The sequence below is a fragment of the Garra rufa genome, chromosome 7 (genome assembly GCF_049309525.1).
Source record: "Garra rufa chromosome 7, GarRuf1.0, whole genome shotgun sequence".
Lineage (NCBI taxonomy): Eukaryota > Metazoa > Chordata > Actinopteri > Cypriniformes > Cyprinidae > Garra > Garra rufa.
The window spans coordinates 41822347-41966525 of NC_133367.1; the positions used below are offsets into that span (position 1 = coordinate 41822347).

Here is a 144179-nt window from a genome sequence, read left to right on the forward strand (position 1 = left end):
GCTTTGATCAAATAATTTACTTTTATTAACTGAGTACACTGTAAAATGGATTTATTAACTCCTTCAGCTCTGCAGCATATTTTGGATTTGTTACTGATTTTGTCATCCCTGAATTCAAAAGAGCACCCTACTCACATACATTGGAGTAAATTGATAAAAATGGTCTCATTTCAAAGTAATTTTGTAACATATTCTTTTAACACATGGGTGCAATAATAAAAAAATTTTGATTGCATTTTTTCACAATTTTTTGATAAACACAAATAAAAGATCAAATTTTTATTATTTTTTAAATTAAGTTTTTATTAGAACGTCTATTATTTAAGATCTGTTTGGTCTAGGAAAGTTTGGAAAGTTTCTTTTGATTCCACTTTCCGCCAGTAAACGGAAACAAAAAATTATAATTTTCTTTTTATTATTATTATTATTATTATTATTATTTTTTTTTTTATTTATTTATTTATTTATTATTATTATTTTACTGAGATTTAATTGAAGGGTGGCAGTTTGTCCTCTAGGGGTCTCTGTTCTGCAAGATAAGGCATCACTGAATTAAAAAGTGTCCTATTCCCATATACATTGGGCTAAATGGATAAAAATGGTCTCATTTTACACAAAATACCTTAAATTTTAACACATGGGTGGAATAATTCATAGTTATTATAGTATTTGTTGATAAACCAAAGTGTCCTAACTCTGATCAAGATCGCGGTGAGCGCTAGGGGCCGGTGTCCAGTTCATGAGCAGTGCGTCCTCCTCCCTCGTGTTTGGAAAGACATAAATCGAGATCGGATTGGTCTAGGAGTTTGATCTGTGTCTCTTTGGACAGATCTGATTGGGAGCTTTTCAGACATATGACACAATACGTGATGACGTAATCACCAGTCAACATAAACGTGTTAAGGCAAGCTTCATTTGATAAATGACTCATCTATGTTTGGTCAGTTTGAGCGATATGAATATGAATATAAATATTACTTCATCATCTTCACGAAGGGGGCATTGTTTATGGGGCAAATTCAGACCTGTTATGTTATGTTATGTTATGTTATGTTACGTAAAATAAATGGAAAAGTGATGGGATGGACAAGAAAGTTGAGGTTATAAGCTTTCAAATGGCATATATGTCTAGTTCACTTCTTCACAATTTATTAATTCTGTTCAATAACTCTGATGAGGGGGGATGCAGAGCTGAAGAGGTTAAAAAACAAACAAACAAAAAACCAGGAACTATTTCATCTAAAGAAAAATAAAAAGATTGTGAAAGATTCTTACACTGCTTGAAGATCCTATAACTTAAAATGGCTTCATTTCCATGGAATGTCTGGATACTGGATTCTGATTGGCTGGCAGGTGTGCAGTAAAAGCGTTTAATGCACAGGTAGTTCCAAGTCAGTTATCACCGTTCTATATTAATGCGCTGCTTTAATTGATGCACGCAAAAGCACAGTGTCACCAACGCGGTCTCTGTGGCTCCCTCTGACCGCCGCCAGCGGGAACCCTCCCCGGAATATTAGACTACATTTCCCATGACCCCGTACCTGAGACTCGCGCCTGTGTTTCCGGTTCACCGGTTCACTTCCTTTTGGCGGCCATTTATAGACTCGCTTCGCGGGGAGTTCCTCGCGAAGTTTTGCTAGTCTCACTACAATCCTAAGCGTTTATTCCATTGCATTGATTTTTGTTGCCGACTGGACTGTTATTCTCCCTGTGATTGCTTGCTTGTTTCCCTCGACCCCTGCCTGGATTTGACTACGCTATTTGGATTATCTGCATTGCTCTGTTTACTGGTGATAGACCTTGCTTGTTTGACTACGCTATTAAAGTTGTTTTGCACATGGATCCTCTGCCTCCGACTCAGTCCATGGAGGGCTTACAGAAAACTTCGCCGCCTTTGGATCCAGCAACAACTTCGACTCTCGATGGCGCTACAGCCGAGGCGGCCACGAGGCAACAGCTCACCACTGAGCTATCAGCTCAAGCCACGGCTCTCCGTAACCAGCAGCAACAACTGGATCGCCTAACGGAGGTCACCAGCCAGCTGGTAAGAGCTCTTCAAGGGCTTCAAATGACGGCGCCGCCCGCCACATCTCCTCCTGTTCCACCACCGCCTGTTATACCACCTGTCTCGGCCAGCCCGCGGCTGGCGTTTCCTGAGAAGTTTGATGGCAACCCGTCTAAATGCAAGGGCTTCCTTCTACAATGCTCGTTGTTTACCAGCCAACAACCGCATCTGTATCCCACTGATGAAGGAAGGATCGCATTTGTTTGCTCCCTACTCTCAGGAAGGGCCTTGGACTGGGCCACGGCAGTATGGCGGCTGGATCGGCCTACTTTTCCCTCTTTCACCAACTTTCTGCAGAGGTTTAAGGATGTGTTTCAGCCCAGTCAGGAGAGTGGTGATGCAGGAGAGCAAATCATGGTGCTTCGTCAGGGAAGGAGAACCGCGGCGGATTATGCTTTGACTTTCCGCACTCTTGCAGCTCAGAGCGGATGGGATGAAGGACCGCTTAAGCTCCACTACCGCCGAGGTCTTCAGTCAGATCTTCAAGTAGAGCTAGCCTGTCGGGATGAGAACATCAATTTGGAACAGTACATTGATCTCTCCATCCGGGTGGACAACATCATGAGAGCACGTAAGCCAGCCCGTTCATTCACCTCCACACCTCTCACGACGCACCCTACTGAGGCCGCCCCCGAACCCATGCAACTTGGGGCCACCAAACTGACTTTGGAGGAAAGGGAGAGACGATTCAGGGGGAATCTGTGTCTATACTGTGGACTGTCTGGACACATTCGGGCTAACTGTCCCACTCGTCCACCACGCCAATTCACCTCGGTGAGTAATTCAGCCACCTCTACCAGTTGCTGTCACATTCCCATTAGACTGAGTTATTTGAACTGTGTCCTTGAAACGTCTGCTTTGATTGACTCTGGTGCGGCTGGTAACTTCATAGACTCTGAATTTGTTACCGCTAATCACCTACCCACTCTCTCTTGTGCTTCACATGTATCAGTGGCCGCCGTCGACGGGCGACCACTAGGATCTGGAAGGATAATGCACACCACCAAGGACATCACCCTATCCATTGAACCAGGACATCAGGAGACTATCCGCTTCTTCGTCATTGCATCACCTCAGTCACCCGTCATTCTCGGATATCCTTGGCTGAACCAACACGGACCTACCATCGCCTGGGCCGAACGCACCATCACAAGCTGGTCACCTCACTGCCAGCATCGCTGTCTCCAAGTCACCACCCAACCAGCTACCAACCAGGAGGACCAACCACGACTCTCATCCATTCCATCCGAATATCAAGACCTGCTGAAGGCCTTCAGTCACATCCAGGCTACCCAGTTACCTCCCCATCGCCCAGGAGACTGTGCCGTCGACCTCATTCCTGGAGCTTCTCCCCCCCGGGGTCGAGTCTTCCCCTTGTCACAAGCTGAGTCCCAGGCCATGAACCTCTACATCCAGGAGGAGTTGGCCAAAGGCTTCATTGTACCATCCACATCACCAGCTTCAGCAGGTTTCTTCTTCGTCAAGAAGAAAGATGGGGGCCTGTGTCCCTGCATCGATTATCGTGGACTCAATGAGGTGACCATTAAATTCCGCTACCCACTTCCTCTTGTCCCATCCGCTCTAGAACAATTACGCTCTGCCAAGGTCTTCACGAAACTGGACTTACGTTCGGCCTACAACCTCATCAGAATCAGAGCGGGTGACGAGTGGAAGACGGCCTTCTCCACGACATCGGGGCACTATGAATATAGGGTTATGCCCTTCGGCCTGGCCAACAGTCCCTCGTGTTTCCAAGCATTCATCAACGAGGTCTTCAGGGACATGTTAAACCGGTGGGTCATCGTCTACATTGACGACATACTCATTTATTCAGATACCCTCACCCAACATGTTCAACACGTTCGGGCAGTACTGCAACGGCTCATCTCACATCAGCTGTACGCCAAGGAGGAGAAATGTGAATTCCACGTAAGCAAGATCTCCTTCCTTGGGTACATCATCAGCTCGGAAGGAGTTGCCATGGATGAGAGGAAGGTGAGCGCAGTACTCAAGTGGCCACGCCCCAACACTTTGAAGGAACTCCAACGATTCCTCGGATTCGCCAACTTCTACCGCAGATTCATTCGGCTCTTCAGTACCGTGGCAGGTCCCCTCACTGCCATGGTAAAGAAAGGAACCACCCGTCTCTCCTGGTCCGAGTCTGCTCTACAGGCCTTTGAGGATCTCCGTCAGAGATTCACCACGGCTCCAATTCTTCACCACCCAGATCCTGACAGGCCTTTCGTAGTAGAGGTGGATGCCTCTAGCTCTGGGGTCGGAGCAGTACTATCCCAACGGCAGGGAGAACCACCCAAACTGTTCCCCTGCGCCTACTACTCACACAAACTCACACCCCCTGAGAAGAACTACGACGTGGGTAACCGCGAACTGTTAGCCATCAAACTGGCTTTGGAGGAATGGCGCCACTGGCTGGAGGGCGCCAAACATCCCTTCACAGTGCTCACGGACCACAAGAACCTAGAATACCTACGTACCGCCAAGGTTCTAAATCATCGTCAGGCTAGATGGGCGTTATTCTTCACCCGCTTCCAATTCCAAGTTTCATATCGCCCAGGCACCCAAAACACAAAGGCAGACGCTCTATCACGTATTCACGAACAAGTTCAACATCATACCGCCACTGAACCCATTCTACCCACCATGGTTATGGTGGCACCAGTATCATGGGACATCATGACAGAGATCTCGGAAGCCCAGTCCCAGGACCCTGCACCTCCTGACTGCCCAGCCAACCTCACTTACGTTCCTCTCACCCTTCGACCTCGTATCCTCGCCCAGGTCCACTCCGCTCCCAGCTCAGGTCACCCAGGCATCGAAGGAACTCTTAACCTTCTCAACAACAAGTTTTGGTGGTCAACCATACGTCAGGACACCATTCGATTCATCCAGAATTGTACCACTTGCAATACCACCAAGGTACCACGCCGCTTACCAGCTGGCTTGCTTCAACCTCTACCCATTCCCCAACGTCCATGGTCTCATATAGCCATGGACTTCATAACAGACCTACCTCCCTCCAGGGGCTTCACCACCATTCTGACCATCATCGACCGCTTCTCCAAGGGATGTCGCTTCATTCCCCTTCAGAAACTCCCTTCGGCCATGGAAACTGCTGACCTCCTCTGCAACTGGGTATTCAGGATCTACGGTCTTCCGGAGGACATAGTCACCGATCGTGGTCCCCAATTCACCTCACGTCTCTGGGCCAGCTTCTGTCGACTCCTCAACATCAACGTGAGTCTCACCTCAGGCTACCACCCAGAATCCAACGGGCAGGCCGAACGTTTGAATCAGGAACTAATTCGCTTCCTCCGCTCATACTGTCACAACCATCAGGAGAACTGGAGCAACTATCTATTCTGGGCCGAATATGCCCAAAACTCCCTCCGCAAACCTACCACCAACCTCACCCCCTTCCAATGCACCTTAGGACACCAACCTCCCTTGTTCCCCTGGACCGGAGAACCTTCTGATCTTCCTGCAATCAATTCCTGGTTTCAGCAGAGCGAGGAGACATGGAATCAAGCTCATGTACATCTTCAGGGGGCCGTTCGTCGTACACAAATCCAGGCCAATAGGAGACGTCGTCCCAACCCGCCGTATGAGCCAGGCCAGTGGGTCTGGCTTTCCACCCGGGACATACGACTCCGTCTACCCAGCAAGAAACTCAGTCCCAGGTACGTGGGTCCATTCAAGATCATTAGACAAATCACACCAGTTTCATTTCGTCTAGACTTACCTGCTCAATATCGTATCTCACCCACCTTTCATGTCTCTCTGTTAAAGCCCGCTGGCGCTCCGGAAGGAGTGGAGAACCTAGACGAGACCGCAGACCAGGGACCCCCTCCTATCATCGAGGGCGAGGAGGTGTATCGTGTTAACACCATCTTGGACTCCCGACGCCGGAGGGGTCAACTCCAATATCTGGTCGACTGGGAAGGCTATGGTCCCGAGGAGAGATCCTGGGTCTCCGCAGGAGACATCCTGGATCCATCACTTACCACCGACTTCCACAACAGCCACCCAGATCGACCAGCACCCCGCCGAAGAGGTAGACCCCGGCGTCGGCCGCCTCCTCGCTCCAGGAGTAGCTCGCAGGGAGGGGGCTCTGTCACCAACGCGGTCTCTGTGGCTCCCTCTGACCGCCGCCAGCGGGAACCCTCCCCGGAATATTAGACTACATTTCCCATGACCCCGTACCTGAGACTCGCGCCTGTGTTTCCGGTTCACCGGTTCACTTCCTTTTGGCGGCCATTTATAGACTCGCTTCGCGGGGAGTTCCTCGCGAAGTTTTGCTAGTCTCACTACAATCCTAAGCGTTTATTCCATTGCATTGATTCTTGTTGCCGACTGGACTGTTATTCTCCCTGTGATTGCTTGCTTGTTTCCCTCGACCCCTGCCTGGATTTGACTACGCTATTTGGATTATCTGCATTGCTCTGTTTACTGGTGATAGACCTTGCTTGTTTGACTACGCTATTAAAGTTGTTTTGCACATGGATCCTCTGCCTCCGACTCAGTCCATGAAGGGCTTACACACAGAGAGAGAGAGAGAGAGAGAGAGAGAGAGGTCGGAGATCGCATTGTGCTGCGCACATACATAAACTTCTTGTCAGCGTTTGCCTGCGATCCTTATTAAAATAGCCTAGATACTAGATCGCTACATTATATTCCTTAGCAACGGGGTGGTAAAGCTGCTGTTTTTGAATGAATTGTTGTTTGTAGAGAGAGCCGCACAGCATGCAGGCAGGTAACGTTACGCACACACACAACTGTCATCTCTCTTGCTTTCACACCCTCTCTTGGTCGATCGATAATCTACTGAAACAAATACTATATTTCATTCAAATAAATGTGATCTTACCGGACTATTCAATCTCTGAGTCTGATTTGAAGCGGGCAGAATGCTAGAGCTGCGTGTCATAACTGACGAAAATAACCGTCTTTTTTATCCATTCAGTCAAATTTTGCGCTGCAAATATCAATCCTAGTTTTAATTTGTCTATAACCATGGAATAAGCGGGATAATCAACGGCTTGCCATGCATTAAAGCATTTAAAATGCACTTCACGTCGGGCGGTTATTAGCCTCCACGTCGTGCATTTAAAATCCTTTAACGCACGGCAAACCGGTGATTATCCCTTACTTATACTATCTTAATGAAAAGATTGTTTATATCTTGTGAGTGATATCATATTACTAAATATGATGTTGCATTAAAAATATGGTGATTATTTCTTTTTTTAACACCAAATACCATCTTTTTTAAATGCTCCAGTTAAAGCTGAAAACATAAACAAGACCTTTGTTTCAAAATATAAGCCTGTAATTTGAATTATTCTCATTTGCTACATAAGTCTGTAATAATTTTAAATGTGTCTGTGCATCTTTAGCCCCATTGTAAACTACCACACGAGTCCAAATATAATAAGATATAACATTATCCAAAATAAAACATATAGATAAATAATTACAAAAATACAAATTGAAAAATATTTATCAATTTCATGAATAACAGATCTACAAATACTCAGTGACACCAAGACTTGAATAATTTAATCTGTTTGAAGAGTACTTATTTAAGAGGAAACAGCATTCATAAATGCTACTTTAATAGAGTGATGTCTATTTTCCAAATTTCCCTGCCCTCTCAACCACCTCACAATCTCAAAAACACCAGAGTAATATGTTATACTATAATGTTTGTAGCTGCCCTTTGGCATCCATAAACGGGGCACAGAGTGCTTTAGACGGGTGCTTATCTTTCTTTATTTTGCTCGTTAAGAGCGCCTTTAGTTGTGTAGCACCGTGAAACTACACAAAGAAAACAGATAAAAATCAAAAGGTGAAATTAATATACACATTTGAAACAACTAATTAACAAGCAGAGCTCACGACATACAAACGAGCTCATATAACTTATATGAGATAAAGTACAAAATGTTACATATGTGAGCTTCACATACCTCGCTCCGCTTTAACAAAGGGTACTAAGTTTAAATTGAGCTGAATCCAGACACCATTCAGCACAAACTCAATTTTATCTTTATGTGCTTCGGAGGAACATGAATCTTCGCACTTCTCTCTGATGATCTGACTAGTTTCCATCCCCTCATAGCGTCATGCACGTAACACTTAGAATGAATTTAAAGAGACACAACCACTTTGCGGTCATTTACAATGTTACTATTAATATTTTAATATTATTGTCTATATTGTACTACACATGGTTTGATGAACGAAAATGATAAACTAGTTCAGTATCAGGAATCATGTGGGTAAAGTGCATTTCAATTAGTTTCTTAGCTTGTGCTTGTTCTGGCAAGTTGAAATCTCCATAGTGCCAATCCTGGTGTATAGAAAAAGTAGTGCTCATACAAACACACTCTCACCCTAAAGATTAAACACAATCTCAGAGATCATTCATGTTCTTCACTCTCTACAGGCTGATGAACTGCAGTATTGGAGAGGAAGGCTGTGCTGCTCTGATTTCAGCTCTGAGATCAAACCCCTCACACCTGAGAGAACTGCATCTGAGCGATAATAAACCAGGAGACTCAGGAGTGAAGCTGTTGTCTGCTCTACTGGAGGATCCACACTGTAAACTGGAGACACTATGGTGAGTCTCATCACATATCAGTAAGTACAAGATTTGGAGTAAAAAGTAAAAGTAAAAAAAAGTAAGTTTTCTGTAGAAGTGGTTTTGTTCCCTGCCCTCTCACCCTCAGTTCAAACCATTTTAAAATACATGTGAAAAAAAAATCATTTAATTGGCGTCTTATTAATTGCAATACTTTGCTGAAGCCTTTTTTCAACACCAGCACTTTAGTGTTTGTCTTTAATATCACAGCTACAGTGACTGCTAGAATCTAGAAGTGCTTCTTTCATTACTGCACACCAGTATTAGAGTACAATCGGGCCAAAGACACGTGTCTCCTCAGAGTTATCAGACAAATGAATATTGAATGCAACTTCCAAAGGGAAAATATAGAAATATATGAGGTGGAAAGGACAACTTTTTATGTCACACTCGAGGTAAAAGACTCACCAGTATGGGGCAATAGTTCTACAATATTGATATAAATATTTCAACTAAAGTAATATGTTTTACATTATATCTAAGTTGATTATTGTCTAAAACAACTCCTTCAGCAATGATTGTACCATATTCTGCTTTGATAAAATAATTTACTTTTATTAACTGAGAACATATTAAAATGGATTTAATAATAAAAAATAATTAATACAGTAATTTTTCATTATAAAGAAAAAGATTGTGATTCTTACACTGCTTGAAGATCCCATAATAACGTAATATGTCTTTACAGTATCACAATTGAAGATTGTTTATATCTTGTGAGCAGAGTTGGGCAAGTTATTTGAATAATGTAGTGAGCTAAGCTAACAGCTACTCTTCATTAAATGAAGCTTCACTGTTATCCTCCTTGGGTAATGTAGCAAGCTAAGCTACAGCAAAATGACAAAAGTAGTTTACTACATCTAAGCTATTTTATTTATTTTTTATTTCATTGTTATATTGAACCAATATCATACCAAGTCAATGCTCTCTCAGTGATCAATAAAACTGTCAGTCATACAGGCGTAATAATTCAGTTTAATTGTTTATTAAACAGCTCTTCCAAACCAATTTGGCAACCAAAATCAGTCTCATGTTCAGGACTGGATTTACCTCATATTGTTACATAGACAAACTACATTTTGAGCCAAAGAAAAATAAATAACTTGCACTAAACAATATTTCTATGAAAACTATTTTATAAAATCTGGCACGAAAGTATATTTTTCTTGTTGAAGAAAGTCAATGAATTTAAATTCTAGTTTTGATCTAAACAAAAAGATATAGATTTAATCAAAGCAAGAATTCCCATTTAAGAAATAATATTACAAATGATTTATAATTACTACAACTGACTTCCAGTCACAGCCTCAGATGAAATCAACTGAAATAAAAGCAGAAGAGGATTAAACAGCTCCACACTCAGCATTACCAGCTTCACACCTTACTAACCAGGGCTGCGTTTCCCAAAACCAACTTTGGTCACAAGTTCAGTCGTTACCAACAGAGTTCAACAGAAGTTGTGACCATAGTTGGCTAATGATGCTTTTGGGAAACGCACCCCAGTTTGACTTTATTTGTCACACAGAAGTTCACACTGAGAATTAACAGAGGTTTATTTTCATAGTTTTAGTGAATTTCATTTGAAGGTTACCATTTTTTGAATAGTGTTTGAATTTGTTGGTCTCTTTATAACATTGTTTTTTAAAGAACATTAGGTCCCACTTTATATTAAGTGTCCCTAATACCTGTGAACTTACATGGTAACTAGATGTGTACGTAGCATGTAACTACAGAGTAAGTACACATTGGTACATTGTATCTACAGCTCTAATACTGGTGTAATTACACACATGAACTCACTGAATAGCATTTGTAAGTACAAATGTGTAACAGGACATTGGTAACAACACTTTTTTCACTTCTGGAAGTACACATGTGTAACAAGAAATATGTAACTACATTTTGTAACAACAATATGTACTCACAGAAGTTTTCACACTTCCACACAGTCTTCAATACTGCAGTTACCAGTTTGTAATGCCCGGAAACATTATTGAAATCGTGATGATTCCTATGTAGGCTACATATACTTTTTGTATTCATGTATTTGTGAACACTGGTATTACAAATTTATACTTTAATTCTAATTCAGTGTACTTACATGGGAACTCTTCAGGAACTGTCTACTTAATATAAAGTGTAAAATGGTCACAACTTACTGAGTAATATATCAAATGTAAACCTCTGTGCAACACTTTAATATCAGTGTACTTACATGATAACTCCTCAGGAACTGTCTACTTAATATAAAGTGTAAAATGGTCACAACCTGCAGAGTAATATATAAACTGTGTTTTCAAATGCATTATTAAATAGTTTACTTAATATGAAATTATAACTTTCCATCCTGTTCTGTGTGATTTCTGTTGCCAGCTCGTTTCCAAGCATATGTAAACATAATGTTTAACAAGACTACACTTTAAACCTTTAAAATAAATAACATTTCTACAATCGTTTAACCATTTATGTAATATTAACTTCGTTTGTAGCGTTGGGACACAGCAGGCGTTATCTGACATCCCTGCGACTAACAATAAAACCATAAAATACACCGAACACGCATCATTATTATAAAATGAAACAATTTTATTTATTTGTGCGCTATAAGATCTTCAGAATCCATACCATTGCGAGGAACATGCCCAAATTCAAATCTTTATCTTTATTTCACGAATTCAAATACAACCTGCTCAGGAAACGGCAGTTTTTACGGCAGGAAAATCGAGCTCTCATTGGCTCTCGCCAGCATTCGTCACAGTTTACGACATGCCGTGTTTCTGGTGAGCTGTGTTTGAATGATGCGCGGGCGCATACTCTTTGGCAGGAGGGGATCAGGAAAATAATCTGGATAATATTTCAGCGAATAATAACTTTAATTCTGCTCTGCACCTCAAACAAACCTGCTGTATTCTGCCAGAGAGGACTGCGGCTGCAAAAGCATCGCCATTTGGATTACTTTTTGGTATGGCTGTTGATATTTCTGCATTAAATAAATGATTGTAATTGCAATTTTCTGTCTGTCATGTTTTATCTTTTATTACTGTACTGAGAGAGATATGGTTAACGTTAGGTTTAGAAGTAGGAGTGTGATTAGTGACTATAAAAATATTTTTAATTGCTATATTGTTAGTAAAAATGGTAATTTCCCTGCATATATTTTTGTCAGTTACGATTTAACAGTTATATCCTTTTATATTTGCTATAAAATGGGTAGCTTTAGGTTTGGGGTAGGTTAAGGGGGCTAAAAATGTAAATCGCGTATTAATAAAATGATAAAAAGGCATTGATACGAATATTTAATGAAATGAAGGATATGTAAATATTTTAAGTTTTTAGCAAAACATAAGTAGCTATTTGTACGTTTTAAACGTTGAAATACGTCTTAATTGTACATTTTCGCATCAATAAAAACTCACAAAAATGTACGTTTTGTGCATCTAAAAATACGTATAAATACCAACTTATAAACAATGAGACCAGGCTGGACCATTTTACACTTTATATTAAGTAGACAGTTCCTGAGGAGTTATCATGTAAGTACACTGATATTAAAGTGTTGCACAGAGGTTTACATTGTATATATTACTCAGTAAGTTGTGACCATTGTACACTTTATATTAAGTAGACAGTTCCTGAGGAGTTATCATGTAAGTACACTGAAATTAAGGTGTTGCACAGAGGTTTACATTTGATATATTACTCAGTATGTTGTGACCGTTTTACACTTTATACACTGTAAAAAACAACCTATAGAATCTACTCAATAAAATGAGGTAAACTGATGTAACAATTTGCACTCAGTTTGTTTGGGTAGATTCTATCCTATATATCTGAGTAAAGAATACCTGAATTTAAGAATCTACTCAATAAAATGGGGTAAACTGAGGAAGCAATTTGCACTCAGTTTGTTTGGGTAGATTCTATCCTATATATCTGAGTAAAGAATACCTGAATTTATCAGCTAAGAAAAAAAAAAAAAAAAAGTAGGTAAAGTCTACACAGCAAAAAGCGCAGTATTAAATGAACTCTCCCGGGAGTTTATTTGAGTCCATACTCAGAGTGTTAAAATCAACACTGAAGCAGTGTCAAAGCTAATCAGGTAATTAAGTGATTCATTGAGTGGTGATTGAAAATGATTTAAGACACCAAAATTTTTATGTCACCATTATAGTGGTCAGTGTTAGCATTAGTTGGGCTCTTGACCTGTAGCTTTTAAGCATTAAGTTTTGTTTAGCTGTTTAGCTAAACCAGCCAGACAAGCTAAAGAACAAAAGTCATGCAGTGGTGATAATTCTGGTTTAAAATAAGCTTAATTTGAGCCACTGGAATTGTTTAGAGTGTAGTCTTTCAGTTCTATATTCTTTATTTATTACAACTGCATTGGGGTTTCACAGCAGCAAAAAATAATAATAAAGCTTGTTTTTTTTTTTATTATTGGCCTTTTTACAAGCTCCTCTGATCAAAAAAAATTTAAAAGTTGCTGTTTTAGGCACACACAGACATCAGGAATCAGCATATGAATCTCAACAATGGTGACAAACAGCATATTCAGAAACAGATCAACTCTAAACATCACGGAAATAATCAGCTCATAATTTATTCATGCCGCAATGCATGATGGGAGACACGGATGAGTTTTGATTGGCTACAACATACGTTTTTGATGGTCACCATTGTTGTGATTCTCATGCTGATTGTTGATGTCTGTGTGTCTATATCTAAAATATGTGTATATTTTTATCAAAATAAGCTTCAAAAACACCTCTCTGATTAATCCAGTGTAATTAACATAAAATATAACTCAGTTAATCAGGTGATTACATTATGACTTTGGCAAAGCATGTTCAACACCACATAATCTAATTTCTCCTGGTTTGTCTGACCGTTATAACTCAATTAGAGCACCCAAACAAAACCTAATGTTAAGAAGTTAATGGTAAAGAGCTAAACTAATGCTAACACTGACCACTATAATGGTGACTTACAAAATTAGATTTTCTCCTTTTGGCGATTCTGCTTTTTAACATCACACAGGTCTTTAATAATGGTCAATCACCACTCAATGAATAACTTAATTACCTCAATAACTCTAACACTGCTTCAGTGTTCATTTTAATACTCTTGAGTATGGACTCAAACTATTGGGAGAGTTCATTTAATACTGGGCTTTTTGCTGTGTAGACTTTACCTACTTTTTTTAGTTTGTCTTAGCTGATCAATTCAGGTATTCTTTACTAAGATATATAGGATAGAATCTACCCAAACAAACTGTGCAAATTGTTACATCAGTTTACCCCATTTTATTGAGTAGATTCTATAGGTTGTTTTTTACAGTGTATTAAGTAGTCAGTTCCTGAGGAGTTATCATGTAAGTACACTGATATTAAAGTGTTGCACAGAGGTTTACATTGTATATATTACTCTGTAAGTTGTGACCATTGTACACTTTATATTAAGTAGACAGTTCCTGAGGAGTTATCATGTAAGTACACTGAAATTAAGGTGTTGCACAGAGGTTTACATTTGATATATTACTCAGTATGTTGTGACCGTTTTACACTTTATATTAAGTAGTCAGTTCCTGAGGAGTTACCATGTAAGTACACTGATATAAAAGTGTTGCACAGAGGTTTACATTTGATATATTACTCTGTAAGTTGTGACCGTTTTACACTTTATAATAAATTGACAGTTCCTTAGGAGTTATCATGTAAGTACACTGAAATGAAAGTGTTGCACAGAGGTTTACATTTTATATATTACTCAGTAAGTTGTGACCATTGTACACTTTATATTAAGTAGACAGTTCCTGAGGAGTTATCATGTAAGTACACTGAAATTAAGGTGTTGCACAGAGGTTTACATTTGATATATTACTCAGTATGTTGTGACCGTTTTACACTTTATATTAAGTAGTCAGTTCCTGAGGAGTTATCATGTAAGTACACTGATATTAAAGTGTTGCACAGAGGTTTACATTGTATATATTACTCTGTAAGTTGTGACCATTGTACACTTTATATTAAGTAGACAGTTCCTGAGGAGTTATCATGTAAGTACACTGAAATTAAGGTGTTGCACAGAGGTTTACATTTGATATATTACTCAGTATGTTGTGACCGTTTTACACTTTATATTAAGTAGTCAGTTCCTGAGGAGTTACCATGTAAGTACACTGATATAAAAGTGTTGCACAGAGGTTTACATTTGATATATTACTCTGTAAGTTGTGACCGTTTTACACTTTATAATAAATTGACAGTTCCTTAGGAGTTATCATGTAAGTACACTGAAATGAAAGTGTTGCACAGAGGTTTACATTTTATATATTACTCAGTAAGTTGTGACCATTTTACACTTTATATTAAGTAGACAGTTCCTGAGGATGTCGCGGTTGAGTAAGGGAGGATGGGTCCAAATGCAGGAAAAAAGGATCTTTAATGTAAATAACCAAACAAAACACAATTAAACATAAACCAAAAGCCAACACGGCAAAATCCAACATAAACTCAAAAGAACAAAACAGGGAACACGGTCAAGGTCAGGAATCAGGAACACAGCAGACAGACAGGACGAAAGACAATGCAGCCAGGATGATGAGTGGGGAAGAAGGGTTCTTATAACCCAGATAATTGTGACCAGGTGAGAGGTGAATGATTGCTAATGACAAACAGGTGTACAAATCAAAGGAGTGTAGTGTAGGACAGCGACCTCAGGTGGCTGAGGGAAAATCCACAGCCCCGATCATGACAGAGGAGTTACCATGTAAGTACACTGGAATTGCAAATTGATACTTTGATTCTAATTGAGTGTTCACAAATACATGAATACAAAAAGTATATGTAGACTACATAGCAATCATCACGATTTCAATAATATTTCCGGGCATTGTAACTGTTGTTACAAAATGTAGTTACATAATTCTTGTTACACATGTGTACTTCCAGAAGTGAAAAAAGTGTTGTTACCAATGTCCTGTTACACATTTGTACTTACAAATGCTATTCAGTGAGTTGTTACATGTGTGTAATTACACCAGTATTAGAGCTGTAGATACAATATACCAATGTGTACTTACACTGTAGCTACATGCTACGTACACATCTAGTTACCATGTAAGTTCACAGGTATTAGGGACACTTAATATAAAGTGGGACCAAATCTTTAGTTCCAGTACAGGGTATATGTCAAACATTACATGACAAACCAGTTTTCATGACTGCTGCTTGTCAGAGGAAGTGTTAACAGCATCATAAAATAACAGTGATATCTATTGATTTTATTTTGAGTTAAAAGCTAACTTAGAAAAGTGTTTTCAATATCATTTTTAATATCAGTGAGAATAAAAATAATGAACATTTATACAGTGGTGGCCAAAATGATTCGAACACTAGTATTTTCTCCAGCTGAAATCTCACAGAAATCTCACTGGATTATTTCAATTAATGGCAAAATGAATGTTAGGAAATGTAAACTGATATTTCCTACTTACACACTACAGCGAAAGATAACTGACCTAAAACCATTTTTAGCTGGTAAAAATACTAATGTTCAAGTAATTTTGGCCACCAATATATATATATATATATATATAAATCTTCATATTTTACAAACATTAATTTAGCTTATCATTTGGTGTCTTTTCTTCAAAGAATTTTGTGTAAAACAGCTCTATATGTAACGAGTGCATACAGAAGACCTAAACGGGAGGCATTAATTCTGGTTTCTGCGTGTGACGTTCAGCATGAATCCTTTTTTTCTTTCCTGAGATGGACATGAGCTGGCATTATCTTGCTGGGCTGGAGTCTTCTTCCCTGCAGTAAATAAAAAAATTGTTATTAATGTAAAAGTTTTATAAGAAAAACTGACAGCTTGATGACAATATACAGTACAAGTTGGATTGGCCAGACTGTGTCAGATAAGACTTACATACAAAATGTGCAGAGCAGAGTATTTTACAGCTAAGAGCAGTTTAGAAATAAATTAACAAAAATAATAAAAGTAGAAATATGCAATATGTGAGAAAATACAGCACATTCAACAAATTAAAAATAGGACACAAAGAATTTAACAGGAAAAACAAGGGACATGTGTAGGGACGTTACAAATGAAAGTGAGCTTAGTCCCTTCACGAAAGGCCCTTCCACATTTCATGGTCTCTTCACTGAAGCGATTTTGGTTAGTGATCATGTGATCTTCAGTTAGGAGCTTTTGTGATGCATTTTAAAGCAAAGTTGGGGTTGATTTTTACTTCACGTACAAACGTAAGCAGAATATGCTGATTAACTTTGTCTTTATTTTAATGTAATACAAAATAATTTCCATCAGTTATAGAAGTATTATTTAAGATCCAGTAATGTATAGCAGAAATGCACCACGTTTTAAAGTATATTTAAAAACTGTATTGTATTGTATTATAATAACCGAAAGACAATTGATGCATTGTGACAACGGATATGTTACTAACGTGTAAGCATTAAATAACAAACATTAAACATTAATCATTTGACAGACGGAGGCTTGCGAGATCCTATGTCTTTTGGTCGGACACAGTTTCTCCTTTAGCCTTGAGTGACGCAGTTTTGCTGAGAATTGATGGCGTTTAGTCTGTGGCGCGATGCTATTTTAACTGATATCTGAGGACTGCTGCTTAAGTACAAAACACATAGTCCTGTGAAAAATGTTGTGCAGTTTTAAAGTCTTACCTGTTGCTGCATTTTCTTTTCGTTTTAAAGCAATATCCATCACGCGGTATCTAGCAAAAGACAAACATACGTAGCTTCAAACGGCTAATCCACAAACACACACAGACGCAATTCCAGATGAAATTTGAAACAGTCGTGTCAGTCCTTTACCGAAATAATGACGTTAGCAATAAAATGTTGCCATGTATGAAAATATATAAAAATGTTATGCTCTTTTTGGAATAATACGCGAACACTTACCAGTTAATGTGGATGTCCGCCCGCTTCCACCTCTTCCTCTCACGCTCTCATGGTCGACTTTCTCTCTCACGCTCTCTGAAAGTTAAAGACGCATAACTTCACGAGTGAAAACTGTAAATATAACAATAATGACAAAAATTATGTAGAAATTAGTAACTTTACATTACGTCGGTTAATACAGCTGAGAGAAAATGCAGCTCAAAACTATACTGTACTATGATTCACCAGAAAATATAATTTTACTGTAAAAGTTACCACTGTTGTAGTTTTACCCATGATGCTTTGCAGATTTACAGCAACATACTGTATACATAATCTTCAGTATGGATTTGTTCATTTTACAGTAATAATGCTGTGAAAACTACATAATTTTTTTACAGTATACATGTAAAAATGTGTGTTTCTTTGTCTGGACCTCTGCTTGGAAAAAAATATAGAGGCCTGTGTCAAATATTTCCTTATGTGTCATGATCAATAGGACTCTTATTATAGAATTTGATAACAGTAAAACTGTTTTGAACATAGTAATGGATTAAAACATATAAGTATCAGGCTGGATGTACATTAACCTTACAACTCAACACCTCTTAAAAAAAGCAAGATCAAAATTAAAAGAAGCAGATCACAGATCATAGATTTTGTCTATAAATTTTGTCTAACAGCTTCATAAATAGGAAGATTTTTAATACATGAGGATTTTGAATATATTTTTTAGCAAGCCATTAAATGACTCGAGACTCGACTCTGACTCGTGACCAAAGACTTAAGATATGACTCAGACTTTAGGTTAAAGACTTGTGAACATCTCTGCTATAATGTTACTCTTAATATTTTAATATTATTGTCTATATGATACTACAAATGGTTTGAAGAACAAAAATGATAAACTAGTGTCAGGAATCATGTGGGTAGAGTGCATTTCAATTAGTTTCTTAGCTTGTGCTTGTTCTGTCAAGTTGAAATCTCCATAGTGCCAATCCTGGTGTATAGAAAAAGTAGTGCTCATACAAACACACAAACAAACACACTCTCACCCTAAAGATTAAACACAATCTCAGAGATCATTCATGTTCTTCACTCTCTGCAGGCTGAGATACTGCAGTATTGGAGAGGAAGGCTGTGCTGCTCTGATTTCAGCTCTGAGATCAAACCCCTCACACCTGAGAGAACTGAATCTGAGCCTTAATTCACCAGGAGACTCAGGAGTGAAGCTGTTGTCTGCTCTACTGGAGGATCCACACTGTAAACTGGAGAAACTATGGTGAGTGTTATTATATTATTGAACACAAAATCTGTGTGAAAATACTGCCAAAAAAATTCATGTTAAAGGGATAGATCACCCAAAAAAATGCAAATTCTGTTGTCACTTTACTTATCTTTAAGTCATTTCAAAACAGTACGACTTTCTGTGGAAAATAAAAATAGATATTTATTTTGAGAAATGTTTACCAGAATAACAAATAATAGCCCGTACTGGGCAGAGTCTATAGACAGGGCTTACTTCTATAGGCATAAATTTGACAACCTGCATGAGAAATACAATTTATTATTTTCTTATAGCCTAAATATTAATTTATTCACTCACAGCTACCCCCATCTTTGGCACATTGCCTGTTTTATTGAGCTGACATATCAAAGTATGTGACCATGGAGAACTCTATAGATCAGTGCATGCGACACACTGTAAATAAGCAACAGTCATACCTTTTGTTTTAAACAATATACTGATTTTATTTCATTAATATTCAGTATTAACTGATGTCTCACAAAATGGTGTTTTATTTTTCTGCCAAATAAACATTTTAAGTAAAGACACAGAACTGCTTTGCAACTGACTCCAGCATAACGCACAGAATGGTGCTTCGTTCCTGAATGAATATGACTCTTTGAATGCATCTGTTGAGTGAGTGATTTATAATGACCCAATAGTAGAGAAAGCCTTTTGATTCTTATTCCAGAATGAATAAGAGTTTTGAACGAATCTGTTGGATGTCTCCTTCATAAACTCAATGATTTACTGCCACCTTCTAGCGATAATTCTTTTATATTCCGAGTATCATTTCATTCTGTAATTCATTTAAAATGTCTTTATTCAAAATTTTATGTTTAAAACATTAATCACATTATGTTATACAACTGTGGTGTGTAAATGCATTTACTGCCTTCTGATCAACATTAACCCATAAATACACCTGTGCAAAGATGACTTTGTTTGATGCTGATTTATTAACCGCCTATAGTGTCATATTTATCTAAAATAACTGAATTTTACATTACAATTGAACATTAAAGATGACATACATATTTAATAATTAAAAAAATCATATATAATAATAAAAATTGACAGTCTCTTATAGCAATACATACTACAACTACTAATAATATTTGGCTAGTAATTATAAGATAATAATCATATTGCAAAAATAAATAAACAAACAAATACTCTGGTTTCATTGTTCAAAGTGTTATTTCATGGGTTTGATTCTTGTAACTGAGATGTGCTGTTTTATAGTGGCTATTTAACATTACTCCTAAAATTTAACAATGCAGTCTGGAGCAATGGACGTGTCAAAAGGTTTTGTGTAAACTGCCTGCATGACGCGGGTTACTGACATCATCACCACGGTTTAGGTTATAGTTTACAAAACCTATAAATAGTGAATATAAATTATAAATATATATATATATATATATATATATATATATATATATTCCTTTCTCTTTTTTTTCTCTCTCTTATTACTATTATTTTGTTTCAGCATGTTATTGTATATTCTCATTTTTGCATATTGTCATTTTTAAATATTGTAATCAAAAACAAACTACATCTATTTTAGGATACAAAAGCCTCTTAACACAGTCACTAGCTGTTCTTAGGTTAAAGTAAATTAAAAGTTGTATTTGTTAACATTAAAGCACTGTGAAGTGAACAAACAACGATGAACAGCTGTATTTTATAAACTAATACCAACAAATAGGCCTGTCACGATAACAAATTTTGCTAGATGATAAATTGTCCAAGAAATTATCACGATAAACAATAATATTGTCGATCTGAGACCATTTTCATCTAGAATAACGATAATGGCATAATAATGCACATACGCCTTTCTAAATTCAATTTATTTTTAGACTATTTAACACTGAAAATGGAAAACATTTTAAATATCCACAGTAACAATGAACAAAACAACCAAAAACAATAAATAAAATGGATGTAAACAATATTGCACTTCAAAAAATATTAAACAAAAGCCTCAACATGCATTCCATAACAGGCAAAACTGCCTGTTAGGACCTTTGTAAACAAAACAAAAAAACTTTTTTCTTCCCATCTGGGAAAACTGCAATGGATGATTGTGTTTTAGGTGCATGTGCATGTTTGTTGTGTTACCAGTTTTAGTCGATACTGTTTTACAACAAATATTTCGGATATGAAACAAATTAACATGCAAAGCCGAAGTACACAAGCAAGCCAATATGTAAAAGTTGTTACAGAGCAGTGCTATCAAAAGGCGCTAACACCACTAATTTCGCAAAATTTATTTTTTAAATCACACAATTCCACATTTTGAATGCTATGAAAACCCAGTGCTTAACAATTTACAATAATTGACCTGTCGTAATAAAGAGAAAAGACAAATTATCTTAAGAATAACACACTAACAAGCATAAAATACAGTGTTTCTGCCATTTATTCTGCCGTGGAGGTGTTTAGTGTCCCGCCAACAGCAGCAGCAGCATCAGCGAGCGCAAGTCTCTTCAGCAGAGGTCCACGTTCAGATGCACGCAGTAAAGGCTAAACTGGCCGCAAAACCCCAGCTAAAGTAATTACCATGAATGTGGCGGGGGAAAGTAAGGAGATATTCAAATTATTTATTAATAAAGTAGTATTTTCTGAGTCAGTGTCGCAAAGAAGTTGATGATCATAACTCGCCATCTGCTCTGAACCGCTTTTAAAGTCTAAATGCATCTTTATGGATTAGCCTATAGCTAATAAAATAGTTTTGTTTTCGATTTGAATTATTTCGTTTTACAGTTGTGAAGTAATAATTTAAAGTAAATTTATTACTCCAACATTTATGAACAAAAGTAAAGTTTCACGTGGAGCTTGCACCTCATGTCCTGCAAAGCTTTCATTCCCCGCACAAACGATTGGATTTGCGCCTATTTGTACACATTTATCTAAGTTAAACGATTAAACTAATATTGTGATATGCTTTCAGTTTTTTTTTGTTTTTTTTATATATCTAAGGATTTTAATTTTAATCGTGATGATTTGAGAAGGCTAAATTAATCTCTCTGCTGTTGGCCGCTTTGTCGTTACTTTAAAAAACAAAAACTTGAATTTCACAAATAAAACGTGTTCCAAATATATTCCTAAACTAACTTTATAAAATAAATAAACGAAAATAAATGTTATTACTTTGCTATTAAAAACAGCAGCTGTGCAACGGGGAAGAGAAAGAGAACTCAGCCAGTAATTCTGATACGCTGTGGAGGTTGTTGTTTTTTTGCAAGGAATGTTTGTTTAATAGCCCATTTAACTCTTATTTAGGCTACTTTCTTATTTAAATGTATTATTTCGTTGATTTATTTTAGCGTTTTGTAGGCTGCTTGTTCACCGAAGGAATTGCTAAAGAGGCACGTTTGTGGATGTTTGAGCCTCATTTATTTATATATAAAACACCGCACCATCGGCGGTGGGAAAAAATCTGCCACCATCACAGCCATACAGTTCCTACCCTTCATAAATGCGTGCACTACATGTTGTATTTAAAAATAAATTTAACATTCAACGACCGACATGAATGTTTTTGCGCTGACTGAGTATTTATTGTCTACCTGTCTGTGTTCTGTGATCCAGTCTGACACGCTCATTCGGTAAAGATTTAAACTTACCACAGACTGCCAGAATGGACTTTTATGCATAAATGGAAATGCTCGTGTGAATTTGTGACATTTACAGATAAGGATATGTGACCCTGGACCACAAAACCAGTCATAAGGTTAAATTTTACAAAACTGAGATGTATATAGAATATGAAAGCTCAGTAAATAAGCTTTCTATTGATGTATGGTTTGTTAGGATAGGACAATATTTGGCCGAGATACATCTATTTGAAAATCTGGAATCTAAGGGTGCAAAAAAATCCAAATCCTGAGAAAATCACCTTTAAAGTTGTCCAAATTAGGTTCTTAGCAATGCATATTACTAATCAAAAATTACATTTTGATAGGTTTACAGTAGGAATTTTACAAAAAATCTTCATCGAACATGATCTTTACTTAATTTCCTAATGATTTTTGGCATAAAAGAAAAATCAATAATTTTGACCCATGCAGTGTATTTTTGGCTATTGCAACAAACATACCCCAGCAACTTAAGACTGGTTTTGTGGTCCAGGGTCACATATGACCGTAAACTTTCATACTAAGGACGCAAACGGATCCCAAAGCGCCTCACAGGGCAAGCTGTTACTCTATTAGCATGACTTCTTATGTTTTGGGCAGCTCGGATCACGTAACAAATTAATTTAAACAAATATCTTTTACCATTAACTTAAGTTCTAAGATTAGTTAGTTAATTTTAAAAGTGTGGTCTAAAAAGAAACAAAAAAGTTTACGACCTACACAGTTGTATTTGAACATCAAATAGCCTATATGAAGCTCAAACTCAAATGAAGTTAAGAAGCTGAACAGGGCTGTGGCAGTGCACATATGCATATACCTCATTGTCATGTTCCAGACTATATTTATTTTTAAATAAAAAAAAATAATTTCCTCCTTAATAGTGTGGTAGTTTTTTTTCTCTGTGGTATCGAAAATAGTATCGAATATCGATATTTTTCAAGGTATTGTATCGAAGTTAGAAATTCCAGTATTGTGACAACACTACTCTCGCCTTCCCACACAAAGTCCATGTGACTGACAAGCGCCGCCTCCCCACACAAAAGACAATGCAACTGACAAGAGGGTTCGCTTCTCTTACGCTAAGGAAACGAGAGTTGTCATTCAGTCGCGGATAACAAACAAGTATGCAAATGAAATTATCGCGGCCTGAAAAATTATCGAGGTAATTTTTTTTTATCGTGCGATTAATCGATTTATCGACTATCGCGACAGACCTACCAACAAAGCTTTAAAAAATACTGTAACAAATGTATTGCTCATAGATAATGTTAGTTCATACATTAATTTTAACAAACAAAACCTATTGTAATATGTTACCCTGAAAACAATGTTTTGCTTGATAGAGAAAACTAGTTAATAAAACACCACAGAATGTAAAAAATTGTCAAGTGTTTAGTAACTTTCTGCTAAATGACAACCAATTTAACAAACAGACACCGCTTTATTCACAAAAAAAATTTATTCAGCTTTTTTCCAATTCAAGTAAACAAAAACACTTATTCATTCATTTTGTAGTACAGTAGCAGTCCATTGAACATAAGCCTGCATCTCTTTGTCTGAATAGAATGCTGTGAAGATCCCCTTCTTTCCATTGTCACTGTATCCAAAGGTGTTTTTGTAGATGTATCCACAGCAAGAGCACCTTGAGCTCAAACTCCACTCTGTATTCTTCCCTCACTTCTGGACTGACAGATTTACAGTCAACAATACCTACAAGTAAAAAAAATAAATTCAAAATTAATGCAATAAACGTTCTATTTATTTTAAAAAAGCTCGTATAGTTAATAAATGTAGCTTTTCTTGGAAAACTCTGAAGGTTGACAATCTCATGGAAGTTTCTGCACACTAGTGACAGAGTGAGAAAGGCTCCATCTCCTTCTTCATAGACAACATCTAGGAGAATGTGTCTGAGCAGCAGAAGGCACTGTATGGCTGGCCTGCAGAGCTCAATGTTTACACATTTATGTATATTCACTGTAAACCCTAATAAGTTCAGACTACTCAAATGATTTGAGGAAAGTGATTCCCTCAGTTCGTTTGAGTAATGGGAAAATGACAACTCGATTTATTGAGTTGAACGAATGTGGTCTCTTCATTGAATTAACTTAAATGTTTAAGTACAGATAACTTAAAAGGGCTAGCAGACTAAACTTCCTAAATTTTCAGCTTATATATAAATATATATATTCTACTTGTATTAAATAATTTATAAATCATTAAAACAAGGTTTTTTTTCCACATCAACCACTTTATTAGGCTTATACTGCATTTACATTACTTATAACAGTAAGCTCACATTTATAAAATTCATGAACAAAATCATGAGCTCCTTTTTTAACAGTAAACTCATATTTTTGTCTGTAAGCCCACACTGTCATATTTTTAAAAGACATATGTACAACAAAATAGCTAATTTTTAATTTTAACAGTAAGCTCACATTTCCAGAAAGACATGAACAACAGCATCATGAGCTTACATTTTTTAAAGTACATTCACATTTTTTAACAGTAAACTCCTATTTTTGACTGTAAACTCACATTTAATATCACATTAAACAAAACAGCTCATTTTTAAAAGTAAGCTTACATTTTTAAAAGACATGAACAACAACATAAGCATTTTTTTTAACAGTTAACTGTTTTAAATGTTAACCTATTATTTATTTATTTTTTCACATTTTTACAAGACAAATTTGAGATATACCAGTTCCTTGGAGTGTGTGTTATACAAAAAAAAAAAAAAAGGTGTTTCTTCTCTGTTGGTGAAAGTCTTACTGACTGTTAACATAAACATGTTTTTAATTTCCAATGTAAAGGTCATTTTCATTTTTTTTTTTCTCAGCTGACAAGAAAAGCACAAAACCTGTAACATAAATTTGTCCAAACAGAAGGCACATTGATTCAGGAAGGTCACTTAGATTGTCCATCACGACTTTTCCAAGAGTTGAGAGGCTGAAGAGTAGTCCCATCTCCAACTATTACAATCCCCAGATTTGAGCTGTGATCATCAGACATCTATTAAAGATGAAAAAACATTATCAAATTAAAGTTAATTCACATGCATGCAAGCTCATGTAGATTTCAAACAGTGCAACTTAATCTTAAGGAACAGTTCACCCAAAAATGCAAATTCTGTCATTGCTCACTCTCATGTCATTCCACACCCCTAACACCTTTGTTCTTCTTCCAAACAAAAATTAAGATTTTTTTTAAGGAAACCCAAGAGATTTCTGTTTCTCCAGAGATCCAATGTAACATTTTCAAGGTCTAGAAAAAAAAATCCATGAGACTTCAGTGGTTTAAACTCAATTTTATGAAGCAGCGCGAGTGTTTAGTGCAAAAACATGTAATTTACCACTTACAAAATAAAATTATTCAAGGCCTGTTCAGATTTCAGATCTTGCGTGAACACAAAACACATGCACTGTGATGCTCTCGTGAACATGCATTGGGGATCTGTATTTTTAATATTTTTTATAGTTTGTTTCATGCAAACCTAAGCATGTGCGTTGTTTAATAAAATTGAGGTTAAATCACTGGAACCACATGTCTTTCTTACCTTTTCTTGTCCCTCTATGGAGAAATGGAAAACTCTTGAAAATTATTTTAAAAATCTTCATTTGTGTTCCAAAGAGGAACGGAAGTCTTACGAATATGGAATGACACGAGGGTAACTACTGACAAAATTCTAATTTTTGAGTGAAATAACACTTTAGATTCAAATTTATATAATGAGTGTGAGTGATCTAATGTGTGCTTGTCTTTTTGACATTATTTTCTACATGGAATACTTACCAAACATGTCGAAGAAATCCCCAAACATCTCCAAACACAAGAGGTGGTCCTTGGAGCACAAGAGTTCGGTCCTCAGTCGGCTCTGACAACTTCTGTGTGAAAACAAAAAAAACAATTATATTAAATCTAACCACTGGCTATTACTACTTTTTTTTAATGAAATTCATAACAGCATTTAAATCAGGGGTGTCAATTCTTGGAGGGACAGAGCCCTGCAGAGTTTAGATGAAATCCTAATTAAACACACCTGATCCAACTAAGTTAACGTTGTTACAACATTTTTGCACGTCTTTCCCGACAGTAAAAAGTCAACAAATCGCTCACAGGGACATGTAAAACAGTCACAGCTCTGCTAATGGTAACTTGATTAAAAACAAAATGCAGATAGGATTGAATACATTTTATAAAATCTATTAAAAACGAATAATTAATATTATGCACCAAGAACACATTACATGAACAGAATTATTAATTAAAAACATAGGCCTATCTCTGTAAATGTGTCACAATTTCGTTAATTTTTAGCTTTGCATTGTTCTCCTCATGAAACCTTTAGTAAACCTGCATTAATAGCCACACGGATGCAATATACTGTTACAAACGTATTTTCATTCTCAACTGTTTATGACCATTTAAGACATAACTGACAAGGGTTTACGTGAATAATCACCAAGCGAGCGCCTCATTTTGAAATATTTTTGCGTGCATTTGACCGTTTATGCGCGCACCTTGAGGTAAAAGTGAACTTTAACGGTACATGTCCGTGTTTTGTTCCCTCATAAGCGCATACACAACAGCGCAAGTTCTCATTCTCGCTTTTAAAAACACAACATCAAAGAAACATTAATAAATTAAGCAAGTCACAACGTACAGGCGTGTTAAACATTAACTTACCAGCGTAATCCATGGGCCTTCGTCACGACCGACTCCATTCCTGTCCCTGCCTGCTTCACGACCGCCTGCCTGCAAGTGCCGCTGGGGGAGGAAAAAAAGTTAAGCGGGAAATTCAAATGTTCTTATAGAAATTTAGAAACTCCGGCATATTTATTAGTACAAAATACTCCAAAAATAAAACGGAACCAAGCAAAATTTACACTTATATTTTACCATTAACCTACCTGTGTAACTTCACTCTAATGAATCTTTCACGACGGCTTTCTTCCCGCCTGCTTTACCGCCAGCTTACTTGTGCTGCTACTGGAGCAAAACAAAAAATAGCATTGGAATAACGTGTAAATCAATTAAAAAAAATGTATATGAGCGTTTAAATCTCTACTTACTGATTTAACTTTTGTCTTTCTTGTGTCAGATGGTTTCTGCTAGTGCGTCTGTCCTGCTGGTTCTTCAGCAAAATTCAGCATGACGAGAAAAAATACTGCCTTGTGTCATATAACTTATATCGACCAATCAGCGCGGTTGTCAAAGCAGAATTTCAAGTGCGACCAATCATTTTAAATAGACATTGTGAATCTTTCAAATTAATTAAAATGTTGAGTTCAGATAACTTAAAATATCAATTAAAAAGTTTTTTGCTGCCAAATGAGTAAGTTAACCACACCTGTTTAAGTTTTGATGCCAAAACTTGGTATTTTAAGTAATGTCAAGTTATATTAACTTAATCTCTTTATTAATGACAACAGTGGGGTTTACAGTGTTGATAAAATCTGCCTTATTTATTATTGTTGTGGGGCAGTGGCAGCAGTGATGATGCTTGTATTTTCTGCACTCCAAGTGACAGTCGAAGATTAGAAAATCTGAAAGAATCAGACAAAAATTCAAACAGTAATATGTTTTTTCTAGTGAAAGAAATACACAAATAAAGAAAGACAAAATATTATATTTCATTAATGCATATTTACTGAGTAATACACTCTTTTGTAGATTTTCACCAGAGATTCGGAGCCAAATTACAAGAGGGTGGGATTATTTTAGAAAGATGACAGCATCATTATCATTATTTTATTGTAACAGATTTGTATGTATATTAGTTAAATCTAGGGATGGGTCATGATGAAACAAATTGATAGTTTTAGAAGCCTTAAGATTTTGGATGATAAAATAGTTTGGATTTACTGTTAAACCTCTTTTTTTTTAAAAACTAAAATAAATAAAGGATTTTGTTGAGTGAATTTGCAGCGGTGAATATAAAATTTTGCATCTAGTAATAGAAGGTTAATGACGAAATATTTGTTAATTTCATCTTTTTTGATAATGGACGTAGTTAGGCGGGTGCACAGTGGTTTGTTTATCGATGTCATATAGACACATGTGCAGTAGCGATCTCTGAATATAATACGAATGCGTTGGTTTCTTCATCTTGTTGCACAGCAACAAATGTTGTTTTAGTTATTCTGAAATGATTCCTGCTGTCACTTGCCCACCAAGGCACCGGCGCCGCAGTCGTTTTGACTATTTTATTTTTAGTATCATTCAGTTCAGTTAGCGAACAAACATTAGGCTACAATTGAGAACTGCTCAATGCAGTGGATCTAGCAGTCGCATCCGGGGCAGGAGTCCTATTTCATTTATCACAAGGAGTGTTGAGTGACGTGAGAAAGGTAACCGTAAGATGTTGGCAAAAGATTTAGTTTTTAAACGAAATGCAAAACTGTCTGTTTTAAAAATACTTTGACTGCTCCCGTTTATCTAAAAGGTGATTTCGGAAGCTCATTGGAAAAACATTCGTTTATTTTTCTGGTTCCTCCATGTTTGCTGATTTTTGTTTATTTTTGTTAATAAATTAATAATTCTATGTTTAATATAGACTAAATAATTTTGTCGTACTGTTTTGTTGATGTCCATTCAATGAATTGACACTAAATCGAAAGTAAAATCGAAAGTAACGTAAAATGTTCACAGGCTATTTAAAGCCATTTAAAAGCAAAGAAAAGTGTGGGAACTTGGGAAAACTCCAACGAACTATCCCCAACATTTCCCCTCGGTGATACCGGTGTTATCTGTGTTGTTACACGTCAATTAACCGGTTGGAAAATTTCCTCACAGTCACATCCCTTCTGCTCACCCTGAGGGGCAAGCAATTTATTATCTATTTGAAAATTATTGTCTTCAGTGGCTTTTCCTAGTTTTCTTAGTGCTATTTAGTTTATCTGGAAGTGACGATTTTGTTCTCTCTGTTTTGTTGTATAGACGTTTTTCCTGAACGTGAAAGTAAGTCAGACTCTTAACTGAAAAAAATGCTTTGCATTTCCGGTCTGCATTGTTTCTAGTCAAATTAGGGTATATTCTGAGCTAATAAACTAATGTTAAACCTATTACAGTTTTTTTTTTTTCAATCGCTAACAAGCGCTTGCCCATACTTAAGATACTTTTTCTAAACTCTTAACACAGACTGGCACCTACAAAACACAATTGGACAAATTGATAATTTTCTTCTCAAAAATACATTTTGTTAAACATATACTAACTCACATCTTTCTCTGCACACACTAACTTTAACAAAACACTGGAAATCTGACTCAAAATGAAATTACTCTGTCAAAGAATAACACTTGTTTTCATTTCACAAGGTACATGCAGTCAATCAAAGTACACCAGGTTTCAAAATACTGGCTATTGTTGACATTACAAAAACTGCATAGACTTTTTATGTTTCAGTTTTAAAGGTATTTGCATGCAAAACATGCAATCCACCATTTTGACACTAAATTTCTTGGTTTGGAACTGTCTGTCCACATGTACAGTAATGTTCACATTCAAAAGCATTCCAGTAAAAAGCAAATAAGTTTATTTTTCTGTTTATTACAGGAGCTAAAAAAAAGCACAAAATTGCTGTATCTAATCTCTGCGATCTTGAAATGAATTGAATTGAGAATGAGTGGTAAATTCCAATTCACTTCCTGGAATGGAATTGGATTTGGAATTGGAATGTCAGGAAACAGAATTAAAATCAAATTCAAAAAAATTCCACTTGAGTTGCTAGTTTATAATACATTAAATATTGTAAATCACATAAACAACAAACATATAAAAGAAATACAAAGTACTGTATGTTTAGTTGGTTGCATGATCATTTCACATGCCAAATTTCAGGAAATTATGATAATTCGATGCAATAAAAAGTGAATGAAATACATGAATGAACATGACTCATTTTTTGTGAGTTGAGACATATATTATGTTGTAATCATATATTGAATGTAGTACATACAGAAACTTATCACCACTGTCATTCATTCTATTTACTTGCATTTGATCAACTCTATTTCATACATTACATGGTATTTGTAAAGCATCATAAATAAAGTTTAAATGTATGTCTCTAAATGCAACCACAGATAGATGCTCAGAAACAGCAATAATTGGAATTCATTGGAACTTCTCTGAATTTAATTCCACTTCCTATAATTCCTATTCAATTCCAACTCTGTTTCCTGTAATTGTTGTTGAATTCCAATTCCAATTCCATTCCAATTACATTTCCTTCTTTGAATTGGAATTGTTGAGTTCATTCCTGAATTGACCCCAACCCTGTTTCCAAAACATCATTCCTCAAAGTCCTCCTTTTACTGTATAAGTGTAAATGTAATAGAAAAAAATAACCACTGCCTCTGAGTCTAAGCCAGACTGGAATCAGCTGTGGTTGGCCCAATTTACCCAACATAAATTAGCTGTGTGTCAATTATTTAATTGTTTGTTTATTATCAGCTGAGAAATATTTTTGATATTGATATTGTTTTTGAACTGATATCATTGCAGAAGCAGAGGTTTTTATACTGTATCTAAGGTCTGGAATATTGTTTTTGCCATTTTGGGATGTTGTGTGTTAACATTCGTAAATACTACAAAAACTATCCATAATTTTGTTGGGAGGTATAGCTTGTCTGTTAAGAAAATGTAAGCATTTTGGAAATGTGTTTACTGACTGCATATTGGGTGAAAACGAAATGAAACGTGTAAATGGTATGGCCACAAAAGACCGATGCTGTGCTAATTGTGTTTAGAGTTTTGAAAATGTGACAACTGTTTGGACAAACGCTTGTAAGCGACTGAAAAAAACTGTAAAAAAATTTTAAAAAGCACATGGCTCCATAGCGCCGTCACTTGGCAATGTCTCAATGACCGTCATTTGTCAGTGCCTCACTTTAATGAGTGTGTAGGTGACACGAAGCAGCAGACGTTAGCTACATTATAAACAGATGGACGCTATTTGAATGGGTTCCTATGGAGACTGGAACAAAAAAGCATTCAATCTGACGTTAGAATTCATAATGGCGGCGCTCATCGTTTACTCAGGAAAAAGGTCTATAGAAACAATGCTTTATGCGCAATTGCCATGTTCCAGTTTTGCGCATAAATTCGCATTTTTGGATGGAAACATATTGTGAACAGATTGTGCTCCCGTCTTTATCCCGATCATGTGGACATGCTATTTTTTTTTTTTTATAAAAACACTATATAGGTTATTATTATATTAAAATGAATATTCATATAAGTACCGTTATTCAGGGTGTTCACAATGTTTTAGCGCGCAATGTTTTAAGCCTAATGTTCATGGATGAACTAATCAAATGGTTGTTTTATTTTTTTTAAATGCTGTGAATGTTCACGCTCATTTTTAAAATAGAAATGTCTTAGGCTTATGAGCAGCTGAATGCTAATCGATGGACTGTTACGTTAATAAGTGCCATAATTCGTTTGTTTATTATATTAATATTTCAGCAATCATACATTACAACCATTAAATGGCTTAAGTTAAGACAGATTTGTTAAGACAGATTCTCGAATGAATTAAACATATCATGTTATCATACATATTGAAAGCGTGAATGGCTCGTTTCCTCTCTCTGTTTATGGGTGTGCATGTGCGGGAGGAGGGCGATTTTCGAATAATAGCCTAATCTAATAATACCATGCCATTATCGAATAGTATTTTTGCTTAAAATGCCCATCCCTAGTTAAATCCATTTACTTTAGCAAACTTTTAGCATTTTATGCCCCAAAAAACTAAATTAATCTGTCATTTTTTCTAAAGTCATTTACCCTCCTTTTTGTCTCAAATTCTATCTACAAATACTGAATTTCTCCGTAAATATGCATCAGTTATATTTAATATTTTTGGCTTTGAGTTTGTTTATGTTTGTCTTTCTTAAAAAAAAAAAAAAGAAAAAAAAATTGTTTTGACACAAAATTACCCAAATTATTCTTCATGTAACATGCATAGAAAAACTAAACTTGTACTTACGTTCATGATGAACCGCTCGAAATCAGTTGCTTTGCAAATGAGTAAACAGCTTGTGTCTCTCCTGTGGTTTAAAAACACTAGTTGGACAAAAAGGACAACGATACAAACTACCAACCCTGAATTCTTCGCCTTCGATGCACATGCGGTCATTGTTTTTTCTCACTGTAACATGTGTCTGTCAACAACAGTAACGTTAAACTGATTACTAAAAGCTGCAAGAAAGCACAAAGTAATTTGCATTAGAACAAGCTATCACTATATACATAATTACTTTTTTAATAGTTACATAAATCATAGATAAACATACAATGAATTACACCATATCTTACCACCGCCATCTTCTCTCGTCTAAAGGAAATTACGGCTTCATCCGAAATCGCATACTTAATGAGTAGGTACTTAATTTCAATATGTACTTAACAAGCGCTAAAAGAGTAGGGGAGAGCGGGGCACAACCTAACACTTTTTGAATTTCGCGGTTTATGTAAATCCACGTGGGGTTCAGAGTACAATTTTTTATCCACGTTTTTTCACACTTGTCTAGTACAAATATATCGCTTTGTTTCATATTTACAGTGTATACGTTTTTCGTTATTTGCCTCAAAAGAAAGGAAGGGAAACGTGACAACATGCCCCGTAGGTGGGGTACATTGTAACATCTGAGGGGCACGTTGTAACACGACCATATGACAGCTTAAAATGTTATCTGATCGAATGAAAAAAATATACACAACAAACTAAAATATTTTGTCAGTAAAATACATGAGTTAACTTTTTCAAATGAAGTAATGACGTTTTTAAAAATAAATAAAAATGATCTAATTTTGGAGTTTGAAAATGAACACATTGCAACAATGCTTTGTACGGCCCTGATCGCAACACACAGCTGTACAGTAGTTCAAAACAATGTGGACAGATAGATGAAACACATTTAGACATTCAGACGAACACTCCACTCCTCCACACACAGCTCTCATAGAACACGACACACATAAACCAGCCAAAATGCTTTACATTTCTTGAAATAATAACATCTGAACATTAAACATTGATTATCAGCCTTTATTCACCTGTTTCTTGTGGTTTCTTGCCAAAATCCTTAGAAATAAATACTGTAAATTGCACCGCTAATGTCATAGAATAGCATAGTTTAATAACAGAGGGGCATATTGTAACACGGTGTTACAACGCCCCCATCTGCGCGACCGGAGTTTAATACAGATTAGTGTCTTTTGCTGGTTTGCCAAGCATTAATAAACTATCTAAACTGATCAATAGCAAATTGGAGATTAAAATAAGAGCAGTTTTGTCTAATTTTAAATGAATACTAAAAACTGAAATGAAAAGTTTACTTCAGCCAGAAATGTACTTTTACTATGGTAAAATAAATATTCAGCGATATCTTGAAAAGGCTTTTGAATTTTGGCGCTCTTTTTTCTCTGCATAGTGTTGCTATGGCAACTAGTAAATACCGTAAATTTAGTTATGCTAGCGTGTGTGGAAATATTTAAACCACGTGTGTTACAGTTAACCCCGCGTTAGGTTGTGCCCCGCTCACCCCTACCTACTCTACAGCCAAATCTTGTTGAGTTTGAATGCGATCCGCCATGATGACGTTATCATGTGATCTGCCACGTTAAAACAAGAGCAACAATTTAAAAGATATGAGCGACAGGTTTAATTCATCTATTTGTATATATTATGATGTTGATCAAATTTCTGATTTTGTGGTCTACTAGAAGAAACAGATACCTTTATGATTGTAGTACGTTTTTAGGCTATAACCCAGTTTAATCCGTAAAGATGTTATTTTTTATTACGAAAACCTAAAATCGTAACCACTTGAATATGTTTTTAATTTATTTATGTGCAAAATTGTTTATCCACACGCAAAACTGGCTTGAAATCTCCTTTGTTTTCCTCTTTTTATTGTTGGATTTCTCTTGTTTCATCTCCGAGGATTATAAATAACAAAAAACAACACATGCAATTTTAATGCATTATGATTAAATGAATATTACGATAATTTAAAGATATTCAATCTTTTTTTTTTTTTCACGTGTAGAGAATCACATGTACGCAAACCCTTTACAGTTTTTTCTGTCATGAATTTTTACTGATAAAACAGCCTACTATATTTTCCTGCAGTTGTATGTACTTATAAGTTCTGCAGTGATAATAAAATAAAATAAAGGCGACGGGTGCACAGAACACCCAATGGCATCAGAACAACCCTACGTTTCCCTTCTTGTTTGCAATATCTGCACAAAGGAGACGTCAATCAGCTGCTGGAAGATCACGTCTTTGGAGAAGACTTTTGATTTTACACTCGAAAGATTTAAGTATTACTTAGAAATTTAAGATAACCTCGGAATGCATTGCTAGACAACACCAACTCTTATGAACAATAATACTGATAAATGCTAACCACTTATTAATTATATTGCTAGTCAAATTAACTACATGCAGTTTTTAATACGCCATATTCAATTCAATTCAATTCAAGTTTATTTGTATAGCGCTTTTTACAATACAAATTGTTGCAGAGCTGCTGTACAAAAGTTTTAGGCTACTACAGTATATTTAGTAGCTTATTAGTGGTGAATACTGTATGTTGAGTCGATGTATATGATATAAATATTAAAATCAGTCATTGTGTAATCAAACAGATGATGAACACTACTTGCAATGGTTATGTTATCAACTTGTAGGAAAAATATGTAGTGCTGTATGTTGTTTCAAGGCTGGTATCATCTGCGGTCCTCTGAGGGGTTGGCATCATCTCTTCTTCTGAATCCGGGCTGAATCTTGTGTAAATCCTAGTTACCACGGGATGGAAATCCCGTGGCAGAGACAGAGAAACAAAGAAATAATTAGCGTAGCTGCTGTTCCAACTTCCGACCAAACAAAAATGATGGTTTAGCCGAAGCTGAAGAATATTAATGTGCATTTGATCAGATGTAACTGAAATTACAACGTTATGAGATACATTATGTGAATGCTTGGCTAAAGAGATGAGCCTTTAATCTAGATTTAAACATAGAGAGTGTGTCTGAACCCCGAATGTTATCAGGAAGGCTATTCCAGAGTTTGAGAGCCAAATGAGAAAAGGCTCTCCCTCCTTTAGTGGACTTTGCTATCCTAGGTACTACCAAAAGTCCAGAGTTTTGCGACCTTAGGGAGCGTGAGAGATTGTAGCGTAGTAGGAGACTAGTTAGGTACGCAGGAGCTAAACAATTAAGGGCCTTATAGGTAAGAAGTAATATTTTGTAAGTGATACGGAACCTAATAGGTAGCCAGTGTAGAGACTGTAAAATTGGGGTAATATGATCATATTTTCTTGATCTGGTAAGGACTCTAGCAGCTGCATTTTGGACTATCTGTAGCTTATTTATTGAAGAAGCAGGACAACCACCTAGTAGTGCATTACAATAGTCCAGTCTAGACGTCATGAATGCATGAACTAACTTTTCTGCATCAAAAACAGGTAACATGTTCCGTAGCTTAGCAATGTTTCTAAGATGAAAGAATGCTGTTTTTGTAACATAAAATGCCATATGCATGACATATTCATGACTATGCAGTCAATGTGAATACATCTCAATTCTCAGTCAAGTAATGAATAAATGCTATGTTTCATTAACTGACGACAAGAAAAATGAATACATTTGTAAAAGAATAAATAAAAGTACCCTTGATGTTAAATAAATACAAGTCAAGGACACATAAAACAAAGCTTTATTCAAAGTAATTGTTCTGACAATCATGTGTTCACAGCCTGTAAATAACAACTGCCATCAACAGCTGTGCCAATTCTGATATTCTGATGAAGCAGCTGACCACCGTGTCCACCTTCACCCGTCTCTGCCGTCCATCACGTCCTGTCCCTGTAACATCCAGAAAAGTTTCAAGTAACCTCTGTGATTCATGTGCTCTGCATTTACACCCGTATTTTATCCAACACAAATGCTCCTCTATTTATCTATTTATTAATAAAAAAAGATCAGTTATGTTCAGTTACTATATGTACATGCGTTTATTTACATTCCATTCATATCAAGTAAACAGGGTTGACAACAGTGAATTGACCGTATGCACGGAGCGTTCTTTAGACCTTCTGCATAAAGATAAGCAGCTCATAAACTTCCGCTGAAGCTTATTTTATATGTGATATATTTTAGGAGGACATTCTTGAGACTGCCTCGTTCACATCAGAAACTGAGAAAAATTATAATTGCAACATTATAAACCATGTTAGTGACATGAACATTCAGTTTCATGTTATTTAATAACATTTAATTTAAATTTGGAGCCTGGTAATCCCATACTCTCTGTATCTGCATAGTTGTACATTTAAATGCTGACAGCTAAACACTATCATAACGACGTGTTTAGGCTAAGGTTAGCTAGCTAGCGATACTTCTCTTCAAGGAAATCTTAATCGTATTCTTGATAATCAGTAACTTGCCTTCATAAGTCATGAACACATTTTTAAAATCTTGCAATATTTTAAAGCCTTTATTATTTTCTGACTCTAAAGCTGTGGAATAAAATATACTTCACTGACTCACTTTTCATTCATAAAAACAGGAAAACCATGTCTATTTTTGGCTAAAATAATATGGAATTACCCATATAACCAATAGATGGCAGCAGATCATTATATATTATGCAGCTGCCTTTTCAACTCCCTATATTTTTTAAGACGTCTTGCTTTGCGATTTATTATAAAAAATACTACAACTTGTAGTATTTTTACCCCCCCTAAGTGTATGTATGTGTGTGTGTGTGTGTGTGTGTGTGTGTATGTATGTGTGTGTGTATATATATATATATATATATATATATATATATATATATATATATATATATATATAGTATAGTATAGTATAGTACACACAAACTATATAAATACTAATATATAGTTCACTAAAATACGTAAAATATTTATGGTATAGTAATTAAATAATGCACTCAATATGAATCGATAGGAATTTGAAATATTTAATACAATTTAATAACTACATCTTTTAAGTTTTATCTTGAAGTGTAAAATCTATTAAATAGCCTATATTTAACCAACACAAACTTGTTACTGCTGTAGTTTTGTTACTCTGAATTTAGTTTGAATCATTTAAGCTCTTTTTTTTTTTTTTTTTGACATCAGCTTGTCATTTGGTTGGTCCGGTTAATATTGTGAATCATAGCAGTGGCGGCTGGTGCTAAAAAATATTAGGGGGGCGCACACAAAATGAATCACATTGTTACTTTCTGTGTAGTTGCCCACAACGATTTGGTGAAAGGACTTTGAAATAACAAACAGAGAAAACGATATAAGGCATGACTTACATTGCATCTAGCGAGCAAACTTTATCCAAGCTCCATGATTCGTAAGTTTGTTTTTATTTTTTTCTTCATTTGAAAGGCTTGTGATAGTTTTTTATTTTTTAGATTAAATCGAATTTACTTTCATCTCGGAAAAGATATTGCACATATTTGACAGTCGAGAACCACATGAGGACAAAATGTATAAAAACAATTTTGATTGGCTAAGATCTTAAGGGTCTGGGGCGCTCTGCTCTGCGCCCCGAGGACAATCTGAAACGAGCCAATCAGAGCTCAGCCTCAAGTCACATGCGTTTCAAAAATGTACAGACCTAATAGACACCCATTTGGCCGGCGTCCCGCATACACGAACAAACGAAAAACAGTTTGGATTTTTTTATTTTTTTTTTTACAGGTTCTAACATAACTACCAGTCGAATATTATGACAAAATTATGCAATTTCGTGATTATTTTGCAATATGTATTAGACTTATTTTTTAGTTAGTAATCTTCTTCCTTGGCTAACTTGAGGGGGGCGGCGCCCCCTATTGACCAGCCGCCACTGAATCATAGCAATGACTTGCCCATATTTAGCCGATTTACTCGCATATTTTTTAAACTCGCGTTTGTCATTCTTGAAACGGTATACATGGACGTTTGGTCCTCTTTGACAAACAGCACTTTTCTTCGATTGTGAATGGATTATGTAGAGAAAACGAACAAACTACGCTCATATTACGGCACAGTACAGTTGGCCGGAAATGACTGAGCTGGCTTGACTAAACAAGGAAGTAATCCGTGCATATGGTCAATTCTACTGTAACAGCACACAACACTCAGATGTCTATTACATGCTCATCTGCAATTCTTTTCGAACTTTTTCCTGTCACATATAAAATAGACATTTAACAATCATCTTTAAGATGTATGTGGTTTATGTACATTCACTTTGGAGATATATGTGTGTTTCTGGATCTCCCCTGTTTGCTATACATATAAACATGTTTTTACAGAACAATCACACTTATACTATAGTGTTACACCTTAAACGATTTAGTTTATTCTACGCGATTGTGACACAAGGAACAGCGTAAGGTTACTCACTTTTGAAAAACACCCTTGTTGCTGTTCTCCATCACGTTCGGTGATGCCGTATTGATCTCCCGTTGGCTTCTGGGATAGAAAAGTAGAAAAGTATCCCTCGATCGGCACTTTGAAATCTGGGCCTGACGCAGTAGGCATCCGGGGATTTCTCGCTTACTCTTTTGTGGTTACTCTTCTCACGTACCCATTTCGCGTTTTCACGTTCCATTACTTAGGTATACGTACACCTGAATCTCGCGAGAAATAGTGCTTCATCCAGGTAAATCTCGGCCTTCTCTTTTGTGGTTTTTGAGATTTAATGCATACTTTTTCTTCGCCTACTGCTTTTTGCCTACTAGACCAGTGTTTTTCAACCACTGTGCCGCGGTACACTAGTGTGCCGTGAGAGATCGTCAGGTGTGCCGTGGGAAATTATTCAATTTCACATAAAACAGGCCCAGGTTTCACACTAAGTGGGTAGAAATATGAAAGTTAAAAAAATACTGTTTTCATTGTGTTTGTTTGATTCCTATTCAAGACACTTTGATAAGAATGACTGTATATTGTTAATTGCACTTTTTATTTGACAGAAGAAGGAATATCAGGGCTCAAAATTGTCGCATACGCTCCCAAAATTTAATCTGCGCGACCTCTAAATATATGTGGGAGCATTTTTTGCGAGAAATTGTTGTGGTGCGACTTGTTTTCATTTCTTTACACTCTTTAAATTCTTAGCTTAAATTCAGATTTGAGATATTAGCCGTCAATCACTCCGTCACTGACACTGCGCTCTGCTCCGCTGAAACCGAACGTTTTTTTTTGCTCCAATTCTCTCTCTCTCTCTCTCTCTCTCTCTCTCTCTCTCTCTCTCTCTCTCTCTCTCTCAACCTCCGTTTCGGATTTGCACAAACTGCATTGCAATTAAGGTTGTGTGATGTGACTTGATTGTGATTTTTGACCATTAAAATCTCTTCACAATATGCTTATGAAGAAATATAGTAGGCCTATAGTGCACATTCTGTCAGATGTAATTCTGGCGCCTCCGCCTCAGTATATAATGTACAACCAGGCATACATTCACATCAGACTTTTTGAAATCCCGTTTGTGGTCCCCCACTTTCAAGTTCTTTTGTTAAATTAATGTGTTAATGCATGCTCAGCACCGCCGACAGTTTCGTGAGATCGTTAAAACGAAACCGAAAGCAAAACACGCACGCGCATTCAAAGGCAATTTTGATACATGGGGTTTAGAGAACGACTCCCCAATGTGCGCAAATTAAGCTACATAACATATCTAGGCTGTTATTAGTATATGTGGGTTGTAATAGGTTCATAGGTTGTGTATTTGTCAATAGCTCTGTATCATGTTTGAAAAATGTGGTCTCTATTTGCACTTTGAAATTGAGAGAGTAGCCTGCTTTGATTATGGCAGTTATTGTTTGCACTTAATAGGATTAAGAAAGAATTGTGTAGTTTATTTTTTTGTTATTTCTAACATTGATTGTTTAAAAATGCAGTGGCTGCCTCTAATTTAAATGGCTCTACCTATAATAGAGAAAATAAACATGCATGTACTCATATTTTAAATATATTCTTGTCCCTTCCTTAAGGTTTAAAATAAATATTTTTTAAAAAGCCTTTTAGATTCTAGAGTCAGCCCATTTGCTTGTAAAGCATCAGCAATCAGAATCAGCCATGAAGAATTTAGTTTGGTGCATTACTAAAAAGATATGCCGGGATGAGTGCTGGCTGATCTGCTCAATTGGCAGTTGTGGTGCTCCTTAATATTCAGTGAGTGCTCCTAAATTTTTTTCTGGTGCTCCTAACTTTTTGAAGTAGACCAAGCAAAAAAGTTAATTTCGAACCCTGAATATTAAAGATCATAAAATACTTTTTTCTTTGTTTATTTGATTCCTGTTCAAGACACTTCGATAAGAATGGCTGTATATTAGTAATATAGGCTACAGAAATACATTTTTTTACAGTTTCGATTGTTGGTGTGCCTTGTGATTTTTCTTCAATTAAAAATGTACCTTGGCTCAAAAAAGGTTGAAAAACACTGTACTAGACAGTATGGAAGTATGCGATTTCGGATGCAGCGTACATGTGTTTAATGCTGATTGGCCTTCTTCTTCTTAAAGTTTGTTTGGCGGTTTGCAAATCAACTGATGAGTGTTTTACCGCCACCTGCTGGACTGGAGTGTGGAACAAAAGTTTACGCTGATTGGCCAATACAGTAAAACTCCTTTCACCAATCAAAAACCTTTCGGCAGGCTGCATCTACCCCTGTCTCATTTTTTCTGCGCTTCTTACGCTGGATTAAAGCATGGATTACGCATTGTTCTTGTTTAAAATTGAAAAAGAAAATAACAATTTCACCATAAAATCATTTAAAGTGCCCCTATTATGCCTTTTCAAATATGATATTTCATGTAGTGTGTCTGTGCTGTAGCGTAGCTGTATGTGAACATAAACTATCTGCAAAGTTGTTATGCCGACAGTGCACTATAAATGAAGTTTTTGTCCATCAAAAAAACAAGTCGGCTCACATTCGCCTAAACGAGTCGTCAGCAATTCAAATCTTTTTCTGTTACGGCCACACGTCAAGAACTATACATTTGCATAATGTCCGCCCAGTACCGCCGCTCCCTATACGCAGAGTACGCAGTCTGCGTAGGGCACCAACTCCCAGGGGGGCACCATCCCAGCTCATCAAAACAATATATTTATTATTTTATTATTTTTATTATTATTTATTTTAGTTTTTATATAGCCTATTATAATAATAAATTAATATTAATAATATACATATACAAATAAACAAACAAAAAAAAAAAACTTATATATTGCATTTTCCGTGAACGCAGAGTAGGCTAGTAAGCACACGTGATGACGCGCAGCGACGCGCCTTTACCTCTGTTTACGGCTGCCTTTTTGGCCAAAAATGATGATAATAATTGATGAACAATATGCCTGGTCCTGGAAAGAGACATCAATAGTCCGGCGCCGAGAAACGAAAGAAAAAAAGCCCAAGATGAAGCCCGTGCATCACTTAGGTGCGTTCATAATCCTGTGAAACTTTATTTTATTCTGTCGACGTTAATAATGTGTTTTAATAATGTCTCCTTATTAATATGAATACAAGCAGATCTAAGTAAACAAAATGACTTAAAATGCATTATATTAAAACACAGAGGCAATTATGATTATTGATTAATAATGACCATATGGTGTCATTAAATAACAGTGTTAAAATACATAATCTAATACAAAATTAACAGTTTACATTACAATTTTAATAGAAATGCCTGAAAAGGGCACCAAAGGCCTGGTAAATGCAGTTGTTACACTTACATGATGATCGAATTCCTTGTTTAATATTGACCAAACATTTAATTAAAATGTCCACATAATCTTTCCTATCATTTCCTCAACAAAAATATGTGGACATCATAACCCTTGTCTGCTTTATTGTCAAAGTCTGCTTTATTGTCAAAACTGCCACATGTACAGTGCATGTACAGGTAAAAACACAGAATAAAAATATATTTAAAAAAATACAGACAAAGACAAATATTATATATTCTTTAAAACACAATTTACAAGCATGGATATGATAGAAAGATAGATAAAAAGGCAGATAACCATGGTTTTTATCATTAAAAATCAGTAAAAATGCTTTATTTCCTTTTGTATGATTCTGAGATTATTAAATCAATCAGACAACTGTATTAATAAAATCATAGCCATTGGAGGTAACTCTTTTTTGTTGATAAAACTCTTGCTCTTGATCTTGCTATTTCGCTCTTTATTTACCTTTTTGACCAAAAATAACTTCCGTAATATTTGGGGGAGGGGGCACAAAAGTAAATTTCTGCTTAGGGCACCCATTGGGCACCCTTCCGAAAGATGAAACTACCAAGAATGAGTAGTTAACATTAATTTTTTCAACAACACCTCAGCAGTCCAATTCCAATCTTGTCGGAAACTCCAGAGCCAGAGCTCCATTCACCAGACACATTATCCCTCTCTCCAGCATCTCCACTTCTAAGCTTCTCACAGAAAATGGAGGAACTGGTATATGCTGGAACCAGACTCTCCCACTCTTTTGCTGCAAGTCCCCAGTTATCAACTAAAAAACGGCAGGCGCCAAAACCACCAAAGCCTGTGGGCCCAGCTCACCCTCCTCCTCCTGTGAGAGCTCTCCGGCCGCTGCCACAACGCCAGGGCTCAAACCCTCCTGCATCTGCTGTGAGTGAACCAAAAACAACTGATAACAGCTCTCAGTGATATGTGTCGGGTCCCCGCTACGGTAGCAGAAACAATCAGGAATGTTTACAAAACAAGCGGGAACCCAGTGTGCCTGTAGCTTTCCCTATTTCTGTTTTAATATGTGATAGAAAGTCTAAGGCCCTTTCAAATCGTACAGTTCACACATCTAATCTGAGGCTTATTAGGCATCAAACTAAGATTGCTCTAGAGACAAAAAGTGATGCCATCAAGCTAGCATTTTTAAATGTTCGCTCACTAAAAATAAATCACTTCTGATCAATGATTTTATAACCACAAACAACCTGGATTTTATGTTTTTAAATGAAACATGGTTAGAAGACAGCTCTAGTGCAACAGTCCTAAATGCAGCAGTTCCTTCTAATTTCACTTACATGAATGTCTGCAGAGCGGTCAAAAGGGGAGGTGGTGTAGCTGCCCTATTTAAAGATGTCTATGAATGCAAGCAAGTGTCATTTGGTCAGTACATGTCTTTTGAATATCTAGGGATTTTACTGAAAGGTGCTCCACCCATTCTGTTTATCATTATTTACAGGCCCCCAAAATACTCTCCAGCCTTTGTTGAAGAGTTCACAGAACTGCTATCAATGGTTTGTTCAGAGTTTGACTGTTTTGCTATTGCAGGGGATTTTAATGTTCACATAGACAATGCAGAAAGCAAAACTACAAAAGAAATTATAACGGTTTTGAACACGTTTGACCTGATTCAGCATGTGCATGGGCCCACACACAATCGTGGACACACTCTTGATTTACTCATCAGTAAGGGTCTAAACATCTCATCCACTGTTATCAAGGATGTAGCACTATCTGATCACTTCTGTATTTTCTTTGATATATTGATCTCTGCTACCACTGAATCTAGATCAGTCTCTGTCAGGAAGAGATGCATTAACGATAGCAAGAGTGTGCTATTTATGAAGACTATATCTTCAGTGCCAAACATTTCTGCAGACTCTGTTGATTTTCTCCTGGAGTCCTTTAACTCAAAAGTTAAGAATGTCATTGATGACATTGCACCTATAAAAAACAGAAAGATAATTGGACAGAAATCACAGTGGACAAAATCAACAGCAGTACAGAGTATGAAAAGACAATGCAGGAAAGCTGAGTGGATGTAGCGGAAGACAAAACTTGAAATTCACTATAGCATCTATAAAGACAGCCTTCATGCTTTCAATGCTGAACTAGGTAAAGCTAGACATAAACATTCTTCTCGAACCTTATAAACAGCAACTTAAACAACACTCGCACTCTTTTTGCTACCGTTGAGAGACTAACAAACCCCCCTAGTCAGATCCCTAGTGAACTGCTCTCTGACAGCAAGTGCGATGAGTTTGCTTCCTTCTTTTCTGAGAAGATCAATAATATCAGAAAGACAATTAGCACACCCTCAAGTTATGCAGAGATCAGACAGTTTCGACCGCAATTTCAAAAAGAAGTCATTATGTCTACTTTTGAAGAGATCAATAGCAACATTTTGGAAGAAACAGTAAAGCACCTCAAATCGTCAACCTGCCACCTTGACACACTTCCCACATCTTTTTTAAAAAGTGTGCTTAACTGTTTAGAAGCAGATCTCTTAGAAGTGGTGAACACCTCACTTCTTTCTGGGACTTTTCCAAACTCCCTGAAAACTGCAGCTGTTAAGCCCCTTCTGAAAAAGAAAAATCTTGATAACACCATATTGAGCCATATAGACCATATAGACCATATAGACCAATTTCAAATCTTCCTTTCATAAGCAAGATTATTGAAAAGGTTGTTTTTAATCAGCTGAATCACTACATAAACTCAAATGGATACCTGGACCATTTCCAATCTGGCTTCAGACAACATCATAGCACAGAGACAGCGCTCATAAAGATAATAAATGATATTCGCCTAAATTCAGATTCTGGCAAAATATCAGTGCTGGTACTACTAGATCTCAGTGCTGCGTTCGACACTGTCGATCATAACATTCTTTTAGATAGACTGGAAAACTGGGTCGGGCTTTTTGGGATGGTTCTAAATTGATTCAGGTCATACTTAGAAGGGAGAGGCTATTATGTGAGTATATGAGAACATAAGTCTAAGTGGACGTCCATGACATGCGGAGACCCACAAGGCTCAATTCTAGCGCCGCTGTTATTCAGCCTGTATATGCTCCCACTAAGTCAAATAATGAGAAACAACCAAATTGCATATCACAGCTATGCAGATGAAACCCAGATTTACCTAGCCTTATCGCCAAATGACTACAGCCCCATTGACTCTCTCTGCCAATGCATTGATGAAATTAACAGTTGGATGTGCCAAAACTTTTTACAGTTAAACAGGGAGAAAACAGAAGTCATAGCATTTGGAAACAATGATGAAGTTCATAAGGTAAATGCGTATCTTGACACTAGGGGTCAAAAAACAAAAAATCAAGTCAAGAATCTGGGTGTGATTCTGGAGTCAGACCTCAGTTTCAGTAGCCATGTCAAAGCAGTAACTAAATCAGCATACTACCATCTCAAAAACATTGCAAGAATTAGATGTTTTGTTTCCCGTCAAGATTTGGAGAAACTTGTTCATGCCTTTATCACCAGCAGGGTGGACTATTGTAATGGTCACCTCTCTGGCCTTACAAAGAATACCATTAGACAGCTGCAGCTCATACAGAACACTGCTGCCAGGATTCTGACTAGAACCAAAAAATCAGAGCATATTACACCAGTCCTCAGGTCCTTACACTGGCTACCAGTTATGTTTAGGATAGATTTTAAAGTACTTTTACTTGTTTATAAAGCACTCTATGGCCTGGGACCTGCATACATTGCAAATATGCTCACTGTATACAAACCTAACAGACAACTCAGATCACTAGGATCGAGTCAGTTAGAAATATCAAGGGTTCACACAAAACAAGGGGAATCCGCTTTTAGCTATTATGCCGCCCGCAGTTGGAATCAGCTTCCAGAAGAGATCAGATGTGCTAATACATTAGCCACATTTAAATGCAGACTCAAAACTCACCTGTTTAGTTGTGCATTTATTGAATGAGCACTGTGTTACGTCCGAACAGACTGCATTATTTTGTATAATCATTTTACTGTGCTAATTAATTTCAAAATCAATTTTTTAAATCATCTTATTATTATTCAAATTTTTATGATTTTTAAATTACAAACAAAATCTATCGTCTGTTTCCACATTCTCGCCATGCGTGCAGCCGCCTTATCCTTTCTAACAATTTGGTGACCGCGACGTGATGTCTCTGATCAGGTAAGATGAAGTATAGTTTGTCCATCTGATTAGTGACATTATTGTTCATTATGAATAGACACGATGAAGTAGTTTGTCTGTCTAAGTAGATACGATGAAGTAGTTTGTCTATCTAGATATTGCGCACGAATGAATAGACACGATGAAGTAGTTTGTCTGTCTAAGTAGATACGATGAAGTAGTTTGTCTATCTAGATATTGCGCACGAATGAATAGACACGATGAAGTAGTTTGTCTGTCTAAGTAGATACGATGAAGTAGTTTGTCTATCTAGATATTGCGCACGAATGAATAGACACGATGAAGTAGTTTGTCTGTCTAAGTAGATACGATGAAGTAGTTTGTCTATCTAGATATTGCGCACGAATGAATAGACACGATGAAGTAGTTTGTCTGTCTAAGTAGATACGATGAAGTAGTTTGTCTATCTAGATATTGCGCACAAATGAATAGACACGATGAAGTAGTTTGTCTGTCTAAGTAGATACGATGAAGTAGTTTGTCTATCTAGATATTGCGCAGACCAGGTAAGGTGAAGTACAGTTTGCCTATCTGAAGGCTGCCGCAAATACATTGCGAGGACCAGGTAAGGTGAAGTATAGTTTGCCTATCTGACGGCCGCCGCAATATTCTCAGCAAAACTGAGAGAGCGCGCTGAAATAAATCAAAAGTGAAAGTATATATTATCTGTGATTTTAATTCCTTTTTATGTCTGTGCTACGTCCAAACAGACAGCATTATTTTATGTATAATCATTTTACTGTGCTAATTAATTTACAGAGTAGGCTATAGTCTGACTATCTGTACTGACCTTTTATGCTTTTTATGTGATGTGATCCCAGCTAACACAATTACGTTGTGACGACGTTACTGGACCGGACCATATTCGTCGCAGCGACGTACAAAATAACGTTCCAGCGACGTAACTTTGTGATTCCCATATTCGTCGTAGCGACGTTATTTTGTACGTCGCTGGAACGTGGTGAGTACGTCTCCACGACCAAACTGGCACGTCGTGAGGACGTGACTATAAAGGACCACATTGGTCGCGGCGACGTTCCAAATAACGTACCAGCGACGTAACTTTGTGATTCCCATATTCGTCGTAGCGACGTTATTTTGTACGTCGCTGGAACGTGGTGAGTACGTCTCCACGACCAAACTGGCACGTCGTGAGGACGTGACTATAAAGGACCACATTGGTCGCGGCGACGTTCCAAATAACGTACCAGTGACGTAACTTTGTGATTCCCATATTCGTCGTAGCGACGTTATCGTGTTACGTTCCTAGGACGTGGCAAGTGCGTCCTAACGACCAAACTAGCACCTTTCCAGTATTTTTAATATTTGCTTCTCACCTTTAGTCCTGTCTGAGGATGTGCTACTACCACCTTGAAATCAGTATATAATGACAAACTCAAACATTTTCTGCTGTAAAAAAACACTAAATCCTTATGTTTTCAAAATGTTGTAGTTTTTTTAGTAAATATATTCACTGCATACATGCAAACCAATACAAAATCATTAAATTCCAACAGAAAATTAGCAAAAACACAGTGCATTCATTTATTAAATCACCATTTATTCAGTTATTTTCTACATATACTAAGCCATTGCATTTTAAACATGACACCTATTATTTAACCATGTAAAGTGCTGCCAAGTGATTAGCACAGATAATTGAACACATCACATAAAGTACATAGTAATCAAAGAATAATACAACCACTGATTAAAATGTTTTACTTTTACTGAAAAATATTAAATATTTAATAAATGATGGGTATAGTATAGTAATAATTATCTGTACTCTCATTAACACAACTCCCCTAATTCGGTACAAAAATACTGATACAATGATAGAAACAATTCAGTAGTGATTTCTGGATTACTTTAAGTTGATTTGTTTTCTGAGTGTCCTGTGTATGAAACACCTGCTACAAATATCTGGTGGTGATGTGCTTTAATTCTGCTTCACAATCAAAAGCAAAACCTAAACAATTACCAAAGGACCATAGTTCTTCTCAGAAGATAACAGAAATAAAGAAAATAGCAACATTAATAAACAGTAAGAACATGTTAATATAACAATGTAGAGATTACATATCCCCTGTATTAGGCCCACCCAAAAAACATACAGAAAATGAGCCTGTTGACTTTTCAGAAAAATCTGAGATCTGTCCCCAGCTGTGGAGAAGACTCTTTGCTGAGAATTTAGGTTCTGGACAGTTGTGAGAGAAAAAGAAGAATGTCTTTCTTACCACAGCAGCAGAAGGTACTCTTTTCTGAGGAAAGGATAGGAGGGTGACACTTCACTCTTGATCTACTCTTGGAGAGTTGATGAGGTGTTTTGCTAAAGAATAAGGTTCCTGCTCAGCACTTGGTCTTATTCAGCAAAGAGTACCTCTAATGCAGTGCCACATACTCCAGATTCTTTGCAAACTTGAAACTTTTGTTTATTGTTTTTATTATAACACATGGCAAATGTATGAGAAAATTATGTCAAAGGTGTTTTTCTTCCTCTTCGCTATCCTGAGGCTGTACTGTCAATATCCTTCTCTGGCAGCTGAAAGGGAGAATCACCTTGTTAATGTTGCTAATGTACACACAACCAGTCAAAATCTGCAGTCTTTCAGTTTTTTTCTATAGAAGTCTCTTCTGCACACCAAAGCTATATTTATATTTAACTTACAATACAAAACAATAATACTGTGAAATATCCAACCCTGTGGATTACCTGTCTCTCCTCCTGAGCATTTGGTTGTGTGGATCCAGGAAGGCTGCTTGTATGGATACCGCTGCACAATTCCTTCAACCATGAGAAAATGCAGTTCCAGCATGTCTTCACATCCAGGACAACAGAAGGGTCAGGGAGGCCTGAAATATAAATATTTAAGCCACTGAAATCAATTTAAATCTATAGTTGTGTCTGAGTGACACTTAAACAATAAGGTTTAGTTTTTTTACCGAGGATTTGCTGGTTCCTTTTGAACACAGTCTTCATGATGGATGATCTCTTAATCCTGGATCCTTGCTGCCATAAACTTCGAGATGGTTTGGATGATATGTGGTTGTGTCTAAAATACAAATAGCAGCACCATTGGTCCTGTTGCTTTATATATATTTTTTAGTACTGAACAAGTCAGGAACCAAATCAGTACCTGTACTTGATACCCATCCCTAATCATAATCATGGTTTTCTTGTTGCTACTGCCCAGACTCTCTCTCCACCTGTTATTTAAAAAAGTATGTTAGTTTTGAATAAAACATTGATAAAAAAAAATGAACAATGAATAAAACATTCAAACTACTACCTAAAAAAAAATTGGTTCAATACATTCAGTGCAATAATATGAAAAATTATCCCACAACGTTTCTGGGACCTTAGCCAAAATCCTAAAACTACTACATGGTGACAATGAACATCATTTCTAATAAGCAACTCACTAAATGACTCAACTGGTTCACTGGCAGTAAGAACATAAAATAGTGAACCATTTGTTGGATACATATTTGTTAAAACTAAAGTATCAGATCTGTTTGTCAATGAAAAGTCACTAGCATAAAATTAATGCAAGTTATGTATGTAAAAATGTTGTATGTAAAAACCAATAACATGTAACAAGCAAATTACACCATTTACAGGCCTGTTAATCGACCGGAAAGCAGGACATTATTAATCCCACATACACTGAATGTGATTTCGGCAGCCTCGGTCTAATTAAAAGTTTATATAACATCAGTGGTTTATATTTAAGTTTAAAATACGGCTAGGCTAGCATGAGCATAGTCAGATGCGAGCGACAAGCAGTCAACGTTACTATGGTAGAAGTTCAAATAATTTAAAAAGTGAATACTGTATAGTTTATAGTGTGTAAATTTCAAACTAGACTAAAATAAGGTATAACATTTTAATTTAGGATTTTAAAAGTTAACTTAACGTTACCACAGACCGCCTCCAGAACTAAGCTAATTACCGTTAACATTAACCAAACAGGGCATTTATTTATTAAATTAATACAGAAAACCTCCAAAAACACAAAACACTACTCATCTTACGTGTCATCTAACGTTATATCACCAAAAAATTATGAATAAGAGTAGATTTTAAGCGCTTACCTTTTCCTTCGCGTCCATCTTCTGGAAGTTGACCGTTAATGACGGGCACCCGCACGGCGCACTTACGCAGCACTCAGAAAGTGACGTGCGCTGGTTTTAACATTTGTCCCGTTACCCTTTTCAATAAATCATTCACAACCATAAATTATCACCATTTGTTAAGCAAACTATTTGGTTTTTGTTTTGCCATTTATATTTGATGACAATCATTTCTATATTTTAAATGATGGGTTATACTTATATAATAATTCATTCCATCATGCAAAATGCTTGACGAATTCAGTATATTCCCCATATTATAGGTTATTAAAATGGTTTACACCTTTAAAAAATTAGCTTAATACATGTAGTGCAATAATATGAAACGTTAGCTGGAGACCTGCTGACCACGTCGCTATAACGTTTCCCACGCGACCAACCAGCGACGTCTTTTAAGGACGTGCCCACGACGTTTCTGCACTGTAAAAAGTGATTTGTTAAGTTTACTTAATTTAATTGTGCAAACTCATTGCCTCAATTCAATTAAGTAATCTTAACTCAGTAGTATTAAGTGTTATTTAAGTCTTATTTACTAATACATGAAAAGTTTATTACTTACTTTTGAATCCTGTTTACTTAAACCATTTAAGTTTTGTTAACTTATTTGAATCTGTGATATGAGGATCACTGAGTAATTATACCTAGTTCAAAAAAAGATGTTTTTAAAACACTACCCCAAAAAGAAAAAACACAGCTCTTCATTCATAACATTTCAAAACATTTATTTTTCAAAATGCAGGAAACAAATGTAAATCAGCATTGTAATTTGAAAAGTTGTTCAACAATGCTAACCAATTGAGTTGCAGAAGAATGTTCAGAGCAATAAAGATTCTGTCAAAGTGGCTTTACAATATTAAATAGGAAAACAGTGTGTCAATAATGCAAAATGACAACAGTAAACAACATTCAGTTGTCAGTTAAAGGCAGTTCATTATAGAATTCAGTGATGATTCCAGCTCAATTCAATTCAGATAGTATCTGTGCAATAATGTTGATGATATCGCTGGAAATGAAGTGCCCCCAACTAAACAAGCCAGAGGCAACAGTGCCAAGGATCCAAAACTCCATTGGTTAAAAAAAAAAAAAAACCTTGGGAGAAACCAGGCTCAGTTGGGGGGTCAGTTCCCCTCTGGCCAGACTAACCAGCAGTTTGTTCCAGGCTGCAGCAAAGTCAGATTGTGCAGAGGACTCATCTGGTTTCCTGGTCTTGTGTCCAATGCCCATCTAGGTGACAAGGTTTTCAGTGGGGATCTGTTTCTGGGGCACATCTAGTTGACGTGGTCTCCTCTGAGATTCAGGGCGGTCGAGGTCATCTCTAGGTCCTGATCCATTGTCTGATATGGATACAGAATGGATCTGGGTGGCTATGGTGACCTTAGAATACGAACAAAACAGACTAATATTAGATACAATTCGTATGATGTAGTTAGTGTTTTATGTGTAAGCCAGGTTAAAGAGATGGGTATGTTATCTTGATTTAAACAGACAGAGTGTGTCTGCCCTCCGAACATTGTTCGGTAGAAAACAAAACGAATGCATACTCAATATACTTTAGCTTACTTAGTTACAAAAACATTTGCCCATACTGTCTAACTTCTTTGACATTTATTGTAATGTAAACTTGCGTCAATAAGTAAACAAAACAGCTGAATCAAGAGAAAACATGAAAATAAACACGCAATACCTTTCCTTTCGCTGTTGTGCCTAAGCAAGACAGAAATGCCATGGAGAACCACAGTGTGTTGAAAAGTAACCTCATTTTCCTGAAAGGAGAGAAGAGTATAAAACATTTGATTCCATGTTATTCTGTATATGTAAAGAATGTCTATTCATTGTTTTTATTTGCTGACGATCTGTTTAATTTAATGGGATATTCCACTTAAAAATGAAAATTCTCTCATCATGTATCACCCTAATGCTAACCTTGATGTATATTTCTTTTTTCTTCAGATAAATACAAACAAAGATTTTTAAGAAAATTTCAGCGAGTTCATATTTGATACTTAAAAAGCCACACACACACAGCAATTGTGACAGTAATTCAGATTAGCTCAGTGGATAAATAAATGTCTATGAATCTTCACAATGTTTCTCTTGTGATTGTGTGTATAACAGTAGAACCAGAACCAGTAATTTTTGGTTACAAAAAGTGAAAGGTACTAGTATTTAATTTTTTTTTTTTTACTTTTAAGCATTAACTTAACGTTACGCATCCTCTAAGATTATATGGACTCAAATATTTTTTTTTTCTGAAAAAAAATATATATACATCTGGGATAGTATAAGAATTATTAAATGATCAGATCATTTTCATTTTTGGGAGGGGTATCTCTTTAAAACAGAGTCATCACATACCTTCTCCAACTGCTTTGTCTGTTTTTCCTGGCAGGATTAAGAGATTTTGAGAAAAAGAACAGTGATTAGTGATTAGAACATCAAAAACTTTAACATAACTTTCACTCATGCAGTTTGTAGTGTATTTATATAAAATAAATACTAACCTCATACATGTATACTGATTTGGAATCACCATTCGTATCTCCACAAGTGCATTTTAAACCAACAGTCAGTGTCTGGAATATGATGAGGCAGATTTTGGTGGTTTAAAAAACAAAACAAAAAAAACCTGTTAATTCATGAACATAAGCAGACACAAATCTCTGGCCATAAATAGCCTATATAACCATATACAAGATTGTAAGCACTTACTGTTGTGATGTGCCAACATCTTTGTAGTGCAAAGTCGTTTGAAAAATCTCTTTCCTTAAAAAAACAGACAAGGATAGTCATTACTAACTGGACAGAGAAAAATAAAAGCATAGACAATAGTACACAATCAGTAAAATGCTATATATACAAGATCAGTGAGTGATTTTCTTTTTCTATTTTTTTAACATTCCTAACAGACGACACCAGGTTTATTTTCTGTAATTTTAAAAGCCACAAATCCAATGGATTCACTGATCCACAACCGTTTTTCTCATAATTGTTTACTTTCATTTTAGATATAACCGACTGTGTTTGTGTGAATACTCGCAAGATTGTTATTTCACATAACTGTGTGTTTATTTAAACCTTCAAACGCAGCGAAACTGAACACATGTTTGTACTTTAATGCTAATAGGCGTCTAAGCGCGGAAATGCCGATCTGTCACGTCTTTAAGCATGCCCTATTTATATTTCCCATTCATCTGTGCTTCATCACTGTAGCGTTTCAGTAATTCGACCAATGAAAGCTGTGTGGATATATTTTCGTGGCACGACATAGACAGTATAACAAAATATAATACAATGACACTTTATACTACAACGGCTTGTTATAAAAAGACACTTCTCTTCGGATGTCTCTGACTAGCCTTTAAAAAACAAATATTCAACAAAACACACACACACACTAATCCAGTAACTTTGACTTTAATATCATATCATCAAGTTTCTTAACAGTAAACTCAAATGTACATGTATACTCACCAGTTTTATTGTCCGAGGTCTGCAACCAAGCAAAATGGCCGTTGATCAGAAAATGCTTAATTCAAACCTTGATGACATCAGCGGTCACATGACTATCACAGCACTCAAACAAGTCATGTAAACTTAACTAGAGACATTTGAGTAACTAGTACTTTTAGTACAAATTGTAAGCATTAATAGATCTACATCAGTAAGGTAAACAAACAATCACTCTTTAAGTAAAGTCAGCAAAAAGAATTAAGTAAGCACATTTGTTAGTTTTTACAGTGTGGGATGTTAGCCAAAATTCAAAAATATGGAACGTTACCACAACGTCCTCACGACGTTGTCATAAAGTAATGTCACGCTGACCAAATGACGACCAACTGGCGACGTCCTCACAACGTACTGTGTTTGCTGGGATGTGATGTTCTATTGTGATTTTAATTCATTTTTATGTACAGCACTTTGAATTACCATTGTGTATGAAATGTGCTATATAAATAAACTTGCCTTGCCTTGCCTTGCCTTGCCTTGTGTTGTGTTCGCGTCATTTTACTCATGACTGCTTTTCCAATCTTGGGCACCAAACGCTTGGTTTTAAAAAAATGGATCAGTGCCCAGTTTATTTGGACCGGCTTGCTCCTCTTAACTTCTACCTGTAAGTATGATTAATGATTGATTGTATTTTCTAGCGATCGTTTAAAATACGTCTTTGTGTACGTTATGGTGTGTAACAACCCCGCACATGTCTTGGTAACCGGCTAACTTGCGTTTCTGAAATTCTGTTGTTTAGCTGTGAGTACAATGTAGTCTAAAAATTGTGATTGATGCAGCTTGACTGTCTGTCTGCCTTATTAGTTTAAGTAATGATAATGATAAACGATGGCTTAACGCAGTGTTATGCATTATACAGTGTTGAAGTTCACAACGTAGAGGTGTGCCCGGTTCGCTTACAAAAGCAAATTGCAAGCACTTTTAACAGGTAACATATGACACCCTCTGAGAAACGTCCTTCTGCAGTCGTGCTTACGAAACAGTTTCTTGTCTATGTGCCACTTCAACCTTTTCATCGTCAGACTCCGGCTCGAATTGATAGGGTAAAATCGAGGCTCTTTTCTATGTATTGACAGTTCTCCACAGCTGTCATTCAGTTATGGCAATGGGCGTTTCGTTTTGCGCTGAAGCGGTAGACCAATCTAAAAGGACTGCACCATCTGACCAATAACAGCAGTGCGGGCTCACGGAAAGGAGGGGTTTAGAGAGACTGATTCTTCGAACTGCTTCACACGAGTCATTTACGAATCATTTAGAAACGGGGTAAAATTAAATCTAATTTTGGAGAAAACTAAAGTGTTTTTTGAACTTGCATACATGTAAACCTGTTTTAAGAGACTAATACAACAATATTAACTACCTTTAAAATGGCATAATAGGGGCACTTTAAGTGAATTTTGTGTTTCACAATCACATGCTATAAGGTTAACCAGCATGGGGCAAAATGCACACATATATACTTTAGCTAAAATAAGGTTTTTTTATTATTATTATTTAATACTTTAATTCTTGTTCAAAACAATCACTTTAGCAAAGTTGTACTATTTTCTGCTTATGTTAAATTAATCAATACATAAATATATAAGCTACTGTCATTGAAATAGGGTAAATAAAACATTTTAAAATACAGAAACAAAATCATTTTAAAAAGTAAAGATTCTGAAAGCATTGAAGTAGATCCCATAATAATTTAATATGGATTTACAGTAGTAACAACAAATGATATGTTTTATGTTTAATGTTTTTAAATATGATTGTTTCATTATAAACATGGTGATGATCTCTAAGGTACACATCCACATTTTTTTTTTAATCTTGTAAACTACCAATGTGCAGCATGATATATGCATCAAAAACACTGTGAAAGCAAGCTGCTCTAATCCTAAATCAAAGCACATGACAGACAGTTGCAGGAGAACACCTATATTGTTTATACCTATATAGCATAAACAAGTTCAGCATTACAATCAGGAATCATGTGGGTAGCGTGCATTTAAATTAATGTCTTAGCTGATGGCAAGTCAAAAAATCTCTCTAGCGCTGATCCTGGTGTATAGAAAAAGTAGTGCTCACACAAACACACTCTCACCCTAAAGATTAAACACAATCTCAGAGATCATTCATGTTTTTCACTCTCTGCAGGCTGTGGGACTGCAGTATTGGAGAGGAAGGCTGTGCTGCTCTGATTTCAGCTCTGAGATCAAGTCCCTCACACCTGAGAGAACTGGATCTGAGCTGTAATAAACCAGGAGACTCAGGACTGAAGTTACGCTCTGCTCTACTGGAGGATCCACACTGTAAATTGAAGAAATTACTGTAAGTTATTGAGTCAATGCTTTCATTAATTATTTTATATTAAAGCAGATCTTAGTGTATTTAATCTTTCTCTTTATTGTACAGTATTTAACAGTGGAAACTCAACAAGCTCCGAACAAGTGAATCAAAACAACACGTCCTGAACAAGGCTTTCACCTGGACAAATGCAGACACTGATCCAGCAGTTTCATATGTGAAGGATTTTAATGTTCATTCAGTCTAGACGTATTTCCAGTCTCATGGGATTTTTTTTAATAAGTAGTTTGGACATACTACACCGTAAAATAATGTTAGTGTCAAATTACAGTATATTTTAGGTTAATAATTGCACACTGTAAAACTATTCACTGTAAATGTGCAGTAATTAATAAAAGTTAATTTACTTTAATAAAGTTAAAGTAATTAATTGACAGCAGCTTTACCTGTAAAGTACTGTATATAACATGTGTTCACATAAAATCTGTACTTTAAATACAATATTACTTGCTTTGGACAAAATAAGCATCTGGCTAATGCAAACATGCACATGCAATGTAAAACAAAATATATTTTGGGTTACCTAACTCTGCATTTCTTTCAAATGGACAGCTGGTTGTAAGATGAGTCTGCCCCTCATAATCAGCATCCTGTTTTTGCTTGGAGAAATCTCCTGTAACAGACACCCTTTTAGTGTTACTATAGTTTATGATCAGAAAAAAACCTACTGTACAATAATAAAATTTATGTTTTTAATAAAATATTGATTATTAATATATTGCTAGCCCGTTCCTCTCTTCAAAAAGTCAACCCGGTCTGTGAGTTAGTGAAGAACAGCAGCCCGTGGCTAATTTGGCTAATTTAGTAACACTGAGCACCGCTACGACGACAATCGAAAGAAAAGACTCCAGTACATCTCCGATGCAGACGACAAGCTTGAAAATAAAATACAAAAGATGGATTTAACAGCGGTGTTTCAGTTTTCCTCAGTAGCGTGCTGTTTTATGTCACTGAATTTAGGGAGGGTCTCTAAAGTTACATACAATATTTGTGCACACATTTCAAACTTAAATAGCATTTGAAGAGTATTACCTTACTTGCGATAAAGAGGCAGTGTAGGAAAGATATTATGCTACTCTGTGTTCAACTAAGTTAGTTAACTTTGGCTAACTGACAATAGTAACTAGCAGTTGATGTTATCATCGATGGCGTTCACAAGAAGAGGCTCCAAAATACACCTCCAACGTTGCAGATGAAATCCTGAAAATAACAAATAAAATAAAGGCTTGAAAACAGAAATAATATACTAACCTTTTTGTCAAGTTGACAGTGCAACATTTCTCTTTTGTCTTTTTACTGCCACTTCCACTCAACAGGAGAAAAAATGTTGGTTTTCTCCTTTGGTGATTCTGCTTATTAACATCAGGTGTCTTCAATAATGATCAATCATCACTTCATTAATCACCTAATTACCTCATTAACTTCAACACTGCTTCAGTGTATATATGAGTCCACAATTAACACTGGGGATTTTGCTGTGTAACCCGGCAATCGTAATAAAATCATGCTAGCAACATGTTAGTAACATGCTAATCATGCTAATCATGCTAGAATACACCATGCTAGTAACTTGCAAATGATGCTAACAATATGCTTGTGACATGCAGCACATGCTAATCATGCTAGAAATGTGCTAACAACATGTTAGTAATTTGTTAATCATGCTAGTAACTTGCTTATCATGCTAACAACATATAGTAATTTACTAATAATGCTAACAACATGCTAGTAATTTACTAATCATGGTAGAAACCTGCCAACAACATGCTAGTAACATGTTAATTGGTGTCATTTCTTTTCCCAAACCAGTTAAGCACAAACCACGCCCCCTAAGCGAAAACGTTCTTGGTTACTAACGTAACCTCGGTTCTCTCTAGAGAGGGAACGAGTACTGCGTAAGTATCTTACGCTAGGGGAAAATCCTTTTCTGCGAGATATTGAAGCCAAACATTATCCTTAATTTTGTAATGTAATTTTTTTGCGTTGCAGCAGCATACAGACATTGGCGAAACAGCTTGCGCGCCTATTGGCTGCTCTACGGCAACTGCAGCATCCTATCGAGCGAGGCCTGGCGCCAGATCCAATGGGGGCATTTCGCGCCCACTGCGTCGCGTCCCGCCAAAAAGGGCGTGCTCTAGGCCTATAAATACCGCTCGCAGGCAGCTATTATCTGGTTTTTCATCATCGAAGCAACCAGAGCGTGCGCATGCACGGCAAGATACGCAGTACTCGTTCCCTCTTTTGAGAGAACCGAGGTTACGTTAGTAACCGAGAACGTTCTCTTACGAGAGGTCTCTCGTACTGCGTAAGTATCTTACGCTAGGGGACCCAATGCAAAACACTGTGCATACTGAGATCTGACACCAAAGACCCAAGGGCGAAAACCCGGGGTTCATATAGTTCACAATCACCTAGAGATCTCACAGGGAGTCCGGGGAAGAAGGAAGGGGCAAAGCCACACTCTTCCACATAGTGCAGCGTCACTCAGATGCTAAGTTTATCGTACATACAGGGCGGGGTTACGGCCTGAACTGACGTGGAAATGTGGGTCTTTACACAGTTTGCCCAGGCACATCTTGTGCTACTACTTTCACTGTCGACCCTAGAGCTGTGCTCAGTAGACGCAGCATTCCGAGCTGATAACATCAGGTCAGACAACACTGATTATCTAGACTGACAGCAGCCTGGCCTGTAAGGCGGAAACCTCCAGGTTGTAAAACCTTATAAATGTAGACGGAGAGGCCCAGCCCGCCGCCGTACAAATATCTTGCAAGGCAATCCGACTCGACCAGGCCCACGATGAGGCCACGCCCCTCGTGGAATGTGCTCTGACACCCAGCGGGCACTGCATGCCCTTGGAAGCATATGCCAGTGCAATAGCATCAACTATCCATATGGATAGGTTCTGTTTCGACGCGGCCAGTCCCTTGGGACTCCTTATAGAACGAAACAAAAAGCTGTTCCTTCTGCCTAAAAGCAGACGAGCGAGACACGTAAGCTCGTAATACCCTGACTGGGCATAGGAGGCTCGCATCCATTTCCTCGTCAGTGACCGGTAGGGCTGACAGAGAGATGACCTGTGCCCTAAACGGTGTGTTGAGGGATTTTGGAACGTAACCATGCTTGGGTTTGAACATGACTTTAGAGTCATTAGGTCCAAACTCCATGCACGTCGCACCCACGGAGAGCGCGTGCAAGTCCCCTATGCGCTTCACTGAAGCGAGAGCCAGCAGAAACACAGTCTTAAGAGACAGGTATTTCAGATCAATCGTCTGCAGAGGCTCGAATGGTCCACCTTTCATGGCCTCTAGTACCACAGAAAGGACCCATACGGGGAATGAGGGAGGTCTGGGGGGATTCAGTCTCCTAGCTCCCCTCAGGAAGCAGATGACTAAATTGTTCCTTCCTATTGACTGACCTAGCGTTGTCCTCGAGAACGCTGCTATGGCCGCCACATAGACTTTGAGCGTGGACGGGGTTCTGCCCTTGTCCAGCAGCTCTTGTAGAAAGGAAAGCACCTCCGTCACACCACAGTCAGTGGGTAACGAGCCGCGGGCTGTGCACCAACCCGAAAACACAAACCATTTTGAGGAATAGAGCCGTCTTGTATACGGGGCTCTAGCCTGCGTGATCGTGTTTAATACTCCTTTAGGGAGTTCATCATATATTCGCTGGTGGCCCAGACATGAAGGGACCACAGCTCTGGGTGAGGATGCCAAATCGAGCCGCTGGCCTGAGAGAGAAGGTCTCTCCTCACTGGTATCGGCCACGGGGCAGTGCTCACCAGCTGCATCAGCACTGGGAACCAGGGCTGGTTTTCCCAAAACGGCGCTACAAACAGTATTGAACACACTTTTTCCTTGACCCTGTCTATCACCTGAGGTAGGAGAGAGACGGGGGGAAAAGCATAGAGATGACGGCGGGGCCTTACGTGGGCCAGCGCGTCCCTGCTTTTGGAGAAAAATTCCAGACAGTGAGTTTTGTTCTGAGACGCGAACAGGTCTACTTCCGCTCTGCCCAATTTCTTCCACAGTAGTTGTACTGTCTGTGGGTGTAGAGACCATTCGCCTGCCTGAACGTTGTTCCTGGACAGTCTGTCTGGCCCTATGTTTAGAAGCCCCGGTACATGCGCTGCTTTCAGCGAGCGCAGGTTGCGCTGAGCCCATACCAGGAGGCGTTCTGCAAGCCTGTACAGGTTTCTGGACCTGAGACCGCCCTGGCGATTTATGTAGGACACCACTGACATGTTGTCCGAGCGGACTAGTACATGGTTTTCCTTTATTTGGGGACAGAAGCGCGTCAGCGCGTTCTCTACTGCCAGCATTTGAGGCAGTTGATATGCAGGAGCTTTTCCCGTTCTGACCACTGGCCAAAAAACGGTCTGCCCTCGAGCAGAGCCCCCCCATCCCGAGGTGGACGCGTCCGTTGACACCACTTTTATTCTCGAGGAAGTCCCCAGGCTTACACTTGACTGGTACCAGTCGACTTCTTTCCACGGTTTCAGGGCTGTGACACATTTCTGATTGACCGTGAGATAAAGTCAACCGGACGCCCATGCTTGGCGCGGTACGCACGCTTTCAACCAGAACTGCAGTGGGCGCATGCGGAGCAGACCAAGCTGGAGAACTGATGACGCTGAGGCCATGAGACCCAGCATTTTCTGGAATTTCTTGAGCGGAACGAGCCCGTTGTGCAAAGAATGTCTGCCGCGCCCTGTGGTGATAGCCGCGCTATCATTGACAGCGAGTCCAATTCTGTGCCCAGGAAGGAAGTCTTCTGACTGGGAGACAGAGAGCTCTTCGCCCAATTGACCCTGAGACCCAAATTCTCGAGATGATCGAGTAACATGGTCGTGTGCTCTACGAGCACTGAGCGGGATTGCGCTAGAATCAGCCAATCGTCCAAATAGTTCAGTATGCGCACGCCTTTCAGTCTGAGGAGAACGAGCACTGCGTCCATGCACTTCGTAAATGTACGGGGTGCCTGGGACAAACCGAACGGCAGGACTGTGTACTGATATGCCTGGCCCTCGAAGGCAAATCTCAAAAACCGCCTGTGACGTGACACTATCTGTATTTGAAAATACGCGTCTTTCAGATCCACTGACACGAACCAGTCTCCTTGGCGAACTTGCGCGAGGATTTTTCTGGTGGTGAGCATCCTGAACTGACGGTTCACCAGCGCTTTGTCAGGTTGCCTTAGATCTAGTATGGGTCTTTTTCCAGTACCAGGAAATATCTGCTGTACAGCCCTCCTTCACTTTGAGCTTGAAAAAGGGGCTCTATGACCCCTTTGCTCAATAGTTTCGGCTCGAAGCAGGTGTGCTGCTTCTGTCTGCATCGTGGTCTCGCGCTGTATAGCGGCACGGGCATCGGTGAAATTGTAGCGAATAGCCTCCTTTTATAATGTCCAGCACCCATTTTGAACCCCCTGGAAGCTTTTCCCATGCGTTTGCATGAATAACTAGAGGTTGAATACGAAGCGCGCTTTGTTCGCGAGGCGCGGGCGCTGATAGCGGGAACTATTATGTATGTGTGTGGATGTGGTTTTGTGGCAACAGGCACTACAAACAACGTTCGCCTGCATAGAGGGAATGCACTTTGGTTTCGTTTTTACAGAAACCTTGGGACGTGCATAATGTGATGTCTGTGGGCACTGTGAAGTGGGCACGTTTACCACATGTGAAGCGCAATCGCTTCGATTTTATGTGCGCGGAACCTGTGTGACAGGCTGTGCTTGTGTGTAGTGATGGGCACTGGGAAGTGGGCATGCTTACTACACATAAGACACCATCGGCCGTGGCCGGGACACCAGAAAATACACTCTTTTTTGGATTTATCTGGGTAGCCGTGAGAACGGCTTTTGAGTACAGGCAAACGGGCGACAGAGCCGGTTTGTTGGCTGCATAGGACACTGGAACAGTCACATTTTTTGGAACTGGACGAGCGAATAACTTTGGTGGGGGTCCGGCGACAGCGGGACTCGCGCACCGTCATTTTCCTAGCTTTGCTAGGACAGCTTCGGAGGCTCAGGCTTTAATTCAATCCTAGGCCTCAGGCCACGCCCAGCGGGACGGCGGCCGGAAGAGCGGGAACGCGGTCTCGCACCTTGCGCTCGTTGACGTTGCAAAGCGGCGGCAGCGGGCTGTGGCTGGGGTCGTGAGCTCTGCGCAGGTGGTTTCCCATGACCGGCTGCAGAACTGGAGCGCTTTGGCAGGAAGTGCCTCATCGCCTGGGAAGCTTTCTGTACCTCTGCGAATCTCTGCAAAATCCTTGACATAGGATCCAAACAGGCCAGCGGGAGAGAACACGGTGCATTCGGACTCGCCCATCTCAGAAAGCGTCAGCCACAAATGCCTCTCGGTTACCGTAAGCGCGGCCATGTTGCGTCCCATGGCCAGTGCTGCGGACTTTGTAGCGCGGAGGGCAAGGTCCGTGGGGCTTTTTAGATCCGGCACGCAGATCGCTTCAGGCCCTTCCTTATCCAGCCTTCGGAGGAGGTCAGCCTGGAAGATCTGCAGCGTGGCCATAGTGTGCAGCGCTGAAGCGGCCTGCCCAGCGGCGGTGTACGCGCGGCGGAGCAGGTTCGGCAGCAGGTTTTTGAAGGCAGCGCCGACTTAGCACGCCGTCCAGCGGAGGGCGGGCACAAGTGGGCTGCAATCGCCTCTTCGACCGGCGGCATAGAGAGGTATCCTCTGTTCTCGGTGCCGTCCACAGTAGAGAACGCCAAGGAAGAGGATGGGCGCACTCTCGACGAGTGGGGGGCGCTCCAGGACTTAGCCAGTTCTTCATGAAGCTCAGGAAGAAAAGGCGCCAGTTTAGACTCACTTGAAGCACGCTCCCCTTTCGGCAGAAAACAGCCATCCAGCCAGTTGTGAGGGGGCTGCTCTGGTGAGGACCACTCGAGGCCCAGGCTCGCTGTGGCCTGTGTGAGGATCCTCATTAATTCTGCCTCGATCGAAGCTCTCGTGTCTGATGGAGCGTGGGCGGGGGGAGCGAGGTCCGCAGAGCTCTCCCAATCCTCACTGCATGACGCCAGGATAGAGCAGGAATCCTCCTCCTCCTCCATGACGGCCCCCTCATCAGCAGCGTCGACGCAAGCGGCAGCAGACAGCGGCCATTTAACGTCCGAAAAGGGAGCTGACGAGATCGGTGAAGCTGGTGGGCGAACCGGTGAGCTTTGTCGGTTGGGAGGGGGGTTCCGGGGCCCGCTGGGCACGGCGCTTCTTACAGCGCGACACCGCGGCGGGCGGGGGAGCAGATTCGGTGAAGAAAGCCAAGCGAGTCCTCAGAGTCGCTATTGGCAACGGTTCGCAATGAGGGCAACCGCAATGAGGGCAGCCATAATTTTGATAGTGACTTACAAAAGTATTCATACCCCTTAATTTTTCACATTTTTTGTGTTGCTGCTGTATGTTAAATTGATATAAACTATTTTTTTTTCATGTCATTCTACACTCCATACACTATAATGTCAAAGCAAAAAACTGTTTTTTAAGGGGTGGTTGATTGTGATTTCACTTTTTAACTTTAGTTAGTGTGTAATGTTCAGGGGCGGAGCCAGAGGGGTGGCTTGGGGTGGCCCACGCCACCCCTGAGAATTGATTGGCCACCCCAGGTGCCACCCCAAAATCCTACTCTACGATTGGCCATTAACGTGCTCAAAGGCGGAACCGTTGTTGACGCACTTGCTGCCTTTAAATCAGCGTGGGGGCTTGGACAGTCAGACACCAGAACTCAGAAATGTAAGTAGCAAATGTTTGATGTAAGCTAACCAACAATACATGGCTTACTGTTTTTTAGCACGTGAGTTTACAGCACTACTACTTGTGCTAGCACGCAAAGATATCTATTTACCTGTCACATCTGCCTTGATATCTAATCGCACACACAGCCCAGTATTAAGTCTGTTGAATCACGTCATGTATGCTAGGCTAATTTATCTACTGTACCTGCCTTTTTTCTGCTTTTCTGCCTACTCAGTCGACATTTGCTAGGTCATTAACTGTTAACTGTAGGTTACTTTTGTAAAAAGGATTTAACGATTTATCATTAGCAGATTAGCAGACGCAATTTTATGCAAAAAAACGTAGCCTACATTATATTTTAACCAAGGAACCAAATAAAACACGCCAGCAAGGTAACGTTAGCTCGCCGGCCCCTACCTTCAGTGAGTTAGGTTTAGGCTATATTCCCAGATAAATTCCACGCACGGTTTCGTTTTTGTTTGTTCTAACGTTATATATACAGTCAATGTTTTCAAGCCCTGTGTTGCTAACATACCTAGGCTGTGAAATTAAGGTCTAGCCTACTGGTGGGTTTAATTGAATATGAGCAATAGGAAACCAATTTACATCTGGAGATAGTTCTTTGTGCTCGCCAAAATCATAGAAATTATCATTACAAGACACTTACAGTAGCTCCTGTAATCCAAGACAGATTTTCTTCGAGTTGTTAGGCTTTAGAGTATTTAGTTTAACAAATGACATGGAAACAAACATAATTCATTTCATCCACATATCCTTATGCACAATGCACAACAGTTTAGCTTAAACTGTGAGAATCAAGCAAACCTCACGGCCGTCAGGGCCTTAAAGTGACAGGCACTGAATTTGACTTGAACATCACCAATGCAGTAATGACATGAAAGAGTAGTCTATATAGTTTAAACTTTATAAATACTAATAGTTTAGCTCACAGGACAGATGTGGCCTTTGATTAAGCTTTAATTTTGTGTAATTAATTGTAAATAATACGTTCTTTGTTTTTCATTGTGCCATTTTTTGTTCGTTTCATTTCAATTTCTAATAATAATGTAAGTAATAATTACTAATAATGTAAATGGAAGGCAATCTGACTTCATTGCACTGCAGTATGAAAAGGAACCAGAATATCCAACAGTTCTTCGTTAGCAAGAAAAGCAAACCTGATGAAGACAGTGAACTGATCAGAGCAGCTGACGTTAGCAGTAGTACCAGCAGTGGTTCAGATAATGTTAGCGAGTCAGATCAGGATGATGACAGGCAGGGAGAAGCGACGGAGCTAGCAGCTTCACCTGATGACCTGGGTATGTAAAATCTAGAATTAAATTGTATGGTATCATTGATTTAATAGGCTATGTATTTGAAAAAAAAATATTAACAGCATTTTTATTTAGCCTACACAAAATAAAAATGTTTAGGCAACTAAGTGAAATCATGTGAAATCATTCTAAATGCTATTTCAGATTCAGACAAGGGTGCTGGAGACACTTCAGATCCTTATAAGGGTATGACATCTCAGCTATATCTGTGTCACACCAGGCCAGCAGAGGGAGCCTTGCCCCTCACAGACTCTTGCTGCTCCCTCTGCTGCTTCGCTGGTTACTTCCTGTTTGTCCTCCAAAAAAGCCAGCTTCACACACACTCACACCGCGAAGTATTGATTTGCATTTGCGGACTTTACCAAGCGTTATTCCTTGCTCCAAGGTTTTCCCAGTCTCCTTGTTGTTTTCCCTAGCCATAGTTCTGTTTTTGTTTTCCCAGTCTTAGTCATAGTTTTCTAGTTTCTTGTTTTCATTTCATTGTTTCCTTTGGACTGCCCACCTGGATTTTGACCCACGCTTGTTTATTGGATTACGCTTTTGGATTATCTTTGCTGTTCATGTTTGCTGGTGTTTTCGACCCTGTCTGCCTGTCTACGATCATCATAATATAGCCTTGCATTTGGATCCTCACTCTTGGTCGTCCCGTTTGTGACAGAATACTTCGCCGCACCCGGATCCAGCGGCTTTATCCACCAGCATCACAACATGGACCCAGTCAACCAACTTCTGCTCCTCCGTCAAGGAGATCTCCCCATCAAGGAATATGTTCAACGTTTCAGTGAGTTGTTGCATAAAGTATCATTTTTTGATGAGGTATACTTTAAGGACTTATTCCGTATGGGGCTGAATGAACCAACAAAATCAATGTTGCCTGGGGGGAGATTCTCATGCTCACTGAAGGATTATATGAACTATGCACTGCTATTGAGTGGCTCTCCCTTTACTGTGGGTGTTGTTGAAGAGCCACAGCACAAAATGTCTGCCAGCCTAGAGCCACAGCACAAAATGTCTGCCAGCCTAGAGCCTCAGCACAAGATGTCTGCTAGCCCCGAGCCTCAGCACAAGATGTCTGCTAGCCCCGAGCCTCAGCACAAGATGTCTGCTAGCCCTGAGCCTCAGCACAAGATGTCTGCTAGCCCCGGGCCTCAGCACAAGATGTCTGCCAGCCTAGAGCCACAGCACAAGATGGCAGCCATTTCAAAGCCTGTTCACAAGATGGCTGCCTCTCCTAAGCCTGTTCATAAGATGTCTGCCTTTCAAGAGCCCCTTCACAAAATGGCTACCATCCCAAGGCCTGTTCACAAGATGGCCGCCGTCCCAAAGCCTGTTTCCAAGATGGCTGTCCTTCCCGAGTCAGCTCATAAGATGGCCACCTTTCCTGAGTTTGCACCCAAAATGGCTGCTCTTCCAGATCCTGTTCTCAAGATGGCCGCCATCCCCAAGCCTGTTCACCGGACTGCCGTCCCTCCCGTGCCTGTAACAAAGTTGGCCGCCTCTCCCGAGTCTGTTCGCAAGATGGCTGCTCTTCCAGATCCTGCTCACAAGATGGCCGCCACGCCAGAGCCTGCTGCAAAGATGGCCGCCACGCCAGAGCCTGCTGCAAAGATGGCCGCCACGCCAGAGCCTGCTGCAAAGATGGCCGCCACGCCAGAGCCCGCTGCAAAGATGGCCGCCACGCCAGAGCCCGCTGCAAAGATGGCCGCCACGCCAGAGCCTGCTGCAAAGATGGCTGCCACGCCAGAGCCTGCTGCAAAAATGGCCGCAACGTCTGTGCCTGCACATAAGATGGCTTCCGTTCGTGAATTCTCGGCCGGGATGACCGCTGTTCCTGTGTCTCCGACCAAAACGGCCGCCACGCCTGAACCTGCACGTAAGATGGCCGCCATACCTGAGTCTGCTATCAACATGGTGGCTACGGCATCAGACTTTCACCACTCCAGGACTTATCAGAGACTCATATCAAGCTTGGAGGACCCACCACTGCTGTCAGCTCGTTCAATTGGTCCCTTACTATCAGCACCAGCCAGGCCAGCACCTGTTAACGCCACGTCAGCCAAGCCAGCCCCTGCCAACGCCACGTCAGCCAGGCCAGCACCTGCTAACGCCACGTCAGCCAAGCCAGCACCTGCTAAAGCCACGTCAGCCAAGCCAGCACCTGCTAACACCACGTCAGCCAAGCCAGCATCCGCTAACACCACGCCAGCCAAACCAGCGACTGCAAACGCCACGACAGCCAAGTCAGCGCCCTCAAACATCACATCTGCCAAGCCAGAGCCCACTCACGTCACGTCAATCAAACCACAGCTGGTAAACGTCATGTCTGCTTCTCCTGAGTCTCCACCAGCTGCTGTTCCCACAGAGTCAGAGCACACCACAGCTGCTACTCTTGCAAGGTCTGGTCACGTAATGGCTGAGGTTCCTGAGTCACATCAAAACACCGCTTCACATCCTGAATCAGGTCCAGTCAAGCCATACCCAGTCACAGCTGCTCCAGCCTGGTCAAGTCCATACACCACAGTGCCACCCACGCCAAGTCAAGCCACAGCTGAAACTCCAATGTCAAGTAAGGACTCACCCGAACACCCAGAGCCATGTCATGTCTCACCCAGGCCACCGGTCCCAGGCCATGCAGAGCCAACGCTCCCAAGTCCCGCAGAGCCAACGCTCCAAAGCCTCACACCCACTGACCCGGTGGGCATTCTACTGCCCACTGCGTTACCTGTTATGGCTATCGCCATTTTGAGTGTGTGGGCTGCACACTGCGCCCCAGAGGTCTCTTCTGCCCATGAGTCTGTCAACAAGTTTGCTTTGGAGGCCTCATCTGCCCACAGGTCCGCCGCGCCTATACCTCTTTTGGAGGTGGCGTTCATGGCGGAATTCCCCGCTCTGCCTGCACCGCCCAGGCTTCACGCTCTGCCTGCACCGCCCAGGCTTCACGCTCTGCCTGCACCGCCCAGGCTTCACGCTCTGCCTGCACCGCCCAGGCTTCACGCTCTGCCTGCACCGCCCAGGCTTCACGCTCTGCCTGCACCGCCCAGGCTTCACGCTCTGCCTGCACCGCCCAGGCTTCACGCTCTGCCTGCACCGCCAAGGCTTCATGCTCTGCCTGCACTGCCAAGGCTTCACGCTCTGCCTGCACCGCCAAGGCTTCAAGCTCTGCCTGTACCGCCAATGCTCCCTGCCCTGCCAGCACCACCAGGGTTCCCTGCTCTACCTGCTCCACCAAGATTCCCTGCTCTGTCTGCTCCGCCAAGACTCCCTGCTCTGCCTGCACCGCCCAGACTTCACGCTCTGCCTGCACCGCCAAGGCTTCATGCTCTGCCTGCACCGCCAAGGCTTCATGCTCTGCCTGCACCGCCAAGGCTTCACGCTCTGCCTGCACCGCCAAGGCTTCAAGCTCTGCCTGCACCGCCAATGCTCCCTGCCCTGCCAGCACCACCAGGGTTCCCTGCTCTACCTGCTCCACCAAGATTCCCTGCTCTGTCTGCTCCGCCAAGACTCCCTGCTCTGCCTGCACTGCCCGGGCTACACACTGTGCCTGCACCGCCTAGACTCACTGTCGTTCCTGACACGACCACGAAAGCCGTCCCTGAAGTTCTCGTCTGTCTAGTCACGGCTATGGAGGCCACGTCTTCCCCCCATGAACTCTCTACCTCTCTCCTTGCTCTGTCTGCCTCCTCTATCTCTATTCTCCCCAGGTCCCAGTCCATGATGCGGCCTCCTGCTCCGCCCTGGAGGGCTCCTGCGCCTCCTGCTCCGCCCTGGAGGGCTCCTGCGCCTCCTGTTCCACCCTGGAGGGTTCCTAAGCCTCCTGCTCCGCCCTGGAGGGCTTCTACGCCTCCTGCTCCGACCTGGAGGGTTCCTGCATCTCCTGCTCTGCCCTGGAAGGCTCCTAAGCCTCTTGCTCCACCTCCAGCTCCGCCCTGGAGGGCTTCTACGCCTCCTGCTCTGCCCCGGAGGGTCGTTAAGCCTCCAGCTCCGCCCCGGAGGGCTGCTCCGCCCTGGAGGGTTCCTAAGCCTCTTGCTCCACCTCGGAGGACTGCTCTACCTCCGGCTCTGCTCTGGAGGGCCTTTGCCCAACCTGTGCTGCCTCAGTCTCCTGGCCCCCCCACCGCTCCCCTGGTTTGTTTCTTCCTGTTGTTGTTTGGAGCGTCTGGAAGCCGCTCCTGGGGGGGGGGGCTATGTCACACCAGGCCAGCAGAGGGAGCCTTGCCCCTCACAGACTCTTGCTGCTCCCTCTGCTGCTTCGCTGGTTACTTCCTGTTTGTCCTCCATAAAAGCCAGCTTCACACACACTCACACCGCGAAGTATTGATTTGCATTTGGATCTGGATTTTGACCCACGCTTGTTCATTGGATTACGCTTTTGGATTATTTTTGCTGTTCATGTTTGCTGGTGTTTTCGACCCTGTCTGCCTGTCTACGATCATCATAATAAAGCCTTGCATTTGGATCCTCACTCTTGGTCGTCCCGTTTGTGACAATCTGATTGAATTGCACTTGTTTTAGTTAATACAACAAAATGTATTTTACATTTAAATTTAGGTCCATCATCATCTTGTCTCACTGGTTGTCCACTTGCTTCTACAAGCCCATCCCCTGGACCTCATGGTGTGTACTGTATGTTTTATCTAGGTTAAAATATATATATAGAAAACACATGTTTGTATGATTTGCTGAATTACTTTTGGAAGAAAGCACTGTATAAAGATGGGGGCCTTACATTGCATGACCGGTCTGACAGTCACGTTAATGCAATGTTTGCTTGGTGAGAATATAAGAATCGTATGCTGTCTGATTCTGGGTTAATGGATTTAATTGATTAAGAGTACAAAAGAAAAGTTGAGGAGAACAGGAGATACATAAAAACAATTGCAGAGGTTTTGTTGTTAACAGCAACTCAGAAGCAGGCTCAGAGGGGCCATCGGGAGTCAGAGGACTCTGACAATAGGGGGAATTTCATAGAAACTCTAACTGTGATTACTAATCATGATGCCCTTATAAGTGAGAAAATGAGGGAAAAGGGGAATGCAAAGTACACATCTGGAACCATACAGAATGAAATTCTGGAGTGTCTTGCAAACATGGTGAGGGATGCCATTGTAAAGGAAGTAAAGGAGAGTGAGGTTTTCTCAGTAATTGCAGATGAAAGCAAAGACCTCCAGAAAAAGGAGCAGCTGTCGTTGGTAGTGAGATATTACTACAGTGGGGCTATACATGAAAGTTTCCTTGACTTTCAGCATGCTCAGGATTTGGATGCTAAGGGACTTAGTGATAAAATCATACAATGCCTTGAAAAATATAGGCTCAATTACAAGGATAACCTGATTGGGCAAGGCTATGATGGAGCAGCTGTGATGAGTGGGAAACACTCTGGTGTGGCAGCCAGAATTCAGGCAGAGGCTAAACAGGCATTTTATGTCCACTGTAATGCCCACTGCCTGAATCTAGTCTTAGTGGACACAGTGAAGTCAGTGGCAGAGGTAGATTGTTTCTTCACCCTCCTCCAAAGACTATGTGTTTATGACCGGGTCCTATGTACATCAAAAATGGCTGGAGGTTCAAAAAGATATGTATGGTGGCCAATGCAGAGAGTTGCAAAAACTGAGTGATACACGATCTGCATGTAGAGCGGTGGCTTGCAGGAACTTATTGGATAGATTACCAGCCGTCCTGCATGTTCTTGAGCAGATCAGTTCAGAGGTCAATGGGGACAGATCTGTTGATGCTCGAGGTTTATTAGCACAGATTGACCTTACATTCATAGCCTTACTGACAACTTTCCAAAAACTCCTTGGAACCACAAAGCGGCTCTCTGACCTGCTACAGGCCCCCTCACTTGACTTAGCAATAGCAGTTGATTTGATTGAATCACTTCATGCTACATTTCAGGAGTACAGGAACGAGACATTTGCAGATGATTTGTGGCAAGAAATATCTGATACAGCCAAGCTGTGTAACGTAGCAGTTGAAAATGTCACAAAAAAGAGAGAACAGAGAGTGAACTCAAAACTGGGTGGGTCTCATATAACTTGTACTATAGGCCTACGCAGGGGTGATGAGGACAAAAACTCATTCAGGCAAAGGTTACTGTACCCAATCCTAGATTCCATCATGAGTGAGATGGACAGAAGGTTTTCAAAGTCAAACTGTGTACTCATGAATGGGATACAGGCACTGAACCCTCAAAGCTGTACATTCCTAGACAATGGTAAAGTCTTAGAATTAGGTGATTTGTATGGCAGTGATCAAGATGACTTGACCCATGAGCTGCATCAGGCCAGAAGGGTTGTAAAGAGAAAGATGGACAGTGGGGCAGTACAATTGGGAAGTGTTACAGACTTCACTGTATTTTTGGAACCCTATAAAGAGGTGTTTCCTGATCTCTTTAGGCTTTGCAAGGTTGCCACAGCTATTCCAGTGAGTACTGCAGGCTGTGAACGGAGCTTCTCAGCCCTGAAGCTAATAAAGACACACTTGCGGACCACCATGGTTGATGGTAGGCTTAGCCACTTAGGTGTGTTAAGTATTGAATCCAGGAGAGCAAAAGCTTTAAATATGGATGACTTTATCAAGGTTTTCGCCAGCTCACACAAAAATCGGCGCATTCAGTTGTTTTAAAACCAATATATAGATGGGCAAACCAATTGTTATTCATTGTTCCATGAATAAATAGTCTTTAGCTGAGAACTTGGATTTTGGATGTTAACGGCTATAGAAATAGATGGCCAAAAATATTATGTTTGAGTTGTTATTGTGAAAAACAAAAAGTCTTGAAGGTGTATTTTTATGTTTGAGATGTTTGTTTATTTATATTTAATTTTATTCAAATAAAAAGAAATTTGATGTAAGAGTACGGTCTTTGTCCTTCAATTTATGAGTATGGTGTTTGATGCATGATTTTATGATGCCACCCTTGAATTAATCAGTGCTCCACTAAGGCCACCCCTGTTAAAAAAGTCTAGAATCGCCACTGGTAATGTTGCTGTTTGAGCAGAAACTGAATCTGCAAAGTTATGATGCTGAAAGTTCAATGCAAAAGGAGATGTCTTAAAATTATGGCAGTTTAATGCCTACAGTTATGGCTCATATGCACTACAACAAGCTTCTCCCCAGGTTGGTGACATCACAGATCCTGAAATTTACATAAACCCCACCCCCAGGAACAAGCAACAAAGGGGGTGAGGCCATGTTGTGCTTTACAGAAGAGGAAGAGCTGTTGTCATGTCATCAAAACTAGGGGTGCACGAAAAATCTATTCATATATGAATCGTGATTCTGTCTAATAACAATTCTAATAGATTTACAAGTTTCAAAATTAATGTTCTAAAGCAACAGTTCTTAATACTGTTCCTCACGTCCCCCTGCTCTGCACACGCTCTGCTTTGCAATCATATATTCTGCTGTATTACAGCTTTAATCAGGGTAAAACCGTATATTAATATTAATATTAATATTAAAAGCTAAAATAAGCAGCAGCATTTACAAATAACAGCATATCTAAGTATGAGACAACAACAAACAAAAACACGTACCATTCTGACACGTCCTGTAAGAGCTGTGCTTGCGCAGGTTCTGCACAATCCTCTTCACTAATATTCTCTGGGTCTGATTCAGGCTCAAACTGAAAAGCAATATTGCTGACGCCATTGTTTACAATTCAACACCGGAGCGAGGTTAGGGGTGTGATGTTTCTGCACCTGCACTAAGCGGTTTAGCCAATCACAATCACCCTCTGCATATTTATGAGGATGGGGCTTCATGAAACCAGGAAATCATCAGAGCGTCATTGGAGAAGGGATAGAGTGGTGTAGAATAAAGGTCAATTAAGTGAAAAAGAAAGTTTTTTTTATTTTTTATGAAGCATTACCACATGATAGACTGCAGCCCATAAACACAATAAAGCCTAAAAACAGTCAGCCACCCCTTCAAATCCTACTTGTAATTAATTATTTTTGTTGACGAACACTAAATACATTGGCTGTTAAAAACATGTCTGGTATTGAACTTCACCTGTATATTGTGGACAGTGTTCCTGAAATCTAAATCATGTTGTCTTGTTGCTGACTGGATTAGCAGCCACGAAGTGATACACATCATTATTTCTCTCTTTTATGTCCAGCGAGAGACACTACATGCAACATGCAACCAAACGTACCCTTGCATTTTTAGTACATTTTGTAACATTATGAAATTCATTGGACCTAGAAGCCTAATTATGAGGATTTATTAACACAATCCCACTGCTACTAGTTAAATATGAAAATTGGTAGTTATGCACAATCTTAACTTTAACACACATATGAGTTTGTGTTTGTGAAACTCTGTACTGGTCAAACAGTAAATGACAAAGAGCTCCAAATTTAGAAGATGAAAGATAATTATTTGGAGAAAATGAATACAATCAAAACGTTAAATGTTAAACACACTACAATTCTAAAATGAAAGCATCTGCTCTACAACAGGGTTTCTAAGTGACAAAACTAGGCCAATGGCCAACGGAAAACAGCCCAAAGTAGCACATTGACCATATCTCAAATATCAAAACTCCTTTCCATACAAAAAAATAAAAATAATAATACATATTTTACAGGCATTATTCATAAAAACAAAAAGGTTTTACTTTGCATAAAAAAATGTCAGACGCCATCTGACTGGCTGCAGTATAGGTTATAAACCCCACCCTATCCATTTAAATGAATGGGACATGAGGCAAACTCATAATAAGAATAAGAATAATAAAATAAAATAAAATTACACTAAATTTACATCTGACCAAGGCGCATCTGCAGGGACAAAGGAGCCTAGTGGAGCTAGAGAGCTGATCGTCAATGGGGCAGATGAGGAGCCAAGTTGGAGCCAATGAGTCCATAGGATGAGGTGGATTCTTGGGCTCAGAGGCCTAATCTGGACCAGGGGGACTTGGGTCAAGGCAAAGAAGTGTAGGAACTGGATAGAGTCGGCAGAGATGAAGGACCTTGGAGGTTCAACGTGACCAGGGGAGGAGGATGGACTCCAGATCGGGACATCAAGAAGAGGGCAGGACAAGATAGGCAACTGGCACTGTGACATCCAGAAGCACTCTAGTTCAGGGCCACAGTGGGCAGCAGATGATCTCTGGCTCTGGCTCCATCTTCGGCATGAGTTCTGGGTCTGTGGTGGGCAGGGGCTCTGGTGGGGTAGTACAAGGAAGACCAGAACTAGACGAGGACAGCTTCAGATTTAGAGCAGCCGCAGAGTGGGGAGACTGAGGTGTTGGTATATTTCAAACGCTTGACCAAGTTCCTCCACCCCACCCATTTATACCCACAGATAATGGCCAATGACCATAATTAATTTGCAGCCTCTGGCTAAGGATGTCACCTCGCTCTGAAAGATGTATTTTAGCAAAGGCTCTTTAAGGCACTTGGCAGACACCTTTAAGAAGCGTGTTAACAGTTTCAGGGGCCCTTAGAAAGATATCCCGGCGGCTCCTGCCTTGGTAGAAATCGCAATTGGTTCCCTTTGTATAAATCGTGTTTCGGGGCAGCAGGGGTAATAGCAATCCCCCTGTAGACATTGCTACATTCTAGGGATGTAACGATATCAAAACTTTACGGTACGGTATTTCTTGAATCATTTACAGGAAAAACAAAACGAATGAAGAGACTTGAAAAAAGTGCCATAAGTGTTTATTAAACAGTTTACATGAACACTGAAAATATCAATGGCATACTAATTAGACATCTATCTGTAAACTTTGAAACAGAAACTTAAATTTTTCAATTTTAGTAACAAAAAATTATTAAAGCATTTAAAAAACAGTCAAATCAGTTTAGGTGAATGAGTTTTCTGAATCTAGTTGTCTGCTTGAAATAAGATTTTTTTTCTTACCCCATTGGCAGATTATTTAGCTTGTTTTAAACAAAAACCTCACTTAATTTTGATTTTTTTTTTTTTACTAAAAACAAGACAATTTTTAATTGTCTAGAAAATCCTTCTTGATTTAAGAATTTTTAGATATTTTGGCTGGAAACAAGACAAAATTCTAATAAAAAAAGCATTTTTGCAGTGCAGTAGGCTCTCATGCCTTTCTTTCGCATAAAATCTTTATTAAAAACAATCCTTTAAAGAACTTTTCTACCTGGACAAGTGCATCTATTATGTTGCCTAGTTTATATAAAACTGCACATTTCCTTATTTTAAACATAGCCAAAAAGCCACGTGTTGACTGTGAAACACAGTAGACTTCATTTATATGCATTTATGGTATATTTCCGTGTCAATCCATGTTCATTTTTACAGCGAACAATGCACTGTAACATTAATTCAGCGCATACAGCACAGCAAAAAATTGACTCGGTGCCGAAACGACCACTGCACTGCTGCAAAGGCACCGCTTCTTTGACGTCCTGCCGGACAGCAACCGCGTGCAGTGTAAACGCTCTAATCCGTTAACATGGGTGTTGAAATGAATACGTAACGCATACGCACTGCAGACGGAGCAGGTTCGACCATTTCCATCTCTTTTCCTTGCTGCTACAGTCTGTAGCGACAACAGACCGCAAAGGATGATGGCCACGCCTGGGCTGATGGAAAATGTAGTTCCCGCTACCTCCCGTTCGCTCCATTTGCCTGATTAAACTTTTCTCAGAAGACCTTTTGTTTTATCGAGTCACGCGACCACGGTAGTATCGAAAAAATTTGTTATTGCGGTATGACGTTATTTTCAATACCGTTACATCCCTACTACATTCTATACCAGCCAGAGCCTCAAACAACAGCTGCAGTGACGCAACTATTTTATCAGTTAGTGATTAGTCCTTTTATTTAGAAGGCAGGACTATTCCGCCATACTGAGCATTGCACTTCATCATAAGTAATCTGAGTGCACCGTCTTTGATTATCTAAAGTTATAGATTTCAGGGCCTCATTACTCCAAAACCCCCTCCACATACTACTCTTAGGGTCAGCTATTTTGTCACAGACAGTCTTTGAATGTAAAACAGCACTAAGTTCATTGTTAATTATCTGCTATTCTGTGACAAATAAACTAAAATGTTGAGCGAATATGATCTTATATGCTGTGTTTATTTGACAAGAAAGTGCAACAGTGAAGATCAACAGATGAGTCAACACAGTTGAAATAAATGGTGAATGATGAACACAAATATACCTGCAGGTGGCAGTAACAGGAATGGAGTCAACAGAGAGGGAACAATGAGGAGAACCATGAAGATGAACATTGATGAACACACATGGGAGGACCCAACAACAACAGAGCACAGACAAGCAATCCACCCAAATTCATGATTCACGACTGACACTTGACACACACAAGAAATCAGTTGACAACCAGTTTTGGAAATTTATTTAAAGAAATGGTTGGTTTAGTGTTAAATAATTTAAATTTCGAGTTTAGCTCCAACCCTAATCAAACACGCCTGTAACTTTCTAGTGATTCTGAACACCTTGATGAGCTTGTTGATTGGAATTGGAGCTAAATTCTACACAAAATTGTACCTCGAGGGCCAGAATTGAGAAGCAGAGATACATTAAAAATTATGTCAAAATGTTTATTTCGGAGTTTCTGGGAATTTTGGGGTTCTTAAAGGGATAGTTCACCCTAAAATGGTTATTGGTTGGTAACCAAAAAGTAGCTGGTAGCCATTGACTTGAAAAAAAAATACTATGGATGTCAGTGGCTACCACAAGTATTTTTTTTTTCCATATTATGTTTGTTTGGAACAACTTTAAAATGCCATGACTACAATGGCCAAGCACCTGGAAAAGATGCAGCACAACCCGACCCAACTGATCTCTGAATATTACTGGTTTGGTAAAGGGATGTCTGTGCCAAAATGTGCAGCAGAAAACATTCACAAAACATTTTATCTTACCACTAAGAGTTCTCCCAAATCAGCAGTAAAAAATATTTCTCTTAAAACCTATTCCCAAAGCTGCTGAGACGAACTTTCACTAAGGAATACAGAGAAGTCTTAAGCTAAGAGTAGGGCTGGGGTTGACCTTGTTGCCGTGGATGATGTCAGCATGCCTACTAACTATGCTCACAGTGATTGGCTGATAGGGGAAGGGTCTCTGTCAGAGATTTGTTCATAGAAATATTGTAGAGCATGATATCAAGTTGCCCTATTCAAATAATGTTGTTGTTTTTTTAATGTTGTCATTAAGATTTTAAAATGCAGGCTAAGTGTCACAAATTGAACAAATATCTGTTTAGCTGATTATCAGCCTATTACTTGTGTGCTTCTCATAATCAATTAGCTGATATGCATATAAGCAGCCTTTTTTATTAACAGAATAGAATAATCATAGCTGATACTATATGCAAACGTAAAAGAAAACCAAACTGGACACAGTAACAGCTGTTGCTTCTTGCCCCTCTTAATGAAAACAAGGATATAATCAAAGGAAAATTTGGAGTTGGAACAACCTCCAAAAACAAAAAAATTTGCATGTGAAAAATCATATGTGTGCAAATAAATAATGACTGTTTCTAAAAAAAGTTCTAAGGCAAATTGCCAGCAACAGCCATTTTAGGATAGTTGGGACCCACTGTTTTTAAGATTTTCTCCTAAATCATCAAGTTATGGCCTACTTTTAGTCTTAAGATGTTTTGTGAATACAGGCCCAGGTCCTATTATTGTCTGTCAGCCAACAGCAGTGGCCCGAAGAACATCTAAGACTGGTTCTAGGTGGTGTTTGACAGCTGGACGCCCAGAAAAAGTAGTTCTGGTTCATAGACTACAGCGGATATCCAGGAAAAAGGGGAAAAGGGCTGTCAGGGTTCACCAAAAATTGTCAGAATCTGTGGCAATTAATTACTCTCAATCTTAAAAAGATACAAATATTTGTTTGGTGTGTGTCTAATTTGTTGATTCTGAATGTTTAAAAATGGTTAATTAGTAGACGAGTTAATTATTTATGAATTCTAGACTAGTACTGCAGGTTATGAAGCCATATTTAAAATAACAACCGCACAGAAAAGTAAAAGTAATTTCATGCTTCCTTTTAAAGTTTTAATAGCAATTGTGAACTGTATTGTGAATATTGTTTATGTGTACCATGGCATTTTTGTATTTTATCTATTTAATAAATAAAGCATTGTATGGCCAGTCAGCTTTATGATCGTTAGTAATCATTATGTAATTGCAAACAAAGACATGCTTTTGAATCGTTCTAGGGGTACTTTGATGCTTCTTCAAGTGAAACATAAAGTCTTTTGAATGTCTGTTCGATATACTAAAGAATTAATAATACGTTTTACAAAATAAAAAATCCTTTAGTGTTTCCTGGTTTTTGTTCTGTACAGTACATGAATGTAGTTTACTCAGTGTTCAACTTCTCTGTGTGTTTTAAGCAGTATTTTGTTCATTTTGTACACTATTTTATTTAAGTTGTAAATTGTGTGTACGACATTTCGTGTCTTATACGCTTGTGTATCCCGTTTGGGTATTGTATTAAAATCAGTGTGTTTGGGTCATCGCTGTGTAGCCAATCAGCGCTGTGATATAGTTGACCAATGAAATCGAACCACAGACGTGAGTCATGGCTGCGGGGTGGGGTTTTCACTTAGGGGGCATGGTTTGTGCTTAACTGGTTTGGGAAAAGAAATTACATCAATTAACATGTTACTAGCATGTTGTTCGCAGGTTTCTAGCATGATTTGCATGTTACTAGCATGTTGCTACCATGATTATTAAGTTACTAGCATGTTGTTAGCATTATTAGTAAATTACTGTATGTTGTTAGCATGATTAGCAAGTTACTGACATGTTGTTAGCACATTTCTAGCATGACTAGCATGCTGCATGTCACTAGCATATTGTTAGCATCAATTGCAAGTTACTAGCATGGTGTATTCTAACATGATTAGCATGTTACTAACATGTTGCTAGCATGATTTTATTACGATTGCCGTGTTTCACAGCAAAATCCCTAGTGTTAATTGTGGACTCATATATACACTGAAGCAGTGTTGAAGTGAATGAGGTAATTAGGTGATTAACGAAGTGATGATTGATCATTATTGAAGACACCTGATGTTAATAAGCAGAATCACCAAAGGAGAAACCCAACATTTTTAAGCAACCATTATAGAGGTCAATGTTTGCATTAGTTGGGCTCTTGACCCTCAAATCTTCTTTTCTCCTGTTGAGTGGAAGTGGCAGTAAAAAGACAAAAGAGAAATGTTGCACTGTCAACTTGACAAAAAGGTTAGTCTATTATTTCTGTTTCTTTTATTTGTTATTTTCAGGATTTCATCTGCAACGTTGGAGGTGTATTTGAGCCTCTTCTTGTGAACGCCATCGATGATAACATCAACTGCTAGTTAGTATTGTCAGTTAGCCAAAGTTAACTATCTCAGTTGAACACAGAGTAGCATAATATCTTTTCTACGCTGCCTCTTTATCTCAGGTAAGGTAATACTCTTCAAATGCTATTTAAGGTAGAAATGTGTGCACAAATATTGTATGTAACTTTAGAGACCCTCCCTAAATTCAGTGACATAAAACGGCACGCTACTGAGAAAAACTGAAACACCGCTGTTAAATCCATCTTTTGTATTTTATTTTCAAGCTTGTCGTCTGCATCGGAGATGTACTGGAGTCTTTTCTTTCGATTGTCGTCGTAGCGGTGCTCAGTGTTACTAAATTAGCCAAATTAGCCACGGGCTGCTGTTCTTCACTAACTCACAGACCGGGTTAACTTTTTGAAGAGAGCAATATATTAATAATCAATATTTTATTAAAAACATAAATTGTATTATTGTACAGTAGGTTTTTTTTCTCATCATAAACTATAGTAACACTAAAAGGGTGTCTGTTACAGGAGATTTCTCCAAGCAAAAACAGGAAGCTGATTATGAGGGGCAGACTCATCTTACAACCAGCTGTCCATTTGAAAGAAATGCAGAGTTAGTGTTACATGTCACCTGTTGTTTCATGTCTTTTGCCTTTGTTTTGCACTGTTTGTCATTTGGTTTCTCCCATCTGGTTTTCCCCTGTCTCTGTGTTGATTTGGTTTAGCCCTATGATTAGTCTTTGTTAATGTTATCTGTATCACCTGTGTTTCTTGATTAGTTCCCCTTTATAAGTCTGTCTTTGTGTTTATTCCTTTGTCGGTCATTTAATGTGTTACGTGTGTGGTTTTTCCCTATGTTTCATCTTGAAGATCATCATTAAAAGTATTTCTTATTTGAGTTTGCCTCCCGTCTCGTCATACCTGCACGGATCGTTACAGAATGACCGACCAAAAACGTAGTGCTGAGGAACGGCTGTGGAGCTTGAGGCAGAGCGGTCGGGAGTTGGAGCGGTATGTAGAGGATTTCATTGAGCTTTACCATCAGGTGAGCTGTCCGACGCCGCTTTCGGCTTTGTGTTTCTGTTGGGGTTGGACGAAGAATCTATTCGTTGTGATATCTCTGGTCATGATGTTCCGTTTGTCGAATTAGTCAACATCATTCTCTATTTAAACTGCTCCAATTTTGAGATAGAACAAATAGAGCATGACAGTTCTAAACAACGTCCAACCCCCTCAGAAACACATCACATCGCACCACCTCACACAACGCCAAGAACCTCTGCATACCGGTCCAATGGTTCAGACCGTCTGCCTCACCCAGAACATCCGGAGGTTTTCCAAAGCTCCATAGTCTTCCTCAGCCCAGTACCACCGGCGGCCGCTCAATCTGCACGCAAGATGGCTGCAATGCCCAAGTCTGCACGCAAGATGGCTGCAATGCCCGAATCTGCACGCAAAATGGCTGCAACGCCCAAATCTGCACGCAAGATGGCTACAATGCCCGAGTCTGCACACAAAATGGCTGCATCGCCCAAATCTGCACGCAAGATGGCCTCGGTTCTTGAATCCCCGGCTGAGATGGCCGCTGTTCCTGATTTCCAGGCCGAGATGGCCTTTGTTCTAGATTTCCCGGCCAAGATGGCCGATGTTCCTGAGTTCCCGGCCGAGATGGCCTTTGATCCTGAATCCCCGTCCGAAGAGGCCACATTTCCTGATTTCCCGGCCAAGATGGCCGCTGTTCCTGATTTCCAGGCCGAGATGGCCGATGTTCCTGAGTTCCCGGCCGAGATGGCCTTTGATCCTGAATCCCCGTCCGAAGAGGTCACATTTCCTGATTTCCCGGCCGAGAGGGCCGTAGTTCCTGATTTCCCGACCAAGATGGTCGACGTCCCTGATTTCCCGGCCAAGATGGTCGACGGTTCTGAGTTCCCGGCCGAAAAGGATGTAAGGGACCTTATGGATATGGCACTGCCCATGGAGTTCACGGCCCCAATCCTCTCGCCAGAATCTCCACTGGTCCTGTCCTGCCGTCCAGAGTCTCAGCTGGTCCCGTCCAGTCTTCCAGAGCCTCAACTGGTCTCGTCCTGCCGTCCAGAGTCTCAGCTGGTCCCGTCCGGCCGTCCAGAGTCTCAGCTGGTCCCGTCCGGCCGTCCAGAACCTCAGCTGGTCCTGTACAGCCGTCCAGAGCCTTCGCTGGTTACGTCCAGTCTTCCAGAGCCTCAGCTGGTCTCGTCCTGCCGTCCAGCGCCTTCGCTGGTCCAGTCCAGCTGTCCAGAGCCTCCACTGGTCCAACCCGGCCTTCCAGAGCCTCCGCTGGTCCAACCCAGCCTTCCAGAGCGTCCTCCCAATGAACTTCTAAATTTCCCCAAGAAAATTTTGGGGGGGGGGCTACATACCCCTAGCCAACGTGGCCAGGCCGAGGACTGAGGCCAAGGCCACGGGGGCTGCCCAGCCATGGCTCCTTGAACTGTCTGCTCGGCCATGGCTTTCTGACCCTCCATGGCCTGATGAACTGTCTGCTCGGCCATGGCTTCCTGACCCGCCATGGCCTGATGAACTGTGTGTCCGGCCATGGCCTTCTGACCCTCCATGGCCATATAAACTGTCTGCTCGGCCATGGCCTCCTGACTCCTTGAACTGTCTGGAACTGTCTGTCCGGCCATGGCCCCCTGACCCGCCATGGCCTGATGAATTGTGTGTCCGGCCATGGCCTTCTGACCCTCCATGGCCATATGAACTGTCTGCTCGGCCATGGCCTCCTGACCCGCCATGGCTCCTTGAACTGTCTGTCCGGCCATGGCCCCCTGACCCGCCATGGCCTTATGAACTGTCTGTCCGGCCATGGCCCCCTGACCCGCCATGGCCTTATGAACTGTCTGTCCGGCCATGGCCTCCTGACCCGCCATGGCCACGTGAGCTGTTGGCCAGGCCATGGACTCCTGATTCCCCTGACCCGCCATGGCTCCCTGATCCGCCCTGGAGGCCTTCCCAGTAAGGTCCTGTCCTGTAACGGCCTCCAGGGCGCCCGCCCTCCCTCCCCGGTGTTTCCGTCACGGCGCGAGACGCGCCTACCGGGAGGGGGAGGTAATGTTACATGTCACCTGTTGTTTCATGTCTTTTGTCTTTGTTTTGCACTGTTTGTCATTTGGTTTCTCCCATCTGGTTTTCCCCTGTCTCTGTGTTGATTTGGTTTAGCCCTATGATTAGTCTTCGTTAATGTTATCTGTATCACCTGTGTTTCTTGATTAGTTCCCCTTTATAAGTCTGTCTTTGAGTTTATTCCTTTGTCGGTCATTTAATGTGTTACGTGTGTGGTTTTTCCCTATGTTTCATCTTGAAGATCATCATTAAAAGTATTTCTTATTTGAGTTTGCCTCCCGTCTCGTCATACCTGCACGGATCGTTACAGTTAGGTATCCCAAAATATATTTTGTTTTACATTTCATGGACATTTTGTGCATTAGCCAGATGCTGATTTTGTCCAAAGCAAGTTATATTGCATTTAAAGTACACATTTTATGTGAACACATGTTATACAGTACTTTATAGGTAAAGCTGCTGCCAATTAATTACTTTAACTTTATTAAAGTAAATTAACTTTTATTAATTACTGCACATTTACAGTGAATAGTTTTACAGTGTGCAATTATTAACCTAAAATATACTGTAATTTGACACTAACATTATTTTACAGTGTAATTAAAAGTGTTATTTAAAAAATCCCATGAGACTGGAAATAAGTCTAGACTGAATGAACATTAAAGTCCTTCACATATGAAACTGCTGGATCAGTGTCTGCATTTGTCCAGGTGACAGTCTTGTTCAGGACGTGTTGTTTTGATTCACTTGTTCGGAGCTTGTAGAGTTTCCACTGTCAAATACTGTACAATAAAGAGAAAGATTAAATACACTCTGATCTGCTTTAATAGAAGATAATTAATGAAAGCATTGAATCAATAACTTACAGTAGTTTCTTCAGTTTACAGTGTGGGTCGTTCTGTAGAGCATTGCGCAGCTTCAGTCCTGAGTCTCCTGGTTTATTCAATCTCAGATCCAGTTGTCTAAGGTGTGAGGAGTTTGATCTCAGAGCTGAAATCAGAGCAGCACAGCCTTCCTCTCCCATACTGCAGTCCCACAGCCTGCAGAGAGTGAAAAACATGAATGATCTCCAGTGTTGGGGAGTAACTAGTTACATGTAACGGCGTTACGTAATTTAATTACAAAATAAATGTAACAGTAATTCGTTACAGTTGCTTAGAAAAATGTGTAATTAAATTACAGTTACTTATGAAAATGTAAAAGATTAAATGGGGTTACATCTAAAGATTTTCTTTAAAAATCTGGGATATGTTGAATAATATTAATCTGTTGCTTTGCCTGTTTTTGATATGCAGGATGCCTTCTGCTAAGGCCATTTATTAAAGCGGTGAATTTTCTGATGCTTTTGATTGGTTTAAATTTGCGATGCACCACGTCTGACAATTAGGTTAATCGTCTTTGTCAGCGCGTTCATCGTCCCCTTTGTGTATTCGAGACCAATATTAAAGACATTCATAACAAATTAGCTAGCCTGATAGCTGCCTTTACCAGACACACTTGTATTTATAAACTTTTTCACAAAAAAACATTGAACATATTCTCATTGAATAAGGTTGGTAATGTCATATCTAACTTGCAATTTTATCACATTAACCCATTTTAATTTTGAGTGTAATTTGTAAAATCAGTGTTTACACTACTGCGTGATTTTCAGCTGAAACGTGACTATAATGATTTGAAAGATGAAAATCCACTGCAGTTTAGTTTATTTTCGAATAATATAGATCTATTTTTCTCAAGGGCCTGAAACTTTTCTCTATAATGATCGATGTTGACCTAACGTGCCACCTAGTGGACAAATCTCTCAATTAGTTTGTCCCATTTTGTCTTGCAATATCGAGCTATCATCTGGTGAAGCACCCCAGTTGGTCACTGAATCTAAGCAGTGTTTTAGATTAAATGTAACTTTAAAACAATAAAAAAAATAAACAATACCATGGATTTTATGACACAGCTACAATGATGGAGTCTGTTTGAATTTGGCAGTATCTATTCTAGAATCTATTATTTCTTCTGTTAGTGAGAAATAATTATTAGCCCTGTATGGTATAATGATTTCCATTCACACATAGTGGTAAAAAAAAAATAGTATGCAGATTTTTACCATTTTTTTATTATATCAGTAAGAAGAAAAAAACGTGTTTTTACTACATTATTATAATCTAGAATTGTGTTTTCTCTTAAATATAACTAAGAATAATTATCTATTATTTTAAATAGATAATTTAGATATTTGAAGAAATCTTTTTTAAGATTTAAGTTTTTCAAGGCATTGTTACTTGCCAGTGTATCCTGTCATAGCTATGCAAAATTTTGATTATGTAACAAAAGTAAACAATTTTTTGTTATAAGGTCTGGTTTTGTGATGGCTGTACTTTAAAATAAATGAATATAATCTTAATTCAAGTGATAAAAGATTTTGAAATTCTAACAGTAAACTACTGTAAGGTCACACCTGCTTGATATAAATGCTTGAAAATGATTTAGTTGAAAATATCCATTAGAAACTAATCAAAACTAATCAAATGAAAAGTAATCAAATGTAATCAGATGTAATCAGTTACTTTACTTTTCTAAAGTAATTGAAAAGGTACACTACGTATTACATTTTAAATAGGGTAATTTGTAATCTGTAATCTATTACATTTCCAAAGTAACCATCCCAACACTGTAGAGAATTTTGGTTAGCTCAAAGAATTTAAGATGATCAATATATGTGTGTATATGCATGAGACTGTTTCTCTCATCACATATACACTGCAAACTCCACCAGGTCTTACGACCAATGAATAGGATGAAATGAGTTATTTAAAACATACATTTCAGTCAGGGAAAGTAGTTTAACTCACAGGAAATCGTGTATAATAATCGTCATTAAATATACGCAATTTCCAGTTTCTGATCAGTAACAGTAATAACGATATCGACTGGTTTCTTTGTCCAGCAAATTATTCAGTGATACCCATTAATCTGACGTTGGCCCGTCGTCACGGCAACGCATTTTTACTAACCAGAACGGAGTTAAAACAATTGAACAGAATAGGGCTTAAGGTAGCAATATGAGATCGAAACAGTTTAAGTGACTTTGTAATGTAAGCATTCAGCACAGAGAATCATTATATGTGAATATATGGTTGTTTATTAAACTATTCTACTTACAAACGATCGCACATAGACAAACGTACATAAAACACAAATAGACAGAGAACGCGTGAGAGAGAGAGAGTAAGAGAGAGAGAGAGAGAGAGAGAGAGAGAGAGAGAGAGAGAGGGTAAGAGAGAGAGACAGAAAGTGAGTTTGCAAGGGACAGGAATGCAAACAGTTCTGAACAACCTGAAATCGTTTCTTTTATAAAACGCCTAATACGCAGCTATCTACGTTTGTAGAAAGGACGGATACTTGCAAGCTTGTTGTTGTTGTGCATTGGTTCCGTATGTATTCAGTTCAGAAAGTCCTTTCCAGTTCCTTGAGAGTATTGCAGGCCTCATCAACTCCACTGCCAGGTGAGCCCCCCCCCCCATGGATCTGGGGGGAGGTGCGGGTGACGTGTCTTTGTGTCCCGAAGGCAAGAGCGAGAGAGAGAGATGAGGGAAGGTTTATAAACCTGTAGGTCGTTCACGCCCACAGTTGGACCTTGTCCAATCCGGTTGATCTGAGTTTTGGAGGGAAGATTGAAAGTCTTTGTCTCTCAAAATGTTGTTTCGCATGTGGAAGCTGATTGGTTGTTTGGCCACAAAACTTTCAAAAGTTCAATAATACATATAAAGCAAGGAGTTATTAAGATGCCACAAACATTAACATTTAGGGAATAATAAATGCTGCTCATAGACACCAAACTTGATCTATGAATCTTCTCGGTTGACTGAGTGATTCTAAACGTGAGTCTTAGCATGCACAATAATTCACCTATTGCGGATTAATGTTTGAGGCCGACATACATAACAGAAACAACAATATAAGAAAAGGTAACACATTGATACGTCTACATTTCTATATAACTGTATGTGGGACTGCATGTCTGAATAAGGAAAGTCTATCTTTCCCTGCATTCCTGTAGGAGTCTTATCTTGATGGTGGGGGATGAGCTGGATAGTGAACAAAGGACTGGCTCATAGCACATAGGTGTTAATCATGGGGGAGAAGTCATTTAAGGAATATAACTAGTTATTTCATGTCTGATTGGCTCCAGGCACTACATATCCCCTCTTTCGAACGTTGTTGTCCGTCCAACAGACAACAGCGAGCGACGTCAAAGGTGCGGAACAATCAGGCATGCACCCGGCACTCATGGCTGGAAGAGAGAGGTGGCTCTCTGGAGGTTGGTGCTTCAAGGAGTGGCTGTGGTGCCGTGGTCGACGTTATCAGGTGTGATAATGTAGACAGTGGCAAGGTATGGGTCCTCGAGCTTTGTGCAACAGGTGTCGAGGCACTGTCACTTGTCATCCTGACCCAGGTTGGTCTGTGTCAGGTGGTTGTTATCTAGTATCTGTGGTCCCTGCAGTCTGGAATCGCTGGTTGGACTCTCACTTGTGAGAGGGCAGGTAGTTCCAGGGTTCGCAGAGAATTGTCGTAAAGATTTTGTAGTGTAAAGAAGTTTCCAACGGGCCCGGTTAGGGTGCAGGAGGGCAGCAGGTGTCTGTTATCCCGCTGTTTTGCTCAAATGTCATCAGGCGTCTGATGTTGGGGGTGTCGACACTGACTTGAGCGGGTCTGAGTTGTGTTGGTAGGGGTTTTGCTGTTGGTCCTGTGGGCCCGTTGCTCCGTTCAACATTGTCTGGCTGCTCCTGAGCTGTCGGCTGGTCTCATGGGATGCTTTTTCCTTTTAGGAAGTCTAATGCGGTGTTGCGTTGGCCAAGGAGTCAGAAGTTTATCTTTCAGTACTTCTCAGTGGAGTTTCATTCAAGGAGCTCTTTGTTAACATCAGACACTCTGTTCTGGAAAAGCAGGCGTGTCCAGCTGTCCTTGTGGGTGTCGGTTAATTTTGGTACTCGGAGACTTGCAGGTTCAGTTCATTTACCTCCTGTCTGAGGCCCTTGAGGGTGTGGGCCAAGGAGAAGATGATGCTGCTCAGCTCCTGGTTGTCCAGGCTGGATGTGAGTTGTCCATTGGTCGCAGTCCTGCTGTTCCTTTCTCTGCCATTGCAGGCCGTTGGCTGCTTTAGGCTGAAGGATGCCGTTCTCTGTACTCTGCTGAGTCTCCAGTTGGTCCTGGTGAGTGGCAGGGCTGGATGTCCGAGACACGCTGGTTCACAGTTCCTATTGTGAATCTCGCTGGCTGCGGCATGCTTTTGGCTTCCTGCGCTCTTTGGATGCAGGTGTCGCACTCAGGCATGTTTCACTGAAGTACTGGTGAGCAATGTAGGTGGTGACACGGGTGGTCTCTTAGTTGACACGGGTGTCGTTTCTGGTGCCATCTGGTGGTAAACGTTCACAGATGTTTCTCGTCGACTGACTGCTTTGCATCGTAGAGGGGCTGTGTCGTTTGAAATCTGCTGGTTTCGAGCTGGCATCAAACTTAGCATATTCTGATGTCCTCTGTCACTGCATGCTTGGCAGTGCGCCACTTTTGCGTTGGTAGTGGCTTTGGTACTCTGGTGTATTCTGCATGGTGCATCTTGGGCATACATCAGCAATGACCCCCCTTTGTTCCTGGAAAGCTGGGAGCTGTGGCGGTGTTTGGTTATCAGGAACAAATGTGAGGATGTGTCATCTAGATGCGGCATGTGTGTGACATCACTGAGTTGTTTTCGGCTTAGTGCCTTAGTGTGGTCGGACAGTGGAAGGTTAAGTGTCAGCATTGCTTGGGAGCAGTGGAGGCTGCTTTAGCAGAGCTATTTTGTAGGTGGAGCCAGTGTGCATGGGTGTGATGCAGGCGGCGTAGCAGCGTGAGGGGTTTGCTTGTGGCTTAGAAGCGATGCTTGGGTTGGGTGGGTGGGTTTTTTGTTGTTGAAAACCTTATGGTGCCACAAAATCCCTCAGTTTTTTACTGGGCCTTTCACTGTTTTTCCACGAATAGCATGTAATGTTCCTATTGTGATGGCAATGCTTGTCTGAAGCAGGTGTTGATGCTCGGCTCTTTCAAACTGAGTGTTGTTGTTTGAAACTGAGCTTAGTCTACTTTGGGTCTATGCAGGTTAGCAATTTTAAGAGGGAGTTCTTGTGAGTTGCTGCGACACAAGGGTTGATCCGATTGCCGTCACTCGTGCTGTGATGTCAGGTGGCCCGGCTTAAGGTGTTGCAGTGGGACAGGCTTGTCGTTTTCCACTAGGTACCTGCTCTGGGCGTGTCTTGCCTCGCTCTTTGGTCTATAAGCACATGGGTTTGTGTGCGTGGGACCCTTGGTCTGCAGGCATTGATAGTTATAAACATCACACGTTGGTGGCAGGTCTCTGTGATTCCCTCTGTCTTCTGGTGCGATTGGCACATCGCTGGATGGTTTGTGCAGCGCAGCTGTTGTCATCTGGGTGCTGGGCTCTGCTGAGAGCCGCTGCAGGTGTAATCCACCCCCCCTTCTGGCCGCGCTGTCAGTGTGGACCAGGGTGGAGGTAGTGGATGGCAGATGATACTCCCTTCAGTGTGTGCAACTCAGGGATTTGGTGTAGCGCAGGTGTCATTTTGGTGTTTGTGACACTGTCTTGAGCGCTTGTTTATTTGAGTGGGCAGTTCTTTTCACAGTTCTCCAAGCTTGTAGGTGGTTTCTGTGTAGCCCTGGATGCAGGTAGGCTTGGTGTGATGTCATGTCGTTCTGCATCATCATCATATGTGGAGAGCAGCTTTGGCACCACTTTGGAGTGGCCATTTTTTCTTAGGCTCTTTATGACGGAAGTGTTAAAGTCTTTGAAGTACCTGTATGGTATGTACACTGCAAAAGATTACTTTTCAGAAAGGGGGTGTGGCTTCTAGAGTGGGCACTGCTTCACGTATTCCATTGAATGTGTGTGCACCGTTAGGGTTTTGGCCACACTGTGTTTTTTGAGCCGAACAGTGACCCCTTTTTGGTGAATGCAGGTAGTTCGTTCGCCAGAGTGTAAACATCTGGGAGTAATCTTATCTAGCAGGGCTTTCTCGCAGTTGAGGGAGTATCGTAGGGCTGTGAGAAACAGGAAGTAGCAGGTTTTGCATTGTCTATTCCAAGTTAAGTTCAAAGCACAGGTGTCCTCAGTGTTGGCCTGCACTGATCTCAGATCACTCCCACACAGTGATGTCGCTGCGTGTTCAGCTCCCATACACCACTGTATGTTTGTTCACCTTGGTCAGTCAGACGTCCCCCCTTGGCATGGGGCAGCTGGACAATCACTTTGCTAATCTTTATTGCCTTCTGGTGCTTGGCTGTTTTCCGGCGGTCTGTAGAGTCCGCTGAATCGAGCAATCGCTGTACGGAAGAAGGCTGTAGCATTTGGGTGGTGACTCACAGTGTGATGTGGATATCTGAGGGGAAATATTTTTGGCGTTGATGCCATCTTCCCTTGGTGCCTGTCGCGTTGTCTCACGTAGGCTCAGATGCTGGTCGTAGCAGTCGTGTTCTTAGCTGCTGTATTCAGTTTTGACAGTTTTGACTGCTGGTACAAATGGCTGGGGTCCTGTTAGCTGGAGGTGGAGCTAAGCAGATCTGTCTCGTGGTCACACTGGGCAAATGTTCTTGCTTAAAAGTCAATGTTTTGCAGACAGGCGTGTGTTGTAGCCTACTGGAGTGTTCAGGAAGACAGCGTTTTGTGGTGACAGCTGTCAGATTCCCGGCCAGCTTGCTGGCGTGTGAGGTGTGAACGGTGGGCTGTTAGGCCCGGGAGAGATTTTGTGTTGAGCTCTCCTGTTTGTTCATATTGTTATCTGCAAGAATTTGAGTTCTTTAAGGTGTGCTGGGTTCATTGTAAAGAGAGCTTCCGCTGTTTAGGAGTGTTCTCCTGTACTGCTCTCTGCGCTCAGTCTGTGGGGGTGTTGCAGGCGTGTCTTGAAGCTTTTCTCCTCTCTCCTCGTGTAGGTCCTTGTCCTCTTCATCCGCTATCTCTGAACATCCAGATGGTCTAGGCGGTTCTGAGCGCTGTCCTGGTTCCGTCGTGGGTGAAGCTTTCTCCGCTGCGGCTTTAGTCAGACGATCTTGTTGAGGGCGTGGTCACTGATGGTCCGGGCTGTAGATGAGTTGATTGGTTCTCTGCAGCCGTAGCTCTTGACTGGATCGTGATCCATTCGCCTGTGTGCGTGGTCGTCCGGCTGTTCTCCGCTCAGGGGCTGTAGTCACTAGACCCAGGGCAGGATGGCATCTTTGCCTTGTCTGGACTGGATGGCGAGACTGGATGGTGACATGTTGACACAAATAGAGAGGGAGAGACAAAGCACAACGAGCCAATGCAAGTCCGTACAGAACTAATGAGCTAAAATGTTGCTATGTGTTGGCACTTAACTGATGTCATCAGATGGTGACGCAAACTAAACGCTTATTATCCTAGCTGTAAAGAAGGGGTCAGATAGTTTGTGTGGGTAAACACAGGAAACTATGAGTAAACTTAATGATGAGCGATTAACTTTAGAGCTATTCAGTTCATCGGTGTAGTTACCAAAAGATTTCACTGATGTTCAGACAGGTTCAGTCTCTAATAGGGAGAGAAATAAAAACAAAATCCATCAGAAAGAGAGGTATAAAGGGTTAAAGCAACAGAGAGAAAGTGAGCTGACTGCCAGCCCTGAGGTCAGTGACGGGGCCCACCGGGTGGGGGCGCTATGGAGTCGTCACACCTGGGAAATGGCAGAGCTGAGAGAGCAAAAGAGAGAAAGGCCCCCCTGGGATGGGCCGAATTACCCGGGGTAGTGAGAGTGCAACTTGATCGATTTGGTCAAAGTTTAAATTTAAATCAAGACTGTTTAATCAAAAATTTAAAATGAGCAAATACAATTATAATTGCTAAAGGGAGAGTTGAATCTAAGGCGGTGAAATAATTAAAATTAAATCACACACACAAAAAAAAAAAACATACATTATGTTAATTATCATTATGGTTTAAATAACAATAATTAATAATGTAACATCAAAAGGAAAAGAGAAGGGAGAGACTGACTGGGACTATCTATAAGCGTTGTTGCTCAAAGAAAACAAAAAAATAAAATAAAATAAAAAATAAATAATATTAAATCAGGCATAGGTATTGGAAGAGGTTTTAGACAGACTTCTATCTTTTAATAGAAGGAAATACCTTTTATGCGGGATTTCAGATTCCACCTTGTGTGGATTTGAACGCGCATCTAAGCGCAGTTACCATGGCCGACGCGTTATCGCGGGTGTATATTTCTTGTGTCCGTTTTACTGAACACAGGTACATATGTTTGCAAACTTTAACTTAATAGGATGCTTACACTATTAAAAGGTTGCTTAGTTACGATGCGTGCACCTTGATCTTGAGTCAGCCTGCTGACACAAGACTTGTGTGTGCTTTGCACAAAACAAATAAATAACACTCGATCAAGATTTGTACAGTAATAACTAGGGCTGCAACTAACGACTATTTTAATAGTCGACTAGTCACCGACTATTGAAACGATTAGTCGACTAATCGGATAATTATTCAATTTTTCTCAAATTTAGCATGAGATTGCTTTAATTATGTGGAAAATTATAGTAAACACAAGAAAGAAGGGGGTACTTCAATAAAAAAATGCATATTTTGCTGCTGATAGGCCAATTCATACTAAAAGTAAATAAAAATGCCCTGTCTAAAACCAATTAGGCACAGTGCTTGGTCAGTACAGACATAAATGCATAAATTAAGAAACTCTATAATTTTTTTAATGGACAGGCACATTTGTTTTATAAGAAAAAATAAATTAAAATCAAGTAAACATTTTCTTCCTGTAAACCATCAGCAGCAATAAAACAGTAAACAAAAATGTATATCCAAAACAAAACGTATTGGCTTCCATGTTATTTAAATCTTACCGAGGCCAGCCAAACTCCGTTTCATTCAACTGTCCGACGTGCTTTCTCTTTAAATGTTCGTGCATCACAGAGGTGCTGCCGTGATGCGCAAGGACTGCTTTACAAACCATGCAGGTAATATTTTAATTCGCCGTAGCAGGCTAAAATGCTCCCAAACTTTACTCCTGTTTCACACATACTCAGTCTGCAGTGCGTCTACAGTTCGTGTGCGTTACGTATGCGGTGCAGAAGAAGCACAGACTCGTTTTGCTTTCACACAGAACGCGTTTGCAGTCCGTACATTGTGAACGTTCTAATCCGTTAACATGGGTGTGGAAAAAAAAAACGCACTGCAGACGGAGTATGTGTGAAACGGGCGTGTTTTGGTACGCGCAGCTGCTGCGTTGGACGCCGCCATTTCTGTATGTTATCGCTCAGCATAGAAGCTGCGTATGTGCGACTCTCGGCAGAAAGATGCCTCACTCGGTTGTCTGGCGACAACATCGACAATGAAATTCATTGTCGACTATTTCTATTATCGATTTTTGTCGACAACGTCGACGAATCGTTGCAGCCCTAGTAATAACGCGAAGTTGTTTACTATATTAAATCTATTCGATGAGCAAACGGGGTCAACCTAATCAGTTAGCTAAGCTGAGGTTTTAACCCAAAGGAGCAAGATAGCTGATTAGCATTGGAGTGCACATCAATGGCTAATCTATCTACACTCAAAATATAAAGATATGGCCTTTGTAAGGTGAAAGAGGAACATCGCTCAATCAACTTCTTCACGCAAAAATAGAGGTTTTCTTCGCTCAATTTAGGGTGGCTTTAAGACGCGCTATAAAAGATTGCTTCGTTTTATAGGGTCAATATATAAACTGCAGTTAAGTTACATCTTCAACAGCGGTTTAGTTTCTCTGTGCGAGAGGCTCAAACATCTGTGAAGGTGTTAAGGGTGGGCTTGGCCACACCGTTCTAACACACACACACACACAAACAAAAGAGACGCGAGTCGCGAGCCGAGTTTGAATAAACAAGCATGCAGACACACAAACTATTCCTGAGCCGCTCACATCACATAGTTTAAAACTGCCCCGCATTCTAACGCCAATTAATGTAGAGAATTTTGGTTAGCTCAAAGAATTTAAGATGATCAATATATGTGTGTATATGCATGAGACTGTTTCTCTCATCACATATACACTGCAAACTCCACCAGGTCTTACGACCAATTAATAGGATGAAATGAGTTATTTAAAACATACATTTCAGTCAGGGAAAGTAGTTTAACTCACAGGAAATCGTGTATAATAATCGTCATTAAATATACGCAATTTCCAGTTTCTGATCAGTAACAGTAATAACGATATCGACTGGTTTCTTTGTCCAGCAAATTATTCAGTGATACCCATTAATCTGACGTTGGCCCGTCGTCACGGCAACGCATTTTTACTAACCAGAACGGAGTTAAAACAATTGAACAGAATAGGGCTTAAGGTAGCAATATGAGATCGAAACAGTTTAAGTGACTTTGTAATGTAAGCATTCAGCACAGAGAATCATTATATGTGAATATATGGTTGTTTATTAAACTATTCTACTTACAAACGATCGCACATAGACAAACGTACATAAAACACAAATAGACAGAGAACGCGTGAGAGAGAGAGAGTAAGAGAGAGAGAGAGGAGAGAGAGAGAGAGAGAGAGAGAGAGAGAGAGAGAGAGGGTAAGAGAGAGAGACAGAAAGTGAGTTTGCAAGGGACAGGAATGCAAACAGTTCTGAACAACCTGAAATCGTTTCTTTTATAAAACGCCTAATACGCAGCTATCTACGTTTGTAGAAAGGACGGATACTTGCAAGCTTGTTGTTGTTGTGCATTGGTTCCGTATGTATTCAGTTCAGAAAGTCCTTTCCAGTTCCTTGAGAGTATTGCAGGCCTCATCAACTCCACTGCCAGGTGAGCCCCCCCCCCCCCCCCCATGGATCTGGGGGGAGGTGCGGGTGACGTGTCTTTGTGTCCCGAAGGCAAGAGCGAGAGAGAGAGATGAGGGAAGGTTTATAAACCTGTAGGTCGTTCACGCCCACAGTTGGACCTTGTCCAATCCGGTTGATCTGAGTTTTGGAGGGAAGATTGAAAGTCTTTGTCTCTCAAAATGTTGTTTCGCATGTGGAAGCTGATTGGTTGTTTGGCCACAAAACTTTCAAAAGTTCAATAATACATATAAAGCAAGGAGTTATTAAGATGCCACAAACATTAACATTTAGGGAATAATAAATGCTGCTCATAGACACCAAACTTGATCTATGAATCTTCTCGGTTGACTGAGTGATTCTAAACGTGAGTCTTAGCATGCACAATAATTCACCTATTGCGGATTAATGTTTGAGGCCGACATACATAACAGAAACAACAATATAAGAAAAGGTAACACATTGATACGTCTACATTTCTATATAACTGTATGTGGGACTGCATGTCTGAATAAGGAAAGTCTATCTTTCCCTGCATTCCTGTAGGAGTCTTATCTTGATGGTGGGGGGATGAGCTGGATAGTGAACAAAGGACTGGCTCATAGCACATAGGTGTTAATCATGGGGGAGAAGTCATTTAAGGAATATAACTAGTTATTTCATGTCTGATTGGCTCCAGGCACTACAACACTGATGATCTCTGAGACTGTGTTTAATCTTTAGGGTGAGAGTGTGTTTGTATGAGCACTACTTTTTCTATACACCAGGATCAGCGCTAGAGATTTTTTGACTTGCCATCAGCTAAAACATTAATTTAAATGCACTCTACCCACATGATTCCTGATTGTGATGCTCAACTTGTTGATACTATATAGGTATAAACAATATAGGTGTTCTCCGACAACTGTCTGTCATGTGCTTTGATTTAGGATTAGAGCAGCTTGCTTTCACTGTGTTTGTGATGAATATAACATGTTGCACATTGGTAGTTTACAAGATTAAAAAAAATCATCTAATAAATATCTCTAGTTTTAATAATTTAAACAGGTATTTTAAGTTTGGCCAATAACTCCCAGCAGTGATGTGTTTTCGTGTAGTTGATTCTGTGCAAACTCATATTTGATGTTTTTATGTTGTAGATTTAAGAAGCAAATGAGAATCACTAAAATTATTGAATATATTTTGAGACTAAGGTCGTCTTAATGATTCCCATTTTGGTTTAAGATAATTAAAGCAACAGTTTTTCAATAACGAAAATAATATGTAAAAGTATGGTATTTGGGGTAAAAATCGCCCTGCTGTTGGGGCTAAAGGCACAATAATTTACAAAGTAATGAATAGATGACTGACTTTTCCATTTGTTGACATGACTCAGATGGTAAATATCATATATTATGTTGGATGTGTACCTTAGAGATCATCACCATGTTTATAATGAAACAATCAGATTTAAAAACATATTAAACATATAAAACATATAATTTGTTGTTACTACTGTAAATTCATATTAAATTATTATGGGATCTACTTCAATGCTTTCAGAATCTTTACTTTTTAAAATGATTTTGTTTCTGTATTTTAAAATGTTTTATTTAACATATTTCAATGACAGTAGCTTATATATATTTATTTATTGATTATTTTATTTAACATAAGCAGAAAATTGTACAGCTTTGCTAAAGTGATTGTTTTGAACAAGTATTAAATAATAAAAAAAAAACATTATTTTAGCTAAAGTATATATGTGTGCATTTTGCCCGATGCTGGTTAACCTTATAGCATGTGATTGTGAAACACGAAATTCACTTAAATGATTTTATGGTGAAATTGTTATTTTCTTGTTAATCAGGTCAATTTTAAACAAGAACAATGTGTAATCCATGCTTTAATCCAGCGTAAACGGCGCAGAAAAAATGAGACGGGGGTAGCTGCAGCCTGCCGAAAGGTTTCTGATTGGTGAAAGGAGTTTTACTGTATTGGCCAATCAGCGTAAACTTTTGTTCCACACTCCAGTCCAGCAGGTGGCGGTAAAACACTCATCAGTTGATTTGCAAACCGCTAAACAAACTTCAAGGAGAAGGTGGCCAATCAGCATTAAACACATGTACGCTGCATCCGAAATCGCATACTTCCACACTATTTAGTAGGCAAAAAGCAGTAGGCGAAAAAAAAGTATGCATGAAATCTCAAAAACCACAAAAGAGTAGGCGAGATTTACCTGGATGAAGCACTATTTCTCGCGAGATTCAGGTGTACGTATACCAAGAGCCATAGAGAAACAGAGTTACGACACTCCCATAGGCTTCCATAGGAACTGAGGAATGCGGAAGTAGAGCGTGTGATGGAGCGGCCAATAGTTCCAAACAACCAATAGCTCTTCCATAGAAGCCCATTCATTTCAGCATTTCTCAAGCACTGTCGCCGGTAAATTGAAGAAATTACTACTATTACTAATTTTTTTACATTTTAAGGCATCAGTTGACCTCTCGGAAAACTGGCCAGTAGTGGTATTTCATAAAGCGTGTGGTAGTTAATGTTTATCGTTAAAAAATAAACAGTTATACTGTAAATGCAGTTAGATAACGTGAGAAACACCATAATAGCGACCATAACCAGATACTAATTGTCATATTTTTAAGTTTTTAGTCTTTCTGCCATTTTTCTCTCACTGTAGGAGGTTGAATGAGTTTCAGTAAAGACTGCATTCAAGAAATACGATAAAACAAATGTATGCTGAATGCAATTCGTTGCCTTGTGTTTTTTAAACACTATTTTCATCTTTTCTATTATGTCAAATGCCATTTTTGCTTGCCTTTTATAATATTCAGTTATGTTGTATATTTGAATATCATAAAATAACACAAATTACTTTTTTTCATATTTAACATTAAATCGTTAAATCAAAACATATAAAAAGAGAGTGTTTGATCATGTCCAAATACACATTCAAATGTGTTTTACCTTAAATATCACACTAACTTTAATATAAATACTATATTAGAAAATGTTATCTTTTAAATGTTCAGGATCATTATTGCGCACATTATTTAGTACAAAAAAAAAAAAAAAACTCCTCGAAATATTAACTAAATAGAACTGAACTGTATATTATAATTATTTAATTGAATAAAAATTACACTTAATGTGTTTGGTCACATTTGACTGCCAAAAAGTATGAGAACATATTAATTATGTCTCTTTATCACTGCCCAGAACAAAATGCGATTGTAAAGCGTATTCAGAGAAGTTATCAATACACAATCAATGCACATTATGGGTTAATAATTACTCGAAATTGCTGCAAATATAGTAAAACTGCTGTCTATCCTACTTAAAGTCCCCCTGAAATCAAAATTAAAGTTTTTTGGCTTTTAGTATGAATATATTAGCCTTAAGATTATCTATATGCTAGTGTGCTTCAAAACGACAAAATTCGCGTTTACGAGATATGGGCATTCAAAACTTACAGTCTCGTCACTTCCGCCAATATGAATCAAGGATTTGGATGATATCACTGTGCTCTTCAGTTTCTCATCAAATGTCAGTTTCTCATCAAATGATCTTTACAGGGTTGGGGAACGTTATTTCAGGAACCTTCAGGGATTAACACATCTCAGAGTGGATTTGGTCCCACAATACAGCATTAAAGTAACACTGAAGCAGAGTTGAACTTAATGAGAATGTACACAAGCAGAATTACTGAAGAAAAGAGAAACAAACAAAGAAGAAGAGAAGAGACCAACAGAAGCACAACTACAACTGACTTCCAGTCACAGCCTCAGATCAAATTAACTGAATAAAACACAATAAATCTCTGAAGAGCTGTTTCTTAAAACATAATCATCACTGTGCTCAGTGTTTACTTTTGTTGGGTCTCGACCCTAAAATCTACAAGTATGTTTTTTCTCTTGCAGCTATAGATGTGTTCTCAGAATTCATTATTATAGTGGGCAAGACCTAAGAAAAAATATGGTTAGGAAGATACAGGTACATTGATGATGAAAGTAATAATCCCATAAGGACTGTTTTATTTACACACCGATGAATATAGGAAACTGTAACTTTTGCAGATTGAACTTTTACAGGTTATAGATGAATTATACAGATTTCTATGACTTTTGAATGCCAGACATAGAGTTGAAGGATCAGCATATGAATCTCAACGATGGTGACAATAAATATAAAGCAATTCATTCTGGGATACATGGATGGGTTTTGATTGGTGCTCCAGAATGCACTGCAACATGAAACTTTTAGTTTTTTTGTCACCATCATTGAGATTCATATGCTGATTATTGATGAATGTTTGCATTTACAGTTCAGTTTTTCTAAAAGTCTGGAGTGGAAAGTGTTTTTAGAATTAATCAAATTACCAAGTTAATATATAAATTTCATCAACAGCAATATATTTGCTTAATTTTCATGAAACAACCACAGATACACTCATCAGAAGAGATCAATAGGTTATAACATGAACAACCAATCAAAATCTTGATCATGCGTTCTTCTGGACTCCTCTACTTTTCTGTTTATAAATGTTTTGCAAACACTGCTTTAAACAGCTTGAGAGAAAACTGATGTTAGTAAATGAAGGCTCAAGATCACAACTAAAGCAAACACTGATCACATTAATGGTAAGTTCAAAAGAAAAAATCAACATCTCAACTTCTGTTCTATAATAAATTTTTAGACAAACTGGTCAGTAATTTGTGAAGCTGGTGATGCTGTTTGTGGAGTTTCTGTTTCTCTTTCATTCTGCTTGTTAACTTTATCAGTTCAACTCTGCTTCAGGGTTCATTTGACACTCCTTATTGTGGGACCAAAAACACTTTGAGTATTTTTTTTAAACATTTTTTTTTTTTTTTTTGCATTCATTTGTGAACTGGTTAAGAAAAGCACATCTATGCAAATTGTGTGAGATTAACACGTTAGTATGTTAAATATTTTAACACACTGCCTGTGTTAAGAAGAATAACACACTGGTTGTGTTAAAATTTATTTGGTAACACTTTATAATAACTATCCGTTATAACTAGTTAATAGACCATTAATAAACTGTTAGTTAATGAGTAATAAATGACTTGTTAAGTATCAGTTAATAGTTTATATATGTTATTGGGACGTTATTCTAAAGTTGTAACTATTCTTCATTTATTAACTGTTAGTAAATGAGGAATAGTTGCAACTTTAGAATAACGTCCCAATAACATACATAAGCTAAAAACTAACACTTATCTAATACATTAACACTTTACAGATCAGTTGTTCATAGTTAACCATCTACTAATACCAGTGAAACTTTGTAGAACAGCCAATGGATGGAACAAGTTCAAGCTACAGAAATTTGATATGATATTTAAAATATAAAATTTTTGTACCTCAACTTTGTTCCACCCATAGGCTTTTCTGTGTACTGTATTTTACCAAAGAAACTCCACATATGAAATGTTGAACATTGTGTTTAATGTATAGAAACAAACATACTGAGCCATCACATGGCAGAACAGCAGTATACAACAGAATACAAACCCATGAGGGTTGGGCACTTTTTGTGCTAAACATGAAAACAAAATAAATAAAAATATAGCCATTAGCATTATTGATATGAACATGTTTTATCACACCTTGGACCCTCTATACTGAGTGAACCAGCGGCGATGCTCAAAATACTGAGATAAATCCAGGTACTGTCTGGAGAAAGAGAAAGAAGTCAACAGCGGGTACTTCCAGTAAAAAGAAAGCTACACCTGTGGACCATGTTGTGCACATAGACAACAACGGTGACGGTAAGCAAGACTGTTTGCTATCTTTTTTATCTGCCATGTGATGACTCAGTATGTGTGTTTCTATACATTAAACACAATGTTCAACATTTCATCTGTGGAGTTTCTTTGGTAAAATACAGTACACAGAAAAGCCTATGGGTGGAACAAGGTTGAGGTACAAAAATTTTATATTTTAAATATCATATCAAATTTATGTAGCTTGAACTTGTTCCATCCATTTGCTGTTCTACCATGTTTCACTGGTATTAGTAGATGTTAACAAACTATGAACAACTGATCTGTAAAGTGTGAGTTAATGTATTAGTTAAGTGTTAGTTATTAGCTCATGTATGTTATTGGGACGTTATTCTAAAGTTGCAACTATTCCTCATTTACTAACAGTTAATAAATGAAGAATAGTTACAACTTTAGAATAACGTCCCAATAACATATATAAACTATTAACTGATACTTAACAAGTCTTTAGTAAGTAATTTACTAACAGCTTGTTCATGATCTATTACTAATTTATTAGGTATAGTTATAAATCATTAAAATACAGTTAACAAGTCATTTATAACTTGTTAACTAACAGCTTGTAAGTTATCTATTGGCTATCTATAAGGCACAGTTATAAATAATTAACAAACTATTAACTGTTATTTAACAAGTCATTTATTACTCATTAACTAACAGTTTATTAATGGTCTATTAACTAGTTATAACGGATAGTTATAAATAATTAACAAACTATTAACTGTTATTTAACAAGTCATTTATAACCCATTAACTAACAGTTTATTAATGATCTATTAACTAGTTAGAACGGATAGTTATTATAAAGTGTTACCATTTATTTAACACACAATGTGTTGTCCTGAACTAGACACACAGATGTGTTAAGATATAACACATGTTGTGTTGTTTTTAACACATCAGGGGCCTCATTTATAAAACTTTCTTACGCACTGATTTGATCTTAGAGTGTTCGTACGATCAAATCCACGTCAAAGTACAGATTTATAAAAACGGTCTTTGATGTGGAAAAGTACTTATCTCCACGTCAGATTCCAGCTTGGCGTACGACTGTTTCCTTGTGGTAATGCCTGGTATTGCAGATAGTTCAGCCTCACTATAATTTGATTTCTTGCGCTACTTTTTACTTGCCATTGTCACAGAGTTTTTGCTTTAGGAATGAGCTCATTTTATATGTTAATTAATTAAGCAGGGGCGTTTCGACGGCGGAACATTCAGCTGCACACAATTCCACGATCATTTGTGATTTATAACCGAATGCCTGGCGCACGCATGGATTTCGTGGTACGTTCGTTTCTCTGAATCGCTCTTACGATCAAATCAGAAAAGTTCTTAGATAAAATCAAGGATGGTTTCTACGCAAGTCTTTATAAATGAGGCCCCTGCTGTTTTATTTTTAACACACATAAAATAATGTGTTAACACTAAATTGTGATTAATGACCCGTTAGTGTGTTTAATATTTAAATATTTAAATATTTAAAAAGGATCACTGGTTAAGTTAAAATTTATACAAAATGTGTTGTCCTTAATTTGACACACAAGTGTGTTAAGATATAACACAGATTGTGTTGTTTTTAACACATCTGTTTTAAGTGTTTACTTTTTACTTTTCCCTGCTTTTGAACTTTTCTCAGATTTTTCTAATATTTAACTTCAGCAGATCAGCACAGTGCTCAGACAACACATTTTTGATACAAACATCACGAAAAAAGGAGACTTTTTGCCTCCCACTGTGAGCAGTTTACATTCCGGAGACGGGAAAACACAGCTGCCTACTTTCAACAGACAAGAAAGAAAATGCCTCTTCTGGAATCTACTTGCTGCACAAACTGCCACAGACTTTTACAAAGGATTGTGGTTTTAGAAACAAAGTTACTTGCTGGACTTCCAAAACAAGCGGAACACACAGAAGATCATCATCACGGACCCCCTCAGCATACAGCCGGTGAGTCCTGTGAATCTAGTCAATATCGACATTTTATAAGTGTAGAGGAACAAGCCAAAACTGATCGACACACAAATCGATGGCACAAACAGGGAGCGAGACCCAAAGCACTCGAGACATCAGACTGTCAAGAGTATCTCGTATTGCTGCAGTATCATCCTCTACCCCAGATACAGCTATGATAAGGCTTGCAAAAGCTGGTGTTTTACCACCCCCTATACAGCTAGAAAACAGAATTGAAGCATTAATGAATGTGGGTGAGGAATCCCCAAATGCGACTGAACATGTATCATGTCAGCCAACTGCTAACATTGCTATAAACAGGCACGCAAGGTCGAGCAGACAGCGGCACTCAGCTCAGAGCGCAGCCGAGCCCAGGACTCTGATAGTGGGTGACTCCATTATCAGAAATATCAGTAGCAGAACTACAACTAAATGCTGCTGTCCTCAAGCAACCGTCTCTGATGTGAACAAGGAACTCCGGAACATTCTAATAAAACACAAGACTGCAAATCGAATCATCATCCATGTGGGAAAGAACAATATTCGGATAGAGCAGTCAGAGCTCATAAAGAAGGATTTTGGTGAACTCACTGAAACACTTCGAAGACTTGAAATTCAGTCGTTCATCAGTGGACCACTCCCAGCAAGGGGACTTAACATGTTTTCACGGAGTCAACTTCATTGATAACTTCAATCTTTTCTGGGGCCATAGACAACTGTTCAAACTGGACGGCCTTCACCTAAACAAACTTGGTGCGAGAGTGCTTAAGGACAATATCTATTTTTCACTCCGGCATCCTTCAGTAGAATGTGTGAGTCCACCCAACATGAATGGCACACACACACTTGGACAAAGTGACGACAGGACATCTTATCAGCTTCAGAGTCATCATGTGGCCAACACAACCAACAAGGACACTGACAACGCCACGCAGCCACAACAAGCACTGCTTATGGACACTTTCCTGGCTGAGCCCTGCTCACAGAGCTTATCACAGACAGACTGTGACGTACTACAACAGCTCCAAGACTCAGCACCGAAGGATGACTTTCTGGTAAACAGCCAGGGAAGCCAGGACAACAACATATTCCAGCCACCGGAAACTCCAGAGCCAGAGCTCCATTCACCAGACACATTATCTCTCTCTCCAGAATCTCCACTTCTAAGCTTCTCACAGAAAATGGAGGAACTGGTATATGCTGGAACCAGACTCTCCCACTCTTTTGCTGCAAGCCCCCAGTTATCAACTAAAAAACGGCAGGCACCACAACCACCAAAGCCTGTGGGCCCAGCTCACCCTCCTCCTCCAGTGAGAGCTCTCCGGCTGCTGCCACAACGCCAGGGCTCAAACCCTCCTGCATCTGCTGTGAGTGAACCAAAAACAACTGATAACAGCTCTCAGTGATATGTGTCGGGTCCCCGCTACGGTAGCAGAAACAATCAGGAATGTTTACAAAACAAGCGGGAACCCAGTGTGCCTGTAGCTTATTAGGCATCAAACTAAGATTGCTCTAGAGACAAAAAGTGATGCCATCAAGCTAGCACTTTTAAATGTTCGCTCACTAAAAAATAAATCACTTCTGATCAATGATTTTATAACCACAAACAACCTGGATTTTATGTTTTTAAATGAAACATGGTTAGAAGACAGCTCTAGTGCAACAGTCCTAAATGAAGCAGCCCCTCCTAACTTTACTTTCATGAATGTCTGCAGAGCTGTTAGAAGAGGTGGTGGTGTAGCTGCTCTATTTAAAGATGTCTATGAATGCAAGCAAGTGTCATTTGGTCAGTACATGTCTTTTGAATATCTAGGGATTTTACTGAAAGGTGCTCCACACATTCTGTTTATCATTATTTACAGGCCCCCAAAATACTCTCCAGCCTTTGTTGAAGAGTTCACAGAACTGCTATCAATGATTTGTTCAGAGTTTGACTGTTTTGCTATTGCAGGGGATTTTAATGTTCACATAGACAATGCAGAAAGCAAAACTACAAAAGAAATTATAACGGTTTTGAACACGTTTGACCTGATTCAGCATGTGCATGGCCCCACACACAATCGTGGACACACTCTTGATTTACTCATCAGTAAGGGTCTAAACATTTCATCCACTGTTATCAAGGATGTAGCACTATCTGATCACTTCTGTATTTTCTTTGATATATTGATCTCTGCTACCACTGAATCTAGATCAGTCTCTGTCAGAAAGAGATGCATTAACGATAACACTAGTGTGCTATTTATGAAGGCTATATCTTCAATGCCAAGCATTTCTGCAGACTGTTGATTTTCTCCTGGAGTCCTTTAACTCAAAAGTTAAGAATGTCATTGATGAAATTGCACCTGTGAAGGTCAGACAGATGACTGGCAAGAAATCACCATGGAGAAAATCAACAGCAGCACAGAGTATGAAAAGACAATGCAGGAAAGCTGAGCGGATGTGGCGGAAGACAAAACTTGAAATTCACTATAGCATCTATAAAGACAGCCTTCATGCTTTAATGTTGAACTAGGTAAAGCTAGACAAACATTCTTCTCGAACCTTATAAACAGCAACTTAAACAACACTCGCACTCTTTTTGCTACCATTGAGAGACTAACAAACCCCCCTAGTCAGATCCCTAGTGAACTGCTCTCTGACAGCAAGTGCGATGAGTTTGCTTCCTTCTTTTCTGAGAAGATCAATAATATCAGATAGACAATTAGCACACCCTCAAGTTATGCAGAGGTCAGACAGATTCGACCGCAATTTCAAAAAGAAGTCATTATGTCTACTTTTGAAGAAATCGATAGCAACATTTTGGAAGAAACAGTACAGCACCTCAAATCGTCAACCTGCCACCTTGACACACTTCCCACATCTTTTTTCAAAAGTGTGCTTAACTGTTTAGAAGCAGATCTCTTAGAAGTGGTGAACACCTCACTTCTTTCTGGGACTTTTCCAAACTCCCTGAAAACTGCAGCTGTTAAGCCCCTTCTGAAAAAGAAAAATCTTGATAACACCATACTGAGCAACTATAGACCAATATCAAATCTTCCTTTCATAAGCAAGATTAATGAAAAGGTTTTTTTCAATCAGCTGAATCACTACATAAACTCAAATGGATACCTGGACCATTTCCAATCTGGCTTCAGACAACATCATAGCACAGAGACAGCGCTCATAAAGATAATAAATGATATTCGCCTAAATTCAGATTCTGGCAAAATATCAGTGCTGGTATTACTAGATCTCAGTGCTGCGTTTGACACTGTCGATCATAACATTCTTTTAGATAGACTGGAAAACTGGGTCGGGCTTTCTGGGATGGTTCTCAAATGGTTCAGGTCATACTTAGAAGGGAGAGGCTATTATGTGAGTATAAGAGAACATAAGTCTAAGTGGACGTCCATGACATGCGGAGTCCCACAAGGCTCAATTCTAGCGCCGCTGTTGTTCAGCCTGTACATGCTCCCACTAAGTCAAATAATGAGAAAGAACCAAATTGCATATCACAGCTATGCAGATGATACCCAGATTTACCTAGCCTTATCGCCAAATGACTACAGCCCCATTGACTCTCTCTGCCAATGCATTGATGAAATTAACAGTTGGATGTGCCAAAACTTTTTACAGTTAAACAAGGAGAAAACGGAAGTCATTGCATTTGGAAACAATGATGAAGTTCATAAGGTAAATGCGTACCTTGACACTAGGGGTCAAAAAGCTAAAAATCAAGTCAAGAATCTGGGTGTGATTCTGGAGTCAGACCTCAGTTTCAGTAGCCATGTCAAAGCAGTAACTAAATCAGCATACTACCATCTCAAAAACATTGCAAGAATTAGATGTTTTGTTTCCCGTCAAGATTTGGAGAAACTTGTTCATGCATTTATCACCAGCAGGGTGGACTATTGTAATGGTCTCCTCACCGGCCTTCCCAAGAAGACCATTAGACAGCTGCAGCTCATACAGAACGCTGCTGCCAGGATTCTGACTAGAACCAAAAAATCTGAGCATATTACACCAGTCCTCAGGTCCTTACACTGGCTACCAGTTATGTTTAGGATATATTTTAAAGTACTTTTACTTGTTTATAAAGCACTCAATGGCCTAGGACCTACATACATTGCAAATATGCTCACTGTATACAAACCTAACAGACAACTCCGATCACTAGGATCGAGTCAGTTAGTAATATCAAGAGTTCACACAAAACAAGGGGAATCCGCTTTTAGCTATTATGCCGCCCGCAGTTGGAATCAGCTTCCAGAAGAGATCAGATGTGCTAATACATTAGACACATTTAAATGCAGACTCCTGTTTAGTTGTGCATTTATTGAATGAGCACTGTGCTACGTCCGAACAGACTGCATTATTTTATGTATAATAATTTTACTGTGCAAATTAATTTTAAAATCACATTTTCAAATCATCTTAAATGTTCTTAAATTCTCTGTTTTTATTGTTGTTAATGTGATAACCATTTATACTGTTTTAATAAATTTTTAAATCAATTTTAAAATAATTTAAAATGTACTTACAATTTGGTGACCACGGCGTGGATGTCTCTGATCAGGTAAGACGAAGTATAGTTTGTCTATCTGATTACTGACATTACTGTTTGCTGTGAATAGACAAGATGAAGTATAGTTTATCTGTCTAAATATTTGTTGAAGTAGATACGACGAAGTATAGTTTGTCTATCTAGACATTGCGCAGACCAGGTAAGGCGAAGTACAGTTTGCCTATCTGAAGGCTGCCACAATATTCTCAGCAAGACTGAGAGAGCGTGCTGAAGTAAACTTAAAGTAAATGGACAAGATGAAGTATAGTTTATCTGTCTAAATATTTGTTGAAACAGATACGACGAAGTATAGTTTGTCTATCTAGACATTGCGCAGACCAGGTAAGGCGAAGTACAGTTTGCCTATCTGAAGGCTGCCGCAACTTTCTCAGCAAGACTGAGAGAGCGCGCTGAAGTAAACTAAAAGTGAAAGTGTGGGTCACGAGTTTCGATATGTTCTTAAATCTGTTTGTGTGATTGTTATTTTAAATTTTTATGACTATGATTTTTATGCTATTGTGATTTTAACTCCTCTTATGTACAGCACTTTGAATTACCATTGTTTATGAAATGTGCTATATAAATAAACTTGCCTTGCCTTGCCAAGAGTGTATTATGTTTAGTATTTTAATATTAACACATTAATTAGAAGTTTCTGGACATTTTAATTACATTTTATCAACACTTAATGTGTTAAAATGACACATATGTGTCTTTAATTACCTAACACAATTTGTGTGTGTTAAGATGGCTTACACATCTGTTGTGTTAAATTCAACACAACATGTGTTGTCCCTGAGCACACTCACTACATGTGTTAAAATTCTAAACAACATGTGTCATTTTCAACACATCTCTTTTTGCAGTGTACGGTTCGAATATGCCTACTTACCTACTATATAGTAGGCGAAATGGGTACGTGAGAAGAGTAACCACAAAAGAGTAAGCGAGAGATCCCCGGCGTCAGGCCCAGATATCTAAGTGCCGATCGAGGGATACTTTTCTACTTTTCTATCTCAGAAGCCAACGGGAGATCAATACATCATCATCGAACGTGATGGAGAACAGCAACAAGGGTGTTTTCAAAAGTGAGTAACCTTACGCTGTTCCTTGTGTCACAATCGCGTAAAACAAACAAAATCGTTTAAGGTGTAACACTATAGTATATGTGTGATTGTTCTGTAAAAACATGTTTATATGTATAGCAAACAGGGGAGATCCAGAAACACGTATATCTCCAAAGTGAATGTACATAAACCACATACATCTTAAAGATGATTGTTAAATGTCTATTTTATATGTGACAGGAAAAAGTTCGAAAAGAATTGCAGATGAGCACGTAATAGACATCTGAGTGTTGTGTGCTGTTACAGTAGAATTGACCATATGCACGGATTACTTCCTTGTTTAGTCAAGCCAGCTCAGTCATTTCCGGCCAACTGTACTGTGCCGTAATATGAGAGTACTTTGTTCGTTTTCTCTACATAATCCATTCACAATCAAAGAAAATTGCTGTTTGTCAAAGAGGACCAAACTTCCATGTATACCGTTTCAAGAATGACAAATGCGAGTTTAAAAAAATACGCGAGTAAATCGGCTAAATATGGGCAAGTCATTGCTATGTATGATTCACAGTATTAACCGGACCAAACAAATAACAAGCTGATGTCAAAAAAAAAAAAAGAGCTTAAATGATATAAGTGTATGTATGTGTATATATATATATATATATATATATATATATATATATATATATATATATACACACATACATACACTTAAGGGCGGTAAAAATACTACAATTTATTATATTAGTAATTTTATAATAAATCGCAAAGCAAGACGTCTTAAAAAATATAGGGAGTTGAAAAGGCAGCTGCATATGATCCTCTGCTGCCATCTATTGGTTATATGGGTAATTCCATATTATTTTAGCCAAAAATAGACGTGGTTTTCCGGTGAAAAGTCATTTTTTCCGATGCTATTTTTATGAATGAAAAGTGAGTCCGTGAAGTACATTTTATTTCACAGCTGTAGAGTTAGAAAATAATAAAGGTTTTAAAATATTGCAAGATTTTAAAAATGTGTTCATGACTTATGATGGCAAGTTACTGATTATCAAGAATACGATTAAGATTTCCTTGAAGAGAAGTATAGCTAACCTTAGCCTAAACACGTCGTTATGATAGTGTTTAGCTGTCAGCATTTAAAGGTTGTATCAGCGATTTCTAGCCTGAAACATAAAGTGTCAAATTCAGCTGACCTTTCATCACGATCCGCTTGCTGCCTGCCCCATAAATTGTCTGTGAAAAAAACGCGTCTCTCTGGTCAGCCTAGGGTCCAAGATATGCCAAAAAAACGTGAGCGGATCGTGAAGAAAGGTCAGCTGAAATTGACACTTTATGTTTTAGGCTAGAAATCGCTGATACAACCTTTAAATGTGCAACTATGCAGAGACGGAGAGTACGGGATTACCAGGCTCCAAATTTAAATGAAATGTTGTTAAATAATATGAAACTGAATGTTCATGTCACTAACATTGTTTATAATGTTGCAATTATAATTTTTCTCAGTTTCTGATGTGAACGAGGCAGTAGATGAGTCTCAAGAATGTCCTCCTAATATATATCACATATAAAATAAGCTTCAGCGGAAGTTTATGAGCTGCTTATCTTTATGCGGAAGTTCTAAAGAACGCTCCTCTGTGCATAAGGGCAATTCACTGTTGTCAACCCTGTTTACTTTATATGAATGGAATGTAAATAAACACATGTATACATATAGTAACTGAACATAACTGATCTTTTTTATTAATATAAATAAATAGATAAATAGAGGTGCATTTGTGTTGGATAAAATGCGGGTGTAAATGCAGTATTGAGCACATGAATCACAGAGATGACTTGAAACTTTTCTGGATGTTACAGGGACAGGACATGATGGACGGCAGAGACGGGTGAAGGTGGAAACGGTGGTCAGCTGCTTCATCAGAATAAAGCTGCAGAATTGGCACAGCTGTTGATGGCAGTTGTTATTTACAGGCTGTGAACACATGATTGTCAGAACAATTACTTTGAATAAAGCTTTGTTTTATGTGTCTTTGACTTGTATTTATTTAACATCAATGTTACTTTTATTTATTGTTTTACAAATGTATTCATGTTTCTTGTTGTCAGCTAATAAAATTTAGCATTAATTCATTACTTGACTGAGAATTGAGATGTATTCACATTGACTGCATAGTCATGAATATGTCATGCATATGGCATATTAAAAACTGCATGTAGTTCATTTTACTAACAATATAATTAATTAGTGGTTAGCATTTATCAGTATTATTGTTCATAAGAGTTGGTGTTGTCTAGCAATGCATTCCGAGGTCATCTTTAATTTCTAAGTAATACTTAAATCTTTCGAGTGTAAAATCAAAAGTCTTCTCCAAAGACGTGATCTTCCAGCAGCTGATTGACGTCTCCTTTGTGCAGATATTGCAAACAAGAAGGGAAACGTACTAGGTAGGGTTGTCCTGATGCTATTGGGTGTTCTGTGCACCCGTCGCCTTTATTTTATTTTATTATCAGTGCAGAACTTATAAGTACATACAACCGCAGGAAAATACAGTAGGCTGTTTTATCAGTAAAAAATCATAATGGTTTGCATACATGTGATCCTCTACACGTGAAAAAAAAAACTTTAAATTATCGTAATATTAATTTAATCATAATGCATTAAAATTGCATGTGTTGTTTTTTGTTATTTATAATCCTCGGGGATGAAACAAGAGAGATCCAACAATAAAAAGAGGAAAACAAAGGAGATTTCAAGCCAGTTTTGCGTGTGGATAAACAATTTTGCACATAAATAAATTAAAAACATATTCAAGTGGTTATGATTTTAGGTTTTCGTAATAAAAAATAACATCTTTAAGGATTAAACTGGGTTATAGCCTAAAAACGTACTACAATCATAAAGGTATCTGATTCTTCTAGTAGACCACAAAATCAGAAATTTGATCAACTTCATAATATATACAAATAGATGAAATAAACCTGTCGCTCATATCTTTTAAATTGTTGCTCTTGTTTTAACGTGGTAGATCACATGATAACGTCATCATGGCGGATCGCATTCATACTCAACGAGATTTGGCTGTAGAGTAGGTACTCTTTTAGCACTTGTTAAGTACCTACTTATTGAAATTAAGTACCTTCTCATTAAGTATGCGATTTCAGATGAAGCCGTAATTTCCTTCCGAGAGAAGATGGCGGTGGTAAGATATGGTGTAATTCATCATATGTTTATCTATGATTTATGTAACTATTAAAAAAGTAATTATGTATATAGTGATAGCTTGTTCTAATGCAAATTACTTTGTGCTATCTTGCAGCTTTTAGTAATCAGTTTAACGTTACTGTTGTCGACAGACACATGTTACAATGAGAAAAAAACAATCGAAGGTGAAGAATTCAGGGTTGGTAGTTTGTATCGTTGTCCTTTTTGTCCAACTAGTGTTTTTAAACCACAGGAGAGACACAAGCTGTTTACTCATTTGCAAAGCCACAGATTTCGAGCGGTTCATCATGAACGTAAGTACAAGTTTAGTTTTTCTATGCAGGTTACATGAAGAATAATTTGGGTAATTTTGTGTCAAAACAATTTTTTTTTCTTTTTTTTTTTTTTAAGAAAGACAAACATAAACAAACTCAAAGCCAAAAATATTAAATATAATTGATGCATATTTACGGAGAAATTCAGTATTTGTAGATAGAATTTGAGACAAAAAGGAGGGTAAATGACTTTAGAAAAAATGACAGATGAATTTAGTTTTTTGGGGCATAAAATGCAAAAAGTTTGCTAAAGTAAATGGATTTAACTAGGGATGGGCATTTTCAGCAAAAATACTACTCGATAATAGCATGGTATTATTTGATTATTATTCGAAAAATCGCACCCCTCCCGCACATGCACACCCATAAACAGAGAGAGGAAACGAGCCATTCACGCTTTCAATATGTATGATAACAAACTGTTTAATTCATTCGAGAATCTATCTTAACAAATCTGTTTTAACATAAGCCATTTAATGGTTGTAATGTATGATTTCTGAAATATGAATATAATAAACATAAACAAATTATGGCACTTATTGACGTAACAGTCCATCGATTAGCATTCAGCTGCTCATAAGCCTAAGACATTTCTATTTTAAAAATGAGCATGAACATTCACAGCATTTAAAAAAATAAAACAACCATTTGATTAGTTCATCCATGAATATTAGGCTTAAAACATTGCGCGCTAAAACATTGTGAACACCCTGAATAACGGTACTTATATGAATATTCATTTTAATCTAATAATAACCTATATAGTGTTTTTATTTTAAAAAATGAGCATGTCCACATGATCGGGATAAAGACGGGAGCACAATCTGTTCACAATATGTTTCCATCCAAAAATGCGAATTTATGCGCAAAACTGGAACATGGCAATTGCGCATAAAGCATTGTTTCTATAGACCTTTTTCCTGAGTAAACGATGAGCGCCGCCATTATGAATTCTAACGTCAGATTGAATGCTTTTTTGTTCCGGTCTCCATAGGAACCTTGTAGGTATCGTTGACTGGAAATCTGTCAGTCCAGAAGTGAGGGAAGAATACAGAGTGGAGTTGGAGCTCAAGGTGCTCTTGCTGTGGATACATCTACAAAAACACCTTTGGATACAGTGACAATGGAAAGAAGGGGGTCTTCACAGCATTCTATTCAGACAAAGAGATGCTGGCTTCTGTTCAATGGACTGCTATTGTACTACAAAATGAATGAATAAAGTGTTTTTGTTTACTTGAATTGGAAACAAAGCTGATTTTTTTTTTTGTGAATAAAGCGGTGTCTGTTTGATAAATTGATTGTCATTTAGCAGAAAGTTACTAAACACTTGACAAATTTTTCAATTCTGTGGTGTTTTATTAACTAGTTTTCTCTATCAAGCAAAACATTGTTTTCAGGGTAACATACTACAATAGGTTTTGTTTGTTAAAATTAATTAACTAACATTAACTATGAGCAATACATTTGTAACAGTATTTTTTCAAGCTTTGTTAGTATTAGTTAATAAAAATACAGCTGTTTATTGTTGTTTGTTCACTTCACAGTGCTTTAATGTTAACAAATACAACTTTTAATTTACTTTAACCTAAGAACAGCCAGTGACTGTGTTAAGAGGCTTTTGTATCCTAAAAATAGATGTAATTTGTTTTTGATTACTATATTTACTATATATTATAGGTTTTGTAAACTTTTTTGTTGTAAAAGACAACAATATGTAAAAATGAGAATATACAATAAAATGTTGACACAAAATAATAGTAATGAAAGAGAGAAAAAAGAGAAAAAATATATATAATTTATATTCACTATTTATAGGTTTTGTAAACTATAACCTAAACTTGCCGTGGTGATGATGTCAGTAACCCAATGTCACACCCCTGGACAATTTAGTTGGTTTCTCCCATCTCCCCAGCTGCTCTGTGTATGTTGGTTCCTGCTTAATTTCCCACACCTGTGTATCCCAATCATTGTATCTTTATAAGTTTGTGTCTTGGCTTTGGTTCTTGTCAGTCTTTGATGTTATCCCCTGATGTTACCACTCCGTGTTCCTGTGTCTGCTTGTTTCCCATTGGATTTATTAAATGTACGTCTTTTTATTACGTCGTTGTTCGTGTGTTCCTGCCTGATCGTGACAGAAAGACCGTCCGCAACAGTTTTTTTTATGTATTCCACCCCGTTTTATCGTTTTGTTTTTCAGTCTTTTTGTTTCAGTTGTGTTTTTCCCCCATGGATTCCTTCCTCCGTCCTGAATTCATCCTCCTCCGGCTGAAGCAGGGGGATTTACTGCTCGAGGGTTACATATTTATGTTCCAGCTCGTAGCTAATACCACCAGCTATCCGGACGAAGCGCTCTGTGAGTTCTATGACGCCAGCCTCAACACGTCTTGCAGAGCGCCGTCGTCCGAGGACGGCCCTCGAGCGGACTTCGCCGCGTTTGTGGAGTGGACACTCCGGACCCAGAGCCCAGCCAGCCACCCCGACCCACGGAGTACGAGCCCTTCGTAGACGGGAAGCCTGAGCCCGGAGCGACAGTATTATGGAGAGCCAATGGGGTCAAAACTTCCGACCAGGTGCGAGAGCCGGCTACTACATCTAGGACGGTGGAGTGCTTTGTGGAGCAAGAGAGGGCGGTAGAGAGCCCCGCCCACTGCACCAACACTGAGGGTGAGCTTGAGCAATACTCTGGGGACTTAATAGACTTTTTCACTGAAATACCTGTCTGCCTGGATTTCCCACCCACCCTCCCTCTTCTGTCTATGCCTGAATCTCCGCTGGTTCCGTCCAGCCGTCCTGTATCTCCGCTGGTTCCGTCCAGCCATCCTGAATCCCCGCTGTCTACTGTCTGTCCCCTTGCTCACCCTCAGCCCACCATCTGTGCGGTGGGTTTGCCGCGGGTCTGCCAATCTCCATCGGTGTTATGGCTGGAGGATCCCTCACCATCGCCTCCAGCCTCAGAGTCCTGGACTCCGCCTCGGCCCTCCGACCCTGCGGCTCCACCCCGGCTCTCTGCTCCCTCATCTCTGCCGTCGCCCGTCGATCCACCAGCTCCACCGGCCTCCATCGTACCTCCGGCTCCGCCCTGGTCAGTTGTCGCCCCACCTTCGCCTCTGGACTCTATTCCTCCGGCTGTGCCTCGTCGCGCCGTCCCACCGGCTCTGTGGACCTCCTCCCTCCCGCGGGCACAGCCTCGGCCCTCTGTCGCTCCGGCTCCGCCACGGATCTCCGGATCTCCATCTCTGCCTTGGTCGCCAGAGCCTTGGGTTCCGCCTTGGCCCTCCGGATCCGCGGTGTCGCCCAAGATCATCGGCTTTCTGTCTCCGCCTCAGGCTCTCCCACTACCTGCTCCGCCTCCGTCAGTCGGCCCCTTGGAGTCGTCAGCCCTTCCTCCACCATGGCTCCTCCCTCCATCGGCTCCACCGTGGGATTACATCATGGCTACGTTCTGGGTCTCACCTGGCTCCTCCTGCTCCAGCCCCCTCCTGTCACCTCCTTGGCTCCTCCCTCCGTCACCACCATGGACTCCATCTTGTGCCCTCCTCCCGGGAGTCCGTCCTCCACCAAAGCCCCCTCCACAGACTTTGTACTGTTTCCTTTTTTTTTCTGTTTGTCGGCACGAGGACGTGCCTTCCGGGAGGGGGAGGTAATGTCACACCCCTGGACAATTTAGTTGGTTTCTCCCATCTCCCCCGCTGCTCTGTGTATGTTGGTTCCTGCTTAATTTCCCACACCTGTGTATCCCAATCATTGTGTCTTTATAAGTTTGTGTCTTGGCTTTGGTTCTTGTCGGTCTTTGATGTTATCCCCTGATGTTACCACTCCGTGTTCCTGTGTCTGCTTGTTTCCCATTGGATTTATTAAATGTACGTCTTTTTATTACATCTTTGTTCGTGTGTTCCTGCCTGATCGTGACACCCACGTCATGCAGGCAGTTTACACAAAACCTTTTGACACGTCCATTGCTCCAGACTGCATTGTTAAATTTTAGGAGTAATGTTAAATAGCCACTATAAAATAGCACATCTCAGTTACAAGAATCAAACCCATGAAATAACACTTTGAACAGTGAAACCAGAGTATTTATTTGTTTATTTATTTTTGCAATATGATAATTATTATTTTATAATAACTAGCCAATTATTAGTAGTAGTTGTAGTATGTATTGCTATAAGAGACTGTCGATTTTTTTACTATTATATAAGTTTTTTTTTATTAAAAATAGGTTAATGTTACCCAGAAGGCAGTAAATGTGTTTACACACCACAGTTGTATAACATAATGTGATTAATGTTTTAAACATAACATTTTGAATAAAGAAATTTTAAATGAATTACAGAATGAAATGATACTTGGAATATAACAGGATTATCGCTAGAAGGTGGCAGTAAATCACTGAATTTATGAAGGAGACATCCAACAGATTCGTTCAAAACTCTGATTCATTCTGGAATAAGAATCAAAAGGCTTTCTCTGCTATTGGGTCATTATAAATCACTCACTCAACAGATGCATTCAAAGAGTCATATTCATTCAGGAACGAAGCACCATTCTGTGCGTTATGCTGGAGTCAGTTGCAAAACGGTTCTGTGTCTTTACTTAAAATGTTTATTTGGCAAAAAAAATAAAACACCATTTTGTGAGACAGCAGTTAATACTGAATATAAATTAAATAAAATCATTATATTGTTTAAAACAAAAGCTATGACTGTTGCTTATTTACACCTAATGGATAGTGGTCTGCAAAATGCAGTGTCCAGTGTGTCGCATGCACTGATCTATAGAGTTCTCCATGGTCACATACTTTGATATGTCAGCTCAATAAAACAGGCAATGTGCCAAAGATGGGGGTAGCTGTGAGTGAATAAATTAATATTTAGGCTATAAGAAAATAATAAATTGTATTTCTCATGCAGGTTGTCAAATTTATGCCTACAGAAGTAAGCCCTGTCTATAGGCTCTGCCCAGTACGGGCTATTATTTGTTATTCTGGTAAACATGTCTCAAAATAAATATCTATTTTTATTTTCCACAGAAGAAAGTCGTACTGTTTTGAAATGACTTAAAGATAAGTAAAGTGACAACAGAATTTTCATTTTTTGGGTGATCCCTTTAACATGAATTTTTTGGCAGTATTTTCACACAGTTTTTGTGTTCAATTATATAATAACACTCACCATAGTTTCTCCAGTTTACAGTGTGGATCCTCCAGTAGAGCAGACAACAGCTTCGCTCCTGAGTCTCCTGGTTTATTATTGTTCAGATCCAGTTCTCTCAGGTGTGAGGGGTTTGATCTCAGAGCTGAAATCAGAGCAGCACAGCCTTCCTCTCCAATACTGCAGTTACTCAGCCTGCAGAGAGTGAAGAACATGAATGAGATTGTGTTTAATCTTTAGGGTGATAGTGTGTTTGTTTGTGTGTTTGTATGAGCACTACTTTTTCTATACACCAGGATTGGCACTATGGAGATTTCAACTTGCCAGAACAAGCACAAGCTAAGAAACTAATTGAAATGCACTTTACCCACATGATTCCTGATACTAGTACATCATTTTTGTTCTTCAAATCATTTGTAGTATTATATAGACAATAATATTAAAATATTAAGAGTAACATTATAGCAGAGATGTTCACAAGTCTTTAACCTGAAGTCCGAGTCGTATCTTAAGTCTTTGGTCACGAGTCAGAGTCGAGTCTCAAGTCATTTAATGGCTTGCTAAAAAAATCCATTCAAAATCCTCATGTATTGAAATCTTCCTATTTATGAAGCTGTTAGACAAAATTTATGAGCTATGATCGACTTCTTTTAATTTTGATCTTGCTTTTTTTAAGAGGTGTTGAGTTGTAAGGTTAATGTACATCCAGCCTGTTACTTATATGTTTTAACCCTTTAGGCGCCAGGTTTTTTTTGAAAAATGCTGGATTTTGACATCAAGATTTCAAAAGCTTGTGGCTTGAAAGGGCTTAAAGATAGAGATCTACTGTAAATTAGAAAAATGTTGGGCATCACCAAAAGTTGATGTGGGGTGTAAATATTCTCATCTAATTTGCATATTATGACGTCATCATGGGGGCGGCATTATTGAAATTCATAATATTCAGGAAATAGTAGATATTGAATTGATGTTTTTTAGTTTTTTGTCTTTTTATCCACATTACAAATGATCAGAAAAGAGAAAACCAACAATAGAACAGGAAAAATTACTCAATTATTACTATATTACTATACTATATAGTAAAATGCACGTGAACAGTAGCCTAATGTTTGATTAGTTCATCAGTAATACTCAGGAAATAATAGATATTGAATGGATGTTTGAACTTATTTGCACATTTTTTGTCTTTTATCCTCATTCCAAATTATCAGAAAAGAGGATACCAACAATATAACAGAAAAAAAAGTACTAAATTATTACTATTCTATATAGTAAAATGCATGTGAACAGTAGCCAACTGTTTGATCAGTTCATAATAATATTCAGGAAATAATAAATATTGAATGGATGTTTGAAGTTATTTGCTCATTTTTTTTGTCTTTTATCCTTATTTCAAATAATCAGAAAGAGGAAACCAACAATAAAACAGGAAAAAGTACTAAATTATTACTATATTACTATTTCAATGTAGTAATAAAATGCATGTGAACAGTAGCCAACTGTTTGATCATTTTACAAGTAATATTCAGGAAATAAAAGATAATAAATGGATGTTTGAACTTATTTGCATGTTTTTATTTTTTTTATCCTCATTCCAAATGATCAAAAAAGAGAACACCAACAATAAAACAAAAATATTACATATTACACTACTATATAGCCTAGTAATAAAATGATCAAATGGATGAGAATAGAGGAAACTAACAATAAAGCAGAAGAAATTACTAAATTATTAGAATATTACTATACCCCTGTGTACACTATGACCACATTCACCCCTGCCACCCCCATTCCTTTTGGGCAAAGGGACGAAATGATCGCTGGTTATGCTTTGTAAACACTTTCTCGTGGTGCGCGGCGGCACCACTGCGAGGCAAAGATGTACCGGGAGACGCGCGTCTATTAGACGGCCGATCGTCACTTCCAAAAGGCAAACATTCCCCTTCAGAGTGAGAATCGGCAAATAACATTTGCAACATTTGTTTGTGCTTTATTTGTTTGTGCTTTGTGAACACTCTCGTCTTACACAGCGGCACAACTGCTCCGCAAAGATGTACCGCGAGATGCGCGTCTATTAGACGGCCGATCGTCATTTCCAAAAGACAAATATTCCCCTTTAGAATCACAATCAGCAAATAACATTTGCAACACATCATCACGGTACAACTTTTTATCAGCCGTTTGGTGCTTTTCTCCTCACAAATCTAAAATTTACTCCATTTACGCTATGAACTGTAGCCTACTGCTTCCGCATCAATGAAGATCGCTCACTTTCTCTATGATTTCCTCCAATACTTTGAACAGGAACAAGACGTAATTTTGGTATAGAATCGAAGTACTACATGTCTGCCATCTAGTGGTTAGGAATACAAATGAGAAATTACACCGTATTAGGAACTACAGTCTATTTCAATGGGTATGACGTCTTGTCGCAATTCTGCGACTTTGGCGCTTAGAGGGTTAATCCATTACTATGTTCAAAACAGTTTTTCTGTTATCAAATTCTATAATAAGAGTCCTATTGATCATGACACATAAGGAAATATTTGACACAAGCCTCTATATTTTCTTCCAAGCAGAGGTCCAGACAAAAAACACACATTTTTACATGTACACTGTAACAAAATACTGTAGTTTTCACAGCATTATTACTGTAAAATGAACAAATCCATACTGTAGATTATGTATACAGTATGTTGCTGTAAATCTGCAAAGCATCATGGGTAAAACTACAACAGCGGGAAATTTTACAGTAAAATTATATTTTCCTGTGAATCACAGTACAGTATAGTTTTGAGCTGCATTTTCTCTCAGCTGTATTAACCGACGTAATGGACGTATTTTTTGCAATTTGACCTCAGAAAGGTAAAGTTACTCATTATTTCTCCATAATTTTTGTTGTTGTTGTTATATTTACAGTTTTCACTCGTGAAGTTATGCGTCTTTAACTTTCAGAGAGCGTGAGAGAGAAAGTCGACCATGAGAGTGTGAGAGGAAGAGGTGGAAGCGGGCGGACATCCACATTAACCGCTAAGTGTTCGCGTATTATTCCTAAAAGAGCATAACATTTTTATATATTTTCATACATGGCAACATTTTATTGCTAACGTCATTATTTCAGTAAAGGACTGACACGACTGTATCAAATTTCATCTGGAATTGCGTCTGTGTGTGTTTGTGGATTAGCCGTTTGACGCTACGTATGTTTGTCTCTTGCTAGATACCGCGCGATGGATATTGCTTTAAAACGAAAAGAAAATGCAGCAACAGGTAAGACTTTAAAACTGCACAACATTTCTCATAGGACTATGTGTTTTGTACTTGAGCGTCAGTCCTCGGATATCAGTTAAAATAGCATCGCGCCACAGACTAAACGCCATCAATTCTCAGCAAAACTGCGTCACTCAAGGCTAAAGGCGAAACTGTGTCCGACCAAAAGACATAAGATCTCGCAAGCCTCCGTCTGTCAAATGATTAATGTTTAATGTTTGTTATTTAATGCTTACATGTTAGTAACATATCCGTTGTCACAATGCATCAATTGTCTTTCGGTTATTATAATACAATACAATACAGTTTTCAAATATACTTTAAAACGTGGTGCATTTCTGCTATACATTACTGCTTTATTTGTTGAATGTGCTGTATTTTCACACATATTGCATGTTTGTACTTTTATTATTTGTGTTAATTAAGTTGGCTTGGGAAATCTATTTATCTATCTATCTATCTTCAAACCTTACTTGTTAGTCGTGCTAAAATCATGCTAGCGACTTGCTAGTCATGCTAAAATAATGCTAAGATCATGCTAGCGACTTGCTAGTAATGCTAAAATCATGCTAGCGACTTGCTAGTCATGCTAAAATAATGCTAAAATCATGCTAGCGACTTGCTAGTGAGGAAGATTTTTATTGATCAAAAGCAAGTATAATCAATGTGACGACAGCCATTTATATATCAAGCTATTTCACTATTATAATCATGCATTGCCTCTGTGAATGTGCAGACACACCTAATATGCTTAAGCTGCACATCCTTGGTTCGAGCTATAGGAGGGGGGCCTCCACCTTAACTAAGCTGCACATTCCTGGTTTGACCTTAACGTAAATGGCTAATGACAAGTAAACTGGAGGCACAGCCAAAAATGGGAACATTAACCAGACAAGTAAACTGGAGGCACGGCCAAAAATGAGAACATTAACCATATGTATGAAATGTACAGAACACGCCTTCAAGAAAAATATATAAAAGAGGACACCAATAGAGACCCGATAGATTCTCCTGCAGGGTTTCTCATTCTTTGTTACTCTGGTAATAAAGTCTTATCTTCTGGTTTCAAAACCCCAAGACTTATGTGATCTTTCAAAGCAGCGAGGGGAAAACCACCTCATACTGGCGTCACGAACAGGATGGAAAGGAGCACGGGTGAAAGACCATTTTGGGCTGTCTGGACTGAGCAATGCAAACAGTGGCCACTAAAAAAGGTAGGCAGTTTTTGCTTACATAATTAGTTTGTGTTGTTCAGCCAGGTCTGCCCAGGGTGGTAAGAACATTCAAAAATTTGCTCCTCCAAATTTAAAGAACAAAAAAGGGGTTTTGATTCCAAAAGAACTAAATGCATGCATTGATCTGTGTTTTCTGTTGAGTTGGTTTTGAGAAGAATAGGGAATACAGATTTTAATATTTTTCGTAAGTGTAAAGTTTATGTTAGATGATAACAAGTGGAAAGAGAAGTGCTGGAAGTCCTAGGCAAAAGACCTGCAAGAGGCAGGCAGAGAGAGCAAGTTTGCTAAAGAAAGTAGAGAAATTCCTTGTGTTGAGGAAGTGTATCAGGGAATATTAAGTTGTGTTTTTAAGTGTATTTGATTTGTTTTGTATGAATTGAATATGATCTGTGTTTATTGCTAAGTGGGCCTTGAGGATAGCAATACATGTGAAGCAGATAAAGTAAAGTGAAAACAAAGAAAGTCCTATGGATACCGCTCTTTTATAGAGGTCTGCACGGATAGGCAAAGAAAGTCCTATGGATACCGCTCTGTAGAGGCGTTAGGAAGTTACAGAGGACTGCACGGGTAGGCAAAAATCCTTCAGAGTACTGCTTTTTTACTGTTTGAGGAAAAGTTTCAGTGAAAGAGCGAGTAGAACTGACAGGTCACTCAAGAGGAGTGTAGAGTAGTCTGTGTGTGTGTGTGTGTGTGTGTGTGTGTGTGTGTGTGTGTGTGTGTGTGTGTGTGTGTGTGCGTGCATGTGTGTTGGGGTCTGTGTCTGCGTGATTGTAAGGTCTGAGGGATTGCAGCTGTGTGAGATAATAAACTCTGTATCTTGTGAACGGTAACTGCGTGACCTGTGTTACACAAAGAGAACGTAGTTAGTGTTTCACTTGAGAAAAGTAAGTGAGCCCTGTAAAATAAAGGGACATAGTTTAAATATATATGAGCCCTATTATTAAAGGGACATTATTTAAAGTCTGAGTGTGCATGAGCCCTGTTGATGATAAAGGGACATGAGTGAATGTGGACATGAGCCCCATGCGAATAAAGGGATTGGTATGAATATTACTTGCTTAAAATTATTTAGGAAGGGTTAAAAAGGCTGAGAGGTAAAATTTTGTATCAAGAAAAAGTTGCTGATATTGCTGTTTGGTATTATTTAAATATAAACTGTTTAAATCATCATTCAGAGAATCTATGGTGAATTGATTATTTAACATTTTCATAAATATATTTAAAAGGGAAAACATTTGTAAATTTGAGTCTTGAGTGGGAAGCAATTAAAAGATAAAGGCTTTCTGTACCAAACAATTATGGCAGCAACACCTGAAGACCTTTTGAGTTCAAAGTATCCCTTGTGTAAAGAACTTATAAATAAACTCTCTAAAAAATAGCAGAAGAGAACATAGAATATGGTGACACAATGGCCTACAGGTGGGACTTTCAATTTGTGTGAGGAAATGGAAACTTTGATAAAAAATTATAAAACCAAACGTATGGGTCAAAAACAAAAGAAAAGAGAAGAAAAAAGAGAAAGAGAAATGGAAGTGTTAGCACTCTTCAAAAAAGAAGGAGAAGAACTTACTGAAAAATAAAAACTCCATGAAAGGGGGAACCAGATGTGCGTACCCCTTCCGGACCAACACTAGTGTGATCGGATTGCAGAGAGAGCCCTTAATAATAGGGAGTAATAGATAATAATAAATAAAGAAAATGTTGGTTTAAAAATTATAAAAGCAATAGACTTTGCAAGGTATTATAGTAAGAGATTAATTAAATTATTTAATGATTTATCTTATATTAAATAAGAATAAATAAGATTGCACGTGCTTAAGAATTTAATATATTATTCTGAAGATGGCTAATATTTGTATCTTGTTTTCCCTGGGAGACAGCATGGAAGTTAATCCATTACAGAGTTTCAGAGATTTGGGGTTGAATTAACTAAAAGATAACTTGTGTACTGCAATGTTGAATAAGAATAAGATCGGGTGACCAAGTTAATAGAACCATATATATTAGTTAAAGGCCATATATATTTTACAATATAAGGGAACTTGTTGATTAAATATATGTTGGTTGGGAAAAATATCAATTAATTATTCTGAACAATCTATGTGAAGGTAAAAGAAAAATTAGGATGGAAATCTTTAATTTACAATGCATGCCTTGCTGTTGTAGAAAGAAGGATTATTTTTGTTTATTATATAGATAATAGAGGTAGCTTTTTCTGCATTTTGCAAAGAAGAAACTGCTTGCTATTTTCGCAATGAAGAACTTGCTTTACTAAAATAGAATAAGGGAACTCCTGTTTTCAACCAGATGAAACTGACCATTTAAGAAAGATTTGGCTGAAAAGTGAAATTTAGTTAGAGCTGATTGCTCAGACACAATTGAGGTCATAGTTTACTAAGATCCAATTTGATTAATGCAGTCTCTTGAGTGTTCAAATTTCAGATGACTTCTGGAACAGTGCCTTGACAAAGGGAGGCAAAGAACTGGAGACTGTCTAACAACACTGTGATGAAGAAGCAAAGACAAGGCTGTCAGAGAGAAGAAGAGGGAGGGGCTGATGGACTTTCAACCCCCTCCTGAAAGAGAAGTACACACTCCTGCATGGAGAAAGGCTGACTTATAGCAGGAAACTGTGAATCTTTCACTTGAGACTTTTCCTGAGGATGAAAAGAACATCCGGAAATGCAAAACTCTGGCAGGATCGAGCAAAAGCCAGATTGAGGAGAAGCAGAAAAACAACGGAGACCTTACAACCCAAAATCAAGCCTTTGACTGCCATCACAGACTGACGACCCATTGCAATAGCTAAACAGCTTCAACTGACTGATGATCTACACAGAAGAACTTCCATCACATGCACAGGTGCTGCATATCTAATGATCACTATAGAGACTGCTTAATATTGACTATTCACTGGTCTCACAGCAGTTCTTTGAATTCTGTGTCTTAACTAACATTCTTAATCTGCTTTTCATTAGGTACCTGTCCAGCCTTATGTCTTAAAGAAAAAGGAATTTTGACCGACAAGAGTGGGTGCATGACTCACCAATCAGATAAAAATGGAGCTGGATTTGGCATAGAGAGGGCTATTTTATTAACCAACTAGGAGAAATGTACAACTTAATTATCGATAACAATGCTGAGCTTGTATGGAAAAAAGGGGGGCAGACAAGATGTCTAATAGGAAAAATAGGGCTGTTAAAATAAAAAGTTGGTCACTCCATTTTGTTTAAGGGACATTTTGGGGCTAGATTGAAAAACAATAAATAAAATAATAATAACTATAAAGTTCCAAAATCATGAAAATCACAAAGGCTGTCAATACTGGGGGAAATGGGATAGAAATGTTGATATCCATGGATCCTAGATTATGCAGAGATCTCTTATGCTCTTTTCAAAGAAGCTCATGAGCAATAACAAAAATTGTATGACAAAAATTTAAAGCATAAATTTAAAATTTGTAAATTCATTCAGTTCATGATGTGCTGAGGTTGCACAAAAACAAGAATTGGTTTTAGCCAAATAGGGGGATGTGAGAATGGATGTGAACAAGTATGAATGATGGTGAGAGATGGTGTGATGTAGGGTGAAAGATGTGTCTGACGAGACACTGAAGCATATCAATTATTTTGCCAAAACAGCTGTATGCAAATATTGAAATGTGGGCCCACAGGGCATTATGCCCAGTAAAATAATAACCATGGATGAATTTGGTCAAGTTTCCTGGTCAGCACCTAGGTTATTGTTGTGGCAAGGAAAGAAAATCAATGCCACACATGCGCAGCGTATTACATGGGAAGGCAAAGCAATGAAAGCTTGCTCTGTCCACCCCACAGCTTACTTTCTTTTCAGCATATCATGATAGAGCTGATTCTGTGTCAAAATGAAAAATATTGTTTTGGTGACTGTTAACATGAATAAAGTGGGTTGAGTGTTTTCCAGGTTGTAAGGCCTATGCTACTGAGCAAGATAGGCCTAAGAAAGTATCCAATGGTAGTAGGACAATGATAGTTGTATAACAAAGAGAAAACTGAATTTACAAATTGTTGAGAATAAATTGGAAATTAATTAAAACTAGTAACAATGCAATTAATGTAATAAAAATCACAATCTTTAGTATAAAAGGGGGTATTAACCCAGCTCATTATATTGATAGCAATGGATATGAGAGCCCAGGGGCCAGGACAGCCCTTAACCCACATGACATTTCCACAGGTCACACAAAGAATGATGACTGGCCAGATGGAAAATGAGCATGCAATGATATCACTAACAAAAAACTCTGAAGGTCTCCATTTACAGGCAACAGAAGTTCTATAAAGGCCAGGGAAAGGTTTGCCACACCAGCAAGTGAGCAGTTATGATCTGATAGGAGAATCTTACAGCAGCAACATGGTTGCAGAGTGACACCTGGATCCAAATCTCCCACCTTAAAATACGCCAACCAGCGTCAAAAACCCTACACAGCATGAAGTGAGGGATTCAGGGCGTGCTAGCAACGATCCTCCCTTGCCAACGAAGGAAAGACCATTGCAATGGCTCGCAAAGAGTCACCCTGGTGAAGATGGATTTATCAGTAGAATTGCTAATGAAATTATCAAGATACATTGGAGCAGATGTAGGCCAACAAATGGAAAGGAGGAAGTGGGAAAAGAATGAAACTTGGAACAGACAATGAAAGAGAATGCAAGAAGAGAAGACAAAGACAGAGAATGTGAGAAGGAAAGACAAAGACAGAGAATGATGCAGACATGTAAAATTGTGTCATGAAAGAACGTTTAATAGTATAAGGATTAGAGAGACAGGATCTTTTTACTTCTTCCCTGAAGTCAAGTATATGTGGAGGAGAAAAGTTTTGGTCCTGCAGCTCCGCCAAAGTGCTGGTCCATAATCTGGTCATTGGTAATAAAGTAGTGTGACCTACCTTAGTCACCAGATAGTGATACCGAATTATGAAGCTGCACTCTAAGTAAAGACATGAAAAGGTGAGACTTAATAAGTCTCAAAGGGGGAAGGTTGAAGATTTTTATTGGTCGAACTGGAGAAAATCAGACAACATGCTTTGAATGCCGAGAAGCGAAGAGAGAGAAGAGAGAGGAAGAAGAAGACGAGGGCGACAAAGAACAGTAAAGTGATTGACCAGCTGCCCCATGCCAAGGGGGACGTCTGGCTGACCTAGGTAAATGAACATACAGTGGTGTATGGGAGCTGAACACGCAGCAACTTCACTGTGTGGGAGTGATCTTAGGTCAGTACAGGCCAACGAATGACAGCCACAAGGAAAAATACAATTAATGGCAGATCAAGAATTTGAATGTTATAAAAAAAGGGAATATTGATGTAGGAAGATTCAAAGGAAAATATATGGAAAATATGGAAAATACCGCAAATGTTAACAGGGCTATTTAGAGATAAAGTAAGGCCCACCACCTGTATTTGATGAAACTGATATTGCATTAGCAGACATATGGTGGATGTGTGGACCAGAATATGGCTTCTTTTCAAGATTACCATAAAACTGGTCAGGATTATGTACTAGGGTTATGCTAACACATTAAATGAGTTACATCGCTCTAGCAGAAGAAATAAAAAAATTAAGAAAAAAGCAAACCCAGAAGAGCCTATGAAACAGACCTTTCTGTTTAAATTGATTCAATTGGTCAACCTAGAGGAATACCCAATCAGTTTAAAGCTATAGATGAAATCAAAGCAATGTTGGACTTACATAATAAATAATACTGCACCTGGAGGTACATTTAGTGAAGTTATGGTTAAGTTAAAAAATTTAAGAACAGAAGTTAAAACAAATGCCGGAAGAGACAGACAAACATGGGATTGGCTTAATTTGAAATTAGGAGCATGGGGAGCATGGTTTGCCAAATTGGGAATGTTCTTAGGAATTGCTACAATGGTAGGATGAACATTATTTTGCGGTGTACTACCTTTATCGAAATCCCTATTTATCAAAGCCACAGTTAAACAAATGGAAATGATAAAGTATCAGGGTGATGAAAAAATTAATCTGACTTAACGTTATCAGGACTTGCTTTACAAGACAGCATTAAGTTTGCAACTGGCAGATGAGATTTCAAATACCTCCGATGAAGATTAGGAATGTATCTGTAACCTGAGCCTGTGTATTATGTATGTTATTTTGTTTCATATGTTACAAATTTGAATTTCATTTATATGTACTCTGTATTTGCATATATTCTACATAACTGTGACATCCACAGGCAAGGCTCAACCAATTGCATGCACATGCTTTAAACAATTATGATCCTTTTATATTCAGTAGGAATATCAATTAAGGCGTCGGGGTCTTTTACTCCTTTCTAGTCAAATGTGAAGGGAGAGGTTTGGCCCTGATACCCCTTCAGAGTGTCGTGGCATGATTTAGCCCTTTGGTAACGAAACATATTGACTTTGGTTAGTCACTGAGTAGTAGTAACTGAAAAAAACTGAATCATGGAACAGCACTGTGGGAAAAGTGAGACGTAAAACGTCTCAAAGGGGGAATATGAGGAAGATTTTTATTGATCAAAAGCAAGTATAATCAATGTGACGACAGCCATTTATATATCAAGCTATTTCACTATTATAATCATGCATTGCCTCTGTGAATGTGCAGACACACCTAATATGCTTAAGCTGCACATCCTTGGTTCGACCTTAGACACAAGCTATAGGAGGGGGGCCTCCACCTTAACTAAGCTGCACATTCCTGGTTTGACCTTAACGTAAATGGCTAATGACAAGTAAACTGGAGGCACAGCCAAAAATGGGAACATTAACCAGACAAGTAAACTGGAGGCACGGCCAAAAATGAGAACATTAACCATATGTATGAAATGTACAGAACACGCCTTCAAGAAAAATATATAAAAGAGGACACCAATAGAGACCCGATAGATTCTCCTGCAGGGTTTCTCATTCTTTGTTACTCTGGTAATAAAGTCTTATCTTCTGGTTTCAAAACCCCAAGACTTATGTGATCTTTCAAAGCAGCGAGGGGAAAACCACCTCACTAGTCATGCTAAAATGATTCTAAAATCATGCTAGCAACTTGCTAATCGTGATAAAATCATGCTAACGACTTGCTAGTCATGCTAAAATCATGCTAGCGACCTGCTAGTAATGTTAAAATCATGCTAGCGACTTGCTAGCCTTGCTAAAATCATGCTAGCGACTTGCTAGTCATGTTAAAATCATGCTAACGACTTGCTAGTCATGCTAAAATAATGCTAAAATCATGCTAGCGACTTGCTAGTCTTGTTAAAATCATGCTAGTGACTTGCTAGTCTTGCTAAAATCATGCTAGTGACTTGCTAGTCTTGCTAAAATCATGCTAGTGACTTGCTAGTCATGCTAAAATCATGGTAGTAGCTTGCTAGTTATGCTAAAATAATGCTAGTAGCTTGCTAGTCATGCTAAAATCATGCTAGTAGCTTGCTAGTCATGCTAAAATCATGCTAGTGACTTGCTAGTTATGCTAAAATCATGCTAGTAGCTTGCTAGTTATGCTAAAATAATGCTAGTAGCTTGCTAGTCATGCTAAAATCATGCTAGTAGCTTGCTAGTTATGCTAAAATCATGCTAGTGACTTGCTAGCCATGCTAAAACCATGCTAGTAGCTTGCTAGTCATGCTAAAATAATGCTAGTAGCTTGCTAGTCATGCTAAAATCATGCTAGTAGCTTGCTAGTCATGTTAAAATCATGCTAGTGACTTGCTAGTTATGCTAAAATCATGCTAGTAGCTTGCTAGTCATGCTAAAATCATGCTAGTAGCTTGCTAGTCATGCTAAAATCATGCTAGTAGCTTGCTAGTCATGCTAAAATCATGCTAGTGACTTGCTAGTCATGCTAAAATCATGCTAGTAGCTTGCTAGTTATGCTAAAATAATGCTAGTAGCTTGCTAGTCATGCTAAAATCATGCTAGTAGCTTGCTAGTTATGCTAAAATCATGCTAGTGACTTGCTAGTAATGCTAAAATCATGCTAGTAGCTTGCTAGTTATGTTAAAATAATGCTAGTAGCTTGCTAGTCATGCTAAAATCATGCTAGTAGCTTGCTAGTTATGCTAAAATCATGCTAGTGACTTGCTAGTCATGCTAAAATCATGCTAGTAGCTTGCTAGTCATGCTAAAATAATGCTAAAATCATACTAGCAACTTGCTAGTCTTGTTAAAATCATGCTAGTGACTTGCTAGTCTTGCTAAAATCATGCTAGTGACTTGCTAGTCATGCTAAAATCATGCTAGTAGCTTGCTAGTCATGTTAAAATAATGCTAGTAGCTTGCTAGTCATGCTAAAATCATGCTAGTAGCTTGCTAGTCATGCTAAAATCATGCTAGTGACTTGCTAGTTATGCTAAAATCATGCTAGTAGCTTGCTAGTCATGCTAAAATCATGCTAGTGACTTGCTAGTCATGCTAAAATCATGCTAGTAGCTTGCTAGTCATGCTAAAATCATGCTAGTAGCTTGCTAGTCATGCTAAAATCATGCTAGTAGCTTGCTAGTCATGCTAAAATCATGCTAGTGACTTGCTAGTCATGCTAAAATCATGCTAGTAGCTTGCTAGTCATGCTAAAATAATGCTAGTAGCTTGCTAGTCATGCTAAAATCATGCTAGTGACTTGCTAGTCATGCTAAAATCATGCTAGTAGCTTGCTAGTTATGCTAAAATAATGCTAGTAGCTTGCTAGTCATGGTAAAATCATGCTAGTAGCTTGCTAGTTATGCTAAAATCATGCTAGTGACTTGCTAGTCATGCTAAAATCATGCTAGTAGCTTGCTAGTTATGTTAAAATAATGCTAGTAGCTTGCTAGTCATGCTAAAATCATGCTAGTAGCTTGCTAGTTATGCTAAAATCATGCTAGTGACTTGCTAGTCATGCTAAAATCATGCTAGTAGCTTGCTAGTCATGCTAAAATAATGCTAAAATCATGCTAGCAACTTGCTAATCGTGATAAAATCATGCTAACGACTTGCTAGTCATGCTAAAATCATGCTAGCGACCTGCTAGTAATGCTAAAATCATGCTAGCGACTTGCTAGCCTTGCTAAAATCATGCTAGCGACTTGCTAGTCATGTTAAAATCATGCTAGCGACTTGCTAGTCATGCTAAAATAATGCTAACGACTTGCTAGTCATGCTAAAATAATGCTAAAATCATGCTAGCGACTTGCTAGTCTTGTTAAAATCATGCTAGTGACTTGCTAGTCATGCTAAAATCATGCTAGTGACTTGCTAGTCTTGCTAAAATCATGCTAGTGACTTGCTAGTCATGCTAAAATCATGCTAGTAGCTTGCTAGTTATGCTAGAATCATGCTAGTGACTTGCTAGTCTTGTTAAAATCATGCTAGTGACTTGCTAGCCATGCTAAAATCATGCTAGTAGCTTGCTAGTTATGCTAGAATCATGCTAGTGACTTGCTAGTCATGTTAGAATCATGCTAGGGACTTGCTAATCTTGTTAAAATAATGCTAGTGACTTGCTAGTCATGCTAAAATCATGCTAGTGACTTGCTAGTCGTGCTACAATCATGCTAGCGACTTGCTAGTCTTGCTAAAATCATGCTAGCGACTTGCTAGTCATACTACAATCATCCTAGCGACTTGCTAGTCTTGCTAAAATCGTGCTAGCGACTTGCTAGTCTTGTTAGCAACTTGCTAGTCTTGCTAAAATCATGCTAGCAACTTGCTAGTCATGTTAAAATCATGCTAGCGACTTGCTAGTCATGCTACAATAATGCTAAAATCATGCTAGCGACTTGCTAGTTGTGCTACAATCATGCTAGCGAATTTGCTAGTCATGCTAAAATAATGCTAACGACTTGCTAGTCATGTTAAAATAATGCTAGCGACTTGCTAGTCATGCTAAAATAATGCTAAAATCATGCTAGCGTCTTACTAGTCGTGCTAAAATCATGCTAGCGACTTGCTAGTAATGCTAAAATCATGCTAGCAACTAGCTAATCATGCTAGCAACATGCTAGAAACATGTTAGTAACCACCCTGGGTACCCTAGTAACCACATAGCAACACCTTAGCAACCACCCCGAGTACCCTAGCAACCGCATAGCAACACCCTAGCAACTACCCCGGGTACCTTAGTAACCACATAGCAACACCATAGCAACCACCCCGGGTACCCTAGAAACCGCATAGCAACAACTTAGCAACCACCCCGGGTACCTTAGCAACCGCATAGCAACACCTTAGCAACCACCCGGGGTACCTTAGCAACCACATAGCAACACCTTAGCAATTAGATTTAGAATGTATTTTGTTATTGGTGTTAATATTAGAAAGACAGACAGATGGATGGATGGATGGATAGACAGTTTAGTTAGAAATAAATTAGAAAGAATTAGGAAAAAGAAACAGTTTAATTAGAAAAAGAAAGATTATAAACAAAAAGATTAGTTAGAAAGAAAGATTATAAACAAAAAGATTAGTTAGAAAGAAAGAAAGATTATAAACAAAAAGATTAGTTAGAAAGAAAGAAAAATTTAGAAAGAAAAAAGTTTGAAAGAAAAATAATTAGAAAGAAAGAAAGAAAGATAGATAGATAGATAGGTAGAAAGATAGATAGATCCTGAAAGATAGCTGAAGCCGATCCTGCCGTGATGACGGAGAACAGGGGTTGCTTGTTGGTTTCCAGGGCGATGCTGATGAGTTCAAGGGACGCTCGTCACACCCAACCTAAGCGTCGTCCTGGCCCTGTGAATGATATGTGTTAGTAGGGGAGAGAGAGGGTGGGTGGGGAGTGACCCCTGACAGACCTGAAAAAGCTGCCCAGATCCGAGGGAGTCTATCGGCGTTGTTATTGGAGGCCCCAGCCCGATGCTTCACTACGAAGTGGAAGTCCTGGAGCGCGAGGAACCATCTGGTCACCCTGGCATTGTTGTTCTTCGCCTTGGCCATCCATTGTAGGGGGGCGTGATCGGTTACCAGGGTGAACTTCCGGCCGAGGAGGTATTACCGCAGCTCCAGGACTGCCCATTTAATGGCCAGGGCCTCTTTTTCCACGGTGGAGTAGTTTCTCTCGGCTGAGGTCAGCTTCCTGCTGATGTACAATACCGGATGTTCTTCTCCCTCCTGTATTTGGGAGAGGATGGCTCCCAGGCCAGTATTGGAGGCGTCGGTTTGCAGCAGGAAAGGGCAGCTAAAGTTGGGAGCGCGCAGGACTGGCTCCGAAGTGAGTGCCTCCTTGATCCGCCGAAACGCCTCCTCCGCTGCTGGTGTCCACTGGACCTTCTCCGGCTGCCCCTTCCTGGTCAGGTCTGTCAGAGGGGAGGCTAAAGAGGAGAAGTTGGGGATGAAACAGCGATAATAACCCGCCAACCCCAAAAAGGCACGTAACTGGGTCTTGGACTGGGGATTAGGGGCGGTCCTTACGGCCTCCACTTTCTTTTCTTGGGGTCGGATCAGCCCCCGTCCGACTTGGTACCGCAGGTACTTCACTTCGTGAAGGGCCAGATGACATTTCCGGGGGTTGGCGGTTAGTCCAGCCCTTCGTAGCTCCGACAGCACCCTCCGTAGCCGGTCGAGGTGATCCTCCCATGTCTCAGAGTGGACAACGACATCATCTAGATAGGCAGCGGCGTAGGGTTGATGGGGCCGGAGGATGACGTCCATCAATCTTTGGAATGAAGCTGGAGCTCCATGGAGACCAAAGGGGAGGGTCTGGTACTGCCAGTGTCCGCTAGGGGTAGAAAAAGCTGTTTTTGGTTTTGCAGACTCTGATAGTGGTACTTGCCAGTATCCCTTTGTCAAATCGAGGGTGGAGATGTACCGGGCCCGTCCCAATCGGTCCAGAAGTTCGTCCACCCGAGGCATGGGGTAGCTGTCGAACTCGGAAATCTCGTTGAGCCGTCTGAAGTCGTTGCAAAAACGGAGGGTGCCGTCCGGTTTTGGTACCATTACGATGGGACTGGACCATGGGCTGCGTGATGGTTCGATCAACCCCAACTTCAGCATCTGTTGAACTTCGTCCACAATAGCCTGCCGACGAGCCTCATGGATGCGATAAGGCCGCTGCCGAACCACGACTCCAGGTGGTGTTCGGATGTCATGTTGTAGCACGTCGGTCTGTCCGGGGAGGGGCGAGAACACATCGGAGAACTGACCGATCAGGTGTTGTAGTTCTCCCTTCTGGGCAGCCGAGAGCTGGGGGTTGACATCCACAACCACGGGTTCGGAGATGCTGAGGGCAGCGAGTTGGTCGCTAGTCCCAACCCACTTTTTGAGGAGGTTAATATGATACAGTTGGTCTACACGTCTTCGTCCAGGCTGTCGCAGACGGTACGTGACTGGACCGAGTCGTTCAACGACGGAGTAGGGGCCTTGCCAGGTGGCGAGAAACTTGCAGGCAGCGTTGGGGACTAGGACCATTACTCGGTCTCCTGGCTGGAATACCAGTGGTTGGGCTGCCCGGTCATAGTGTCGTTGTTGGGACTGCTGTGCTTTGACCAGATGCTCCCGGACTAACGGCATGACTCGGTCGATCTTCTCCCTCATCTGTTGGACGTGCTCAACAACAGAGTGGTGACGTGCAGTCTGCTGTTCCCAGGCTTCTTTTGCCACATCAAGGAGGCCGCGGGGTTGTCGGCCGAACAGGAGTTCAAACGGGGTGAAGCCAGTTGAGGCCTGTGGAATCTCGCAAACACCAAACAGGACATATAAGGCAGCATCAGGTCCCAATCCCTCCGGTCCTCAGCCGTGACTCGCCGGAGCATTTGTTTCAGGGTCTGGTTAAAGTGTTCGACGAGTCCATCGGTTTGCGGGTGGTAGACAGTGGTCCTCAACTGCTTCACCCGTAGCAGCCTGCACAGGTCAGCCATTAGCCGGGACATGAAGGGAGTACCTTGATCGGTCAGGATCTTGGTTGGGATGCCGACTCGGCTGAAGAGCTGAAAGAGTTCCTGCGCGATGTTCTTCGCCGTGGCTTTGCGGAGGGGCACTGCTTCAGGATACCGAGTGGCGTAGTCCACCACAACCAGGATGTGTTCATGGCCCCGGGCAGACTTCGGCAGCGGCCCTACTAAGTCCATCCCGATGCGCTCGATGGGCACGTCGATGGTGGGGAGTGGAATTAGCGGTGAGCGGGGAGGTTTCCTGGGCGAGGTCTTTTGACACGTGGGACAGGCTTGACAAAATCGTCTCACCTCGGCGTCGAGTCCTGGCCAATGGAAACGATCATGGATGCGTTAAACGGTATTCTCTCGTCCCAGTTGTCCGGCCATAGGGTGCGAGTGGGCCAGTTCCAGGATCGCTTCCGTTTCAGAGGGTGGCTTTTTATTATATAAGTGATAACAGAGAGAATTAATACGGTGAAGTGAAGTGGTGAAATGGCGTGCTCTTCCTTCTTCAGATGTGCCCGGGGTGTCTCGTGAGGAGGGGTGAAAGGATCGGTCTTCAGCTGCTGTCTGAAATTGTAGAGAGAGAGAGAGAACATTAACGTCTGGTCTCGGAGAAGGTTTCTCACATTATGCCGGCGTTGCGCCATTTATAAGGACGCCGTCTAATGGGCTGCAGCTGAAGGCGATCCTGCCGTGATGACGGAGAACAGGGGTTGCTTGTTGGTTTCCATGGCGACGATGATGAGTTCATGGGACGCTCGTCACAATAGATAGATAGATAGATAGATAGATAGATAGATAGATAGATAGATAGATAGATAGATAGATAGATAGATAGATAGATAGATAGATAGATAGATTAGTTAGAACAGGGGTTCCCAACCTTTTTTACTCCGGGGCCCCCCTCCTTCTCCGGTCAATTTTGCAAGGCCCCCTATGCCTGAAATGTCCTCTTATACTGTACTTCCGCAGTAAAGAGACAAGTATTTATTTTTAAACCTTTTTTATTAACCAAAACATTTGTTTTGCCTTATTATTCTTCTACTGCATGTTATAAAAAAACTCAAAATTCACTTTAAATTAAAACTTAAAATATACGTTATAATCTTTAAAGAAACCCTCTGCTCAATTCTAACTTTTTAAAATCATATATATATATATATATATATATATATATATATACAGATTTACAGTTCCTGACTTCTTTACAACTTCAGAGTAGGTTACTTTTTCTTAAATAAGTGAACCTGCCGTACAACAGGGAGATACCAAAAGACCACTAAACCTATCCCTTTGAACTTGACTGACTGAATAGCTACTGTTTGTATCCATTAAAAAAATCAATACACAAATTCAAATTACAGCAAATACATTCTAAATCTGTTGAAACACAACGATGTGAAGGTTCGATGAAGACGGGAACAGTGAACTCTGTCAGAGCGCCTGATCCCCATAAACAACCGAGCCTCACTCCTCTTTTGGGTGAGCATCCATTATAAAACACTCACAATAATTTGGACAACTAGGCAAATGTTTTTAAATTTCACGCAAAAATACGATAGTGATCAGAGCCTCGAGAGCGCTCATAGTTTGTGAATCAATAGCAGAATTATGCGTGTACGACTCTGATATACACAAGTGTTATACATTAGGCGCGCGCAAGTTCGTTATTATAACACCAATCGTCTTTACCTTTACATTAACGCAACGGTTTGCTTCATGCATGCAGCTGAGAGATGTAACATTAGTTTGCGTACAGCGTTTGGAAGTTTTGAGCCGCCATTCAGTCTGTATTTAACAGTGCAATGAGGCTCGCTGTGCCTTAGTCTCAGCCTCAGACGTTACGCCCACGGAACGTTGGCTAAACGTCTGATGCATATGGTACACTTAACTGGAAACACTTCAGGAATGTCGAAGTCATGATCTGATTAGTTGAATTTGATCGGATTTCCGGAACACGCGAGTGTCACGTTTATTTTCGGTCCGCCAGGAAACAAAGCACAGACTGATTTACTCGCATTTTGCTAAAAGGTGCTTATGCAGACGCCGTTGTTGTTATACACATTTGCGACATTCGCGAACAAATTACTGACTTACTGCTTGTTCTCCCTCTTCTTCGTTAACTTTCAATGCTGGTTATTTCAGTGACTGACTTGTTGCATGCCCGTCTGTTGTTGTGGGGGCATTTCTACGCCCCGAAACGTGACGCTGAATGAAACGAACTGTGATTGGTTGTTTGACATGTCGGTCAAACGGCCTTATGGGCGGGCCTTGGCCAATGAAAGCTGCCATGAATACCAGACCTTCAGCCGTCAGTCTGAAGGTCTGGGTACGTGAGACTAGCTGCGCCTAGTCTGAAGCAATCAATCACAGAACACGAGATGTTGTGCTTTTATTATTTTCATTTAGCATATTAATATTGATAAGATTTAAATTAATTTTAAGATATCTCGCGGCTCCCCTGTAGGGTTGAGACGATGAGGAAATTTCCCCACCGGTTAATCGGCATGTGACAACACCGGTAATACCGGTATCACCGTGGGGGTGGGGGTTTCCTCTTTTTTTCTGCTTTTAAATAGCTTATAAATGCGTGTGTATTATACTTTCACTTTCAGTTTTGCGGGAATTGGCAATTCGGCGTCAATTGTTTGAATGGACGACAACGAAACTTTGAACCCAAAATATTGCCAAACAGGTGCTTTTGCATTGCTTTTTGACACTAAATCGTCCGCCATTCTCTTTCTGTAAATTCGACTCCACTCGTTGTGATGTTTTATTAACAGATTTCGGGAGGAGCTCGCACAGATAAATAACACGGCCAATTCACCATCAGCAATCACACTCCCTATCCAAGCACTACAAGAGAATCCCTTTAAATAGCCAAGCAGTCTTACCTTCATAATCTCTTGTTTTCAGCATCTCCCTCCCTCCCCCCCATCTCCTCACCTTCAGCTCGGGGGAGCGCTTATTGGGTTCGGGCCGAATGCCTGGGCAGGGGGAGTGCCCCGGGCTCGGGAATGATTACCGAGCTCGGACCCCTCTCCCGGACAGCACGCCAAACACGCTTAACTTTTACGCTGTTTGTTTGCGTATTCTACGCCAGAAGCACGTGCACATGTGACGTGACTGATGCCAAACTCGTGCTCATATCAGATGGACGTGGCTGTGTATCAAAGGTAAAAAATGATATAAATACTGTTCAGTTTCTCACAAAAACCGATCGTTTCATGTCTTAAGACATCAATGTATCATCACAAGCCACAGGGTGTAATTTGGATTTGTCTGTGCATGTTTTTGTTTACTTTTAAAGGTTTGGTGCCCATCCACATCCATGATAAGGCTGGCAGACTGCACCGGTTTTCATTAAAAATCTTCGTTTGTGTTTTTCTGAGGAAACAAAGTCACCTACATCTTGGATGCATTGGGGGTAAGCAGATAAACATCAAATTTTCATTTTTGGGTGAACTATCCCTTTAAGAAATATAAAAAATTATTTATAATTATTACAACTGACTTCAAGTCACAGCCTTAGATGAAATCAACCAAAATAAAACGTTAAATCTCTGAAGATCTCAGCAGAGGAGGATTAAACAACTCCACAAACAGCAGCACCAGCTTCACGCATTACTAACCGCTTTGACTTCATTTCTGTCATATGTCTAACAAAAAAGTTATTATTGAGAACAGAGGTTTAGATGTTGAATGGTTTGTTTAAAGTCACCATTAATGTGGTCAGTGTTTCCTTTAGTTGGCCTCAAAAAAGCCAAAAGAAAACTTGATCAGGTGGTGTTGGCTGGTTATTAACAATGACATAATTGTTGTGTAATGGCCTGATACACTGATCTCATCCAGAGTATAAATGTGTGATTGGTAAACTAATTTTATATTGTTGTTAAAAGTTATGTTTTAATCTGGTAATATGATGCTTCCCAAAACACTTTGCACATATGACCTGTTCACACACATTCATTAAGAATCAGCAAATGAATCTCAATAATGCTGACAGTAAACAAAATAAGCAAAATGCTTTATGCTGCAGTGCATTCTGGGAGCACCAATCAAAAGTCATCCATGGCTCCCAAAATGCACTGCAATATGAATAAATGAATTGTCTTAGTATTTTCTTTTATACAGATCTGGCCATTAAAAATGCGTCTATTTTCACGCGGCAGCCTGCAATTCGGCACGCGTGGGCACGCGTCCTGCCGCAGCGGCTTTTTTAGATTTTTTTACAACGTTGTTGCACTTCATATAATATCCACCAGGTGGCGCAAGGAACAACATTCTGTAGCCAAACACCATGGCCAGCTCTAGGGGGCGTTGGTCACAAATACCAGTACAATAGTTCAATGATTCCTCTTTCCTGAAATTATGGTTCAAACCAATAGCAAAAAGATAGCCTATTCATAAGCAGGTGCAGTTGTATTGTTATTTTGTTTTCTTTCTTTGTTTTCCTGACGAACATTTATTAGACTGCATCGGAAACAGAAATGTTAATTTCGGTTATTTTATTTCTCCAACCGACAACTGACGTAAACCGCTAAATTCGTTTTCAGGGATTAATTATACACAAGCAAGAAGCAGCATAAACATCAGAACCTCACGTGCAGAGCTTATGCACAGAGAAAAACCCAACAAACCTATATATAATAATAAATAAAATAGGCCCACATAAGAAATATATGTTTTTCTTTTCTGAATGAATAATAATTTAACAAATTAATAAGTAGCAAGCCTATATGCAGAATTTTAGGCAATTTCTGTGATGCGCCCTTAAACCAGCATCTTGTTTCCATTTTTTTTTTTTTTTTTACAAATAGCCTACACGTTTTTTTTTTGTTTTTTTTTTTATTTTTATTGTGATTGTACACAAATAACAGAAATATGTAAAATATCATAGTTTTAAGCAATGCCGTACTCTTGAACGAGTATTGTAAGCTGTATCCACTTTATTAAGGGGAAAAAAACCAAGTGATCCTGACGGCACCGCAGGCAGTTAAATAACTCGACAACTTTCACCTTCACAATAACATACATTATATATTTCAGCGTTTTAAAGCAACATCAAATTAAGATATGCATGTTTAAGAGGTAGTTCGTCTTTTTCTTTTTCTAAGATACACAATTTTAGATACACTGACAATTAATTTGAGTAGAGACAGATAGAAATGGGAAGGATAAATATAAACTACAGTATTTTTGCGATTTTGGTGCTTAGAAATTTATTCTAAGCGGGCCGCGGGCGAATAATATAGTTAATATAGCGCGGAGCGGGTGGATGCGGAATAAAACCTCGTGGAAGCGGGACTGGAAAAGCACTTTGTTATATCCTATAGACTATTTAGATACTTCATCATCAAGCAAAAATTTATTCATAAGCAGGAGCAGTTTTATTATTATTTTCTTTTATTTTTTTCCTGTTGAACTTTTATTAGACTGCATTGATAATAGAAATGTTAATTTCTGTTTTTTTTTTTTCCAAAGGACAACCGACGCGTTTAGTTATTATTAACGACAAGATTGTCTTAAATTACATTTAAATTGAATCGTGGCTGTGACACATTAATAACAGTTAAATTCGTTTTGAGGGGTTAATTGTACACAAGCAAAAAGCAGCATAAACATCAGAACATCACGCGCAGATCTTATGCACAGAGAAAACCCAAAAAAGCTGTATGTAAAATAAATAAAAATGCCCATATGCGAAATATAAATTTCTTAATGAATAATAATTTAACAAAACGAAATAAAATAAAATTAATAAGTAGCAAGCCTATATGCAGAATTGTAGGCAATTTCTGTGACGCGCCCTTGAACCAGCATCTTGTTTACATTTTTTTTTTTTTTTACAAATAGCATACACATCTGTTTTTTCATTGTGATTGTACACAAGTAACAGAAATATGTAAAATAGCATAGTTTTGAGCAATCCCTTACTCTTGAACGAGTATTGTAAGCTGTATCCACTTAATTAAAGGGGGAAAAAAACGTGATCCTGACGGCGCCGCAGGCAGTTAAATAACTGGACCACTTTCACCTTCAGAATAAAATACATTATATATTTCAGCGTTTTAAAGCAACATCAAATTAAGATATGCATGTTTAAGAGGTAGTTCCTCTTTTTCTTTTTCTAAGATACACAATTTTAGATACACTGACAATTAATTTGAGTAGAGAGGAATAGAAATGGAGAGGTTAAATATAAACTACTGTTTTTATAGAGTTAAAAATTAATTAATTAATTTATTAGTATTATTACTATTATTATTTTGATTTGTTTTTGCGATTTTGGTGCTTAGAAATTTATTCTAAGCGGGCAGCGGGCGAATAATATAGTTAATATAGCGGGAGCGGGTGGATGCGGAATAAAACCTTGTGGAATCGGGATTGGAAAAGCACTTTATTGTTATATCCTGTAGACTATACTTCATCATCAAGCATGGGCGTCGGGAGCAAAAAAAATGTGGGTGGGTCCTCCCCCAGAAAAATAAATACTTTAGTATATGCCATTTTCTGTAGTCTGGTGCCTTTTATTTAATGTTTTTACACAATGCAAATACTCCATATTTACAAATATTACAAAAGACGGCTGTTCTGCAACATTTTCAGTGGCGTAAGTGATAATACGAGTAACACATCGTTTTTGACGCGGGAGACCCGAGTTCGCATCCGCCTTATGGTGAAATCATTTTCGAAATCGTCTCCCTTTTCACTTATATCACATCGGAAAGGCATTTGTTTATTTGTTAATTAATGAAATAATTGAAAAGTTGAAATAAAGTATCAACTAGGGTTAGGTCACCTACCGTAAGTGTATCTGAGCACTATACTGTACTTTTAGGAGTGTTAATAATTAATTTTATTATTATTATTATTATTATTGTCTTTAGATTTGTTCTTACATTTTGATGCCGTACATTATTATGACGCACTGCCCATGCAGTTTTTTTTTTTTTTTTTTTCTTAAAAACTAATTGAAGTGAAAGGGAAGAAACCCATGTAGATTTGGCCTAATGTCCATAAATACTATAGCCTAGTATTGTATCCTAATATAGAAAATAATTTAGACAAATAAACAGAAGGCTCACTTTTGAAAACAATAAAGCTTAGCCTATATGACTGACAACGAATACAACAATTGTTAAGTATCAAAAGTGCTCCAGTGAGTTATGCAATTTTTTTCCACCTTTTTTTCTTTTTCTTTTTTTTTTAAAGTGGAAAAGTAGTTCTTCTATTTCGGAGAAGTTCATTAAGTCTGTCTCTTAACAGCTTCCAGTCACGAACTGCGGGTACTCCGACCAACGATCAGTAAAAGTTTTTTTTTTTTTTTTTTTTTTATTCATCTTTAAACAGCTCCGATTTACATCATTTTAGCCTGGAACTAGGCTTAAGTCTGTTCTGGGAAACCAAAGGGAAGTGTAGTTTTTTTTTAATTTTTTTTTTATCAGTTTTCTGAAAAGTAGCCGTTAATGAGGCATCAGAGTTAAGCGGCATGCAGTATAAAGAGCGAAATGTTTATGAATGGCAGAGTGGGGGTGGGGTGGGGTGTTGAATGCTGTCTGTTGCCTTGTTGTAATCAACATTTGGAGACTTGGGGGTGGTGGGGGCGGATTCCGACTGCATTCAGTTGCATTTCGAATTCAGCATTCAAATGCATGCCAGGGAGAAGGGGAAAGCTTTCCTCACACGCTCCACTTTTTTCAAAACATTAGTGTCCAACCTGACACGCGGGTCAGTGGATAAACAACCCGAACCCGACCGTTTTCAAATAACCCACCCGCAACTCGGACCGCAGAATAAAAAAAATAAATATTGTACCCGACCCGCCTCCTGACCCGTATGTTTAATACTAAAGTGATTAAGCTGTGGAGATGCAGTCTGAAATATCCCGACATCAGAAATCCATTGGTGTACAAGCTAAAAAATAAAATTAAAATAAAACAATGTGTCCTGTTGTAAAGTCGTTGCCGTATTGTTGTGTATGAAGTTCAGATGTTATTATTTTAAGAAATATATATGTTTTAGGATTCTCCTTATTTTTGTTTTAGACATCCATCAATTACGGTGAATAAAAAAAATTCCGCGCTGGTGGAAACAAGACTTTCGCTTCTACTTTTGAGACCGGTGTTCTGACGTTTTTCTAAAAAAAAAAAAAATAAGAATTCAAAATTCAAAATTTATTGTCATAAAAACAGAAGGTGAATATAATTCAAAAATGTTAAGTATTTGCTGATTAAAGAAAACATGAAGGATGCCGCTTAATATTTGGCTTTTACGTGAACTTTAAAGCATATCCCTCATTCCATTTGTTTTCTTTGTTTTGTAATCTTTATATTATTTTCGTGAAATGTATTTTTGCTCAACATGCATTTCTCGTGGCCACGAGTTTAATGAATAAACCAACCTGCGTGACATTAGTAACCCAGAATTATTTGAGATATTTCGTTTTGAGTTAAGAAATTGTTTGCCTATATTAATTGTTATAGAAATTAATACAATATTAAATAATTATACAGGCGATGCTGTATATGCTAATGCTGTCTGTGCGCAATGTAGACAGCTTTCACAAGTGTTTACATGTATTACATGTTGGCCTACTTCAAATTAAATAGCCCTGCAAGAAACATTTCATGCATCCCACAATCTTGTCCATTGACTGACCTTCTTTTTTTCCCATTATATTTGTATTATTCGTTTGTATTCGTTATTTTTTCCTTCATTTTGATCTCGTTACATAACATTCTGAATGTAAATGATACTGTAAAGGTGCTATGACTGGGGTTTTTACTGGAATGCAGTTTAAAGGTTAAATTTAACATATATTGTATTTTATTTAGTCTAACTAATAGACAAATAACTGAAGAGTGAATCATTCACATAGTTTCATTTGGAAATAATTTATCGTCACACAGTAAAATAGGCCTACATTCCTTCTCTTAACTAAAGAATTGAACATATAAAATATGAATTGAACATATTTTATTTTGTTTAGTCCAATTAACAGACTAGACTATATAAATATTAAACTGTTTTACTGAGAAATGAATCATTCACGTAGTTTCATTTGTAAATGAAAACATCATGTATCGTCACACACGGGGATAAATACAATCAAAAAGTCAAAACGTAATTGGCATAATTGTCAGGCGTTAAAAATAAATAGCCCTAACCAGGTATTGAAATAATAATAACCTATAATAAGAATAAATAATAAGTGATTTAGAGCTATCTACTTTTTTCTTTATTGTGAATCGCTTAACCTAAATAACTTTATATATGCTATTTGGCATATATTTAGCAAATATTGTGAACTACAATTATGCCAATAAAGTTTTGACTTTATGATTGTATTAATGCCCGTGTGTGACCATACGATTTACAAATGGAACGTGAATGATTCACTCGACAATGAAACACTATATAGGTTATAATTAGACTAAAAATGAATATATGCCATATAGTATAATCAAAGCTTTCATGGCATGTCAGCATTTATCATTTAGATTCGGAATGTTAAGAGATCGAAATTAAGGGGGACATACTGAATATAAACGAATAATACATTTATTACAGAAAAAAAGGATCAATTAATGGATAAGACTTAAGGATGCATAAAATGTTTCTTGCAGGGCTATTTAATTTGAAGTACTTATATGTAATAAATTCTTGATAAACTTTTGAATGCTGTCTACATCGCGCACAGACATTCGCATATACAGCATTGCCTATTGTTAATATATAACTTAATATTGCATTAATTTCTATAACAATTAATAAAAACATTTCTTAACTCAAAATAAAAAATATTAATAAACCTATCTCTGATAATCCTGG

General features: G+C 39.1%; 2 protein-coding genes and 1 long non-coding RNA gene across 4 annotated transcripts in view; 1 reads left to right on the top strand and 2 right to left on the bottom strand.

Annotated features, from left to right (window-relative positions):
- The first annotated feature begins 18772 nt into the window (after positions 1-18772).
- Positions 18773-73412, top strand: LOC141339103 (uncharacterized). Of its 2 annotated transcripts, XR_012355893.1 has the most exons (5): positions 18773-18932; positions 56341-56514; positions 56599-56869; positions 56908-57219; positions 73311-73412. It is a non-coding gene; the product is annotated as an uncharacterized lncRNA (long non-coding RNA). The 2 variants fall into 2 exon arrangements; XR_012355892.1 differs by having other exon boundaries at positions 56599-57219.
- Positions 73413-83457: 10045 nt separating this feature from the next.
- Positions 83458-117222, bottom strand: LOC141339101 (ribonuclease inhibitor-like). Its single transcript, XM_073844732.1, has 3 exons — positions 116993-117222; positions 83904-84077; positions 83458-83819 (listed from the first exon to the last, which is right to left on the bottom strand). The coding sequence occupies exons 1-3, from the start codon at positions 117184-117186 to the stop codon at positions 83813-83815; spliced, it is 375 nt and encodes a 124-aa protein (XP_073700833.1). The 5' UTR covers positions 117187-117222; the 3' UTR covers positions 83458-83812.
- A 16778-nt stretch (positions 117223-134000) lies between these two features.
- LOC141338171 (NLR family CARD domain-containing protein 3-like) overlaps positions 134001-144179 on the bottom strand; it is a 28581-nt gene continuing 18402 nt past the window's right edge. Inside the window, exons 5-6 of the mRNA XM_073843726.1 lie at positions 134816-134912; positions 134001-134612 (exon numbers count right to left, since the gene is read on the bottom strand). Of these exons, the coding sequence (XP_073699827.1) occupies positions 134001-134612; positions 134816-134912 (709 nt within the window). The remainder of the gene's footprint in view (positions 134613-134815; positions 134913-144179) is intronic.

What these genes read in the sequence shown, in the direction of transcription:
- LOC141339101 (XM_073844732.1), bottom strand. Translation starts at nt 117,186, where the DNA reads ATGTTCTTCACTCTCTGCAGGCTGAGTAACTGCAGTATTGGAGAGGAA. An exon ending in TGTAAACTGGAGAAACTATG is followed by an intron (nt 84,078 to 116,992) that starts GTGAGTGTTATT and finishes CACTCTCTGCAG; the next exon opens with GCTGTGGGACTGCAGTATGG.